Here is a 144,179-nt window from a genome sequence, read left to right as displayed (position 1 = left end):
AAGAAAGACAAATGCTCGAGCCATCCACAAGACACAGCTCTCCGTCGCGCACAAAAGCCGCTGCGAGGACAACATCGGCGGCAGCGTAGACGGCGGAGATGCGTGCCATTCCGAGGCCGACAGCGATGACAAGCTCTCATCGTCAGACAACACTTGGGCCCCTTTGAGCGGCCCTCCTTGGCGGGCGTGTACCCGGCAGGTGTTAGATGGGTCCGCGCTGACGGGCCCTTATATCATCGCCGCAAGCCGCCGAGTTCCTCTCCTCCGAGGACAATCCAAGTCGTTCCAGGCGCTTCCAGCACGTCGACGGCGTTATGGCTTGCCCGAGGGTCAGCGCTAGGGCCTAAGGGGAAGGTCAAGTTCAGTTGAGGGGACAGAACAAAAGCGACGAGTCAACGCTGGCTCGTGTGAACGGTGAAATTGCTCCGTTTACGGAGCAGCTGCGTACCTTCGGGCGGTGAAAGATAAAGACGTCAGGACGGTCGTCCGGAAGTGCAAAGTTGCATTGATTGTGAGTCCTGTCATCGCGGAAACTCTAATCAAAAAGAAGATAAGGCTTGAATTGGCTTTCTTTTTTTGGGTCATGTTTGTTGTCTGTTAAATTTGGTTGGATCAGCACCGTGGCCGCAAACAGGCAGTCTTATTGTGTCTAACCACGAATATTAGATAGTACGACCCATCATGCGCATTTGTAAGTGGCACGGCCTAAGTTAGTTCGCCATTAGGTGCCTCGTCTGCATTTCCGTATTGAGACGACTGGCATATTTGATATAGGTTCTCACAGTGATACCACGAAATGACAGCCTGTACGCGTCACACACAAAAAGAAGTAATTTATCACGGCTAAAGTGTGCCGCGCTCGAAGCCTTAGTAATTGAATGGTAGATCGTAATTATTACTTTCTTAGTAACTGAAACATCCTAGGTCTGAGCCTCGATTAAACATTTAATCCGATTAATCGTTACCCTTTAATCGAATAATAAATCGATGAATTGGTTTCGTTCATCCCTGTGCATCAATATAGTTAAGACAAAATTCAAAATTGAATGTTTTGCCTCTGCTGAATATGTAATAAACGGCGCAGTACAATTTCGGATTTTAGATGGACCTTGATGTGCGGTTGATAACAGTCAGAAGAAACCCACGCTCACAACTTATTACCTCAGCCGCTGCAGAGGCAAAGAGGTTCGTTGATATTGTCCAATTGCGAACTCCCTCGATTGCTCACAATAGTATGCTCTGCGCCGAACGGATCCTTGCGCGGTGCTAAGGTGACTGGGACACGGATAACCTTCTCCACTTGTTTGAAGTTACAAATCTCGCCCCTACAGCTAATTTTTGGTCAAAATTTCTCCTAAAGTTTGCCTTCATAAGGTGTACTCGTTCACGTCTGCATGATAAAAGCGTTGAGTATTTACGTGTTTTTTCTTTTTTGCTTTTTAAAATTTAACCTGTTATCCGGTTAAAGAAATCAATCGCGATTAAGGCAATAATTGATTAATCGGTGGATTAGTCGATCAAGTGCCGAGCCCTAATTGCATCACTTTTGAAGAAAATCAGACATCGCTTCAACAGTCATCAAAGAATTCTTTCAAAAATAACAACGCCCTCCCTATTGCATTAAGGTGATATTGTTGCAGCTGATTATTGCATTACATTGTATTAAGATTGTTGCATTGCATTGCAGTAAGATTGTTGCATTACATTGCATTAAGATGCAATTGTTGCATGCATTACATTGCATTAAGATTATTGCATTACGTTGCATTAAGACGCAATTGTTGCAAATGATTATTTTCGTCGTTTTATTCCTATGACTTTAAATTTTATTGAGGGATGAGAGTCAGACACGTAGATAGTGGGGGGTGGGGGGGGGGAGGGTCCCATGGGCGTGCCCCCCCCCCCCCCCCTGAAATCTTCCATTCTCTTGGGACCTCCTCTCCCTCCTCCCCCTCATACAGCATTTTGTCATCAGCGCCCGCCCCGCCCCGCCCCGCCCCGCCCCGCCCCCCCCCCCCCCCCCCGCCCCGCCCCGCCCCGCCCCGCCCCCCCCCCCCCCCCCCCCCCCCCGAAACAAAATCCTGGCTACGTGCCTGATGAGGTATTCAGTGTTAATGCAACATGGTGCCCTCTCTGTTATTTTGTTTTAAGAGAGTCAATTAAGAACTCGCTTAAAAACTCTCGGCTAGAAACGATAGCTTTTCCGAGGAAAAAATATCGATGGCCAAATAAGCGAAAACTATCTGTATCACAAGACAGCAATGCTGAATTAAATCGCTCTAAGATTACTTACATTATCGCAGTATTAGATTGCGGTAAAGCTGATAATATAATACTAAAGTCACTTGCAGAAGTAAGTGTAAAGTAGTCGCACAAAACCGCAAGGACGTAAATTATTTTGAGGCTATGGTTGGTCTATGAACGAGGTATCGCAAGGATTAAAAATAAATAAATATAAAAAGCGAGAAACAAATTGCACACTTTTTTAGTGCTCGACACAAGGCACAAGACAACACGTCAGAAAAATAAAGCCACGACTCATCATATTGACAAGTGTAACATTGGCAACGAAGAACAACGCTGGTGACTTTGTAACCCCCTGAAGGCGAGGTGCAGAAACTTAATGTAATAAGAAATTCACAAATAAAATAAGGGCCTAATTTACGGCGGTACCAAAACCTAAATCATGCACACCTTCTTTCTCCCAGCTCTTATGTGACTTACTAACACGTCCGGGTTCACTTCATTAATTATACAAAAACAAATATTTAAAAAATTGCGCGGTGAGTTAAGTTTGCAGAATTTGTTTGCTAATTTCTCTCATTTTAATTATTTTCAACATTCGCCTACCTTCCTCTCTGAGCACTTTGGCTCGTCACTCACTTCTACGTCATGCGATATCTATAGTACGGTATAATTCAGGCTAAAAAAAACCGCACTGTCTTACGGAGAACCAGTGACCTACGTATTCAGGAAGAAGACCGCCCACCGGAAGCTAAATCAGCACGCCGACCGCCCGCCGTAGCCTTGTTATTCAGACAGCCAACCCATATTTCAAAAAAAGGTAAATAAACATGGTTTCAGTGTTCTTAAAAACAAGTCTGACCCAAAGGCCCGCATGTACTTTGGCCTCTCGGAGGGCAAACTCGAAGAAAACAGTTTCCGAGGAGTCGGTTCACTGCTTCTGGGTCATGTCCGTCCCGTCGCGCCGAATCCACGCTGACGTAACTCGCCCATCGTGGCACCCTAGCATTCCCACAAAGTATAGAGGCCAGGGGAGCCCCCATCCCCACTCACTCTAAAGTCCAGATGAGATTTTGTGCTACCACTTTTCTTTTTGTTCCGGCATCCAATTTCAGTACTCCTTTAAAACTTCGTACCCTACATGCTTGAGTGGACATTAATGCGTACATAAAAAAATCCCTGTTTCTTTTTTCTTTTTGCTTTTGTCTTTATCTATAAGCAATACTATTCGGGTGGCTACACTGGGTGATATAAAAACGTTACGTTTTGAGCAAGTGCCAAAACAAAGCCAAGTTTTGAGATCATTTTTTTTTTTTTTAAGGTATCTTGCATGTGCGTTTTTAGCATTCCTTCATGACGCGTTGCAGGACCCTATGTTTCTCCTTGCTGCGTTAAAATACCGTACAGGGTGTTTCCGTAAGCTTAGAGATGTGTGTTTTAAAAAGCCGTAGGAGTTACACTAATGCGCTTTGTGCCGGTAAGTCATACGGCCGGGGGGAAATACAATAGGGGGTTAACCGTAACGAGTGTAGTAGGTTTCCTTTTTTGTTTTTGTTTTTCCAGCGGCACTTTGTTTTGGGAGGACAAAAAGTTTACGCGTCAGTGGTACTTTAACTACGTGTCAACCTCGGAGAGACCATGAGAAGGAACAACACAGTACACTGTGCACCTCGTGCACAACTACAAAAAAATTAAGTACTTGCGAAGGTCAAGGTAAACGCGGACCGTAAATCCCGAGGCGGTTTCGCCTTTCTGTTTCGTTGAGTGACGACTTTAAGGGAGTGACGCTGGGGTGGCTCTTGCCAGAGAAACAGAAGAGGAGGGGGAAGGGAAACGACCGGGGGGAGGGGACGTTGGTTGGGAATTGTTCTGGGCTGTCCCGTACATAGACGTTTGCTTTTATTTGTCCCCCTACGATGGAGCCCTGTCAGTCATGTTTTTGACCACCAACATCTACCTGACCATCGGCTTTCTCAGTCGTCGGGTTCCTGAGGCAATTGCAGGAAAAGGACCAATCTTCAGTGTACTTAACCCTAACCAAACCGAATTTCCCCTTTGTTCATCTTTATCCTAAACGCGAAAACCGAAGATCTCCCTCCCCCCCCCCTCCCCCCCACACACACCTCCTTCGTTGATCCAGCAAAAAGCAGATATTGAAGAAACCAATTTCCCAACCACACTATATTACTCGCGCGCCAATATTTGCCACAAAGCAATCTTCTCAGACAAGGCATGAGCCATAATTGTTTCTGAATTCTACTTCTATGTTGTTATCTTTTTTTTTTTCAGAACTTTCCGAATATTGAAATCGGATTAGAATCCGAGGAACTCAGACCGTTCGTCGTGTGTACAAGGATCTTTCAAAACTTTCCGAAATCCAGAGAGCGAGAGAGATAGAGAGATAGAAAGAGAGAGAGACAGAGAAAGTAAAAAACTATTAATTAAATATCCGAGTGATCAACAGAGCACACTGGAGGATCGGCGTGTGAGGGGCTGACCATACGCTGTACATATAATGGGTTTGTAAGATGCACATTTACAGGGTGCTTTACTTATCCGTGCCAATACTTTAAAAAAATGGTGCACGCTATGTGTTTAATAAGCTCAGTATTATTCAGAGTACAATCGAGGAAGTCAAGCAGTTTTTCGCGATATTTTAAACTGGCATTTTAAACACAAATTAACGAGAAAACCTTTTCGGTCATATTTTGTGCGCAAACCCTCCAATACAAAAGTTGTAGAGCGTGTCGTGAAAAACCCGATCGTGTTTTTTTTTTTTTTTTTTTTTTATCATGGTGGCATTTGTTATCTAATTTTATTTTATCGTCAAACAAAGCGGGCGAGATTTTTTAAAACCCCGTGAATAAGGGCTCTAACATGGCAGTTCGCTAGTATAGACGCTTTGCAGCAGCTGTACATGGGCGCCGCCATAACTGACCTTCAGTTTTTGTTTCTTCATATTACGTTTATTTCACTTCATTATTACCATAGCAGGCTAGGTCATTGCCATCCTAGATTTTATTCTGTCTTTCTCCCCAACATTGGCCTTTGTGGAGGCTCGTCCACACCAATTTCAGTGGCTCGGTATCTCGGTAAAACAAGAGAAGGTCAGCAATGGCGCCTACATTCTGGCGCGTGTGTAAAGCGTCTATATAGTCACGTAGTGTGTGTGTGTGTGTTTTAAAGTTTCGCGCGTTTTTTTTTTAAGGCTCGAAATAATTAGAAGCACAAAGGCTATCTCGATAAAAACGATACTGTGGGATGTTTCCTACAGTATCGTTTCCGCTCAAATTCTACAAGGTATATATTGGGGCGTTTGCGCAAAAATATACTATTTAAAACAGCAAATTACTTCGTGTTAATATCCAGTTTGGCACATGGGAACAATATCCTAATTGCTGAATATGCATGTGAACAATACTGCGTTCGTATGACAAGCCTAAAGCACATAAGCTTTTTTTTTTAGGTATTGACATAAGTTAGCTGAAGCAGCCTGTATTGTGTAGGCACGCAGGAAGGTGGGACCTCCGCTTAGAAGCGATCGGTCAATACTTCGGGAGAGATAGTGCTCTCCAAGCGTTTAGGCATGGCAGCGATAATGAGGTATCTTCAGTGGTTTTCCGGCAGCTTGAGCGAAATCTAAGCCCACAAGAGACCTAGGAGGTGTCGGCACCACGCTGCACTCAAGTGTCAATTATTTTGTGGCGAAGATTCCGCGAAGTTCTCGGTTACACACAAACGGGCACACGTGCGGCTGACAGGATGTTTACGTCATTTGCCTCACACGGCAACGAACATATTCTACTGCGTGATGCTCAAACTGCGTCCGACTTAGCCCCGTGCAAGCCATGGGTGCTTGCCGCAGTTTCTGTTAAACCCCCCCCCCCCCCCCCCCCCCTTTCTCTCGGGCGAGAGTCACGTGCAACTCGTGTCTTCACTTCGAACGACCCATGCGCTATCAAGCCGGGCGTGAGTTGTCGCTTTATCGGCTTTCAGTTTCTTCCTGGTAGCATCACGCCCACGCAAAGTGTTAAAACGCACGAGCTCTTTTCTCGAGAAAGACCGCAAGGACGTTCGTTACTTTGCGCCGCGACCGCACCCCGACGCGCGCTTTTTTTCGTGCCCCTCTTTTTCCGCGTTACGAAACGCCACGGCCACGGACTCGACCTTGAAAAGAGGAAATGAAAGAGATGTCACGCTCCGTTCCACCGCGAGAAAACGTAAACCGTGATTCCGTGTGGTGGATCGTAAGCGAATAATAATATTGATAATAAAAAAGAAAAAAGCGAGCCGCCCAATCTGTGGATAAACACGGAGCAATAATACGATGTCATCCGCCAGCGAAGACTCCGTTCGAAGGATTGAATTATGTAGCCGGTTCCATTTATGCTTTTAATTTCATCTTGAAGATGAAATTTTCTTTCCTCTTGGATCGAATTAACGTTCCGCGACGCCGCGCATCTATGCTAATTAGTTGGATGTCGACCAACGAACCTATTATCCTGGCGCGTAAGAAAAACCGTTTCAACGAGAGTACGTTCGCTCGATTGCGAGGCCGTTATGATGATTATGTCGCGCAGAAAGGGCATCATGTATGCGCTTTGGGTTTGTGTACGGAAAGCAGCGAGATCGTATCAGAAAAGGAGGAAGGTGTTAGTTAGGTGGCACGCCAACAAAATGATCAGGAATAACGACACGGGACGCAAACCTTCTTCGCTCGAAGTGCTGTTACAGAGCGCAAACGGAAAAACTCCTAGTTAAGCTGCCGAAAAAGAAGTACAAAGAAAAGACCTTTCGGCGAAATGTTTGCCGTCACGGCAAGTACCAAGAACACTGTTTCGCCATGGGTAGCTTTCGTCAGCACCCCTAAGTTTTATCCTAATGTTCTGAATCAAAATTGTAGCATGCTCTCGGCTACTCGGTCGTTTGTTGAGAAACCAGGAAGTTTCTTTGTTTGTCACAAGATGGTAAAGATCCCTTACAAATGGTCGGCACCTGTTCAAATGGGCAGATTTCTAAGAATGAAAGGCATGAAAGAGACTCTCGGGTACTTCCTGCAATGCGTTTCCCGATGCACAACTGAATGGACCGCTGGACACCGTGTTTAAATGACCTCAACAGCTTTATATGAATTGAAGTAGCGAACGTGTGATGAATCTACAACGAGAAACGGTGTAAAATTGCACCTTCTGGTGGATATCGAGTGGAACCTACCTTTCGCCGTATAACTCAAAACGAAAGCAGAAAAAAAAAAAGAGATCTTAGACAATATAGACTTGACCTTCCTTGTGTAAGGATGGCTAGACGGGCTAGTTGGGTGCTCATCATGGTGTAATACTCTAAAAAACACGGACGAAAACGAAGGGACAACTGGACAACTGGTACGCCGCGTTTTGTCCAGTTCTCCATTTGCTTTATTGTGTCCTCGTAATGAAATTTCTTAATGTCACAAGGACATACAAAAGAGTATGCACTATGGCCTTGATACTACCTGTTTCAAAACTGTCACGACCATTTTTTGTTTTGTTTTCTTTCTTACTTTAGAGCTATTTTGTTTAAAACAGAACCTACTCTTTTATTTCAGACAAAGATGATTCGGGCGTGTTTGCTCCCTCGTGAATTAGAGAGCCGTCAGGTGGAAAACAAACATTTGTATGGTTTAGAAAAACAAAAAGAAACGAAAGACATGGCAGTGCTTGAGACGACAAGGGGGGAGACTAAACGACACAGAACGTTCTATGTTGTCCAGTCTCCCCTTTGTCCTTGTCTCGAGCGCTACCATGTTTTTTTTAATACCCAGTACCAACTCGCCCAACAATCTGCACTGATCAGTGTTATTTAGATATAACTACTGCATGCGTAGCATCTACCAACTATATCACCAGATAGTTCACCTTTTTTTTCAAATATGCTAAAAAAAAAAAAAAAAAAGGCCCGAAAGATAGATCATTTTCCGAAATATTGTTGCATGGCTTGAGATGATTTGCTTTGCGTTTTGACGATGATAGCGACTGAGCCTTTAAACATTTTGAAGGTGATTGAATAAACGAAACCGTAAGCTATCGTCCATAATTAAATATGAGGAAGATATATAGAAAGGGGGGACGGACATATAATTACTGTGATCAACACGCTCGTTTTGCACTTAAATCGTGCATTGTATCTGAAATAACATGACGCTTCGGATGTAGCCCAAGGCAGCTGAGCCTGTTTCTGAGCTGTGCTCAGAAAGTGTTCTTTTTTTCTTTTTTTCTCAGACAAATATACCCTTGATTGTGTGTGTGTGTGTGTATGTGCGTGTGTGCGTGTGTGTTTGTGTGTGAGTGTGGGTGTGTGGGTGTTTGTGTGTGTGTTTCCGTGTGTGTGTGCGTGTGTGTTTGTGTGCGTTTGTGCGCGCATGTGTGCGTGTGAGTGCGTGTGTGCGTGTGCGTGTGTGTGTGGGGGAGGGGGAGGGGCTATCTTTTGGTACATTATTAATGCATAGTGAATTTTACAAACGACAAATGGGAGCGTACATTTCCTTTTTTGTTCACAGTTTTTGTTTAGTTTTCAAATGAATGCGTGGGTTCATAACGGTACTTCGCGTTCCGTATATCGTTTATTCTAATTAAGAATTGCTTAATTTTGCAAAAATAATTCAATCACCAAAACGGGGTACCATGTGTAGACCGCGAATGTAGCAAAAGGCCTAGAGGCTAAAAGCCACGCAAAAACGCAGCCATTTGTCCCGAAACGGCTAGTGGCACCCTGAAATACCATTCGAAACGCAAAAGAACCTCTCAAACGCCACATATGTATATACGCTTTGCACACGCGCAAGACTACAGCCGCCATTGCTGACCTTTTCTTGTCTTATCGAGACATCAAGCCACTGAAGAAGGCGTTGACGAGCCTCCACAAAGGCCAACGCTGGGGAGAAGGACACAGTAGAATCTAAAATGTTACTTAACCTTCTCTGCTGTGGTGATGATGAAGTGAAGTAAACGGAATAAGAGGAAACCAAAAAACTGAAGGTCGGCCATGGCGGCGCCCGTGCAGCTGCTGCAAAGCGCCCATGCGGAGAGCAAGTCGTCTGCTTCGCGCGTAGGGGTTGCGTTGATCTTCAGAACGACGCCGAATTTCGATTGACTTTGAGTGGAAGGATTGTGGGTAAACCTCAACGCCAGATGCCTCGAGGTCTACCAACTATTCTTCTTCCAATCAGCCAATAGGGAGTTTTCGTAGACCGCGTTTTCCCCTCCGCTAAGCCCTCCGTAACCCGCTACGATACCCGGAACTCTACAGTCAAGGCCACGGTGCGCAGGCGCAGTAGCGGCTTCTTCGTTGCGGAGGGATTAGCGGAGTGGGAAACACGGTCTACGAAAACTCCCTAATAAGAGCTTGGCGTTCTGACATCATCGCAACCCCTGTCCAATAAGCAGACGAGCTTGCGCTCGGCATACCGACAGAGTGGGTAGCGTCTCGGCTGGGTCGCACGTCGTAGAGTGTATAGTGGCAAGACAAGACGCTTTACATGAAACGTGGGATCGGTAGTCGAACGTGCAAGCGCACCGTCGCAGCTCAACACACGCGCAGCGAAACGAAAGCAGCTGCCACAGGAAACGGAGATGCGAAGCTCAATTTCCATCTCTGTCGGTTTCTATGCCGACGAGCATTGTACCAGCGGATACGAAGCCCATACGGCTGTTAATACAGGCTGCTAATGCAGACCCCAGACGCCACTTTTACGGCACACTAATAAAAGCAAAAAGCTATTGGAAATTAATTTACCGGAAAGCAGGAAATTAAGCAGCGCATGGACGGAAACTCATCGAAAGCAAGAGGAAAGGCGCACGAACATCCAGACGCTAAACGCATCGCAGCAGCACCTAAAGACAGCCGCGGAGTCCAGCTGCGACACGGCAGCGCGGTGATACCATTATTAAAATTAGCAGCCGGTGCGAGCGAGCGCGTGTATGTGTGCGCGTGTAAACCGGACAGAGAACGCGCGTATACGAGTAGGATTAATGAACGAGAACCTCGCTCCATCTCGCTGCGCGAGCAGTTTGAGAGGGATGGGCCCCTGGCGCTCTGTTTCCGAGTCATTAGGACCGGCGGTATAGAACGACGTTGTTAGGAACGCGATCTTTCCTGCCCAATTTGGACGGAAGCTCGGCGGCGGCTTATATGTGTATAGTCCTGTGCTGCGCGCGCGTGCTTCGTTGGCCAGATGAGAAACACCGGCAGCGATTCAGTGCTTGGCTAAGTGGAGGCGAACGAAACGTGATCCACCCGCCCTGACGACACCAGACATATTACTTTTCATTTAGTTTGCTTTTTTTTGTTTTCTTAATGTTCCGGTGAGCTTTACTGCCTTCTGTAGGGATGCTGCGCATGCTGGAGCTCTGTTTCGCGAAACCATACTGAGCGCAAGTTCGTCTGCTTCTTGTACAAGGGTTGCGACTTAAAAAAAAAAAAAAAAAGAAAAAAAGGTGGGTAGACTTAAGGTCTCTAACATTGAGGTCTACTCACTATCCTTCCGGTCACTGGCCAATCAGAGCTGGGCGTCATTCTGACGTCACCGCAACTGCTGCGCGAGGAGCAGACGACTTGCTCTCCGTATAGTCACTGACATAGAAAAAAAAAATAATAACGCGGGGTGTGGCGAATCTTGAGCACCTCATTACCGCTCCGCAGCCAATTAGATTGAGGCATGAGCCGATAAGAACGCCCAACAGCCAATCACGAAGCGAGAACATAATGAGCCACGCCCTGCGTTTATTAAGCTGCCAATGACTACGATAATATCATGCTGGAAGTTTAGTAACGTGTCTTTTTTTCCCCTGTTATTTGAGCTGTCATACATGGGAATTAAATTAAAATGATCACAAATTTTTTTTTTTTTTTTAGTTCACTTTTAACTTTTATACAGTTAATATACCTTGTTCCCCGCAGTGGGCGCCACCTAGGAGCTGCTGCGCCGGTCATTCGAGTCCGCCATTCTTTGACCAGGTACTCTATCCGAGCATGTACAGGGCACGAGGGCTGCGTCAGAGTTCGGCGATGGCTCGAGGAATGGCGACCACCAATGTTGCTTGATGAGATTTTGAAAAGGATCGATTGCATCTCTCGCAACATTAGAAACATAGGACTGCGACCTAATTTATACGTCTCCGCGATAACTTCCACCTCCTAGTGCGGAGAAAATTATTTATACGCTCAACTCAATCGATGACGCGATGAAATGAATCACACCATCATTTTTACCACGCCACTGTGAGGCCGTCTTGGGCGCCTCGGGCATTCAACTGCCTTCGCTTGTGGCCTGAATGTCCAACGACCCTGAACATCCAATAGATCGCGTGACAGGTGAGGCTGAATATTCATCGAGGTGTCCTCCCTGCACGCGTTCACAGTTCGGAGGTTTCACACTGTTTCGCAGTGGGCGCAATGCTCTATTGCGCACCGGAGCCAAAGTCAAATTTGGGGGTTTCGCGCTTCGAGCGAACGAAGGGCATTCGGCACGCCCCAGCGGCGAACTCAGCATCAATCTGGACCACCTCAGGATCGTCTGATGTGCGACCGAAATCTCAATCACACAGTGCCTTCTCGACATTAAGCCACCGTCAAGTCGCGGGCCTCTGGCCGGACCGGGATTTGAACCCGCCATTCGCAGACCCGTAGGCCGGCGCTTTGTATACCAGAGTCACCGAGGCGGCGTTGTCGCGCACTGGAGGTGTCCATACTCCCTTCACCCTAAAGCTGACAGTGCAGTGAAAGCAACGCGATCGTTGGACCAATCAACAGCCACCCTTTCACCACCTGAGCCCGCCATCTGCGCGTAGGTATGCGTGGGAGCTGGATGAAATGGCAAAGAGTTAAACGACCGAAGCAACAAACGTGTAGCCTCTATCGCACTGTCAGCTTAGGGCTGAATGGAATGAAGGAAAGCGGCGGGAGCCAACGACCTCGTCCCGGGAAAGGTCGCCTGAACTTCGAGGTTCGTCGTTCGACCAGTCGCGACTCACACGACGCGGCCGGCCCTGCCCCGATCCCGACATCACGACGAAACCCGCCCCGCTCCAGAAGAAGGACCAAGAGTCGCGCGCTACCACGTCGGTCCGGCCGCACTCTGAAATGAAAGCCGTGACCGGGGGACACTCCTTCGGAACACACAGGGCGTGTGGCTGCGCCGGTCGCGCCGACGGAAACCGACCGTGCGCATTTCTAAGTTACGTGGTCATCCCGCGGACGCTTGTTCTTTTTTAGTATTGTTTTGCGAATACAAGTTTTTACGGCGCGCACAGTGAAAACTTCAGTGAAAGGAAATGTTTGTTGCTACTCTTACTAATACCCCAGTGCCGAGTTGGGTACTTGCATGTCGGAAAATGAAGAGGAAGAAATTGACGTGACGTAACGGTGGTGTCATATACATGTTTAACGTGAAACGTTTTTTGTCTCGTCAAAAAGGGAGGGGGGGTTAGTGCAGCCCAAGAAATCGACCTCGAAACCCGACGCTGATTGTCTGGTTGAAAGGTCACGTGATCAACGCTGATTGACTGATTCCGGTGAGTGTGGGAGATTCTGGAACACCGGCAGGCTTTAAAACCTGAACAGCACCAGTATCTTCATACCAGGAACTGCTATCAAGTTTGCATGGCACGAGTAAAGTAGTCTAAAGCGCTGTATATCCTGACTTATCCAAGTACCATCATCGTTTTATCGTCCCGCGGGCGCTCCTATAGGAAGGCGGCGATGCGTCACTATTTTTGGCTCATGACACATCCCACATCCAGACGCAAAAACTCCTATTGGTCTGCTGTGGCTGCCGGTGACGGGCCGCCGTTGGCAAGCACAGTCCTATTGGTCTACAGGACGCCGGTGCCGCGCCGCCGCGACAATCTAGATTGGCGGCGACGCTCCGCCATGTTGGGCGCCAATGCGTCCGAGCATGCATCAGCTTGGCGGTACTTGTTTATAAAATCCATCCAGCGCTTCGAAGTCATCTGATGAAGGGCGCCGTGAGAGTGTAGGCACCGGGCTCTGTAACGTTCCGGAGTAATACCGGGACGTTTCACATGGAATACAATTGCCCAGCAGTTTGCTACACAATTTTTTTATTTTTGTTTTAAAGCTTCGTTTATTTTATATTACGTAAAACTTTGTGTCAATATCCTCTAGAGTAGATGTACACGTCAAGACGCTCGCGCGAAGGGAAGTGCGAAACTTCTCCCAATACAAAAACGCATACCTTTCAAATTCCTCGAAAGGTTTGGGTCACAGACGCTGCCGCAAGCGTCAATACGCCCAAAAAGGGAAGACAAATCACAAAAGAGCGAAAGCTGACAATAACAACAACAAACGCTAGATCGCGCGCAACGCAAAGCGATTGACAGGAAAGCACGTACGCCGCAGGGATGTGAGAAAGTTCAAGGTAGCGCACCGTCGCGGGTCATCTACGCGACGTGTGGCTGACGAGTTTGTCTGGCCAGGAGGAATGAACAGCAGCAGCAGCATCGACGAGAACAACAGAGTCGTCTCTTCTCCTTCGTGGGAAGGTGTCCTTCCGCCACGCGTGCATAGCGGCGACGGCGCCGTTTTACCTTTCCCTGCGCGTCCGTCTGTCTGTATCTTTGGTCTCGGTATCTGTTTTGCAGTCCGGCTCTCTCAATCCGTCGCATCAGCAACGAGCGTGTCGGTACCGCGCCGCCACCGCCGCCGCCTTTTCCGCCGATGGCATTGTAGTCTGCCAGATTGCGGCGCGACGAATCGGGCCGCTTCAATCTCCTCCCCCGCCCTTTTGTTCGGGCCCCTGAGCCCAAATCCCGCTCCGTCTTACCTTGGAGCGCGGAGGAAATTACGAGACATTCCAACCAATCCTAGAACTGGGAACGCGTCACGCGATATACGCACGTCGCTGCGCCCCTTCAGCAAGTCACGTGACGCTCTCGCGGCAGTGGATTGGCTGCGATGGCTCGTAACGTCCGCGGCAGTTCATCTATAAGATGAAACAGAGTATAGAGCAGGCCATGAAGGGGATCGTGGAGTACCACCAAGTGAATCCAGGCGTGCCTAGAACGTGCTTGATACCCTCTTCCGTCGCAGAAAGAGGCAAAAAGAAGAAGAAATGGGAGAGAGAGAGTATATCGACTCGCTCTTGTTCGTCTCCTCTGGGAAATTCTGGAGCGTGAAATCTGAGGAGAAAAGAGAAATCCCTGGTAATTTTGATGCCCGCTTCTTTTAACTTTTTTTTTTCTTTTTTTTTGTTTTGGTGGGGGGGGGGGCTTTATTATAGTATATCGACACGAAACGACGAAGTGGATTCGTAAAGTCTTCTTCGCGGCTTCGAAGCTTCGTTCGTGTCGTACGGCTCAGCGAACTTCTTTTTTTTCTTTTTTTTTAATAATATTTGATCTGACGGCTTGGATTCTTCTTTCACCGCTCTGGGAAATGTATCCCGGAAACTCTTTGACAAAAGTGTGCATGCAGAGCACGATATGCGATCGTGAGGCTTGGTCGCCGGCCATGAATATTTTGACTCCCAAGAGGGTCATAGTTGTGCCACATCGTTACTACCATCCTTGGTCAACCAGCACACCGGCACATTTGACTGACCTCTCCGCGTTTTGGACGACTATTTGCTATCTTCAGTAACCGTGATTTTGGCAGCTCATATGCGCAATATTCACACATGCTTTCACTTCCGATAAAACCCAGCCTCACATTCGCCTTGCGCTTATTCTTAAAAAAAATAGACAAAATACTGTCTCTCCTTTTGGCTTTCCGAGCGAAAAAAAAAAAAAAAAAAAATAGACTTTTGTAAAACTTTGCAAAAGTCAAGAAAGATTGCCTTTTCCAGTTATCTTTAAGGGGCACTAACGAGCTTTCCGAGATCAGTTCAAGCGCTCAAAGCATCCGCAAAAGCTCAAAACTACGATATTGTGCGACCTATTTTCCTATTAAAAACTTTGACTGAAAAGGGCAGGAAAACGTTCCGTGGTATAGTCTTTAATCACAAGCTACATGTACAAAGCAGAATGCTGGCAACAGTTCACATACTCTGTTCGTGACCCTGAAGAACTCCAGTGTTAATGAGCATTAATACTAACGTAAGACTGTGTAAAAAACAAAAACAAAAAATCCCGAAGACTGGTTGGTGCAATATTACACAAAGGAATACGCCTTACGGCAGCCGCCGCCAATTCCACCTGGTGTAAGCGAGACAAGGTAGAGCGAATTCATGAAAGGAGAAGAGCGTCGAAATTGGTAAAAGCCTGGCTGGGCTAAACACCTCATTTTGTCCTCCCGTCAAGATGGGATCTGTAGAAAAAGGTGTTGGGCAAAGTGTTTCGTTCTTGCGGAAAATCTCGTTCTTAGTTAAATTGTTTTCACGATTGGCCTTTTCCAAATACGCTGCCGCGCAGCGGCAAAACAATCCTAGCGCCCCCATCCAGGCTGAAAGCAACTATAGACGTGTGGCTGTTCTTAGGTGTACATAGTACAAAGTGTCCCAGAGAAAAGAAAAAAACCTTAAAAAAAACATTTATGAGGGTTTTTTTTTACCTCAAAAATAAACTACGCATCACCGAATGCCTATTTTCCCCCAAATGTAGCGCTAGAGGTCCGAACTAGACGCCAAAGTTTCAGCACTAACCGTTCTTTTATTCATAAGTTATAAATGGTTTTGGTAAAAGTTTCAATGGGAAAATGGCGGTCGACCAAACTCCCAAATACATGACGCTCTATGGCGCCAGTTAGCGAAAACAGGCAAAAATGGACCCGATTTTCCCATTGAAAATTTCACAAAATCACCTATAACATTTTTAATAATGTAACGGTGCCGGGCGCGCAGCGCGTGCACTTTGTCATGGGTGAGTCGATTTTGAAACCTACTCACGAGTCTTCCATGCTTCTCTAAGCCTCGCCTTCAAACCCTCTTCCAGCCCCGATCCCAAGATTCCGAGGTGTTTGGGACTGTACGATAGATGGCGCGTTGTAGCTCGCAAACTGTCAACTTGTTGTTGCATTTAAGAGCTGGATGAGGCTCTTTTATAAGGTGATTTAAAACAGCTTTGACGAACACTAAAAAAAAAAGAAGAAAAAAGCGGAAGAGACTTTGAGGACATAAAAAGAAAGGAAAATTCCTTTCGGAACGGCGGGTTCGAGCAACTTGTATTATTTATTTTCTGCAGTAATCCGACTTAAAGGGCCATGACGAAACTCCAACAAATTTTGGGAGGTTGGAGAAGTCTGTTGGACAGTCGAGACAAGTACGTCTGAAACTATATATAAAAAAAAAAAAAAGAAGAAGTTGCGTACGACAAGTGACAACCTGGACTACGCTCCCTAAAATACTTCGGAGCTTTTTTTTCTAAATCTGGCTGTCAGAGGCAGAAAAGCGGCTTGCAGTGTGGTTACTTCTTTTCAGCAACTAAGCACTGTTTATATTCGACAAGGGGACACACTCAGCACGATGTTTCTGCCGTTCTTGTTCAATTGCATCCCGGATTATCAGTATAGATTTCAGTATGACCGCCTCCCCATCGCATCGATTCGCATCCCGATACTATTTGAGCAGCTAAAATTAGTTTGCTATAATATAGTAAACAGGGCTGGGCGTCGATTAAAAATGTTAACCCGATTAATCGCCACCCTTTGATTGGTTAATTTACAAATTATTCGGTTACGTTCATTCCTATCCAAAACAGTTTTGAAAACGTCAAGGTTGTATTTTTGTCTTTCCTATAAACATGCGATAAACAGCAAAATGTGCAATTTCAGCTTTTAAATAACTTTGGTGAGTAGTCATGATAAAGTCAAAAGACGTCCAATTACGAATTATTACCTCAACCGCAGAAGCGAAGAGGTTCTTTGATATTCTCCGGCAGTAGCGAACTCTTTTAATTGTTTACAATGGACTTTGCTGCGCTAAACAGACACTCAAATGGCGTTGAAGTGGCTGGGGAAGGCATAAACTCCCCCACTTTTTTGGAGTTACAAATCTCAACCCTAGTTTACTTTAGGTCAAAATTTCATTTAAATTTTACCTTCATACAGGTATACACCAACTCATGTTTACAAACAAACCGGAGCGCCCGGAGCGCCCCTAGCGGACGCCACCGGCGCCACGCATGCGCGATGGGGGTGTGGGCAAGAAGCTCGCCGTCGCCCATAAACAAACCATTGAAATGCGATGTTGTCGGCGTTGGTGTGAGTCCCCGCGCTCTTTTTCGCGTTGGAATTGTTGATTCTACGTCCTCCTAACGATGTCTGACTACCTGAGCGGCGTCAGCGAAGCTCGTTACACCGCAAAACTTCGCGTGAATAATCTGACATGCGGCGATTCATTCCGCGTGGACGCCGCAGAATGTACGCTAAAGCCTGATTCACATGATGAGATTTCGCTTGCAATTTTCAGTAGCGACGTCGCTCGGGCTGCAAAAGCGTGAACCGTAGCTGAGATGGTCGACGTCGATACTGAAAATCGCAAGCAGAATCTAATCAAGTGAATCAGGCATAACAAGTCGGTGATGGCCACTGGTAACAATGATCAACATCTCCTTGTATCTGCTGTTTACGTCGAGCCTGCTTACCAACCTTCAAACTCAAGTCTTTTGAGGCCTGCACTTAATTCTTATCGCAAGTACCGGGCCCACGTTTGGTCTACGGGCCGGTGTCCTCTAAAAGAGCAGACGACAAGCAGAAACGTTTGAAAGAGCAGACGACACTTCGAACGATCAGGCGACCGCTTGAACTTGAAGACGCACTGAACGTAGTCCGCAGGTGGTCTGTACGACTTGACGGTTTTCCCGCGTTCATTTTGGAACAAAACAAATAAATCTGATGGCCAGAAGTATCCGTGAATTCAACCCAAAATGCTTTCCGCCCAAGCAATCGTGGTCCGACGGCGTCTGGTTTTCCCTTTTCACGGCACATATCCACGTTCTCCGACGAACCGAGCGCGTGAAAACTGACCTTCAAACCTTTCTCGACCCTTTTGGTACAGCCCCAGTCGCAGCATTTTAAAGGAGGCAGGTTTTTGTCTGGTTCCTTTCAAAACAACGCAGGAATACACGTCTCAGATGGGCACTTCCGCCCACAGCCCCGGACCGGAAGTGCGTCCGACGCGCCACCACCGCGCCGTGACGTAACAGAGATGAGTTCGTGTATATTCGTCCACGTCTGCGTAGCGAAAGCGTTAAATTGTAACTTTCTCTTTGTCAAAATGTAACCGATTAACCGGTTAAATAATTAATCGCGATTAATGCATTCATGGGTTAATCGGTAGGTTAGTCGATCAAGTGCCCAGCCCTAATAGTAAAGCCGCTTAAACTATATTTACCCCAAGTATGCCTAATTCAGTTCAACTAATAGTCTAATACCCACTCGACAGAAGAAAATCTCTTCCCGAAGCGTCTGTCGATTAAAGCGTGCGACTGTTCTATTTTACGTCTCCGAATCTTAAAAATAGCGAGCTTTCAACTCTTTATTCTAGGAAGACCTAAAAGGCCACCCAGGACAAATTGGATTCAATGGCCTAGCAATAAGCGGCATCTTAACCGGCTGCATAATAACTGTGCGATCCTCGTAGCCCTCTTTCTTTGTAGGTAATTACTCTTACGATACGCCACAGAAGACAAACTATCAGTGTTTCTCTGTTTATCCGGGATCAGCTAAGAGACCCCCTTACACTCGGGACAAATTAGATCTAATTTGTCGTGGCTTTCAGCGGCCTTCCAGTCAAGCCCATATGAACAGCGGAAGATCCTGGTCAGTGACGCCTTTTAAGACGCCGCTCAGTACCGACGGCAACCAAAGGATGCATCTGATTCCGACTTTCATGCCAGATTACGTTTTCGATACACGGATACAGGAGAAGGAGACTGGAGATAATTGTTCGCAATCCAGGAGCGCGCCAGCCAAGCATCCGCTTGGGACAAACAGCAGGAAAACTCTCCGATCGAGAGTGGCTTTCGCTTTTGGTCGGCGGGCCAAGCGCCCTTCTAAACGGTCGGCCGAGTCGACAGGCAGACAGCCAGTCGCGCCCTTTTTTTTGCCGTCGATTACGGACTGCGCCAGCCTGTTATTCCGACCCTTTGGCCTCCCCAGCCGTAGACTCCGTTCACAGCAGACAGTGCGGCTGAAGTTACACGCTCGTTTGACCAGTCATACGCCTATCTTTTGTGCCACGTGATCACGCAACCGTCCATTCCTTCCCACGCGCAGAGAGCGGTGTCGGGTGATGAAGGAGAAGTGGTTCATTGGTCCGGTCAAGCGCGTAGCTCCCACCACACCGTCGACTTAGAGCAAGCAGTCGGAGAACGTGCGGCCGCTCCCAAGTCCGCCTTCCGCTCCAATAGAGGGTGTACAGACTTTGCCAGTTTGAGTGGTAATGTATTCGTTGCACTCTTCTTTAATTTCTTTCCTTGTTTTGTATGTATCCCGGTTTTGTCGGTTCGTGTTTCTCTCTTGGCTCGTGCTTAGAGACGGGCGAGGGAGGAGGGGGGGCATCGTTGAGGTCCTGACCTCCCCCGCAGAGAGCGTGGTGCGTCTTGTTTTGTTGTTTTCTTTGTTCCCACGCTTTCGTCTTTCACTGCCGGCGTCGAGGTTGAAGGTCAAGGGAAGAAGGTGCGACTTCTACGAATATTTGGTTGTTGTTTTTAAAATTTGTTCTTGCTTTTTTTTTTTTCTTTTTTAACCATCCTCGAATGAAAGTGGCGGGAGCAAAAGGTGAAAAGTTTGTTTTCGTGCCCCTTCTTCGTTTATCACCTTTTTTAAAAACTTCTTGTGGAGTTCTATGAGATCCGTTTATGTCCAGTGCGCGCGTCGTTTGGACTTCTTACCGGCGTGGGCGAAGGGGCCAATAGGTTGACGGTACGACGTGACTTTTAATTGCTGACTTACTTGACAGTCGAGAAAAAAACGCCATTCCTTAAACGTGGCGTAGTACCGGCTCGGATTGCCTAGAGTTTATTTTTAGAGTGCGAAGTTGCAGAGAAAATTTTCGATAGAAAAATAAATGAATAATTGATGTTACTTAGTTTTAGTGCAATGTCCTACCTCATAAATTTGTTTTCTTTAAAACTCCTGACTACGAGGTTATTCATAACATAGTGAGAAAACAGGCTGACAGTCGATAAAGCCAGGGGAAAGGAAGCGCGTCCCAACGTTATCGTCGAAAGTGGTGGGACTCCACTGTTTGCATCTTTTACCATAAATATGAGGTGTTAGGACATATCAGAAACCAGGAAAACATAAAACATTGGAGATCACCAGTAGTTTGAGTGCGCAAAAAAACAGAATCACGTAAATTTCAAGCTATTAGCTCGTTGGACATATAACACACACTGCTTGCGGTACAAGACCGTCCATTTGTTGACGCATAAAGAGTCACCTCAGAAGTTGTTTACTGCACCACCAAAGACGCATGCGCACGAGTGCAACCCATGCAGAATGCTTCAATTTACCACGAGAAAAATGTACTTTCTAAAGTCATACGTTCACGTCCGCGCCTCTCACAACGCTATACACAACTCGTAAAGGTGCCCTGACGCGGTCTTTGAGGTCGTCTAAACATGGCGATAACTCACTCTGCTGGCTCTAAGCATCCTAGAAATCTCTAAATAATGATGCTACGCAGCCGATTTCTATATTAAAAAGTGATCAAAGATCGCAATACACCGAGGTCACCTCCGGCGATGGGAGGAAAATGTTCCGAAACCAGAACCGCTGTCAGCCACATAGAGTTATTATAACGTACGCTAGAGGTTCAACTGGCGCTAGTGTGCTGCTGCAAATGGAAGCAGACAGCAACCAGTCCGAAATTGACTTCCGGTAATGCATTTCTATGGGAAAAAGCGAGTGCATTTTTTCTCTGCGCTCGATTATAACAGCAAACATCACGAATTATTCGTACGTACTAGGTAGCTTGGAACATTTCTCAGACACGCAGACGAAATAATTGGTCAATTACAGCGTTTTCATTTGAAATTCGTGGCACGAAAAACATTGCTAAAACCGCTTCGTACGTGTATTTATGTGCACTGTCGGACACTGTTAGCGCGAACACGGCGTCGGCGCTTTCCAGCATGAGGGACATACGTGCCAAACGAACGAAGGAGTGGAAAACCAAGAGGCACGGCAAGAACTACGCAGTGACACTGGATAAGTAACTCCTTGTGCTTGCAGACGATCAAAAATAAATTGAAAGCCACGTAATATAGTCAGATTTGCAATAAATAAGTACCGCTTTATTCTTTCTGCTCATGAATATGTGCGAAGATGCTTGTTCTGGGTTCAAATCATCACCCGCACGCTCCAAATCTTTACAAATAGGGAGAAGCCAGAGGACAGGTGCCCGAGTAAAACTGCCCGACATAGGAAATACTAAAAAGACGCACCTTTCGTAGCCCACATACTTTATTTTTTTAACAGATCGTAAAAATGCACGACGGAGTCATTTTCATATAGTGACTGAGCGGGCATATTAGCAATATATAAGCGCCACCGGAATGCCAGCGAACCTTGAACGCACTCTACATTCCTTTCAATTGTTATTTTGCTTAAAATCGTCGCTCATTTTTACATACCAGCCATGGAAGAATAGGTTTGGGCCTGAAATATAGCGAAGTTTAACATCGTTCAGTGGTAAAGAAAAATGGTGTAACTAAATCAATTACACTTTCACAATATTAATAAAGGTACATACTATCCGGTACAACAAAAATAACAAAAGTTATTCATGTTATTTTCCGGCGAAGAGACAAAATTCACGCGCGTTTTCCCATAGGAATGCACAGGAGCACCGCAAAAGTAGACTGGTTGCTGTCTGCTTCAATTTGCCTCCCGGAAGTCGCATAGACACTAGCGCCAGTTCAACCTCTAGCGTACATTGTAATAACTCTATAATCAGCCATTAGCGAGCGAAGGCTGCTCGCTATCCGACCTGCGGAACCGCGGAATGACATCTCGAATGCGCGTGGCTCGTTGCCCATACAGCCCGGACTACGATTTAACTCAGCGCGCGCGCGCTCGACAGCTCACAACCAAACAAATCACTCCCACATAAAAGAAAGAGGATAGTGTGCTGTTTTTGAGACGATTATTGCAGTATTATGTTTCCTCTCCGCGAAGAAATGACATTTTCTGACTACTCTCATTTGCTTTTATCATCTACGAAAGTCTACACATTTTCTAATAACAGCGTTTGCAATATCAATAAAATGTCGCCTTTTCATTGGTCACATGTCGTCCTGGCTGCGGGAACAATGCTCCTCCCATCGCCGGAGATGGCCTCGGTGTGTTGCAATGTTTTTTTTTTTTTTTTTTTTTTTTTTTTTATTATTAAAGACGATTGCGGCGTTATGATTTATGGATTTCTAGGATGCTTAGCGCTCGCAGGGTGAGTTATTACCATATTTAGGCGACCTCAGAAACCTCATCCGGGCACCTTTAAGGTGAAGTGTAGCAACTACCGCGCCTAGTACTATTTTTGCCGGTGCTTTTTGTCCGCACACACCCACCCCTTCCGAGATGCCCTTAGCCTCAAAAGAAAAAAAAAAAAAATCTACCAGTCATGTAAATTACGATTTCGGTTTGTCCCGTTAAAGATCCCCAGGTGGTCCGATGCCCTCCGCTGGTTCCGAACGTAAATCCCCAAACGGCCGTTCGCTAATTTTATCGCCGGCCCCCCTCGGCCTCCCCAAGTCCAATTCTTATCCCCCTAAAGCGACGTAACGGTTCGCCCAGCACGACACTCCTACGCACGGAATACAAACACGCACCGACCCTCCGGCAGGACGTGAAAGAAAAACCATCGAGACACCGATCTTGGAGGTCCGTCGTCAAGTCATTGCACTCTGACTCGAGAAAGGAAGGTCCTGTTTGCCAAAACCCGAGGCCTTTTTCTTTTTGCGTTTTCGTCGCCGAGAGCGGACCTCCCGATCTCTTCTCGCTGTATAGAGCGCACGCCACAAAAGCGCGGTTCCGGTTTATGTCGCCTCGCCGCAGCGCTCCAGGCTCCTCGTTTGTATGCCGAGATTGTCTCCGTCGATTATACCGGTTGTGTGTACGGCTGCGCAAAGAATGTGCACGTCACCGGAGGCGCCTCTCGTCGTCGCGACGTCCACCTCACGATGGACCGCTGACGATACTACGAGCCATCGAAGCCAATTCAATGCCATGTCACGTGACCTTTCTAGTGGTGCGCAGCGACCATAGAGACCACACGCGCAACGACGCGCCGCGCTGGATTTGGCCGCGATGGCTCGTCGCATCCCCTACGGTCCATCGTCAGGTGTCACGGAGTGTGTAGAGAGCTGTTTCGAGTTGACTTCAGTCCGGTCACGGGAGGAGAAACCGTACGGATATAACAGACGCGAAAAGGAAAAGTGACAGACGCCCGAGTTCGGCGATTTGACGGCGTCTTCCGCCGATCGGAGCACGTCCTCGCCTGTTTACGCTCATAGGTAATTCGGAAGGTGGCGGGCACATCATTTGATGATCGAGTATAATCGCGAAGTCGAAACGCTCTATCCTGCAATCTGATGCGGACCCCGTACAGTCTAAAACGATCTTCTAAATCTCCCTAACACTGATAAGAGGTTAAAACAATATGCGCAGTTGCAAGCTGTTTTCACTGGTGGGCGCACATTTCAAAGCTTCAAACTGACAAAGCATGTATTAGGATATCAGCTGAAGTTTGAGTCTCCTAACACTGCTATCTTATTTTTTTATTTGTTAAACCGATATGCAACCGCTTCAGCGGCCATTGTTTTTTAAGAAACTGGCATGGAAAGCTGGATTGGGCTCCGTGCCGTCAGATTCATTGGTGGTGTCGCTAACATTTTTTTATCAGCATGAGGCCAAGTAATAAAACCTATCGGCGAATCTCGCGAGCGAGAGGAATTTTTCCCGCAGGGAGGCTTTTGAAATTGAAAACCTCTATCTCTGTTTAACGGCCAGTTGGAGCATACTCTAATCTTTATTGTATAGACAATGTGTTGCAATGGGATTCCTAAGGGATAACCGACCACCATACCCGGCTTAAATAATAAAAAAAAAGTCAGGAGTGTTTTACGTTTAAGCACAATCTTTATTCATCAATTCCACCACTTAAAACTAACGTGGCGCATAAAATATCCCCTACCTCGCCTACTTTACGCAGGCTTATATCGGGAAGTTCTTCTGGCAAAGAAATATATATTACACGCTGCTTCACAATAAAAAGAAAATAACGAAATAGAAAAAAAGAGACAAAAGTAATGCGCACAAAGTGAGGTACACAAAAGTGGTTGTAACACACACATTTCAGGGGCAGTATGAAATCAGTTCAGGTGCGAATTCTGCGACCACAGCCACATTCAACGTTGTCGGACTGTAGCACGCACGTGTACACAGATTTCACTTTACAGTGAACTCCATGAGCGCACATAATAATTATACACAATTACAGTGATTTAGTTACATAACATCCTCAGAGTTTGTTCCTGCTTTCTGGCGTTGGACAGGGTATCAACAAATATGTCCTAGTTGCAGTCCTAGTTACATGAACACACGAACAAAATATGCTGTAGTCAGCAAGTTAAAAGAGTAACCGCGTGACTAATTCTAATGGCGGTCGTCGCTTCGCGCACTGATTACTGATTTGCTTATCACGTGATTCAGCAATCCCATGGTCCTCTTTGTGGCTATGATATAGTCGATGTTTGACAAGCTCTGTCGTTCGTCGTCAAAGACTATACAATTGCGTCCTCCCTCTAAGACATGGTCTCCAAACGTTTTGGCTACGGGGCCGGATTTGACACCTGCCGTATAGTCTCGTGGGCCGGAATATAGTTAAGACCATGTAAATGAGGAAATACAAAATAAGAATAAAAAATGCAGGAGGACACTTCGGACTGCTAACGTGTAGGAATGTGAAAGCATTTGTATACGTAGCGTATTCGTACAAGCTGCGCGCCGCGCTGAGCCTGGCCGGGCGACCTCTGCGGAGGCTGCCCGGGCGGGCCCTGCCGCGACCAGCCGCTCTACAGAGCCCGGCCACCCTCTCCCTCGGCCGGGACGTTGCGCCGTGGAGAGCGCTCCTCTGTGGGGTGGCGTTCCTTGGAACTACGCCGCGCGCCAGCCAATGGGAGTTTATCCATCAATTCGCTGCTACAGGCTACAGGCTTCACTCCATGGGACAGGGGAATTTAGGTGCCGTTTGGCGGAGCTTCAGAAGCTGATAACGCCGGTTCGCTCCATGGAACAGTTAATGCTTTCGCATTAATAATGAGTGTCCCGTCTGTGTTGTCCTGTAGGTGTCTCGTATTTCTCAATGTTTAAAATCCACCAAATCGGTCAAATAATACAAGTTGAAATAAGCCCAGATAAGCATTTAATTGCACACTTTTAAACTAAGGCGCAAATTAAGAAAATAAATGTAAGTTTCTTTTCTTATTGCCGCCAATTATGACATTACAAAATAATTGTAAACGAAAGAACACACCAGCCATAAATGAAAGTGCATAAAAACTTGGACATATTCACACAGAATACTAATAAGAATGGTAAATCTGATGATAACACTATGCAAGACTTATGACACAGGACACTATAAGCACGATGTACATACAAGCACAAAGCGGTTTTATTATTTTTACATAGACATAAAGCAGGGAAGCACGAATAGTAGTGCTGGGGATAAAGATGTACAATAAATACTATGGTGAGAGAAGAGAACCTGCATAATGATGAAGTTTTCTCTCATGCTTTCTAATATCTTTGCGCTTTTGATAAGCGTCGTAATGCCGTTCTTTTTTTTTTTTCTTTTTTTTTACGCGGGTTTATATTTGCTTTTGTAACAGCGGGCCGCTGGCCGGTCGTCACTGGAAGGACCGCAGCCATCCGCGTGCCGGCTGGAACACCTCCATCTGACCCGCGCAACAACGACGTGGACTGTACGTCGTTGTTGCGGGGTTGACTTGAAGCATCCATGACGGTTAGGCGCACGTATTTAATCGTGTTGTAAACGTGAATACCCTGGCAACGCACAAGTTTCATAAGAACACAATATATCCGGGCAGCACCCAAGAGAAGGGTTTTATAACCTTTGCGTTCGTTTTTTTTATTATTATTTTATTTTCTTCACCCTGCTCCTTCGGAAACACGATGTAGCCTGATATGAGGAAAGGAGGAAACGGCGGGTGTAGGACATAGCGAAGGAAGGTCAGAAAACTCTAGAGAAAGACTTCTGCTACCCTTGAATGGGGAAAGAGAGGCCTGGACACGAACGTCTCCAAAGCTAACCTCTCCGCACTCGCTCCTTCATCCACCCCATGTTTCGATTGTTTCGAGACTTCGAGCGGAAAATCGATCTCCCCCTTCTTTCATTCATCCTCTCTCGATAGAGCACGTATATATTATATTCCGCTCAGAAAGCCTGGTCCCCTTATGCCGGCCGCCTTTGGCTACTTTCTTTCACTCTATCCGTTTTCGCTTTTATTTTTTATTTTTAAGAACAAACTATTAAACAATAAAGCATAATGGAACGACGGGAGAAGCTTGCACGGAAAGCGGAGATTCCGTATTCCGCAATAACTGGATTTCCAATAAGCCAAAAAAAAAAAAGGGAGGAAGTGTGCCCTTCCTATGGCTCGTTCGCTACAGCTCCAAAGACGTCGCCGTAGTCGGCCCCGAAATAAAGGACATGCGCGCGAAGAGCCAATATTTGCCTGGCGAGTCTGCCTGCCCGGATCTCACTGCCTATACATCGGTGTGCGCGCACCCGTGTGTGCTTCCCTATGTGTGTGCGTGTGAGAGTGTGTACCAGCGTCGGGACTCGTCCTGCCTGCGTCTGCACTAAACTCCCTCCAGCCTTACGCTGACAGTGCAGTGGGGGCTACGCGCTCGTTGGACCAGTCATACGCCTAGGTTTCGTCACGTGACCGCCCTCCAGTCCATGCCCGAATGTAGAGAGCGGTGTCAGGTGATGAAAAGGAGGCGATTGGTTGGTCCGGCGAGTGCGTAGCTCCCGCCGCACTGTCAGCTCAGGGGCGACTAGAGTATAGCGATGGCGGCGGCGGCGGCGGCCCTGACGACGAAATTCTGAGGGACTGCTGTTGACACGGCCAGGGTCAGACTCCTTTTCGCATCAGAGCGTCTTTTCTGTGGGCAGAGCGTACTTTCATGACTTGCGTGCACGCCCCGGGTCGGCCGTGCTGCGCGTGCCTAAGAGAAGCAACCAAGTCGCGAAAGTTCAGAGAGGCGCGTGAGTTTTTATTCGCGGGCCTTGGGGCAATTCGAATCATCCGGTAGACAGAGCCGTGTTAGAAATGAAGGTTCTTGCCAAGAAGCCCTCGTTGACGGAAGGAACCGATCGTGTTGGTGGAACACCTGAAGTTGGAATTGGAGTTTGGAGAATGCGATGTTTGAGTCGTATTCATCTGCGACGTCACAACGCGCTTGGATAAATTTTAACTTTGTTGTTGTAATGAGTTTCGTTCGTAATGTTTCATAAAAAAATCTTTGCGAACCATCATTTTTGCTCTACGTATCAGTCGTTACTTTTTTATCATGAGCACAGGGATGCTTCCCTGCCCAGCTCGTGGAGTATCACCCATTGCAAACCCCATCGATGATCGACAATAGTACAAGATGCTACGATAATTTTGTTTCCAAAACAGTTATGAATATTTGCATTCATTCGGGCGGTAGGAATCTCCGAGGCGCCTGCGACCTCCGATGTTGAAGTTCTCACCTGGTTTAAACAAAGACAACAACATTTATTTCTTGTTTTGTATCCGTTCAAAAATTCATAGGAAAATGCTCCCAACTTTTTGATGCTTCTTACTGCGTCTAATATAAAAATCGAAGAAACCAAGATCGTCTCGGGAAGCCCGAATGGATAAACCTATCGTCATTTCGTCTTTGGGAAGAGATCAAAGGATGTTTCGAGCGAAGGCCAAGTCAGTGAACCATATATTCGAGATTCCGAAACATATCAGATCTGCGGTAGTTCTACCGTCAGGGCGAGCATTCCACTTTACAACATTACAGGGTATCGTAAGGACGCGGAGTCAAAGCACAGCGCAAGGCGACGAGCGCATGCTGGAAATGGAGCTTCTCCTGTAGATGTTATGCTGCATCAGGCAGTCAAATTATAGTCTGCGTTTGCATGAAAGCTATCGTAGTGCCAAAGTCAAAGCCAAATTTGTTGTTAGATGTTTAGTAGACATCACGAGCTGAGACTGCCAGACTCTTTGGTGACATTGTACTCACACTCTGTGGAGGAGGAATTTTGTCTGTATGGTGCATCGTTCTGTTAGCCTATTGAGTGTTTAAAGACCGACCTGCAGAATCGTCTTCTGCAGGTTGCTCTGCAGTCCGGTTCCCAGTTTGCTACTTTCCGGTTTCTTTCGCACTCTCTCCCTACGTGAGCGGGTCTCTAAGCTACTCCCAGTCCCCACAGAAAGGGGGAGGGTCTCCCTTTTTCTCGAACGGAAAAGAGGAATAGAGGGAGAGTTTCCCGTTTCTGGCTGCTCGTCGGCCTTTAACGTGCATCACCCAATAGCGAATCTACGACCGTATGCCGCTACAATGCCAATCCAGATCAAAACGGGCAGTGGTGGGGATTGAACCCAGGATTCCTGGGCGTGAACTAGAGCATCAAATTGAGATTTGACGACAATGATTAGGTTGAAGAGGAAGAGAAAGTCCGGAATTATTGCGCTTGATTGGTCTCCTCTTGATTCGATGCGCTTGCGTCGCATCCTTGCAAAACTGGGTCACAAAGATAATTCCATAGCTCATAAACGCGCAGTAGTATACTTTGGGGAGCAATTGGCAACCCGCGCGAAAAGCTTCTAGCTCGTGTTCAACTCAAGAAACATAGTAAAAACAAAAGTGCGGCTCCACTCGGAACATGACTAATTTTCACCATTCACCCGTTGAATTAAGAGATATGTAGGTTCACCTTAGATTAGCTGTGTTATTTTGCCAATACGTATGCACTTCAAACCTCAAAAGCACTGTCTTTTTTTTTCGCTCTGACAATCAAATTTTGTTAGAACTACTTCTCGCAACAAATGAGTAACGCGCAAAACTTCCTTTTTTTTATGTGTCAACGGCTAGTTGGACATGGCTGCGTTTGGCTGTGCATTCCTCGCTTTTAGAAGTGGGAAGCTCGCGTCGCAAAACTGGTTCAAAAACTGGTTCAATTGTCCGTTGAACTGCTGCTTTCTTGTGAAGGGTTTCTGCTTCGGTTGCTTACCAGTTACAATTTCCGGCGAAACTGAGATGAAGAAGGCCTCGGACAATTTCGACACGAAGTTCGCTCTCCGGGACGAGAAAGGGCGCGCGATCAATATGAGCGGGAATTTGACCTTTTCTCCTCTTTTTTTTCTTTCTTCTTTTACTTTAACTAGCGATTTATTAACCTTCGGGTCAGCGGGTTCGATCGGTGACGCGATAAATTCTTGCCGACGCCAATTAGATTTTATCAGAAGGGGGCGGAACAGAACCCGGCAGGCGACAAGTCTCGCCTTTCCGCAAATTTCGCGCTGATCGCGATATCGGACGCCGTTTGTCAATGTCTCCTTCCTTCTAACATGATCATCACCGCACGTTTTATCACGCACCTTGTCTGCCGGAGGTGGGGGACGCGTTTGTTGGCTTCTCTGTTTTTTTTTATCGGAGAAAGAACGTTTAACAAACGACACTGCTCGCATCTAGAATCGCTTGTACACAATAACGCACTTCCGACGCTATAATTGGCCAGATTCAGGCGTACCCATGCTAGAACCATAATACACCAAAATAATTTTATACTTTTAAAAACACTTGGCAAAGTAACCTTCAAATATACGGCATGAAGCTTCGTCTGTTCCTTGTGCACCTCGTGCGTTTGTTTACCCGCCAAATGCGCCCACGTGCTTTTGTTTACCCCCTACCTCAACCGATGACGACATGGGCTTGGCTGCCTCGTCATCGCGCACTCTCTACGTGTTCGCCCTGTTGACCATTCATTGGCGTACCCGTCCCTGCGCTTCCATGCGCCGAAGACGCGTTTTGACACACTTGCAGGCAGTGTAGTTTCAGTTTACTCATCGTACACTAAGCGTATCATTTTAGTATGTACACTATGGTTGTGTAGGTGGCTGGTCGACGTACGGACCGCGCAGCTCAAATACTTGGGTTGACTAGGGCCGGGTCCACCAATGAACAGCCGTTTCTATCTTGTCGGCGATCGGTGTTGCTGGTTTTGTCGGCCTGTATAGTCAAACTGGGCGTCGTAGTGAAATGCGTTCCGTTTCTGGGACCGGCGACAACGAGTGAATCTTGACGCGAAGGCCTAACTGAAAGCAGGCGGGCGTCGCCAAGATGCGGCAGTTTACGCGCGTTTCGTTTGATACATCCTGCAGGGTTGAGCTGGTGCTGTGTGCAGGAAATCTGTCCGCATTTATCGCGTCCCTGTCACTATTTACGCCTTCAAAGTACCGGCGATATGTTTCGCTACTGTTGAACGATAATCCAAACGTTTGTACTTATACTGGCAGCTTTGGAAACGCATGGCGTTACTTCCTTAATACTGTCAGGCTTATTGCTCCGGGATTGGCTATCTGGTGTTCTTATCGGCTAAAGCTGAAGCCCGATTGGCTCAGGAGCGATAATAAGATGCCCACCAGGCATTTCTTATTCTGCCAGGTAGTATAGTCGTAGCCTCCTTCATAGTTTACGTCGCCTGCATCTTTTACCGCTCAGTTTGATAGCGTCCGTTTTATTCTAACTTTAAAACAATAGCAAAAGCAACAACAACTTCAATTTTTGGGTGTTTCCTCCAGCTAGCAGTCTTAGCGACTTCTATTTTAAAACAAATCTGAATTGCAAATGTTCGAACATTCCTGGCTACGTCTGCTTCTCTTCGAAACAACAGCGAGTCTACGCGCTCACTACGCGCATACACCCACATTCCACAAACCAAAGAAAGGTCGATTTCCAAGCAAAACCGCAATGCTTGTTTCGTTTCCGCGGGGACCGTTGTCCTTCCCAAATATATACGAAAGCTGGAATCCAGTTTCTCCGAAACTTCTTCATGATACAGTTTACTTATACAATTCCCCGGAATCAAAAACACAAATGACAGGAACTTACGCAGAATTTACGTTAAAAACAAAATCATCTCCCATACGCAAGAAAAAAAAAAAAAAGAAAGGGTCCAACAACATTCCTAAACTGTTCTGAACACGCGTACATGCCATGCGGTATAAATCAAACCTTGCGATGCCCCAAAACACACGATAAAACATTCGATTACGTAGAGCTTTTTTTCCATTTCTTTTTATTTTTCTTCTTTACTCTTTTGTTCAGCGAATAAAGGCGAACTCGAGGCTCTCTCATACTCGCAAAAGGTCCTAAAACAACGGATCTACAAAGGAATGTTTTCTACTCTTTTTTTTCTGACGGAAAAACAAATAAGAAACAACGGCAAAGATGAAATAGCAGACGACGCGCGATTAAATTTTTGCTTTTTCCCACTTTTTTTGTTTGTTCTCGTCGTGAACCAACATGCCAGCTCGTGTCCGATTTATTTGAAACACATTCCTGAATGCCACCCAGAGAGGTTCCTCCCCCCCTTTCCTCTTCTTTGCATCCGCGTACGCTTAGGAATGCACAATGACAGCACTCCAGCAAGCCCCCGTCCCCCTTTTCCGAACCCCTCCTTTCCCCCTCAAAAAGTACGGACGCGTCCCGGGCCGTACACAAATAGCGAGAGCGATACCTTCAACCTGACCGGAACGAAAGTCTGTGCAGTGCACACGCCTGACAAAACAGGCGCCCGGCAGCGGGAACGCGCATAGCAAAACAACGAGCCCCCGGTATGCCAGTACAAGTTCAAAACTGCGCCGTACATCTCAGCGTGACCGGGGTCCGAACCGAAAACCAGCCGATTGCGCGACCACCCCTATAGCTGTTTGCGTGCATACTCCAACTCCGTTTCACCGTACGATGGACCGCGGACAACGCTACGAGCTATCCAAGCCAATCCAATGCCGGTGGGAGTATCACGTGATCGCCGTGACGCGTCGTCACTCGATACGGTGGACCGCATGGAACTGGCTGGAATGGGTCGCAGAGTCCACCGCACTCCATCGTAAATTAACGCGAAATATCGATACAGGAACAAGAAATGAAATCGACCGAGAGCGGGCGATCCCGCGCGAAACTTGTTATCGGCTTTTCTCTCTGCGGGGAATCAGTGTCTGCGGTGGTGGTGGTGGCTTTTCGAATGCCATTCATTTGGAGACAAGCGTCGCAGCCTCGATCGTTTTGTCTGCGCTCGCGATATAAAGGAAGGGCGCGGCTGGAAAACGAGAATGGAACGGTGCACACGAGAACGTTATGGGTTGGTAATTTAGACAGGTGTAGTCACGGACAGGATAAGAACGGCAAGAAGGACCTTTAGTTGTCCCGCCTCCAGAGCGACCTTCGTCAACGCTTCGTCGTTTCGTGAGCCTCGAGCGTGGACACGCAGTCGAAGCACAACGGAAAGCAGCGACCGGGCGCTGGAGGCCGGACATTCCAAAGAGATTCCCATTCATTCTCATCTTCTCAATGGGGACATTTAGAAAACCGCTACCGCGTACCGCACTACTGGAGTTCTTGAAGCATGCTTTTAAGCGCGCCCCCGGATGATGCCGTGAGCGAGGGGCGCGCACTTAAAAGCACGCTTCAAAGGTTCCGGTAGTGCGGTACGCGGAACACGGTTAGGCTGCGTTATCTGCGACGCCGTTTGAGGTTCGCAGCGGGAAATTTTGACCGGTGCTCCGATTTTTGAGAGCGTTCTTGGCTGCTGATTGGACGTGGCGACAGCGCTTGAGCGTAATCGATCGATGAGACATTCTTGACCCGTTCACGAGTCTTTATAACCGCGCAATATTTTGGTGACGACGTCTCGCCAACACACAAATAGCGAGGCAGACCTCGGCGCCTTTGATGTGCTTGTTCTTAGCACTCCTTGATTCACCGTTCGATGTTAGCTTGCGTACGGCAGCAGAACAACTCGAGATTTGCAAACGAAGTGCGAGTTTATATTGGCTTTCAACGTGAGATAGCAGACGATCACGATATCTGCCCACGACCGATCTCACTTCGCCGCGGTGCCTGGTTCACCGCAAACAATTAACGTTTTTACCGGTCTGTTGGTAGACGCTATACGGTATTTTCTTGCTATGTTTCCGTCTGCGAATATGCCTCCTGCAATGCCCAGGAGGCGCTGCACAAAGGAACTTGTAAGGACTTGTTTTGGATAGTACAAACTTGAGCGTCTCCAACTGTTAGATATGTAGAAGCGTGCCAGCTCTGGTGCGGAACGCGAGATCACGAGGAAAGTACAAAGAAACAACAAAAATTCGAACGCCGTCGATGCACAGGTCAAAGTTAAGACGCTGAGCGTGAGCCAAGAGACGCCGTTTCACGCGTTCCAAAGTGAAAATAAAAACACTTTCAGCCTTTCCACTCTGGTGAAGAAGGAAGACCAGCGAAGCTGTACTACGGTGGGAATGAAGTAATGGCCAGCCGCCAGTCGGCAAGCAAGAGTGGAAAGGCTCGAAAGATTGTCGCCATCTAAATGCTTCTGCGGCAACCAGACAACCGGCAAGCCAGTTGTCTGGTTGCCGCCGCCACTCATAGATGGCGGTAGCTGTGCAGAGTTTTGTGTCATCATTTGTTTGCTGTCGGACACGATATTGGGGAAACTAGTTCTTGACAGCTTCACTGTAAAATGAAAGCGTCGGAACCGCCGGTTTTCACCGCCCATGAGATACGAGACGGGTACCCTAGCGGTGGTGGCCTAAATCCGGCACTTTCAATTGTCTCGAGGCGTTGAATCTAGCCGATTTAGGAAGTCCAAAGGTGTTTTTCCGTTCTTCTGCACCACACAGAAATAAAGAAATAATAAAAAAAAGCCAAGTCAACGTGCCATAAGTAGTGCGAGGCCTAATCAGGTGAGTTTGTACTATACACAAAATGAGGGCGCCGCAGTATGTTCAAAGCTTCAGCGCTGGAGACCCATGGCGCTCCGTGGCAAACGAACCGCGTTCTTCGCTCGCGTTAGCAGACGAACCGTCCACGAACGCTAGTTTCTCTCGCTTCGCGAGAGGCAAATTAGATCTCGCTTTCGCGGTGGCCAAAATCGGAACCGGAGAGAAGCGTGGCGGTTAGCGTAAACACCTCAAGTCAATATTTTGTTTTGTTTCAAAGCGAGGCAGATCGGAACTACCTCAGTTTGAAACAAACTCAAATTGAGGGAGAGAAGCTGAGGGAAGGGAGGAAACCTGAACGTCGAGCATGACCAGAACCGATGGCGGCTCAATCTAGCGCGTGCTTAAAGCGTCTATAACAAGTTGGTTGACGGCGGTTTAATGGCACCAAAGCCTCCATGTCTATAACGTGGCGTGTTTTGCTGTATGCCTATAAAAGAACGTCTAAACAGAACACAGAAAACGCCGCGTTCCCTCAATACGCGGCATATGCCATACCCCAATCCGCTCTTGCACGATATATATATATATATATATATATATATATATATATATATATATATATATATACAGGTTTTTTTTTTAAGCTTAACAGATTTGTTTAAGAAAATCCGTGAAAGTTACGCTTATGCCGCTTGAGGAGGTGAGTTATACGACCAGGGGGACATATTATAGGGGGCTGATCCTAACAATCAGTCGACTAATTAATTAAAATTCGTTAATTAACTTTTTAATTATTGAAAATAGACATATGGTTCCAATTAGAAACTTGCTCAGCGTCATCGAAAACCGCTAAATCAGTCATTTTCAGAAAGACTTTGAGCGCGTGAGAAGCGTAGTATTGTACTAAAGTTACCACTAGTGGAGCAGATACAAGGCTGGGGCTAAATAAGAGACGGAAAACTCGCGCGGGGCGCCTTACCGCAACCGCTAGCCTTGTACCTGCTCCACGAGTGGCAACTTTAGTGCACTACAACGCTTCTCACGCGCTCAAATTCTTTGTGAAAATTACTGATATAGTGGTTTTCGATGACGCTGAGGAGGAGGAGGAAAATTGGAACCATATGTCTATTTTCATTAATTAAAAAAGTTAATTAACGAATGTTAGTTAATTAGCCGACTGATCGTTGCGATTAGCCCCCTATAATATGTCCCCCTAGCCGTATAGCTCACCTCCACAACCGGCATAAGTGTAACTTTCACGGCTTTTTTAAAACAAATGTGTTAAGCTTAAAAAATAACACCCTATATATATATATATATATATATATATATATATATATATATATATATATATATATATATATATATATATATATATGTATTTATTTTTTCTCACCGGGAGAAAGCTTTTGCTCGTTTTTGCTCGCTTCTTTTGGACAGAGCTTTAGAGCGTGCCCATCAGGTGGGTCCGGACAGTCGCTCACACGCTCGACTGACTGGCTGTCGTCAAGGCCTCCCCTGTTGTTGTAGGTCCCGAATCTCCCGTAAACGAAGAAGGGAAGAGACGACAGCCAGGAGGCGAGTAGGATAGCCGTTCTGTTCCCGTGGTTCATGTCCAAACTGAAAACAGACGCGCACACCTGAAATTCACGGCGTATGCCGTGCACTTCGAAAGCACGGCTAACTGCTATGTCCTACCTAAAGGATACCTCACAGAAATCTCTAACCCACACCAGCCTGAAAGGCCGCTAGAAAACAGACATGCATTAGAGTCTACCGACTCTGCGTTTTGTTGCCTGCGTATGCACAGCTCAAAGAAAACTAGGATGACAGATAAAGTAAAAACTGATGCTCTGAAATTTGACGTCGATGCACTTATATTTAAAAACAATTAATAATTTGTTAAGGGTTTGACGTGGATTTAACTGTCATTACGTATGCATACACTCCTTCTGCCTTCGTAAGGCCTAAAATTTTGCTAAACGAAAAAAAAAATTTTTGTGCAGAATATAGAGGCGATCACCTGGGTGCATTAATAAATTTGGTTTGGTCAAGCATCGCTCTCTTCTATATTAAAATGACGTAAAAAAAAGATGTTTAGTTTCTTCTTTTTTTTTCTTTTTTCTTAGGACGTTTAAAATGACGCCAAATACGTTTCTTGACAGATAATTAGGCCGTTTGAATATTTCTTTTCAGATGCCCGCTTCAATGCAGCGAGAAACGGATGTTCTTCACATTAAAAAAGAACAAAACGAACGTTTATGTCGATACCTCGCCACCCCATTTAAAGAACAAAAATGACGTCTAGAAACAAAGGACAGAATTCAGAATGTGGTTCCCATGGCAACAAGCCTCTGTACTTGTCTTCTAATAGATTATGTACATTGTTTTCGTAGGAGAAAATAAATTGAAAGTACTTGTAAGTAACGATAGACGCCATAAACAAAGCAAAAAAATAAGAAAGCTCCTCCACATATGCATTTATTTATTCAACATTGCCTCAAGGTAATACATTCAAGAGGGAAGCATGCTTTCAGAAACTTCTACAAAGCGCACATAACAGTACAAGCATGCTGGAACAAAACAATATCTGTCATCAGCTGGTAGGGGTGGTACTGCGGAGCCCGAAACAACAAATGCTTCCAGCATGCGAGGTTTTACGCTCGGAATCAAAAGAGAGCGGGGGAAAGGAGCCACAACATATTTCCGGGACTTTGGAGTTTCCGGTGCGTCGTAAACCACCACGTAAACGACGCTGAGAAACGGCTTGGGAGGGATTATTTTTTTTTATTCGCCGTCAAATTCTAACTGCGTTCGACAAGTTTACAAGAGCGATAAAACTGGCGCAGCAGCTCGTAAAAAGCGCTTTCAAATGAGATTGCTCGAGCGACCCACCACCACTATAGGAGGAGAACGCCTTGTAACGCGCTTCGGGAACTCTGCGAGGATGGCACTTCCAGCGGCCGCGACTCAACAGGCGCTGCCTGATGCGCCGATCGAACGAGACTCCACGAAGACGAAGCTGTCGATACCTGCAGCGCCGGCGAGGCGTTTGACTTCTTTCTTGCGGCATCGAGTGCACTTGGAAGGTTGTACGACTGTCATCATTGGCACGCTCGAGAAAACAAGGTATGCAGATGAAACAACTTTCGTGTTCATTCGGTTTCCTTGTTGGTACCATCACACTGATTATCTCCATCTGAAGAGAAAAAAATATATATATAAATTCCCACTGAGGTTTTAGTTAGTATTATGTAGTTCACTCATCACACCCGTCTTGAACGTCGAGCTGTACTCGGGGAGGCTCCGGTAATAAATTTTATTTTAATAAAATTAACTGAAGATTTATCAATGAGATTGTGACATTCGCAACCTGTTTTGTATGAAGTGTCATATGAACAAATATTGAGGTAACAAAAATATTATCGAAGAATGAACATGCACAGGAGGCATTTTGTCACAATTATGGGCCGTTAATGGGAAGCGTTTTTCTCTTTCTCTCGAGTGATAATATAATGGCACCATTAATAGGCGCACACTTCTAAGTACGCGAGCCAATATGACCACGACTGCCTATATACGCCCACAATGTTCGTACGACCAGCTTTCTACAGTCAGTGGACATGCCTATAGGTAAAGCGGGGTGAACAATAAGTTTTGCCTCCTCGCTCGACTGTGCCTTTCTTATCCAGTGATAGAATTAAAAGATGTGGCATGCAAATAAAAGTCTCGAATCTCCTCTTTCTCAAGAACACATGTAGCTTCTTCAATATATAGTCCCCACCGGCGGCGACGCACTCCCGCTACCGGTGCACTCAACTCTCCGCATGCCTTGGTAGATGATCGAGGACGGCTGTTGACGACGCAAGCGCCTCGCTGGAGGAGCGGCGGTTCCAAGATGTTTTGCCTCAATCACCTTACAGCCCGGGCCTAGCGACATCTGACTTTTGGCTGTTTTCCAGATAAAGAAACATTTGAAGGGTACACCGTTTCCGTCTAACGACGAGGTATACCGATGCAGAGCGCCGTTGGTGTCGACAACAGCCGCCCTCAATCATCTACGACGGCATGCGGAAAGTAGTACAACGCTAGAGGAACTGCATCACCACCGGTGGAAACCATAGTAAAAGGTTACGTGCTCCTGGGAAAGAGGAGATTTCATACCTTCATTAGAAGGTAACATCTTTCCATTCTATCAATGAATAAAAAAGTGACAGCCTAGGAGGCAAAACGTATATGATCAACCCCACGTATAATAAAGAACCAAAGATCACACAGGGACCGATTGTTGAAGGCCAATTATTACACTGCAATCCGGACGATAATTCCACCATCCCATCACTCTCTCCACACACACACAGGTGTCTAAATACGGGCATGCAACTCGGAGAGCAAATAATACCCACGTTGTGTGCGCCGTTTGCTTTGCACGTGCAACGGCCACAACAAACCAGCGAAAAAACAAATCAAGCAAACGCGCGTCTCCAAGTCCTAATGCTGTCATTAGCCGGGATGCACCCCGAGACATAATTACAACCCTCTCGCACAAACCGAAGGCGAAACACCCCGGCTTTCGAACGGGCTCAGAAAGTTGGAACAACACTGACGCCAAAGACCGGTCTTTGGCATTCAGCGCAGTCGGCTTCACCTCCGCTGTCTTGAGCCGGCGCTGCGTAGAGTAACGTCTTCTAAAGATCCTAGATATAAGAGAAGAAGCAACTGAAACCATGGAGAGCATTCGCAATTTAATGGTGGACGTCCATTGGGTTCATCGGTCGTGCGTTGCGCTGCCGAGTAGCGAGGAGGAACCATACAGAAAGGTGGAGGCGCTCGTAGATGATGAACGCTGTCACGTCTTCCACTTAGCTTGTATGCGCAGAGCAAGTCGTCTGCTTTTTTGCAGGAGTTGCGATGACGTCAGAGCGAGGCCGAGCTCTGATTGGCTTTGGTCGAAAGGACAGCGGGTAGAGCTCAATGCTAGATGCCTCGAGGTCTACCCACTAGTTTTTTTGTTTGTTTTTCAATCAGCCAATAAGAGCTCAGCGTCGTTTTGACGTCACCGCAACTCCTGCGCAAGAAGCAGACGACTTGCTCTCCGCATTGCAAACGCGGCCCCCCTTGAACCACGTGACCCTAATCGAGCCGCCGTTGGACACACTCTCAGATCTAGGCACACACACCTCTCCGAGAAACAATGGTGGAGAAAAGGTGCGGAAGAGCGGAAGAAGCGCGGACGAGATGAGAAAGCCACTAAAGTAAACGACGTTTTGCCGCCAGGAGCTCTGCTGTGCGCGACACCTCGTCTTATAGCGTGCCACGAAATGCTTGGCGCTGCCACTACCGCGTTCATTGTCATCTGCCAAAAAGGTCGGGGGGGTGCGCGGCGGCAGGCCTCTCCAAAACCCTTTCTGGCAGCTTGTCTGTATTTTTCTTTTTTTAATACACCGGTGGTTGCCAGTCATCTAGTCGGTGCTTGTCCTAACGCGAGCCTTCCCTCTTTCCCTGGTGTCTGGAAGGACGAGTATTTCGAGGAACACGTCGGCGGCTAAATTGCATTGAAGCGGGAACAATGGGCAGAAGAGTTCCATTGTTGTTTTCGCGTAGGGATGGTCGTCGTCGCGACAAAAATTGGCGACGCGCGCGAGCGGGCTTTTTCGGACGGACATGGAAGGGTGACGCTCATTGTAAGTGCGCGCTTCATTCCTCCTTGAATTCTTCTTGCTTGCGTCTTTTTTTTATTCTGTATGCGTCGAAATAGAAAGCGACATGATGTCATTTAAAAGTAAACCGTCCATCCCTTTTTTTTAAACTTTTCTCTACACATTTCCCGCTAGATTCATTTTGCAGTTTTGCTTCTTCAATCTCAAATGCGAGTGACGGGAAACCCAATAACTCAGTGATTATATTGAATAGTAGAACGCTAGTTTCGTATGCGAACGAAGTACCCCAACAAAGACCCTAATATGCTAGTTCCATGCAAAGGGCGTCTAACGCGGAATATATTACTTGCTTCTAAACCCGTGAACTGGGTGGAAAAAAATTCTATGAATACGAAACGTAATGCCAATATTTAACCACATTACAAAGAAACTAATTAAAAAAAAACTTTCAGCCTTTCCGCTCGTGTGGAAAAGGAAGAGCAGCGGAGCTGGGTACTATGTGCCGCCATCTATGAGCGACGGCGGCAACCATACAACCTCAAGCCGACTGTCTGGTTGCCGCCGTCGTTCATAGATGGCGGTAGCTGTCCAGAGGGTCGTGTCGAGATTTATTTGTCCACGGACACGAAACTGAGGAAACTAGCCCTTAACAGCTCCGCTGTAAAAAAAAAGAAGAAAAAACAAAGGGCAGTAAAATTAAATTTGTGTTCGTAGCTCTGTTCGGGTGCCATGGATACCACCCGCGTCTTACAGTAGACATGACTGTCGGTGATGCGGCGTAAGTCCTAAAGCGGACACCGACATGAAGAGGCGCTCCCCCATCGAAGGTAGCTCGAATAAATATACAAACTGTACAAGCAAATAAAGTCATTAGAGGCAAAACTTTACTGGAGAATCCGAACAAAGACGGGGGTACGTCAGTGGCGCCAAAGATACATTCGTGCAGGATGAAATACGTCGGAAATTTAGAGTGACGTGTGTTTCGTTCCTTTGATCGGCTTATGCAATCTGAAACAGTAAATATCTCTACTAACGTTCTAGGTCTTGTTTTGTATGCGTAAGGGCGGGGCAGAGAGGGTATGTGGTTAGGCTAGGTTAGGTTAGGCTAAACTGGAACACACGCAGTCGTTTCATGTAAAAGCACTGCTGTGAACATCGAAACCTAGAATAGAACGCAAAAGTCTACAACGTAAATAAGTAAATAAAAAAACACAATCTCTCTTTCTCTCATATATATATATATATATATATATATATATATATATATATATATATGATAAAATAAAGCTCGCGTTCAATAGCCTTTCTCCGGGCAGCGTTATCACGTAAGACGACAGTCAATGCTCAAATATTCGGATCGGCGGGGAAAGTGTGTATAGTCAGTCGTCTCGGGGTAGGTCCCCCACCTTCGTAATGGCAGGGTTGAGGTCAACAAAACGCCTAATGCTAGCCTTCGGGTTCCTCGCCACCCGTTCTTGAAACAACCGCCGAGACAGCTGCTGCTGCTGCTGCTGCGGCTGCTGCTGTTGTCCGCCCGAATTGCAGGGTTCGATCCTATACACTCTCTGGGCACCCCAGGCACCCCTTTCCCCGGGCCAAAATAAAAGTCCGGAGATGGCCCTCCAAAGCCGCCCTTGCGGTGCCATTGACAACTGCCGGAAACGACATGAATTATGTCACCTCTAATGGCGCTCACTCACTCACCGTGCGCGAGACTCAACCCGTTCTACGAGACGAACAACTAAACGGACTTGTTCGCGACAGAAAGGCCGCAACGAAGAGCCTCCCTCTCCTTACAAGGTTGTCCGACGTCGGCAGTTTGTCGAAGAGGCGACGGATCTTTCGCTCCAAGAGGCGCGAGGGCAGTGCTCTGTCTGAGATCGCCGAAGAGGCTACCCTCGAAGGCTTGCCATCGCACCGCGGTGGCAGCCCGCAGACCGGTGCGTTGAATTCGAAAGCACTCCAAATCGCTTCCCGTGGTCTTGGAGAGTGACTCGAACAAAAGACGTACGAAAGGCATCGTACAAAATATTGGTCATATGAGAACTGTCCGCAGACGTGTTCCAAGCATACACTATTGTATAAGGAAAACACACTCCGAACAAGCTTGAGGCGCAGATGATACTGCCATCGTGTCTTTTGTACAATGTATACGAGCAGTGCGACCTTATATGTAAATCGTTCCCTGCCAAAACTAAAACAAAGGAACCAGAACAATTAGCTCCCATGCACGAGCTCCGAATGACAAAAGGCGCTCTTCTCTAACACAGGAAAGGCATATGAGAGTCAGATGAAAGAACGAAGACGGCCCTGTAAGAGTCAAGGACGAAATCCCGAACCAGGGACAATTAAAAAAGCTTGAATGGAGAAATTTACTGATGAGCCCCAACCAAACAAAAACACTATATACTCCCACCCTTTTTTGTTTCACTGACACATGAGCAGCGACGCAAAAGTTGCGCATATTCGTTGAAGGTTTCAGGTCCAAACGCGACACGATATTTCATGTCGACTGCTGTCGTCCGTGAAATGCACTTTTGGTACGGTCAAAAGTGCCTGCAATAAAACGGCTTAAGATAAATCGTCATACGTCGATAATATCAATCTATAAAAACAATGCAAACAAGCGAGGCACGGAGATCAATTGAACTGAAAGGCTGACAACCTTTCGACTGTGCGGCATATGAAACGCGACGGTAACCATTCGTCACTGAGTCTCCCTTAGGCCCAAAAAACGCCTTGACAGTCCTTTTTTTCTTTATTTTTTCAACGACTTGCGCCGCCGCTTTATCAATTCGGGGGCGCGCACAAGGGTGCCATGATGAATGGCACCCACGCAGCCATCTAGTAACAAACGTTCCCGGAGCTCATCCCGACCGACGTAGAAGAAGCAAACGCTCGAGCGATTGCGTCGAGAGGTTGTTGCAGGTCGAGGATTTAAAACGTTGTACGTCCCCGGATATGCGTTTTTTTTTTTTTAATTTTTGCTTTGCAGTGGTGTTTTTTCTCAGCTACATCAGTCAGAATGGAAAAGCGGAGGAGTCAAACCGAAGAAAACATTTGTACCTGAACACACGCGAGTCCGCGCAGAAGACACTTCATCACTTATCGCGATGTTTTGTAGTCTACAAACGGTGTTCCAGCTTCAACTTCATTTCCCTCCCACACACACACAAACAGATACACACACACACAGAGATTTACACGTAGATGTTTGGAGATGCACGACTTGAAATGCAGCAAACTGTTAAGCCGCTTTTGCGGGTCACTTCAGGTTATAGACGCCCGTTAGGGCGAGTTTAATCAGTGCCAACTACACGCTTACGGCCAGGTGTTCAGGAAAGGCATACACAAACATGTAATTTACCGTATTTACTCGAGTAATAGCCGCACTGTATATGAACAAGGCCCTTGCGTCTGCTTTACCGCAGAGCACGTATACAGCCTATCCTCGCGTTGCACAAAAATAACATAGGAAATAACTAGATCGAGAACACGATTCACCATACAAATGCAATCTTCACAGATGGTATCTTCGCGCGAAGACGTTATCTCTGTCCTGTAAACCGCTGGAATCATGCTGCCGATAGCGGTGCTTGGCAAGCCGGATGCTCTGCGGAAAAGCAAACCCTCAGGTTTTCCTCATAAACAGTGCGGATATCACTCGAGTAAATACGGTATGTTACCGTTTAATGTTTTAGTTTGCATAGCTCATTTGAGTTGCCGTATTGTCGCCAGCACGGCAGCATAAAGGGATCCGCGTAGCTCGCCATTATTTAAATCGTAGTCAAAGAAGCGCAGCCCGTGCCCTGTATAAAATGCGAGATTCGGCATTTGATGTGGACATGGAACATTATACGTACGAAAGTGTCCTACAAAAATGTTTCGTCTACGATGCTAATGCTACATTTTCATAACGACGTACCTTCTATTTCTGCGCAAACGGCCAACAGATCGGACGAGGAATCGCGAAACAGGAGCTTCACGTAATGAGGGAGGCGAGCTGGTATGGAATACACGAGACTGAAAAAAATAAAAAGGCCTCAAAAACACATCAACTGCGTTTCAAACTTCTGTGTTCGGCCGTCTTTTGAGTTCGTCTCCCTTAGTTTCTTGTGTCCGTCATCGAATGACCGGGGGTTTATATTTCTTATTGCTTATTTTTTGGCCCGAACAACACGAAAGATGTTGGCTCGTTGGTTTTTCACGTGGTCGAATATCGAAACTTATTTCTTCCTCCATGGTGTATGTACTACGGATCGGGGCTCGTAAAACTGCTTTCTTCTTATACATGACTCCGCATGTGAATTCAGTAGTATACTTGTTTTCTTTTAAAGATCTTTTAGAGCGCAGCTCTTAGGCGCAGGTTTCCGGCTTGAGCGGCGTCGGCGTCGCCGTCGCCGTCGGCGTAACCGCGCGGTGCATTATGGGTAAATTTCCCCGCTAAATCTAGCAGAAAAATTTCCCCGCTAAATCTAGCGGAAAAATTTCCCCGCTAAATCTAGCCGAAAAATTTCCCCGCTAAATCTAGCGGAAAAATTTCCCCGCTAAATCTAGCGGAATAATTTCCCCGCTAAATCTAGCGGAAAAATTTCCCCGCGAAATCTAGCGGAAACATTTCTGCCGAATCTGACGGAAAAATTTCCCCGCTAAATCTAGCGAAAAAATTTCCCCGCTAAATCTAGCGGAAAAACGTCCCCGCTAAATCTAGCGGAAAAATTTCCCCGCTGAATCCAGCGGAATAATTTCCCCGCTAAATCTAGCGGAAAGATTTCCCCGCTAAATCTAGCGGAATAATTTCCCCGCTAAAACTAGCGGAAAATTTCCCCCGCTAAATCTAGCGAAAAAATTTCCCCGCTGTCTAGCGGAATAATTTCCCTGCTAAATCTAGCGGAAACATAATCTAGCGGAAATATTTCCCCGCTAAATCTAGCGAAAAAATTTCCCCGCTAAATCTAACGGAAAAATTTCTCTTGAGGTCAGGTGACCCCCCGAGGTCACGTGACACCCCCAGGTCACGTGACCCCCACGTGACCTTGGCGAGGGAGTCATGTGACCCCTCCAAGGTCACGTGACCACCCCTCCCCCCGATAACACGTGAACCCCAGTACCCTTCCCTCCTCCTCCTCAAGAGCTGCGCTCTAATTCGGCGTTACAGGGAGTTGTAAGCGGCTTTCATTTTTTTAAATAAAAGATTCTTAAAAATGGTATCTGGTGATTAATTAAAGTTGTATTATTTGGAGAAATGTTTGATCACACCGTTTCGCCTTCCTGAGTAAACTTTTCTTTTATCTCTCTTAGTACAGTCGTATCATGCCTCACAAATAGCATAAAAGAATGTCTGAAAAATATAACGCTAAAATTGTTTCGCTTATGGAAGACCTAGCCCTCGTAAAAGAGCCGCAATAACAGCAAACCACACCCATGTCGAAGCATGGACATTTAAGTTGTTGTTTTTTTTTTTTTTTCGCACTTAGAAAATAGTGAGCGGACATGGAATGGGAATTTCGAAGCCCGACTGCGCATCCATAACAGCTCCGAGGTCTCTTCATTTCTATTTTTGTGACAAGCCATCGAAGCGCCATGCCAGTTTTATAACTGAGATAGACATTCTTGAACACCGTACTCGTAGGGTCCACAATTCCCGTAGGCAAACCCGCTTGTTCACAACCAATCAGTTGATGCAACGTGACGCTGACGCGAATTCCAACTACCATGGCGGCCTGATTACCGGCACATTTCCAAATCGAACAAATCTATCGTTGGTGAAAACATTGCCAACGCCGGCTTTTCTGAAATATTCTCGACCCTGCGAGGCATGCGCTCTCAAAAGATGCTGCTACAAGCAGCAACAATAAGAAGCCTCGAGGAGAACGCTTTCCCTTCGCGAGGGCCATGGTGTCGCACGGTTCGAGTGATCAGCCAAGCAGAGACCGCCGGAGCCAGCACTGCCTTGCCGCGCGATGTCCGTGGGGCCGGCAGCTGGCGCGTCCCAGCGCGGTTTTCCCTCGCGTTCTGCTGAGTCAGGCTGCGCCGTCACGCCCGCCGCCTCGGCAATGGAGCGCGCACCACTCTGTCACTGGGCAAGCCTCGCAAAGTGGAGCCTCTTCCCCGGTCGTTAAGGGGATACTGAACTTTCATTTATCGAACATGGAGACGGTGCGCTGCGGCTGAACCGATCTTGGGAACTGCGCCGCCGCTTTTGCGTGCGCACTAAAGAAGAAGAAAAAGCGTATGTCTGTATTTTTTTTCCTGTCTGGTGTCCTGTGCTCAATACTCGGCAGTGTCATGTATAGCTTTTTTGTCATGTATAGTTTCACAAAAGCTATTGCGTATTTATTTATTTGAACTGCGCTGCGAAAAACGACAAAACCGACACTGGGACTACGACAAGACCAAGTAAACGCTTTGCGTTTACTTATATATGTCGTGGACTCGTGTCGTCTCCCTAGTTCCAGTGGTTTTTTTTTGTAATCCTTCGCAACGCCGTTCAAAGCATGAAACACAACCAACTAGTGCAGTCCAAATCACCCGAATGACGTGAAGAAAGAAACCCCATAATAAGAAATGCGTTGTGATAGTGAAACTTTTGCAAATATTTGTTACTTTTGAGCGACGTTGCTCTTCTGGCAGGCTGGTTCAATACTGAAGTCCAGGGCCCTTTTAAGTTATCCACATATCAGTACATTACCCAACCTATAAACAATTGCTAACATATAACCGTATCACGTTCCGGGTACAAACAACACAGGGAAGATTGGTAGAGCGCAAAGGGAAAGCTCAGGCTTAGGCCACATTACCTTAACATCAGACATTCTTAGAAAACAAATGCTTAAATCTGCGAAGCTATGACTCCGATCGTTACTGGCGAGGAGATCGAACTATAGGGGTCGCTAGTTCTACGTTATTTTAAACCGGAGTATTGTGTTTACCAAAAACAAGGCATCTGCACTGGATTTTTTGCTTCATCTTTCTCGATTGAGTGAGGGGCAAAGATTGGAAAAGGATGATGATGATGATGATGATGATGAGGAAGAGGAGGAGGCGGAGGAGGAGGAGGAGGAGAACCGGGAGGAGGAGGAGGAGGTATTCCAAATGGTAAAGATGATTGAGCTTGTCATGCGGGAGACGCCAGCGATGGCCCGTCCGAAAAAAAAAAGGCAATGTCAAGAGAGCACAGAAAGCGAATAGAAGAGAGGAAAGAAGAAAGGAAGGAAAGAGGATGAAAGCTGACGGTCAATGATCAGATACACACCAAACACAAACAGTTCCTGTTCTGGCTCTGGCCACTCTAAAGTATTGCTAATAGTCCCGAATCCTTTAAAAAACGCAAAAAGGGTCTGAAGATGTCTTTCGGCGGGCTTGCGAGTCTCCGGAGAAGATGACGTTCATCGTTGGATTTGAGTTTTTCACACAGCCGGAGATGGTTTGGCTATTTGACAGTCCGGCTTCACACACTGAGAGACTAGACCTGCGCAGTTTCATTGCATGACCAGCGGGATATGTCGGTGCTTTGTCGACGAGGTGGATGAAGGCATGTTTTGGAAAACCTTCCTCATTCCACAAACGCAGCCACAAAGAGCATGGCCATATCGATGACTTAAAATACTAATGAAGCAAGCGGGAGGTTCATGTCCGCTACTAAGCTACGGATGGCTTGCAGAAGGGGCATGAGTATACATTGCCAGTTTGTGAAGGACTGAGATGTGGATGCAGTCGCTGGACAAGCTCTCTGATCCTTTTTAATAGAAACATTTTCTGGTGGCGTACCACTGTAAGGGTCTTGTCTGGTGACTGATTTTGCAGCGCTAATGGTTGAGAATTCATTGCCTTTGCTGCATGATTAGCAGGAGCCCTAGGAGTGGTGGGCTTATCTGTTTTGTCTGGAACAACAATCGCCTTTATGATACTTGGCCATGATGATTTCTGTTACAAAGCTTCCGACAACTGCTGCTGTATGCCTAAGCTGAGAGCCTTCACCTGTTTTGCTGCGCGGCCGAGCTCATATCGTGACGTCATAGAAAGAGCGGAGAGATCTGTCAGTCCATGTGGTGTTGGCCGAGCGCCGCGCCCAAAAACACAGCCAAGTCATCTATGCTTTTGTTGTTCCCATCGGTGTAGTTTTCAATTTAGCCACTAGGGGTGGGACGGCTGGATCCGTTTCCCAATACCACCCGAGTTCAAAAGTGAGCAAAGATAAAGAATCAACTTCGCCCGTGTTTTACAAGATATTCAATATTTTCTAGTAAACAAAGAGAGTCACTATAACGATGTCAGTATACCTCGCGGGCGTTGAAGCTCGCTCTCGTCGCTTCAATCTTGAGTTAATCACTGGGAGCCGCCGTAACTTACAAAAAGGGCCCACCAGCACTCGCGAACAGGAACCATCTGCGATTCCTTAACAAGTAGTTAGGGGGCCACTAACGTTCGCGATCCGCATAGCTATCATCCGCACCCGCCGTCGACGACTGAGTGTTTGGCCGTAAGCGAATGCAGCACCGAAGGCACGTTTGCTCTCTTCGACAATTCGCTTCGCGTGCGCTTACGAATTCCGTCGAGCATTCTGCGTCGTAAACTACTTCCAGACAATTGCCTTAACGGCCGCAGCCTAGCGTCGTCACGTCGCTCAGACATTAGCGAGAACGCAGGCCCGCGGAAATTGCCACGTCCGTCGGAATACTCCAATCGTGCGACGGCGAAATGCCCACGAAAAGAAAAAAAGAAAAAAAGATGCTTGACTCGCTGCATGAAGACGGAACGGACGAGGACTCCATTTATTGCAACGAGGTCTCGGGGAATATTATTAAAAGAGGGAGAGGAGGGCTCGTTGAGGAAGAGACGCCGCTATGCTTGACGGCGTGCAGACCGGCGGAAGCGTTTTGAACAATGTTGACCCTCGAAAAGTTTTCTCTTCGAGTTGTGGTGCCAACTAATGACTCAATTAATCTTTCGGAAGTTGAGGTGTTTTGGAAGTAAATGGTGTTATTTAGGCGTGTTTTTGCTTTTAGTTTTCATATCAGACAAGACAAAATTTAGGCCCATATAAATTTCAATGTAGATAATTGTTTTGAGACGCGCCACTGTCTCACCAACCTAACACTAGAAATACAAGAAACATTTCATGTTTTGAGAACCAAAGCAAAGGGGAAACGGCGGAGATATATGGTTGTCTAATCGAGAGCGAGTTTCTAAGCGACCTGATTTAAGTATCGAATCCTAAATAATACTAGGAAAATTATTTGGACAGGCAATGGAGGCATAGTTAACTTCACAACTAGGTAGCCTTTCAGAGATGGCCCGATGGACCCGATTCACAAGATCGTGACGATCTAGTTCAAGTTCAAGTTTAATTACTCTCAAGAACATTTGAATGATGTATTACATGATATATGACTAGATGTGATTGGACGAATTATGCCCAAAATATTATTCGACATTATCAGCATCTGTGATATAAAGAGATATGCCTAGATGCCCATGTTGTTATCTTACAGACAATCACGAACACACAAGGTACGTGTCGAAGAGCACATAAAGGAGGCGGATAGGGGCAATAATACACGGACCGCACCATGCACAACAATCACGGGCACCCAGAGTTAATGTGTCGAATTCATCAAAAGAAAACCAGCTGCAGATCTGAAAGGACAGCAAAGTGCTTTATTTCTTATGTCATTTGCATGCGTTTCCTTTTTAAAGCTATACTAACACTTCAGCGTGGGATTCCCTAGTCTATTTCGAGGTGGTAGATACGTAAATTACACGTAACACGTCAGCGTTAAGCTTCCCATTAAAATGTAAATAATATAAGGCGCAAAGTAAGCACCCAAGCTGTTGATGTGTATATATAGCAAGAACGCAAATTTCAGAATGTTTAATTATTTACAGACATGAAAACTGCCTACCAACTAAATGAACTTACCATCAGTAAGGGGGGATCGGTGACCGATCTCCCGCTTACTGATGCTTACAGCTCGTGGTTCGAAAGCTCGCGCTGCAGAACAGATCCTGGGTTCATTTTGGTTTAAACATATGTTTAGCCCGGGGTCCACTCAGTTCATCCCAAGATACTTCATCCCAGGACACTTCATCCCAGACACTTTATACCAAAGGTGTTTTATCCCAAGACGTTTGATCCCAAGATGTTTCATCCCATGAACATTACATGCCAGGATATTTCATACTTTAGAGTGGTTCTGCCACACTTCATCCCCGGATACGTCATCCCAGGAATGTTCATCCCGTTCACTTCATACCAAAGTCATTTCATCCCAAGATGTTTCATTCCAAGACGTTCGATGCCAGTGGCATTAAATACCAAGGCATTTCATACCAGAATATTTCGGGGCACCCACTAGTTGCTGAGCTCGAGCAAGAAGAAATCTCAAGGTCGCATTTCGCCGGCTGCAGCACTTAAATGAACGTCACTTTGGGGCGTGCATAGGAGTGCCCACAGACAACTCGGTACTGGACTTCAGCAAAAGTCGGGCCATTCCCACTTAGAGCCCTTTCTTCTCTTTTTGTATTCTTCTCTCTCATTCATTCACTTACTTCAATCCCTATTTGCAATGCTGCTGCAATGGTCAGATTTACTAATGAAAGCTGTATACTGCAACAAACCGCAATACTGGGGATTGATGGCACTTGAAAACCGCCCGAAAGGTATCGTTCCAAGACAACATTCACCAGAAATATGAAAAATTAATGCGTTTATTTTGCAATGACCCACTTATAAGAGCAAAACCTTAAGAAGAGGCCAAAGTTCGGGCTAATACGCTCTTCAGAGCACACAATTCTGGCTAATAAACTCAAGAATCGCTAAGTACATAGCACGAGCACGCATTGAGAAAGCTGTCTGCGTCTCTGTTGTTATAGTCATCCAGGATCCGGCATAGACGCTTGTTAGACTGCTCGTACTCCTTCTTCGTGTACAGCGGTGGCTCATGACCCACGTCCAGCTGGATGGCCGTCGCGTTCACACGGACTTGTTCAGAGAGAAGCGAATCCAGCAACTTGAATACTGTAGGATGGGATGCACCGATAGAATTTTGAAATACCCGGTGCCAGCTTTCAACGCTATTGTTGGTTCTGGGAAGGCTGACCTCTGCCACGCGCTTGCAATTTTACATAGATATTGGGAACCTTGGGTTCTTGTGGGGTCGACCGACCCAGGTATTCTCAAAGTAGTCTAGGAACTCTTGGTGCTGTTCTGTGCGTCCAAACAAGTCCAGCAGCTGTCTTGCGAGCATGCGATATCTGTCGTAGACGTCGAAAACATCGCAGAAGCACAGTGCGATGAATTTCTTCACGATGAGGTGGTAGCTGGAATCATCAATGAATCGCGTGTGCATGCCCAGCTCTTGAATTCGGCGCCAGATGCTTTGCGCGAAATGAAATAAGCATCCATGCACATCGACGTCAGGAATGCATTCCCGAAAAGCATTCTCTTCAGCCTTTTCGAAGTCCATCACTATTGTGTGCACCTGCCGTGGGCTTGAAGTGGCATCGTCAATAGCCTCAAGTAGCATGCGCGTTGCTCTTTTGTACGTCGCTTCGCGCTTGTTCGGCAAGAGACAGTATACAAGGAGAAGCACCCTGCCTTTGTAGAGGCCATGAACAACCCAAAGCGGGTAAAACATCTCTGGTGCTACTTTAAATGTGCCGTCACACAACCAGGTTTCGCAGGTGTTTAAACGGTACAGGTCCGTGTTACAGGCGAAAATTATTATTCTTTCCCAGTCACTACAGCCTGTGTACCCTGCGAGAAATACTTCAGGTGGCGCTGTTCTTGTCATGCGCAGGTGTTCAGGTACAATTATGTCGTCGATTCGGTGGGGAACTTGAGCTGCGCCATGGGCTTCGCGTCGAACTCTGTTCACCTTCCTTTCCAGTGATGACAGCTTGGGGAGCTTCGCGATAGTCGCCGGTCTTGCCCCTTGTAGGCAGGCGGTGACGACGTTCCGAGGGGTGTCGTGGGAACGCTTGGCTGCAGTTTTGATCTCATCTTGTAAACGCGCCGCAGCGACATTTTCCGGACTCGGTAGATGGCAAGTATGGCCTTGTGTAACAGTGGTCGTCTCACCTGCTGTAACAGCTCGTCCCCGGCAACCCTCCTGGAATTTCTCGCATCTCCTTGCCGTCTTTTCGTCGTTGGTCCTGTGCTTGGTGTACATGTAACCTTCGAAGCAGAGCTTCGGCGATCCTCGACGAGAAGCCACAAAGGTGGCCATGTTCTATAAACAAACTCGATGACAATTAATGAGTCGGGCCGGCTGGACTGTTCGACTGATGGAAGCTCGATGCCAATTGCAGGACGGTCTTACGTGGCACGGGTGACAATAGAAGAAAGACGAAGTGCATGTGTCGGCTCCGCGCGTGCGAAACCGATTTTATAACTTCTTCTAGGCAGAACACTTTGTGGTATAAAGTATCCAGGTTTGAAATGTCCTTGGTATGAAGAGTCTTGGGATGAGACGTCCCGGGATAGAACGTTTCTGGCATGAAGTGTCCGGGATAAACAGTCCTGGGATAAACTGACCTGGGATGAAGTGAGTAGCCCTTGAATCGGCTGGACCGTGTGGACTATTCTGGTATCAAATGTCGTGGTATGAATTGTCCATGGGATGAACTGTCTAGGGGTGAAACATCCTGGGATGAAATGACTTTGGTATGATATGTCTGGGATGAACTGTCCTGGGATGAAGCGACTTGGGATGAAGTGTGGTAGAGCCGTTTAGACCAAAAAACGAAGTCTGAGTTGTGACATTAACCAATGCAAAACGTCACGCTTGCATTGCTTAATGTAATAACTCAGACTGCGTTTTTTTGGTCTAAACATATGTTTCGGCATCGTCATTCGGGTGTTGTGCGGGAAAGTATACGCTTCCTTTAGGAAGTATACGCTTCCTTTAGAGGCTTTCTTTTAGAGTGTACTGCGCTTTGCACGTTGCCAGACTAATGGTTGTATTACGATGGCTAAATTGCTCATCTACAGCCGAGACACCAGACGCCGATTGGGGCCAACCTCCGGCTGTATGAACATACACAACACAATTACAGTTTATCGGTAAGCAACATTATGGATTCCCAATACCAACACAGTTGGCACGCGCATTCAAAACTTCAGATCGGGTGGTCCTTTGGAGTTATAAAGAATACCGAGAGTAGATACAAGCTATTTACTCGGGTTAATAGCTCGTTTGAATTACGGAAACTGGAAATAAAAACATTGCGGAGTAATTCACGTTTATACGTACAAAATGAGGCGGTATCGCACTGTTTGCATTCGGCTATCGATTAAAAAAAGTAAGCTGACGGTAAAATTGAAACAGAAAATGTTGAAACTCGATCAAAAGTACCGAATAATTTACAAAAAAGCCTAGAAGAAACCGTTGGTGCGCACAGTGAAGTGCAGTCTACACTAATCTGCAAATTTGGACCTTTGATCTTTGCTTCCACGTTTAACATTTTAACCCCCCCCCCCCCCCCCCCCCCCCCCGAAAAACAAAACAAAAAAAAGGACTAATTATTTTTGTTGTCATTTTGTGGTTAATCGTTCTCCACCACCGATGAAATACCGATTTGCGCTTAGAAACAGAACTTTCTTTAGCTAATAAGTTTCAGATTATGGATTAGGACTTACAAGCTGAAACTACACAATTTAATACGCCCGGAGTTCTCAGACAAAAACAAAGAAACAGCGTCCAACGTTATGGTAAGAAACATAGGGCTAAGTCTCTTCGCGAAACGTACGCTGCCACCTTGAGGCACCTTTGGAGGTCTTTCACACCACATACGACTGCGCTCGTATATTTCGATAGGCAACGAACCGACGTATATAAAAGTGGCAATGGCCGAACAAAATATAAAAGAAACATTACGCCGATCATCGAGGAAACACCGTCGGAGACCGGCTGCCCGTACCCAATCTAGACCCCGTTTCACCTTACGTTGGACCTCAGCGGATGCCACGAGCCATGTCAACCAATCCGGCGCTCTCAACAGATCACGTGACCGTGCGCCCGCGCACCACTGCCATTCTCCCAACAGTCAGGGGACGCTCACGCAGCATCGAACTGGCTCCGATGGTTCGTTTATATATACGGGGTATTACGGGCTTCGCGGTTCAGCCGTAAAAGGGCGAAACGGAGTACGGAGGCCGGAATCCTATCCGAGACCGCCGCTGACGAGAAAATCCCAGTCTGAGAACCGCGTCGGTGTATAGGAGTCGTGCCTGAGAAGACCGTCAGTCGGGGAGGTCGCCCCGCCGCGCCTGCCGCCCGTGACGAATACGGAGGAGGCACAGCTCATTGCCGCGTGTGCTTCGTAATGAGCCGACCCGGGAATCTTTTCCGTCTCCCCGGCGCCCAGGAGTCGGAAGAGAGGCCGACGGGGAATGCCTCTCTCTCCCAGAATAAATGTCGTCCTTTCACTCTCGGTGCTGCTGCTGCCCGGCAAACTGGGCACACGCGGCAGGGCGGCTAACGAAGCGCCAAGTTCTGAAGAGAGGTCATCCAAGCGCGGGAGCTCGCTTTCTACGCGGAAAGGTCGTCCGGGCACGTCGAGCGAGGCGACTGTATTTACCGCTACCGGACCGTATACGAGGAGGAAGACTCGGTTCGGGCGTACGCGAATCATCGAAGACCTCGCGCGGCCGTGGAATCGCCGGCCGCAACCTTTGGAGAACCTCGAAGCCACAGTCAGACTGCCATATACGTCGTACAAAAAAGAAGCGCGGTTCGCCGTCACGCGATGACGGAAATGTCTGCGGACGAGCCTCGTGCACTGGCTGCTCGCTTCGTACATTTATGTGCTTTGGACACGTCTGCAGACTGTTTTCTGCACGATGTTTGAGCATGCGAACGCGTCCTTAGGAGCAGACAGAAGAGCCGCCAATGATACGCGCTATTCTCCGTTTCCCACCAAGTCCGAGCTCATATATGACGATAGAGTTCTTTGGAGCCAGTGGTATTTATTTCGCCTCTTTTACGCCACACCGTGTGTGTACGTGTGCGCGCATGGGGCGTGACTTGTGAACAGCGCGTCCTCGCTGTTCAGCCCAAACATCATAAGTGGCAATAGCCAACGTGTTCCTTTTTGTCAACGCGTTTTTAATGCGACAGTCAATATCTGTCATAAAGATGCAACGCTTTTTTTTTAAATCTTTTCTAACCAAAACTCATCTTTTCTTTCCTTTCAGGTCCAGTTGCCAACCGGACAGAACACACCTATGAATCAGGAGGGGCCGGTGAGCGTCCTCGATCGACACACTCAAATTAATGAGCCTATTTTGAGTTTCAAAATTTAAAGAGCTTTTTGGGGGTGAGAGGATGTGAGTTTCACTCCCCCCCCCCCCCCCCCCTCCCTCTAAAAAGAATACTACTTTAATCATTCTTTGAATAGATGCAGTTCTCCATCCAATATATAGCCCACTCGAGAAAAAAAAAATCCTATGAGCGAACGAAGAGGCTGGCACAAAAGCGCTCTTACATTGAAAAGGTTTGCTTAATGAATACCGCCATCCAGCCTTTCCCCCATCCCCTCGCTCCCTACCTTTCTAGTTATAGACGTGATTTGAGTGCAGACTTCACTGAAACAACCATTGAGCCCTATAGGGGGGATCTTAATTATTGATATGGCTCGCGCTTTTCCTGGAATATGCGGCCTGCTCTCAAGTATTTTGATTAGTGATTGGCGTTTTAGAGGGGGCCTGCTAATTGGCGAATTTTTGAAGTTAATGGATGAACACAACGTCCATGAAACTGCCCCTTTATTAGATGCTAAACAACTGCAATGCCAGTTAATTTTCAACTCAGGGTATTTTGGTAGGAAACCGATTTTTCGTTACTTTTGGAAACTTATCTAAATTATTTCTACCTGAAAAAGCGTACTGGCGCGTTTGCTTGCTTCAAAAGTACGCACGGACACAAAAATAGAATCTCAGTGAGAATTGAGGATGTGGTTGCGTTGTCCCAGTGTTAATTGTTCATTCTTTCTTCACCCATCATCTAAACCAACACGCGCTTCTCTCAAGGATAGCTTTTAGGAGCGCGGTTCTCCTGCCCTCGTTTGATACCATAATGTTTCTTGCGAACCTTTTTCAAATTTTTGAATTAATTTCCTCCTGCTTTCGTGGCTCTAGAAAAGAGGGGATATTTATTGTGCTTTTTTATGTAGGTCTTTTTAAACATTGTGATATGAATAATCTCAGTTCTTCGAACATTTGACACATCCGAGTCTACGTGAAATTTGATTACTCACGTGGTGCCAAGAAACGCTTTTACCGAGAGAACAATACCTCTGCTGGCAAAACTTCAGTTCTGTACGACCTAAGGGAAGCAGACTATGTTGTTATGACAATATTATTCTATTTCCATTTCTAGGTAGAATAATATGCCATTGTAACTTGTCGTGCTTTGTTTCTATTACAGTGCCATCTTTTACGAATGTGCATTTATGGGGTTCTCTTGGTACCAGAAATAACATAAACATTTACAGTAAAAGGGTAGATAATTGAGCTAGTTGGTAATTAAACATCTAAACGGTATTAGCGCACACGTAGAGAGAAGAGAGATGATACAAGATAGAGCGCTACTCACAACTTACAAGTGCCTCTATCCTGTATCATCCCTCTTCTCTCTACGTGTGCGCTAATACCGTTTAGATGGTTAAACTTTTACAAGTTTAGCGATTCGAGGCTTCTCGAATTACATAAGATCATTTGCGGTCTTCTATCCCTGCCCGACAAATATATTGCAAAAAAAAAAAGAAAAAAAAAGAAAAGTATTTGAGAGGTATTTAGAGTTCACCATTCTAATCAGGCCGTTCTTCAGGATCCTGTATTTGCTTTTCATGTGCCCCTTACAGACCCCCAGTTTCATCTTGCAGAACGGCCGCAGGTTCCGTCACACTTCTCAAGTAAGAGAACTGTCCCAATTTGCGTTCGCTACAATTGGTTGTCACATCCTGATACAAACTGCTGCAACGGGAATAATCAATAATTATATAAAGTAGGTCTTCTTGACGTCTACCTCGCGACAGGCGCAGCCATCAAAGCGTCCGCCAAATCGCCGGTCTACAACGCGGACACAGCATCAAGCACCTTGGCGCACCTCAAGGCGGATTCTACACTTGATGCAGCCAGCAGAGGTACCTCTAATGTTTCTTATTTTCGTAATCGAAATAAAAAAAAAGAAAAGAAAAAAAGATCCAAAAGCAAGCCGGTCGTCAGTACCTGGATATTTTTAGGAGAAAATTCACTCGATTAAAAGTGACAAGGCCCGTTTATTGCGATGTACAATGTTAAACCTTACTAAAAAAAAATCTATGCTTCTCAGTGATGACTTCATCCATCTTGGCGCCAGTTTTCTAAAGTTTTCCTAAAATCGCAAGGAAACGGTTTGCCGTCTTCACGGAATCTTAAGATAGCCGGCGACAGAGCAAAACAATATATAACCTGAGCTTCATGACAGCACATCTAAAACTCAGAAAGTTGCATTTTGAATTCTAACGATCGCCCAACAGATGGCTTGCACCGACGTCACATTGCGTATTTTTGTCCACCATGTAAGAGATAGAGAGGGAAGCTGCTTTTGTAAGAATTTTGAGTGACGGGTTAATCTTCTATAACCTTCTGTCAAAATAGCGACGTCTGTGAAAATCTGGGAGACACAAAAGAAGGTCCTTGTAAGAGAAAAGCTCCTTCTTCCTCTCTTCTCTGGTGGCTATCGGAGCACTCTTTGGATGACATCACGTGCAAGCCATGTATTGTTTCCGTATTGCACCGAGCACCGAAATGGCAACGCCTATAAGGTAATCGGGGAACGGGTGCTGGTACCCTAAGCGTAGATAATTCAGTGACTCTAGTTGGACTCTTTGTTACAGACGGTTGTAATTTCGTAGTGCTTGTGACAGACGTAGTGCTAATAACATTTTCTAAAGTAATGTGAAAAAAAAAATAGAAATGCGACGTTCTTCACAGTTTTTCAAAAGCTTTATGGCAAATTGCTAGGTAATTGTGTTGCATGCGTGAAACGTTCTAGCCTCACAAACGTTTAGCGACACTCCGAGTTTCACGTGTGCAGAGCTGATAAACCTAGCGATCTTCTAGAGCCTTCCATACTCTCAAGCTCCTCTCCCGCAGTGCGCATAGGTGGTCGAGCTCCTCCTCGCCTACCCCTCTGATCACGTGACATCCGCCGTTAACCAATCAGCATCGAGCTTCGCGGCCACGCTCATCAGGTTTCACTTATCAGGCTTACTAAATGCTGAGCACCTAAACAAACAACGTCTGCGGGCCTATTTTCTCGCAGAGTGCATGCGTATCAATCAAACGCGAACCGCGGAACAGGTCCAGCATATAAGAGGCGAAAATAACAGTTCCGCTCAAAATCACAACCTACGCAGTAAAAATGAGTTTCACGTTTCGCTCGTTCAATGACACTGCACAGTTCGCTTTTGCCATACCACTTTGCGCCTTGGTTACCTTTCGGCGAGTTCTGCGGGAAAGTAGACGGATATGCTTTGAGGGAACGCATTGCAGAAAAGGACCGGTACCACAGCTCAAGGATCGCAGCTCAAAACCGAGATTATGTATTTTTCAACACTGTGCACCTGAAAGCTGGACAACAACGGTTAACGGGATGGTTGTAGTACATACAGGGCACAAGTTCGTGGTTTCTTGTTTATGCTGCTGTGGCACTATATTGCGGTAAATAGCTTCGTATCTGATTTACCGTCGATTCTACAGCATAAATTCTAACCGTAACTTACTGCTCGTGGCTCAGTGATGGGGATTATATATCTTCGATGTACCTCAGATGCGTCGTCTTCTATGGATTCAAAGTCTGAAGACCTTGTGCGGCATCCCGACCGCTTCATGAAGTTGGATGAAAAGCCTCACGTCGTGAACCCCATATCACAAGGTGAGCGTTTTCTCGACACGTTAGACATATAATGCGCCAGTCTAAATAATTTAAATAAAAAAAAATTACACAACATTTTAGCGTATATAGTTTGGGGCAATAATCTCGCATAGAACTTAGTATTTAAAGCACTCGGCTAGAGCCATGATGTGGTCAGTAATCTTAACCTTGAAAGCGTTAGATAAACAAATTCCATTTTGCAAGAAAAGTAAATTATATCATTTTGGTACCTTACAAGCATTCACGCGCTGTTCCAGCAGTTACATTTTAGTTAAGTTCGCTAATGTAGTCGTTTTCTTTTTTATGTTTTCCCAAAGATCCCCAGTCAAATCTGCCCGAGAAACCTCAAGTCGTCAACACAGCAAATGCAGGTGGGTCCGCCTTATCGCGTCGCCCCGGGGAAATCCTGTCCCTCCGTCGGATTAACTACGAATAAGCGAGGCGGGGAACATCGGAGCTCACCGCCTCCACTGACATTCTCTACCGGAACTTTCGCAGGCTCTTTGCAGGAAGCACCCACGAGGTATCAGCTTCCCCAGACGGTCAGCTCCCCGAGTAAGACGCGCACTTCTTCCTCAATAAAAAACGATGTATTCATACGCCGCTGCTCAATTTGACGCGTCTGTAGCAGCTCTCTCCAAGTCTCTCATTCTCTCTATTTGTCACTGAATCAAGAAAGTTGGCAGAAACTAATGTTTTTTAAAGTTCGTTACCGATACCGATATCACTAAGAAACCCGGTGCCTCTACTTTCCCGCAAAGTACTTGGAATAGTAAATTGCTGCAACCTAGGGCAAATCAAGACGCTTAAAATATGTTGACAACTAAAAAGTGCCGTCTGAGCTGCGACACTGAACACGATGTTTGGCGCCCTTAACTCATGGTCAGTGCCAGAGCGCAAACATTGTTTTCTTAATATTTTCATTTCTGTCATTTGCCGAGTTCGCTTTCTGTAGATTGCAAGAACACCTAAGTATTTAACGGGAAAGGAGATGCACCTAGGTATATTTTTAGAGTGCAGAATGTAGCCGGTAGGCGGTTAGAATAAAATACCAAAAAATCTGGAAGAAATTTAAAAAAATATATATTTGAGTAATTTCTGCGAATTTTCAGTAAGAAACTGGCATTCTGTTAGCTGCCACGTTCTTACTGAAAAGTTTCGATAGCTGCGGCTGAATGTTGATTAAGATGGCGTTGAGTTCTTAACAGTTTGGTACCGTATATATCCGTACCGCTAGCTCTACACTCGGGTAGAGTCCTAGGAAATCTATTTTCGCGGTGTGAAGAATAAGGTTCGCTATTTTTCGAATGACATTTGGAATTAGAGGCACGTTGAATCGAATGTACTATCGGGGAAAAACGAAATGCGAACAGAGGAGTGCGTGGCTCGCGGTACAGGCTGCGCCGCCTGGAAGTGAACCTAGGGGCGAGGGTGCGTGGCCTACTTCGATGTGTTCACGCCCTTCGATTGGCGCTCCCCCAGCTTCGGCAGCGCGCCTCTCAGTGCGCTGAAAGCTGTCACCGCTATCTTTGCCTGCTCGGCGAGTGCGGCGAGCTTCTTTGCACCGCACGCGCTGAGCCAGCAAAGATAGCAGTGATAGCTTTCAGCGCACTAAGAGGAGCACTGCTGAAGCTTGGGGAGCGCAGAGGGAGGGGCGTGAACACGTCGGAGTAGGCCACGCACCCTCGCTCCTAGGCTCACTTCCAGGCGGCGCAGCCTGTACCGCGAGCCACGCGCTCCTCTGTTCGCATTTCATTTTTCCCCGATAGTACATAAGAAATGGAACAGCTTTTTATAGAATACAAAAGGGAGAAAGAAAACGTCACACCGAATGAAAAGTCAATGAACGGTAAGAAAGCTACGTGGTAAAGCTACGACAACAGGACAAATAAACAACGGAAAATGGTGCACATCTAAATAAAATAAAGAAAGCAGAACTTCTACTCCGTGAGCTTTACCAAACCTGTATTTGCACAAATAATATATAGTGTTATAGAAGATGGTAATAGATATATGTTTATATCAATGTTTAAGAAGAGATTAATATTTTGGTCTTATTGCAGTGCGTGCCGCTCAGTGGGATTTTCTGTCATTGATTCCAATACTTATGCAACGTTGTCTATTCCCGAATCTTTAAAGAACTGACACGCCGAGTGCCATTCGTACAGGAATGTACCACGATAAGTCTGTTCTGGTACGAACCATAGCGAGTACTGAATGTGCACGATATGAATCCTTGGCAAGCGCTGTAGAACAAGAGGTCGCTAAGTTGGATTTCTAGCTCATTCTTATCGATATACTTTTTCCTACCTGTGGTGTGAGTCGACGCGCAACGACCCGTTTCAGAACCCCCAGTTCACGTGCTCTCGAAGCCTCACGTGGTGGACGTGATTCAAAACCCAACGATCAACCTCGCCGCAAGGCCACAGGTCTTGTTTGGCCCCTCTCGAGGTACGCAGACTGTCGGCGTTCCCGGTTAGTCGCGTTGCTCGATAATAGGGACTTTTAGCAAACCGTTAGCGTGTTCCACGTACCGCTCTACGGGAGCCTTTGAAGCATGCTTCAAATGCTCAGGTTGTGTGGTTCGCGGAACACGGTAACGATTTGCTAAAAGTCTCCATTATAAACGCAACGATCCTGGAATTGGGCTATTCCTTCGCCTCAAGCGTCATAATCAATTTCCAGAAGCGCCTTGTGAACTTTTCTTGGAAAGGAGACGAAGGAAACTAATCATTTATGAGTGAACTCTTGGCATGAGGTGAAGACATCAAGTAATAAGCAAAGAGTAGCTACAAAAACTATGAAAAAATGATGCAGCAAAGCAACGTCTAAACATCATTTATTTATTTATTTATTTAAATACCTTAAGAACCCTGGAGTTAGGGTATTACATAAGGGAGTGGGGTTATAGGAGATGTGATGATAACAACTCGCGGAATGAGCCGATGTCTTGGGTGGAGACGATGATTTCAGGCAGGCCGTTCCAGTGCACAGATGTCGCCGGGAAAAAAGATTTAAAGAATGCTGTGTTTCGGGTAAAGAGAAGGCCAACTTTTGCAGGGTGATCAACACGAGGAGATATGCGATGAGGTGGCAAGATGAATGAGCTATGTAGCTGGTCATCGTAGTAAAACCTGTAAAAAAGACATAGTTTAGCAATACGCCTGCGTGAACATAAAGGAGTCAAAGATAAGTTTTGTTTAAGTTCAGTTACGCTGACAAACCTGGAGTACTGAGACGTTATAAAGCGAGCTGCACGGTTCTGAAGTGATTCTATGTCCGATGTAAGGAATTTGAGATGAGGGTCCCAGACTGATGATGCATATTCTAACTTTGGGCGTACTAATGTGACGTATGCGAGGCGTTTGACAGATGAGGACGCGAGACGAAGATTGCGGCGTAAAAAACCAAGAGTGCGGTTTGAATCGGAAATGATGTTGTTAATATGAGTCTTCCAGGAGAGGTCGTGAGTGAAGTGAACGCCAAGATATTTGTAAGTTGAGACGGCATCAACATTGAGGTTACCAATAGAGTAAAAAGCTTGAAGGTGTTGACGGGTTCGAAAAAAAGAGAGGGATTTAGATTTGGAAGCATTTAAGAGCATTTGCCACTTTGAACACCATTCATTAATTCGGTCAAGATCAGTCTGCAGATTAAGTGAATGATTTGTGTTAGCTATGGGCCTGTAAATTACGCAGTCATCGGCAAACAGGCGGACCGTAGAGGACAGCGAAAGGGGGAGATCATTAATATATACAAGAAATTGTTTTAAACACGGTTTTAGACTGCTTGATTGTTGATTGTCATTAATATATACAAGAGATTGTTTTAAACACGGTTTTAGCTCCAGTTTAGTTTAAAGATTCATAAGGGTATACATATATATTTTTGACTAAGACTGAGCGTGTTATTTCTATCGAACTTTATATAATTTGTTAGGAATCAAGCAACATCGAAAATTACAGACCGAACCTGCGCACCTTTTCCAGATCCGACCTACAACGTTGCCGCGAAGCCGCAAGTCGTCAACCCATCGAATGGTTGTCCGCACTATATTTTTCTTCTAACCCTACAAAACTAATATCGTAACAGCAAACAAAATGGCCCCCGATTTAACAGGTTGAGGATTATAACCCTTTGTATATATGTGTGCGTCGGTTTAGCCATGAGCGTACACATGAAGCATTAAAACATAAATTCATCTTAGTACGTTTCTTCACTGACAGTGGTGTTATCCAGTAAGTGCGTCTTGCACTACCACCAGCTCTTCAGTATACATAGTATAACGCATCCAACGTAACGCAGCCCTGCAGTGTTCGTCCTTTATTAATGGATGGAACAGAAAACACACCCAGTTGGGTTTGATTTTCGCGCGTGGCGAAAAGTAAGTTAAAGCCTTTTTCGATCTAAAATAGAATTGAACACAATTCTTCACCTTCTGTAGAAGACACATTTAAGATAATAGGACCGCCTAAATACCTGGAAGCACCGACGTGCTTACGCAGATCTGAATCAATGTGTTTAATCTACTATGACTTCTCTGCGATGGCCGACAAATACACTCATAGATTTGCTCTTCAACGCTAAAAAAAGATGAAAAAATCAATTTACGATTTTGATTTACGTCTACAAAAACAATTCCACTCTTCGTGGGGCCACTAGAAAAGATATTGGACATTTAGCATCTCGTCGGCATATACCTAACATAATAACACTATTTTGGATACGAAAAAAAAAAAAGTTCCTTAAAAAGGGAATCTCTACAGACTTCAACAGGAGTCCAACTGTAAGATACCGCACCTTAAGAGCGACAAGGATTTGTGAGAAATGCTCTAGCCTTTGGTTCGCCATCGCTCCACAGAGCCGTCCGTCAACGTGGAGGCCAAACCACAGGTGCTCGACCCCGACACGAATCCGCTAGGGAACTACAAGGAGAAGCCGAACACTCTCAAAGCCACGTACCCCGGTGAGCGGAGAGGTCGCCGCGCCCCTGTTGCCGTCCCCAAAGGCCGATTCCGAAAACAGCCTCCAACATCACTCCAAGAAATCTGGCGCGTCTCCTTTGCCGCAAAGCACTTAGGAGAGTCCATCCCTACAATCTACGGACGGAGCTAGCTCATGACGTAAGCACGTGCTTACGTCATAGTCGGTGTCACAACCCACACTGTTCTCTTAAAATCTAAACATATTCTTATCCTCGTCATTGGCCGAGCTCTCTCAGTAGATTGTAGCGACTGACTCATCCCTGGGCTTTGCGGGGAAGTAGACACACTGGATAGAGTGCAGGACCGGAAATGTTTCCCTATTTCGTCTCCCGCTCGCCAACGGGAAGGGAAAGAAACTCCCTTCATAAGACCTCAGGAACTTAGCGGGGACCAGATATACACCACTGGACCGAAATGGAGGTAGGACTAATTGAAGAGTCCTTAAATTCTGCTCACTGGCCTGTGGCCGTTGGAAAAGGAAGGAATTTCCCTCTATGGCGTTTCCAATTGCAGGTCGGACTTTAGAAACCGAGTCTTCGAAATGACGACCTCTTCGAGGGGCCACCGACGAATCCCTATAAGTGTTTCGGAAATCCGTGTGGATTCACTTGAGCTGAGAGGTCGGGCGGTGAAAAGACGCCCATCTAGTTCCCGACTAACAATGACCCTAACTTCTTTTTGTCTTATTATTTTTTCCCTCTTTCTTCCCTTTTTTTTCCTTTCTCATTTCTTGTTACTAAATGTTTACCCCTGAAAATAAAGAAAAATAAAGTAATTCCGGCTTTATAATTCTAATTGCGTGCCATACGACAATGTATAGAATTAAGTTTGAGCGCACTTCGTGTGAACTTCGTGTAGACCTATAAAGACGCTCGGCTTTGCGTCTTACGTTAGAAATAAAAAGCCCTACTAAGCTTACAAAAAAAGTAAAACATTATTTAAGGATATCATAACGATAGATGCGTTGAAAGCTTTACATTCGAATTGCTGTGAAAATATATAGCGACCGCACCCCCCCTCCCCCGCTCCCCCCCAATAATGTTTTTGACTCTATTGTGGTGGCTTCTTTTTTTTGTTTTTATATTTCATTCGCAGATGAGAGACATTTGGCACCTGGTCTAGCACGTCTCAACTACCACATTAAAAAGACGATGCACAACAGCCACTTGTTTAGCGTCCACTGCATTTTTTTTTATACTTCGTTTCATACATGATCGGCGAATTGGTCTATGTTTAGGTAGAGACGTTCATTGGATAACTATATCATCGCTTCATAGCTCAAAACTGTGCTCAAATCAACGCTGATCGGTCGTCAGTTTCTTCACCCGGTCGACGGGCTGATAAAACGAGCTAACATAAAAAAAAGCCGGGATCATATCGAGCACATTCGGGATTCACAGTGATTTGTACTCAAAACACACACACACATATAAAACGTCCGTGTGTGGAACGTGTGTGCGTTCGCGCGTCTTTCTGGTGCGCTCATAAAGAGAGATAGAAAATGTATTTATTAAATGAAATATTCACTCGTCTACGGGTTGGTGTCCCTGAGGCGAGAGGGAAAGGATTGTGGAGATTGATAAATTATGGCTTCAGTCGAGCACTTTAGCTGCAAGGTCAATATACGCTTCAGTTATCTCGGTGTACCGATCTTTGCTTCTACGGTGACTGACAGCTTAAGAAACGAAAGGCGGGGCGAGGCCGGAGCGCCTTATTATCAGCCAATAAGATTGCAGATTTTAGCCAGAAAAAAATTCCGAGCAACCAATCACGAAGCGAGAAACACGAACATATGCGGAGCGCAAGTTCGTCTGCTTCTTTTTGCCGGGGTTGTGGTGACGTCAGAACGCAGAGCTCTGACTGGCTCCGATCGAAGGACAGTGGCTAGGTCTAGAAGCAGCTTGCTTTAAAGGTCTACTGACCATCCTTCAATCAGAGCCAATCAGAGCTCAGTGTCGTTCTGACGTCACCACGACCCCCCCCCCCCCCCTTCTTTGAAAAAGAAGCAGACGACCTTGCGCTCCGCATTCAGACACGCCCATGGTTTCTTAAGCTTGTTTACTCTAGAAAACACGAAGGAAGCCGGCGGCACTGTAGCGTCGACTCGGAAGAGACACAAAGCGACCGAAATAGTTCGCGCACTCGAGATTGTTTCTTAACTCGAGACTGACCGCTAGTGGGACACGATGCAGCCGAGAAAGCCTTAACGATTAAATGTTTTTTCATCCCCTACAGATACAGACCGGCGGCGACTACTGGAACGCAAGGTTTTTCCTCCTCGAATAGGCAGGTGTCTCTTTCCGTCCCGCGTGGGAAAAGCCTAAAAAGCCTCGGTCACGCTGCCATTGCATCACGCAAAAGACAGAATGCAGACACTGTCTGATGCGTGCTCGAAGCGTACAAATGTATCCAGCGAACCTGCTTGGGGCATGTCTCCAGACAATGCTGTCATTATGCCTGCAGCGAACACTGTGTCTTTTGTGCGAATTAAAAACAGTGCGACTGCGCCTTAAAAAAGGCAGACGACCAGATTCGAGATTCTGCAAGGCAGAAGATCCTCCTCACCATGGGGAAGGAGGAAACAGGCAGAGGTGGACAGAGTAGAAGGGGGAGAGGAGGAAACAGGGGACAAGTGAAAAGCACGAACTGGTCGGTGGTCTTTAGGGTTTTACCGAGCCGCAAAATTTGTTCAACCAATGTCAAAAGCAGTAATATGTCTAAAAAACGAAAAAAAAAACTTTACTTATCTTAATATTGTGAATAACGTATGCAACGCAACGCCGTAGAAACGAAAGCTCTCGTACAAAAACCGAGGCAACCAACCTGGTTCCTCGATATTTAGATGCTTCTATTTATAGATGACGATGGCACGTATGAATGACGAAAACAGAAAGTGTTTTCGAGAGTTTTATGTGTTACCCGTTACGCGACTGTAGTCAACATTGCCTCTGTTCAGAGTGTGCACCTAAGCAAGGGGGAGGCGACGCATTTTTACTAACATTGGTAACCAGTTAGTGCGTCACATAGGTTACCGGCGGCGATTCAATTAATTCCAAGGACGTTTAAAAATCGAGCCGGCTGGCGACTATTCCTAGTTATAAAGCCTCGAGACAAAGTAATGCATGATACCAGGAACAACCTTTTTCTTTTCTTTTTTATTTACTGAGCATGAAATTTTTTTTTAAAGATTTTACTATCGGGCAGAATATATAAAATACAAATTTGATAAAAATTATGATTCGAATCACCGAAAGTGTTTGTAACATGCTTAGAAAAACAAAAATCAGAAAATTTAAGGTACCACACGGAATTTCGGCTTTAAAATATACAAAACTTTTTAAATCCCAAAGGAAACAATTTATTGTTATTTGGGTCTTGGGGCATAAGTAAAAACCAGTCACATACAATTATAGAACAGATTGTTTGAGAACTAATGGCCTTTTCCCCTGTTCCCTCGGTGAAGTATTACCGGAAAATAAAAGTTACTATCAAACGTTTACAGAAACAAAGACTCAAATATATGCAAACCTGAAATTATGGTGTAGTAAGACTAGGCAGAAGGGCAGAGAGACGAATACGATTTCTTGCCTTGCGCTTATTCCTTTTTCTTCCTGCTTGGTGTTAGCTTTTCTGAACCTACCGTTTCCACTAACTTAGTAAACGGTGAAGGTGTGAAAGCATTTGAAGCGTGATCAAAATATGTACACCAAATTCGTTTTTTCTAATGACAATTTTTTTTTTGTATTCTTGGCGAGATTATTATGCCGTTTTTCTCATTGACACATATCCTAGAATGACCTTATTTTTAATTTAAGAATAGCGTCAATGTGTAAGCAGGCAACATTCCCAACTCGTAACATGATCTCCCCTTCTCTCATGCTCACTCAACCGCCATGTTCACAGATGTGGCATCGATGACACAAGAAAGGCCTCAAATACCACCAAGAGTGCCACTTACTCCACGTGAGTTCTATTCAAGCATTCGATTGTTGGTATTGATATCTCAACCACATTAAAATTGCGCACGCCAGCGCCACTGTAACACAAAAAACAACAACAGCAAAAAAAAAAAATTGTGGCCTGTGACTTCATTTTAAGAAATCTTGTGCGCCTTCATGCCCGCAAAGCCCTTGGGTGAGCCAATCCCCAGAGTCTTCGGGGGGAGCTCGGCAATTGTCGACTAAAAACATGCCTAGAGCTCAAACTACAGCCTGCACTGTGAAACCGGGCATGACGTTTCGCGTTCTTACGTTCTTCTGAGCGTCACAGATTAATTCTTTTAAGCCTAAGGCTCTCTCAAATGATTTACTGGTCTTTTTCTAGAGTATACCAAAGAATCAAACAGAGCGGTAGAAAGGCTTGAGATGTCAGAATGCCTAGGTTTCTGAAAGAAGAACCAATACCTCAACAACGGTTTAACAACAATGAAACCTGTACGCTATTTTCTTAGTGAAAGCGTAGAGTGTTAATTCAAGAGATATCAAACATAAGTTGCAACTTTTTTTTTTTTTTAGGACCGTACGGTGGAGGACGCGAACCGGTGCCGGTGCCGCAAGTTCCATCGTCCTCGACAAGTAAGTGAACAACACCTAGTGGCTATCAGCGCAGGTGGGAAAGATTACATTCAAACCTTTCTCAGCAAATCCGGTAGGTTGTGGGCGAAACATGTTTATGGCATATTTTCAGAGAAGCTACCTACTAGAGCTGCAAATATCAAAATCTGTACTGTATTAACGAAGGCAGCTTTCTAGAGGAAATTTCAGGTGACACTACGGAAGCTTTTAAAAGGATAAGTCAGCGTATATTCACAGAGATCTCATGATGCCACTAGATTGTATGATCTTAACACGTTCGCGAGCAGTCTTAGTTGCTTGTTTATTCTTGTTTATTCACGAGGCCTTTAGACGCCAAACAAAAGACAACCAACGAGCATAATTTTATGAAAGTACCGATACAAACACTCGAAGAAATGTGCGAAGGAATATTGCGCTCAAATATGCCACCGATATCTTCACGCCTGCACAGTCCAGTCATCGTGTTTTGAATTGGAATCCAAAACAGGGCAGCTCGGTTCATACTAAAAAATTATACACCTGTAAGCGTTACTCAACTTAAAACGTCAATAGGATTATTAACGCTCCAGCAGAGAAGGTATCTTGCTAGGCTATGCGACTTCCATATAATCTATCACACATCAACTAAATTTCGCGAAAACAACGTAACCCCATCCAATTGTATTTTTCCTCGTCATGATCACCCTAACAAAGTCCATATTCCCTTCGCCAGAGCTAACCCGTATAAATTATCCCCTCTACTGCTGGCTACTGCCGACTGTAATGGGCGAAATCGCTCTCACCAGAAACCATGACACGTTTGCAGCAATATTGCGTGAATCAATGCCGTCACAATCACCTTGTGTTTATTTTTTTAGTTCTTGAGCAGCACCTGTACTTTTTCCTTTCTTTTTCTTTTTATGTTTGCATGACTGAGATGCCTGTGTCGGTGACCATGAGCCATGCTATTCTTCGTTGAGTTCAGTTTAGCGTGATTCTGTGTCCATGTTTCTATTTGTTTTTCTTTTTAACAACATTGTGCGACTATGTAAACGTTACGTGTAACCGCCCTCTATGCAATGCCCCTCTAGAGCCTTTAAAGGCATTTAAATAAATACATAAATAAATAAATTTTAAGTCAGAATATTTTTGCTGATAAATTTTCATATTAAACGAAAAATTTGCATCCCATCAAGGTTATTTTTTTTTTTTTTCAGTTTTGCCCTACGCCTTCAAACTATGGTAAAACATACACATATATAAATGCGGGTGTTGAACCGCAAGAATGAAATGCAGCCATAGAAGTGAGGAAGCAGCTGGGAGTGTTATTGACAGGTCCAAGTTATCATCTTGAAAACGTCAAAATGAAAGGCCGACTTTTCTTCTTATTTATTTAAAAAAGTCTACATAACTCATTGCACCCTGCAAACGCGTAATGAACGTCTCCACTTCTTTGTGTATTTCGACTGAAATGAAAAATCAACTAGGATGCCATTTTAAAAGACATTTCTAGACTACTCGTTGTGTGTTCGCGTGAAAATAACTTTTAAATTAGAAAAAAAAACTAATATTTTTAAGTAAGCTCTACAGCTGGATCTAAAAAATAACTTCCTTTTTCAACAGAAGCACCGGGGTTTTTCGATCGTCGTCCTCAACCTCCAACTCAACAGAAATGTAAGCGAACCGGAAAGATATGAATTTCGTTAATACCATAGTCACTGACAATTCAATAAACGCCTGGCGTGGAGACTTCCTAGTATTTTGCTACCGCTCCACAACCAATTAGATTGCTGTATTAATCGATAAGAACACAGACAAAATAATGAAGTAAAGACTGGTTCACGCGTTTGCCACTTGTTACGTCCGAGCGCATTATGATCTGTTGTGACCTCTTACGACGAGAGATCACACGGGCACGCTTGCGCCATCTATGAGGTGTCCCTGGAACTGTATTTCACTATCTAGAGCGAAGCTAGTAGTATTTGTGAGCTCAAATGAGCATGCTATCTACAAGAAATGGCCATTTATAACGTCGTCAAATTTTTTTTTCTTCTAAAGCCAACCGTGAAATAAGGATGCACGAAAGAAATAGAAAATATACGCCAATTGCAAGTGTTCCGCGGCTACCCCAAAGATGGCGCAAGTGTGTGTTCTCTCTCTCGTCGCGAAAGATCACAAGAGGTCGCAACGCACACTGTTGTAAGCAGTCGCAAGTTGGCGAACGAGCCTCAAGAAACGTGCACATAATAAGTTTACGTTTCTTAAACTGTCAAAGATTGTGCAGTACGGAATGAGATCCCACCGTGGGCATAACATTCTCCCTCGCAGATCCGGCCCGGCCTGCACCGCCGACCTGGCCAGCTTTCTCCAGGCCACCACGTAAGTTTGGTCCGGTCCTATAGGGTGGCATCAAATGACCATAATCCATAGTTCTAAACTCCAGCCCGAAACCTATAACAGAAAAGAAGAAAAACACTTCTTGACAAGTGTTTTTGCGTGTGTTTGATCTTAAATAGAAAGAAGAAACAAAAATCCTTCTTGATTATTTTTTTGTTTGTTTAAACTGAAAGAGTTACATAGTCTTTGTTCATCCACGCAGACAACGTTCTGTATTCCGGTAGGCTACGGACTACGGTTGTGGAAGAACAAGACTTGATACGCGCACAGCTATCCCGTCCTCATACCCATACTGGATTTGTGCAATCGCCCATAATGAGCTGCAATAGTCTTTCGTGCTTCTTTAAAATACTTTCCTTTTTTTTTTTTTTTTGAGAGAGAGTGTTTTGGTTTGAACAAGGAATGGAGTGCGAAATTCAGGTCCCGTACTTCGGACTCTTGAATACATTTAAAGATAATAGAGATTTTGGAAACTGCAGCTGCAGAAAAATGGCTGTATCGATTGTTTCATCTAATATTGTCCGCGGAAATACACGAGCAAAAATATTCATGCTAAAAAAAAATTGAAAGTAAATTTTTAGTATTTTTTTTATGCCTGCGGATAAGAGCTAGAACGTTCAAGAACATGTTTGCAAGCCAAGTGAATGCTCCGCCGGTTCGCTTTCTCCCAATAAGCAAAAAACAAGCCCGTCCCCTAAAAATGCGACTCGATAAAACAATAACTTCGAAACAAATCTGCTCTATTCGCTAAAATTTAGGTTGATGTTAAAGCTGTTAAGACTATGATATGCTGACCCATATTGCGTCCCTTTTCCACATGTTCATGAAACGATACTTTCTTTTTGACTGGTTTCGTTATTTGATTACGACAAATGCTGGATGCGATGACATCGAGTACTACCCGTAGGACGGTCATGAGCTGGCTAATGTAGTGTACGCTATCCCGGCTCCGTAATTAGGTCTTTTTTTCACTTTTATTTCTTTTAACGCAGACGGATACGGATTTGCAGTTGGAAACGTGCAGGTGCCCCCGACGCCAAGACCTCCTGGTGAGTCATTTTATTTGTTTTATACTTCATTCTTTTTTCTGTATTTTCGCTAAACCTCTGAAATTAAAATTAAGGACAATACAATTTCAAGTATGTCTGGCAGTACAGACGTGACCAACGAACAACACAATTAAGCTAAATGAAGAACAAGCAATGAAGCGCGAGGCCGTGTATCACTACTGCGTGGTGCACGTCAAAGACCCCAGGCTAGAGGTTCTACTGCACTGGCTAAATTTCTCATCTACAGCTGGGAGGCTCGTCGCCCGTTGAGGCAGACCAAGTTCTAGGCTGTATAAACAAACACACAACCCAATTTTTTCTCTTCAACACGAAGATCAAAGCCACGCAGGTTTCAAGCGCGGTCATTCAATGTTGTTATTCTTTGAGCACCCTCTTGTCGACATAGGCTTGTCCCGCATGAGTGTTCTGCAGTACTGTTACTACTGATATGATTCTAGGAGTGGGTGGTGTCTGGACCCCTTTTCACTTATGAAGCAACCGCAAAAATACACTTACAATAATTTTCGATTGGTCGAACTGTCTTTTATCTATGAAAGAAGGAAAGAGAAATAAAGAAACCCAGACGGTAGAAAAATATAGTAATTCTAATATCCACCGTGCCGTGCCGTTTGTGTGCTCGCCACTCGATGACCACTTAGCTTCTACAAAGCACTTAGAGAGAAGTGCCAGAGGCAATGCTTTCCAAAACGAAATTAAATATTTTCATAAAAAGTAGAAAAAAAAATGGTAGCGTGATTTGAACATTTTGTTGTCACGCATCCGCCATCCTGCCGAAGAAAAGAAAAACCGTCGTCATAATGCAGTGATGCAGAATCAATGTGAAAAACCCTACAACCACTGTTTAAAGTTAACATACCTTTTTTAATTTAGCTTTTCTAATGCATTTTTGGCATAGTGATTTCCACCCAGTTGAACAACGTCACGATAAACGAGATTTTGTTTTACAGAAACTCGACCAAAAAAGCATCAATAAACAAGTAAAAAAAGAAAAAAACGCCCCGAGTACATTATGTACATAGAGCATGTGGCCACGGCGTAAGATGTGCATGTGGCGTGCCGAATCCAAACTACGCTGGAAATGGGTCAAGATATACGAACCGTTGGTCCAGGACCACATGGTTTAACCGAAACACGCCCAACATCTTCCCTCTGTTTCCTACTTCTTCTAGCTCACGGTAAGAAAAGATAGGGAAAAAAAAAACTGAATAAAAGTAAGCATTCAACTCCCAGATGTAGGCAAGAGACCATCATCGTGTCTTTGCCACGGAGGAGGATACAAATAAGGCGCTATAGAATACCGATGACGTTTTCTATGGCCCCGTAGCCGCGCGAGAACACAAACGCTCCCACACACGCGTGCCACAACGCAATCTAGCGGCAACGACGCGACGCAAAAAGCAACGACCGCACAGCCAAAAAAAAAAAAAGAATCTATCCAAAGCAGGACGTACGTCGGACCATTTGGGCATCCGTCGCAAACCCACGCCACAACGATCATTTCCCCAAAGCGGTCCGAGGCTTGGCCCCCTTCGTTCAGAGCTCGACCCACAACGAGAAAGAAAAAAAAAAAAAAAAAGAACGGAAACCAGCCAAGCGCCTGGTCTCATCTCGGAGGAGAAGTACCCACGAAATATGGCCGACTCATCCGAAACACCGCCCCTTCGTACTCGAGCACCCCCGTCGTCGTCGTCGTCGTTGTCGTCGTCCTCGCCGCTGCCGCCACCGTAACCTCCCAATCTCATTCGGTCTCGCCCGGCCGACCCACCGCCAGGAGGAAATTCGGGCACGGCGTACCTCCCCCGGCTTTTAATTTAATTCTCAGCGCCTAACAGCCATCGTGGAGGGTGTAAACACCACTTTTCATCGTCCGGGAGATTTGCCTGCAAACACGTAGTCGCGCGCCTATGCGTGTACTGCAGGAGCGGGCGCTCGCACTTCGCTCACCAACTCGCACACGCACGCTCGTGCGGCAGTTGCAAATGGGCAAAATGCCAAGTCGGCCATCTTCGAGTTACGCACTTCGTGGGGAGGAAGTCGCAGGTGTTAAGCAGGCGGCGGTGGCTGGATGTGTGTCTTTGGCTTATGGGTTGCGGGAGGGGCGGGGAAGCTAGCGGAGAAACTTGGTTCATGCGAGAGGAGTTGAAGGGAATCGTTTAGCGTGGAGAGCAACGTCTGTGGAGGGCGGTCTAAATTATGGTTTACCGAGGTCAAACTATGTGGTTCTTAGAATATCGCCTTTTCTTACGCGTACTCGCGTAATTACAGACGTGTTTCTTTTTTTAAATTTTTTTTTATTGTGATCTTGAGCGAGCGACAGGATTGACACAAGCAAATTTAAGGGATACCAAACTGCGGGTGAAGAAGCCTTTCCCGTGGTTTTCCACAAATGAGTTTTCTCCTTAACGGTTTCGGTTATCTTACACAAACCATCCTGTCGACGTGCCGCGAGTATTATTTACTCATAAATGACCCATCGAATTGTGTTGAGAAGCCGAGAATGTCAAGTTTGAATAGCTCAGATGGGTGAGTTGTTTTAGAAACTATTAAAAAAAGACCCGTCAAAAATCGATTGACGGTTAAATTGATCTCAGATTAGTGTCGAATTTAATACATCTTACAGTCGGAAGCAAATATTTTAAAATGTGCTTTAATATAAAATGCTCTTTACAAGCCAGAGCGCACTACTTCTTACTCTGACTGCGGTTTTCCATGAGTTTATTGCTTCGATTGAATTACGTAAAACGTAAAAGGAAAAAAACAAAGAGATAAAGAACTGACGCTACGGACAAATATGCGTGCCTCCACTTTTCAGTACTCGTCGGCAATGAAGACGTCTTATTATTTTTTTTTTCATGACCCTTGGAAAGAGCCATAAACGTACAAACTCTTTTCAGTACCTCATGTGGTTTAGTCTGGTAAGCGAGCTTCCCTGCGAAACGTGCTTATCCTGCGGGAAAGAGAGCTTACAACAGCGTTTCGGAGAACGCTAACGGACGTCTGTTCCATGGCGCGAAGAATACACGCACCGTGGGATTGTCGCCAGGAATAGTTTGTCAAGCTAATCCTGTAATGCTCTTTCCGCGAAAGCGTGGACACTAAGTGTGCGATATCACGAAAGATTCATTAAAGCGAAAACTAGAATAGTTAGCGACACCATAAACCGCCAAGCCCACATGTCTTCGGAAAATGGCTTCCACCGGACGAGAGCTGCGGCAATGGAAATACCACTCCAAGCTTAGGGCTCACAATGCCCACCTTCTTTATGTAAGCGCATTGGAATGAAATAAAGCGAATATAAGTGGGGAAGTTTGGATCAATAGAGATTACAATGTTGCTTCTTGAACTACAAAAGTGCTAATACCGCAGTACATGCAAAAAAAAAAAAAAATAAACCGTGAATAAGCAGGCATTTGAACTCCCTTTCAAATGACCTTGTCATTTTTTTTTATAAAAAAAAAAAAAAAGAAAATTGGGCTCTAGCCCCTGATCAAACTCCCGGGACACTAAGCCTTTGCTCGCAGCTATGGACATGAATGCATTATGGTCTTCTGGCTATAAGCTTTACGCGGTGGCGGGGTAAAACTAAACTCCAAGTATTGATGTAAAAAAACTCCTAAACTTAAATCTGTAAAATAAAAATGAAACGGATGGCTTTAGAAACGTTTGTGTCGATTATATATTTATGGATAGTGGAAAAGTTGTCTGCATTGAAACATAATGCATTACTTTCGGCTGGTGGAGTTTAGACGCGCCTATGATGAGTTACAAAATAAAAAAAAACGTTTAAAAAAAAAGCTAAATTAATTTGCTTACTTAGCGCTGGTGCCTACCTTGCACGAGTGTGTTTACTGTACGCGAATGCAAACAAGCATTTTACGAACCATCTGAGATAAAGCACTACTAGACGCGTGGCTCCTCCAGAACAAAGAAAGTTTGTTCATTGTTGCTTCAGGTTTTTTTCACTGGTTTGAGTGGGGTCACGTGCACTGGACTCTCGCAGATTACGCTTGGGTGTTATGCTGCCATTATTTTAGTGCGTCGTCTATTTACGTTAGGTGTGCGCGAAGAGTGGTTCGATTCGAATAGGGATGCGCAGTGATGGAAGTGCAATTTGACCTTTTGGAGCAGGCCTTGTAGCAGGCAAAATGTTGTTTTGGAGCAGGTTGTGGCCCTTCTGGAGCAGGGTCCGGCATATGTTGGCATATTACTTGGAAGATGAAATAATGCTGCATTGCTATATAAAGCCCATCTCTATTATTGCAACACAGCGCCTGTCGCCTTTTTAAGAAAGGATATATGAAATTCAACAAAGTAAACACAAAAAACATTTTTTTTAAAATTCAGTTTATCTGCTCGTCAGATAAAAAAAAAATACAATTAAATATGTCACACTGAGTTCTGATGGTACAGGATATTTAGTTTTATCAGACTGCACTTCTTTTAAGGTATCTGCAGCAGCATCTAACGACCCTCACTGTTGTGGAATGTTTTAGTTCAGATTAGAGTTGTCTTTCGGGCAGCAGCTTCCAATATTGCGGTATCTGATATTCGCTTCAAAACTTTCGATTCATTTTCGATGTGCTGGCGAAGTCACAATCGGATCACGGCGAGTTAACCCGTTGAGTGCGCTCCTTGGCACGCACCGACGCGCTGCAGAGAAGCGACACCCGCGGAGCAGACACCGCAGTCGCGCAGTGCTTTGTTCTCCGAAAAGGACGATGAGGCTTTACCAGCACTACATACAGAGTTTGGTGCAACTCATCTATACTTCGTTTCAGCTTCGGTGCGAGCGCAGCCGAAGCTGCAAGCGTGCGCATGGAGCCCGTAACGGTGCCGACACTGCACGAGCCCACGCGCGAGTCAGGAATGCACAGAGCATTGGGCTCCCGCTAGCTTTGACTTCGCTGGTAGCTAGCGCACGGGAACAGGGCGGGCCAACTCTGAAAACATCCACAAGCTCGGCCTTTTTATTATTTTATTAGATAGGCTGCTCAGTGGGATGGTTCTTCGCTTTGCCTCTGCGGCTTTGGTCTCAGATGTTGCTAACGTTGTTCCTTTCAATGATGATGATGATAATGCGCCCTCGCAGTTTCGGTTTCCGTAACAGTTGCGGCGCGGAAAATACCGCGCTACCGCCACGCGCTCTGACAAGACTTCAATTTCTATTTTTTATTGCTACATCTCATCTCGGCGCAGGCATGGCGCAATTCTTCGGTAAAATGACGATTTGGCGCTACATGTAGCAGGATTGCGTCCTTGGCGCAATTTGGCGGAATTGGCGCAGCACTTCCATCACTGGATGCGTCATTTACGGCTTCCATAGTGCACGGTGTTGAAGCTAGGGTTGACACTGCGCTGCTCCATTCGATGCACTACTAACACCCCTAAATTGCATCCTAACTTTGCCCATAAAGCGCGCCACTCTAAGCAACAGATCGAGCTAGGAGCTCCGGCGCCACTACTGAATTGTTTTCTACATGCGCGCTGTGCCCGCGCTTAAAGTCTTTCAGCGAGAACGAGTGTGGTCATTTGCCTCCGTTGGCGGGCCCAGCGTTTTATTCAAACGCGGTCATTCGAGCTTTCGTCCCTACGGCAGCCTGCCGACGCATGGGACAGACTCGTGAGGAGAAAAACTCCACACGCTTATTACCAAAGCAGCACCGGGGAAGTCGCACAATTTAAAACAAAACAAAAAAGTTCATAATGGTAGCGCGGTTTGCAAAACGAAAAAGTAATTCCATTTGTTTTTTATTCAGCGATTGTGATGTTTTAGGAGGGGTTCAAGAATTTGTGGTAAGGTTCAATAGTGCCGCATGTGTGCTGGCTTCTGTAATGAGTATCCGTCAGCTATTTCGTCGCATTTCAAGACTTTACATCTTTTGGGGGGAGGAAGCAGAGTCTAGGATAGTATTTTTGGCTGAATTATGAGTTCGCTGTCACGTTCGGGAGCGCCGTTGTAGCCAAAAAGCTTACCCGTGTTTCTGTTTCTAATAATCTGCTGGTAATCTTCGTCGCGCGATTATCGACTTTTCGCGCAAGACGCGACACTTATCGAAAGATGTCGTGGTCAGCAGTCACGGTTTATGTTGGTAGCTGTCGGTAAAAGTTTCAACATAGAATAAAATAAAACATCGCGGCGCCGTGGAAGTACATAATACCTACAGTCATGTTTCGTTGGACGGAACCTACAGAGCGATGGGTACCATCAGGCAGTTTCAAAAGCCCAAAGTAACGCAGTTTACCGTCATTTCGTGCCTGTCCTATCATGGCCTAAATCATCTAGGCGCAACAAACACGTTCCATTCTTAGTCCGTGATAATCTTACTTCTTTTCGTTTTCGACAGAGCTCCGATTTATGCTAAAACCAAGCACAGCAAGCTTCTTTGCCGCTTAAAGCCCGCGTCCCACTAGAACGACAGACAGAGACAAAAGACAGCGACAAGCCTCAAACCCATGCAGCATGCTTGTGATGGTACCTTTGGCAGGCGTTTAGTCGTTTGGTGCTCGCGAAGTAAGACCGAGCGATGGCAAGCCTGCCAAAGATACCCTCGCGTGCATGGTGCTCGTGTTTCAATATAGCATCCTTTATTCTACAAAGCCTCTCGAATCGCGAAACACTCTGGTTTGAGGCTTGTCTTTGTCGTTTGTTTCTGTATGTCGCTCTAGTGGGACACGGGTGTAAGCATGCGGCCACAAGTTCAAAATTGTTCTTTTCTACCACACTGTCGTGATTACTCTTACCTTAGTAAGAGTAACTGTAAGTACAGTGATATTCGTACGGTCACTTGATAGGCATGCAACATAAATGAAAACCCCATAATCATAAACAGAATAACTTCCGAAAGAAAACAAACGTTCACCCGAAACTTAATCAATATTCCTATTAGCGGCGAGATGTTTCGGTGGCGCCCTCGTTCGGTTACCTTTCGTGACGTCCTTATCTTGTGAACAACAAGTTCGATGGTGTTTGTAATGGCCATGGTGGAAGCGTGAAATCATAGCGCTGTCAAAGCGGCACTGCCAACACCGTCGAATTGAAGTTCTTACATTCCTCTTATTTCCGTCGATGAGACATCCTTTGCTGGCGTCGTAGTCAGCATTCGGCCAATTGTGGTGGGCCGACCACAGCGACGCTCTCGATCGCTCACGTCGCCAATTAGCGGCGAGATGTTTCGGTGGCGCCCTCCTATGGTTCCCCCTTGTGACGTCATTGCCTTGCGAACAACAAGTTCGATGGTGTTTGTAAATAGCATGGTGGAAGCCTGAAATCATTGCGCTCTCAAAGCAACACTGCCAACACCGTCGAAATTAAAGTTCTTTCATTCCTCTTATATCCGTCGATGGTATACCCTTTCCGACGTCATAGTCAGCTTTTGGGCCAATCGTGGAAGGCCGACCACAGCGACGCTTTCGGTCGCGCACGTCGCCAATAGCCGCTCTAAAACTTGGAGACGCCATTTTTTATTATTATTATTAAGAAAAAATATCTATACATTCTTTATTGCGCGTTATGTATGCCACGGTTGACGCCGTACCGGAGACATTGACGACACCGTCACCGCGACGCCGCCAAAGGGGTTCTCAAGACGCTTCTTGCGCAAAGTCTAGATACTTCCAAATTTCTGATCCGAGGCGTGCAGGCAGCGCAAGGTTCATGTTCTTCGACTCCTCGACGGCGACAGATCGAATGAGGTACGCGACCCGGGCCCGAGCCGACGGGGAACCGTTTGCATTTGCAGTGGTAACCTGGTCACGCAGTTGGCCCGGCACACATCGTGTTCGGTTGCGCGATAGCTCTCTCTCGTAAAACTGGAAAAAAAAAAGAAGAAAAAAAAAAGATATGCCAGTGCGTTTTATTTACAACGGTGACGAAACAGCCAGAAACTCGGAGGGGAGGTAAAATAAATCGCGTGCGAAGGAAACCGGAAGGAATGCACCGAAATGGGCGCACTTTATCTTCGAGAAGCAAAATTGAATAAAGATAGAAAGAAAAAAACGGGAGATAGAGAAAGAAGGGCAGAAGTGAGAAAAAAAAAATGTGAGCGCGCGTAAATTTTGAAAAGTGTCTGTTTCTCGATAAATCTTCGAATGAAACGACGTATTTTTGCTTTTTTTTTGTTAAAAAAAACCTTATGATTATTAAAAACAAAACAAACGTAGCGCACAATACGCACTTTCAACCGATGTACAGCCGATAAAATAAGAAAGAAATGTCCTCACCTGTGCTCCTAGCTTTACGTCATTGTTACTGTTCTTTTTGGAAAGAACCTGAACAGGTGAACTGCTACTAAAGCGCCCCAAATGTGCTTGTATGCCTCCAAAGGAAGACAAATGACCTGTTGCACAAGAGTGGCGAGTGTTCCCAGATTGTAGACACACTGGTTACTGTGAAGATGCTCTTAGGACTCACGTTTCTGTCTTCATTATAAAGGTGTATTTGCCAGCTCGCGGATTTCGAAGAAATTGTTACGATCGGTTGGCAGCGGGCTTATCAATGCCTTCAACTCGTAGTCTGCTTTTCTCTAACGAACGAAGATGATGGCTTGTCTCAGAACAAGACTAATAAAGGTACAAAATAAATTGCGTGCCTTTAAAGGGACACTAACAGCCCCTCCCCCCTTTTCCTTTTTTTGCCAGGCGATTTACAATGGTGCCGGAAAACTGCCCAATAAATATTTTGCTACAGCCTCACGTCAATTTTTAATAAAGTAACAAAAAAAAAAAAAAAAAGCCACTGCTCGAAACCGAAATCAAGAGGAAAAAGAAATGTGGAGGTGGAGAGAGTTGCCGGAAGTCATGTGACACCCAACCGCGTTTTTTTTTTTTTTCCTTCGTTTTTCCGGCCGTGCCAAGCAGACCAAAAACGCGCACGTTGCACGTTTCACAAAGAATGCAAAAGCCACGCACTTCGTGCTTGACGTTTGCACATTTTTTTTTAAGCTCTTACCAGTTCGTGTTCGTAAGACGAGCGATGTCTTCAGCCAGAAGGGGCGACGACTCGGCGACGTCTTCGTGAGAATCAGCTTGGTGGTCGGGCAAGTCGTACGAAATAAATCCTAATTGTCTTGATCGGTCCAAAATTTTTCTTTCGAAGGAAGACAGATTCGCTGGCACCGCGAAAAACAGCCATCATCACTTAGTTCGCTTTGTTCAGCCGTCCAGCCCGTGACTCCCGCCATACGACGCCATGTTCAGAATTACGCAGAGTGCACAAAATGCTTCCAATTCTCGGCGACTTTTTTTTTTTTTTTTTTTTTTTCTTTTGTTAGCGTATTTGCAGTTGTTTAGAAGCCACAAAAAATGGTTTATCGTATTTTTGTATATTTTATATCCTGAGTGTGTGCCTTCGATGACCCACGACTTTGATTATATTTCGTGAGTCTAAACCATAAAGAACGGCACGTGACCACGGAGAAGAGTGAGCGCGACTCAACCCGGTCAGTTTTCGATCGACGGTTTTTGGGCAGGAAGAAAACGAATTTTGAGCCGCAAATTGTTCTGGGTAGTTGGGCTCTTTTATGTCATGTACAAATAAAAACTTTGGCGAGCATAAATACCCTGGCAGTGTCCCTTTAAGATCGGTTCGGGCCGGTCCGATATGAGCCGGAGTTAGCGATGAAAACTGGGCCCGAACCGGACCCGAAGGACTGCCTCGTCCTGCGTCCCACGGATGCTACTTCCCCACAATATGAGTTTCCATGAGGGGAAGCCCGCTTGCAGAACTTCGGTTCAAACGAAGCATGCAAAAGCCAGGATTTTATTCTTTTTTGAAGGCATGACGTTTTGTTTTAATTTTTCGTGCAGAGCTTTATACTATAACCGGTCATTATTACGTGAAAAATAATGTACGTCCCCCCATTCCCGTGCGAACAATTGTACACGTCACGCATTAGTTTCAGAAGACCTTTAGATCAAGGGCTGTCAAAAATCAGTGAACGAGCTACTCACAAGTCCAACCCTTTCCGTTCCATGCAGTAGACGCTGTACAATCGATTGTCGAACTGCCTTTGAAATTCTCGATGTGACAGGACTAACGTACGATGACCACTAATTTCTTTCATGCTTGCCATACGCAATATCTCGCACCTTCAGCGATTGACCTCTTATATTTGAATGAAACGTTGCACTACTTTTCAATGACAAAGGCAAGAGAGTTGATAAATTCTACCAAAGTCCGCCGTGCTATGCTAGCCCCATGCTTCTAAGCTTAAGTATGTAGAAATATTCTATGTAGATCGCCATTACGCAGCGAAGGCAGAGTGACGGCATCTACTTTGTGCACTTCCCATGCGAAATGGGAAGTGCACAAGTTTACTTTTTTCATGTTTAACTAGGAAACCAAAACTCACGAACATTGGAGCGAACCCGGAGACATCACCCATCCACTGCGCACACGTTGGCGAGCTTCCAACGGGGCAAAAACTCCCCATCTGTCCCCCTCCGCTTGTTACAAGTCTCTTGTCATCAACTAATGGGAACGTCACCTTTTAAGAACTCTATAAAGCATGCCTCCGGATCAGTAGTTCAAAAAGCAGCCACAGCGAGCAGAGCGGGTGGCGCTTTAAACAACAGCAGGGTGATGAACACCGAGATGGAAGGGGCTCTAGCTCCTACCAGGTTGTGTCTGCGGAAGTTGCTTAACAAAGTCTCTAGATCTCGTTTCACTTTGAGTCAGTTTCGTAAAAGGCTACACACACTAAAACCTAAGGTCACGGCACGTTCACAGCGCCTCATTTGTTGAGCCAAAGACAACACACACACAACAGAAAGATGAACGTCGTGATGTTACAGTTTTGGCGCAACTTGAGTGGCTCTGTCGGCTCGCAACGTACGGTGAAACGGAATATAGGGACGCTGACTGCCCGCAGATTCCGAGCCGAGTCAGGCGCTAACCCCGTGTCATTCGACGTCGCAGGCTGCTTTTACAAGTCTGAGCGCTACGAGCACGGCGACGTGGTGTCCACGCCCGAGCCCTGCCTCAACTGCACCTGCCAGAAGGGAGTGCTCGTGTGCTACCTGCGCGTGTGCCCCACGACGGGGACGCCCGCCCCCGGATGCTTCACCGCCAGGGAGGCCGGGGAATGCTGCCCCAATGTCTTCTGCAGCGGTGAGGAGGAACTCCGCGCTGGTGCAGACGTCACGGGCGTTCAATTTCTCGGACGTTTGGGAAGGAACCCTTCAAAGGCAAACAGAGCACGTTTCGAGAATGCGACACAACGCTGCGCAAAACTTTCTTCCCCGAGTTTCCCCACACAGCAGACCTGCATTGCGGGAAAGTGCAGTCAATAAAATGTCTGTCGCTCTGACATACAAGCAACACCTAAACCGTTAGACTTAGGGGATCAGGCTGCCGTGACTGATTAGTCTGTCCGTATGATGGGATGCAGCGACTTTAGGTTGTACCCCGCACCCTGCTTTATGTTGGGCAACTTTTCTTTTTTATTTCTTACTTTGCATCGTTTTATTTAGAGCTTGGTAAAAACTCGGGTATGAAATGCGATTATGCCTTTCCAAGTGCAGTTTTTATTTCACGTGAACGATAGGATAATTACAATATAACAAGCTTGGTGCAATGTATCAGCCCATCATAACATATATGTGCTACACATGTTCAGCCTCTGGAATTAGAAGAACCTGAAATAGCTTGAAAAAATGAATAAATATATTTTTAAGTTTTTTTGGCAATTTTGCACTTTTCACTAATGACACATCTGGAATTTCCCAAGAAGTGCCCATATGTGAAGACCTGGCACTGCTCTTACTATTGACATAGGGTCAAATGCGAGAGGTTAAGAAAATAATGTGGGACATTCTGTACGGATAAGGCTAGGTAATCTTAAGCACGTTCACAATAGGCTTGAATGCCAGCTTAGCCAAGTTGAAGTTAGTTTGCTTCTAGACTTTGCCACTTTCATAAATCTTAAAATCAATTAACATTAGGTGCTAAAATGGGATCATGTTTTTAAAAACTGATACTACTGCAAACCATACAGAAGATCATCTTTAAAACATGCTTCATAGCCCGAGAGGCACCTCAAGTGCCAAGCTCGTTTCCAGAAATCTAGCGAAATATCCAAGATGACGACAAAGAAGAAGGGTTGAATTCCTACCTCTGTGCTTGCAGTCCAAAGCAATGTGCAAAAGCAGTCATAAGAATGACAACCATCATACATGCCTAAAAAGTCCACTTTAATACGAATGCAGACAATCTGGAAGAACACTTTGCACAATTTACTCAGTAGCTATGCAATAATCATATGGTTTCCACTACATTTCTCATGAACTCTACAGTATGCAAGCATACTTAGGTAAAAAATTCAAATCAGATGGTCATGAAGCCCATGCACATTTCAGTACAAAAATGCAAACTGCACAATGTAAAAAAAAAAAATTAAAGATGCATTCAACAAAACATACAATAAAGAAGAAATTAATCTGGCATGTCTTTTTGGAATATGCGATATTATTCATTATCATTCTGACTACATTAGCAACCAGATAGCCTCAGAAAATAAAGATGCCTCTGGATGAATGTATCCTGTTAAATACGTCACAACTTACACTGTCTTTGTTTCCATTATCACTTCTGTTTAGGAGAGAAAAAAACCACCACAACGCCACCACCTCCCTTGGATGACGATTACTATGACTATTCAGCCACCGTCGACTACGGCTACGATTCTGAACCAACCACTCCCAAAAGCAAGCCTCCAAAGCCGGCCTGGCAGGGACCAGGTTACGATGACAGCGAGCTCTCCGCAAGAACTCCGAGCATAATTTCGGAAACTGAAACAGTGACTCTGTCGCCTGAAACAACGACTTTCACATTCTCAACAAGCACAGCAACATCAAAACACCCAGGAACAAGCACGGTAAAGAGCCCCAGCAGAGAAGCAACCACCACAAAAACAGCCAGCCCCAGCACATCTACACAGACAGTGACAACAGTTACACACATGGAGACAACAGTTACAACAGAATCTCACCTAGCAACAACAACAGTCCAGGTGAATGGGACGACGGCAGTGAAAAACGATGTGACAACTCACCCCAGCCGCAGACCCGAGACCACGACGTTTGGCACGACGGGCAGCACCAGGCCAGCGCTAAGGCCAACCTCGGTCAGAGACGAAGCGACGACGAAAAAATCTGGCGACGACACGGAAGAAACAGAAACTGCGACCGTAGTGGATGCTACGACGGTGTTTTCTCCTACCGCAACGACAGAAATAACGTTAGATACCACCACCAGTCTCGAGGAACAAGCAACGCGGTACAACGGGAACCTGACGACGGGGGTGCCGACCAGGGCTCCTGAAGCGGCTGTCAGGGAGCCGGTGGCGGACGACGAGGCGGCAAACAGTGTCGAAGCGGGAGACCACACGGCCAGGGACAGCGTCATGCTGGTGTCTTCGACTCCTTTGCCCTACGAGGTTCACCATTCGTTTGACCTCCAGGACCTCAACACCATTTCCGGAGGTGGGAGCACTAGTCTTGCTACTCACGGCAGCCTGTCCGCCACAACTTAACCGGTATATTGTAATGGTGCAAATTCACTACAATCATAATCCACATATAAGAAAGACAAAGTAGAGTCAAAAAACAATATTATCGCTGGCTGAGACCCGAGCAGCGCTGCTGTGGTGCCTGCAACATGTCTCTGAATGGTGTGTTTACCGCGTCTGATATGCACATTTGCAAGTCCGGCTTCAGGGCACCACCATCTTGCTCGGAGGGGGTACATTTGGACATGTCATATTCCGATTACGAAGCCTCACTATGGCGTCGTAATCGGATTATGGCCGTGCCCAAGCGCATCCCGACTCAGCGAGATGGCGGCACCCTGAGACCGGGCCTGCAAATGTGTATAGTCATCCCTCGGTTTCCGCCCGATGAGATATCAAATGTGTCACGCTGTCAGTGTTACTGATTAGCCAAGTTACAGAACTTCCAATAGACGCTGCTTCCACGGGCAGTATCCCCCTCTGCCCCCAAGACTTGGCTCTTGTCATTCGACGTGCCATCATTTTGAGGACGGCTGCAAACCGTCCAAATGGCGTTTCGTTGCACTCTATGGAAAGCACACAGTTTCGAAACAAAAATCTAGATGCTGCCTCAAACGATGGGAGGTGGATGAAAGGAGTGAGGAGGGTACTCCCCCCCCGCAGGAGTTCCACATCTGACCTAATCTAGTAACATCGTATGCCGACGACCTTGGCGGTGTCACGCCCGTGCAGGCGGTGCGTGGATGATAATGGTAATGTGGATGATGGTGGTGGCGAACGTGCACTGCTACAATACGAGCATTTGTCATAAGGTAGAGATAACTGATAAGGTGTCCTCCCCTTCCCAATTATTTAAGTAGAGCAAGGAGCACCGAGAAAGTACAGAAAAACAAGTGTCACATTCTGTACTAGGAAGTATATTATGCATCCACAAAGTAAAAGTAAATTTTGGACATAAAAACAAAGTTACTTACCCAAATTGTCTCCTCATATGATTTTAAAAAAAGTGTTTAGAGGCTTGCAATTACAGTAGTTTACATTATGTAGTGCTGTATTATTTGCGATCACAATGCAAGGGCAGACCACATAAGTTCGCATTACCTTTTTGTGCTGTGAAGGCTAGCGATGACAGAGAGCTATTTGAATGTGACCTTTTTTAGAACGCAAACTGGAAAAACAGATATGGAAAAGGAAGAAAACAAATGCAGGGGACTAAAGCCTCACCTATTCTCAGGTGTCTTAGTTTTCATCCCAAAGCCAGTATGAAAATCAGTGCAACGTTAAAATGGACTTTTGTCAGTAAATTTTCTTCATGAATGTTTTACAAGTGAAAACCATCTTTTATGTTGCAAAACTTAATCCTACATGCCTTTACTGTCTCTGATTACAGGAATGTTTCAATCCCAGGACTAAGACATTGCAGGTTTCTATTTGATGCTTGCAGAATCATAACTGCCATGCAATGATCTGCTTTTCTCACTAATTTCATATGCACAGACTACAGTCGAACTTCTCTCTAGTAAGGCCAGTCTTAACAAACTAGATGTAAAGGGCAACTACAGTTAACTCCAAGAAATTTGAGTTAATGGTTGATTATATATCCCGAGGTAGTAAAAAAAAAACGGTTGTACATCATTTCTTTCAAAAAAAGGTGTAATATTTTTCACGCAATCTTCATATAAACCTTACCCCAAACCGAAACCGAAACCTTGCCTGCAGCGGGCAACATTGCTCCTAGTCGTCACCTACATCTCTAACCATGCAGTAATAATCGTGACGTCACGGAAGTGTCGCTTGTTATGATTGGCAGTCTGCTACACCCGACGACGTCCGTACTACTGCGGCCGCAACTTGTGTTTTAGCGTAGAAAACGGCAAGTTTATCCAAGGGCTTGTTTTTGAAAACATTAGAAGAAAGCGAAGTTCAGTAAACCACACATAAATAGGTTGCGACGGGTTTGTAGAATTATGTCATGCTCAACTTAGCAAACTGGCTTTGTCGCACGCGACAGACGCTGCAGGCGATGACACATGCTCGCACGGGAGCACAGAGGCGCATGTGCGTTCCACGAATCATGTGATCAATGATGAGTGCGCTGCTAGCGCTGCCTATAGGTTTTGCTTAACAAAAGTACAAAACAAGGAAACAAATCTGCTTGAGAGCCCCGAGCATGACGTAGGTAGTGCAGGGTGGGCTGCAGTGGCACGGCGGCATTGACTGCACTGTTGGCTTTGCGACGCCTTGCTCCCCAGGATTAGCAGATTTTAATAATTTCATGCACCTCAAACTTTGTTTGCCCGTTTTACACACTTTTAGATGGAATTAGATCGAAATATTTGGCGTGTGGTCTTTTTAGGCGACACTAAAGAGAACTGAATTGTTTTCTTAGCATGCAAAATGAACTGGAGTTGCCCTTTAAGCTATATCACTGTCCATTTAATGAATATCAGAGTTATCAAAAATTAGAGCATCTTTAAAATATACCTTTTTAACTAGGCCTTACTACAGAGAGATTCTACTGTACCATTTCCTTATTTTGCACAAACAGCCAAGCAGCACAATGATTAAAGCTAGTAACCCTATGCTACAGCTACCTCTGAATAGCGAGCATCACAAGCACCATAAAATAAGCGAAGCAGTGCACTCGCAATCAAATGCTGGAACAATTAAAAGGCTGCCTGAAACAATGCACCAGCCACACTTGTATGTACCATGGTATTCTTAGTGCCGAGATTCAACTGCCACCTCGTGGATGACACAATCTCGCAAGTTGAATGCTGAGGTCAGAAAAATTACGGCAAATATGGCAAAGAATTATTGGAGTATGTGCCAAGTCAGCTAGGCCTATTATTCTTTGAAAGCTCGTGAACTGCAGATGAGTGTGCCGTTTACCAGCAGGATGAGTGTGGGTGCTGATCACATGCATTGCCATTCTAAAACTTAATCGCTGCGCGTGCTCAGTGCTCGCACTCATATTGCTTATCACAAACAATATATGAACTCATCCATACACCAAATAATTGGTAATAGCAGACGTCACACCGCAATTTCAGCTCTTTAAACTCTTTTTGAATAGACAACAGCATGAACGTCAAGCACAACAAGGTGCGTGTTTTGACTTCTCAATCTCCAGTGACTGTCTCGAGCTTCATTCAACTCCAAGTTGCATGATAAAAGCTCGCGAGACTTGATCGTGAATGCAAATTTAAGGCAAACCAAGCACAACAAAGGCTCGCGAGACTATCACGAGTGCAAGCTTGAGGCAAAGCAACGCAAAACACGCGTCATTCTCTCATACCCGAGGGGAACTGCAACTGGAGTAAATGCCTCGCTGGTGGGCACTGCTGGCCCTTGTGACCGTCCCCTCATTTTCAGCTTGCCTCGACGAGGCGTCCTTGTATGCCGAGGGCTCGGCCATGCTTTCCTCCAACTTTTGCAATTACTGCTACTGCATCCGCGGCATTAAACGCTGTGTCCAGCCTAAGTGCCACCTCGCTGTGGCCGACTGCCAGCCGCAGTTCACCAGCCAGTACGACTGTTGCCCTTCCAGCTATGCCTGCAGTAAGTACCTCTCACCCCTCCCCCCCCACGCCTGCACAGCCGATCCAGCACTGCCGAGCTAGTGCACAAGCACTTAACAATTACTCGCATATGTGCTCTGTTACACCTAATCAAGACACTCATTTGCTCTACTTCCCCCCTAAAATATGGGGTACATACTATACCCCACTGCACCTTACGATGAACCGCAGCAGGTGCTACAAGCCATCCCAGCCAATTCAGCTCTGTGAACTTACGACGTGACTATGCTCGATGCGTGTCACTGCGCATCTCCCGAAGGTCACGTGACACGCATGCAGGAATGAATTTGCTTTGATGGCTTATAACGTCTTCTGCAGTCCATCGTAAGGTGAAACAGGGTGCAGTGAATCCAAAGATTTATTATAAAACTAAAATGCCTCCCCCCCCCCCCCCCCCCAAAAAAAAAAGAAGCTGGAACAGCATTATTCATATTAAAATGCCACCAAACAAAGAATTATTTCCCTATCAGATTATAATATATATCAATTAGTGACTTGAAGCAACCTCCAGGCTATAAAATAGTATGTTCCAAAAATTAGGCCCGACAATTAAGTGCAGAAAAACAAAAAAATGTTGTTTGTAAAAGTACCATGAAAGTGAACATTTGAGCATCCAGACGCAATAAGAGAGCAATAACTTCGAAGAGCACAGTAATCATGCTTTGCCTCTACTTTTAACATCGTCAAGTTTGACTATGTCTTGTCTTGGGAACAAACTCCTATTCCGGGTCAATCTGTTGCTGCTTTTACGATGTATGTCCTTCATTTTAGCGCAAGGACCAGCGAATGCGACAACACCGCTGCCATTAATTGGAAGCACTGCGACGAGTACTACTACCACACAGATGCCAGTCATCATTCCGATTCAGGGTAAGTGCCGAGAAAACATTGACACAGCTTTTATTACCGTATCAAGTTTCCAAGTCCATTAGCAGTTTAAATGAAAACTAATCTGAAAGGTACAATAATGACGAGATTGCACTGTGCAGATGTCTGTCCCATAGGTTTCTCTTTCAGTTAAGTTTATAACGAATGTAATAGTTGATCTCTAATCCATTAGCGCTATTACTCATTAAGGTTAAAGTAGGTCACCTCTTACACTCTTCCACAAAACCTGAATAAAACATGCGGAGTGTACGCAATGACGAGGCGTATCTGAAATAAATTGCGAGGAATTACCCTTTTATATGAGGGTAACACCTTGTCGCATCGGTTGCCAAAGTGGGCCAACGATGTCAGAGAGAGTCACGCTAGGAATCCGAGACCCAGCAAAAAACAAGCCATACCTAATCTGTACACTTCACAATACGTACACTCGAGGCGCCTGGAAACAGCACCGATCCTTCTAGAACCATGTCGTCACTTGCACGTGACATAAGAGCATTCCCAGCGCTGGGAATCAGTGGCCGCGTCCACTGCGTGGTTTGATACGGCATTTACCGTGGAACTGAGTGACCGTGACTCTAGCTAACATTGCATAGTACCCCATTTTCTAAGAGTAAACAATCGACTCGAAAGTGCCTAACAAGACTGTTTCCTGTGCCCTTCCTAGGCTGCTTGAAGAAGGGCCAGCTGTACAAGGTCGGCGAGGCTGTGCCAGGCACCACCGACTGCGAAGCCTGCTACTGCTCCCCCCGTGGGCCAACCTGCCACCGCATCGAGTGTCCGCCCGTGGCACTGGACTGCGACCCCGTCATCCCCAAGGGACACTGCTGCCCCACTGAATACATCTGCAGTGAGTCGCAAGTCAAATTTGGGGAATTTTACGTGCCAAACCAAGGAAGGGCAATGTCTATGCCAGTCCGGCCATCATCTATGCGAAGTGCTTCTCTTAGGTGCCGTACCGTGGTGCCACTGTCTTGTTGCACGCTTCCAATAGTTAAACTTTAATCAAATCTTTGCCGAATCTCACGCTAAAATTTACAAAAAGTTGAACCAGGCCGAGCTCAAATCTTGACAGGTTAGCAACACCTCTAGATCTGACATTGTGTGAGCTACCAGCGGCGTGCATCTCGGACACCAGATGAGATAGCAAGGCAGTGGTACAGTTGCCGACCGATTTTTCAGACTTCGCAGGGACCGGAAAAATGTTGGAATAATAGAGCAGCTCGAAAAATTTGCGGATTAAAAAGCTTGCCTTTATTACATCGAAGCGAGCTTAAAAAAGCTGTCAATAGTGCCTTGCTTCAGTTTATGCCGGTGCGCCTTGCTTCTGGTTACGCCTCCACTTGCATTTAGCCACTTGCTATTAGCTTGAGAATCGCTGCGTCATGGTGGAGCACTTTCTGTGCTTCTTAATGAGACTTCGCAGTGGCAGGAAAACAGATGGGGCCATGACGTCCAAGCCAGCGTAGCCCGAAAACATGATTCACCAAGACGAGATGAGAGACGCAAGTTCACGACTGCGGATTGGCAAATGAACCAAGCAAAATTGGTAACAATGATGACGATAATGACGCGAAGCTAGAGCAAAAAAACACTGTAGCATAGCGCCACCTAGCGGCAGGACTTAGCAGTACTCAAGTAGCGCTGCCAAACCAAACCAATCTATGTGCAACCAACATAAAATCTAAAATGGCGGCTCTCGGTGGTGTTTCCTGCTGATCGCTAGCGATGATTTTGTCCGAGAAATCAAACTTTCAGACTTCAAGTTGTCCGAAACATCGGTTGTGAATATGCAGTTTCAATCGGGTAGGTCGCGGTTCTCCCTTTAAGTCCAAAATACAGAACAAGTCCGAATTACAGTGGAACCCCCATATAAAACTTTTGCAGGACCGCGCGAAATTGTTGTATAATCCGAGAGTCCTATCATTCAGAAGAACAATAATTACGGATGGTGCTTAGCTTATTTATGCGACGAAAAATATCCTGTACTTTTTTTGAGGGTACACTCTGTACCATGAAAGGCCTTTTGTCCAATGTAAGTGAATGTGCTCCCAATCTAAGGTTGTAAAGATAGCAGGAACACCAGGCATTATTCTGTAAATAGAAAATTTTCTGTGAAAGTGATGGTTGAAGCCACACACTTGTGACTGGAAAGTGTGACTTCATGTGCTGCGGCCACCGGACCAAGTCTGAGAGAAGAAAAACAAAGTGTTTTGTACGAGTACAACATTTGTGTTATTATTGAAACTAATATCAGCCATCCTCATACGAGCCCAGCTAGCTTGTAAGGCTGCCCACCATCAGTGTGGCTTATGTTTTTACGCTTTATGCGCTGCGCCATTAACTTGAGGGCTTAAGGTGAAACAGTGCACTCGACCAAAAACTGCATGACTTGCTGATATGGATTGTGTTCCTACATTTTATGGCTTTAGATATTCTCATACTCTTGTTCAAGAGAGCCAACTCTTAGCAGTTTCCATTCCTCCCCAATTTCACGATACTACCTCCCATCATATTTGGTGTTTGTTTCTATATCTACTGCATCAGCACCAGACAGTACAATAGAATAAGTGACAGGCTACTTACAAATAGACATTCTCCAGTGCAAAACTGGGTTGCAAAGAACAAAATATTAAGGCACCTTACTTTACCCCTACATAATGACTATGGTTGAAAAAACCCCGAGACTGCGGGTAAACGACACAACACTAAAAAGTCTCTCTGATAGAGACTTTTTAGTGTTGTGTCGTTTACCCGCAGTCTCGGGGTTTTTTCAACCATGTGCAATGTACACCAGCTCGTTTGCGCCCTTACTTTTTGTTCATAATGACTACAACAGATTTTTTCTTCCCTTGCCCAGACAAAACCCAGCTATACAAAGACAGGGAGTATGACAAGCCTGCTGGTTTCAACAAAGACCTGTACCATCCTCAAGCCCTGCCCGATGACTACCAGGACAACCAGCCCCTGGCCCGAAAATCTGACGACAATTTCGACTACAACTCGGTACCCCAGCCAGCCTACAAACCGCCCACAACTCAGGAGACATTCACGCAACCCGAGTCAAGCGGCGCCATTGCAGCAGCTACATTGACAGAAAAGAACAGAACTGCAGATGCCTCAAAGGACCCTCAGGAAAGTGCAGCAAAGGACAGCAATGTTCTGGCTTCTTTGATATCGGGAACGATGGCAAGTGAAAGCAATACATCAGCACGTGTTGGCAACGAGACACGAGATGAAGCAACCACAACGACTGCAGAAAATACCTCGCTTCTCCCATCGACTGCCCTTCTCCCGAAGAAAGGCGAGAAATATGCGATGCAGATGCCGAGCTTTGCCACAACCCACGCACCCACACCGCACAAGAATCGCGTGATCTACATTCCCGAGCTGATCCACACGCCAGACGGCGGAAAATTGATGACAGAGCTGAAAATAGAAATGAAGCCGACGCCGGAGCCCTCGTCACCTTCCCATCCGTTCCACCAGGAAAAAATAGAGGACTTTTTTGCACGGGAACCGCTGCACGACACGGCCGTCCAGGGCAAACAAAACGTGCAACCCAAACCCCAAGAAGACTTGACCAAAGGACTGCCACCGGTGCCGTTGGAAGGTCTCCAGTTTTCGGAACTCATCGACAGGCTTTTCTTCACCGGCAGCGAAGACGACAAGAACGGCAAGGATGTCCCCGATGACGTATTGGAGCCTGCCTACGGACAAGCGCACCTTTACAATGCCTCGGCGCAAGGAACATCCGTCATAGAGGCACGGTATCCTCTAGACGAAAATGACAAGTTGCAGCCCGTGTACGGGAGTCCTCCAGTTTTCCACAAACCGACCGCAGACCTGCTGCCCGGCGAAGCGGAGTCTCTGAAGCCTCGTTACGGAAAGCCCCCGTCTTTTGAAGACGAGAGTCCCAAAGACTTGCTGTCGCGCGTGCACGTCCAGACAACGACTCCAGAGGTTCACTATGAGCCTGCAGCTTCATTAGATGTGGACACGTCGTCGCACAATGTCAATGCGAGCACGGAGCAGAAACTGAGTAACCATACCCTGCCAACGTCTGTGGGACAGCGTTTCGAACCGGCTGAAGTCTTTAGAAATGTGACGAGAATTGGCAGCAAAGGACCTCACCGCTTCCTACCGTCACTGAAGCCCGGTTTCATTCCCGACGACGAGCATGGACGAACGTCGAGCTCAGAGTCTCAAGACCTCCCTGACAAGACCAGAACAGGAACTAGCGAGTCACACCCAGCGATGACACCAAACAGGACAATGTTCGAGGATGAAATGTTCCTAGGAGATAACCCACACATTATTCATGATGAGAGCGCAGAAAATAAGTCAACTGCCACCACAACTGCCTCGGATCCCTCAACCTCAAGCAGATTCTACGAAGTCACACCAGGAATGCACGCTGAAAGGGACAGCTGGGAAACTGGTCTTTACAATTTTTCAACACCAACAGCACATTCCTTCGATTCAGTGACGACAGCTATCCGCGAACTGAATGAAGTCGTACCAAGCGTGACGGAAGGCGGGCCACAGTCAGACGAGGCTTCCACAACGACCAGCATGATCAACGTCAGGCTCGGAAACACGCTGAACGTCAGCGTGGATGGCAACCAGTCGATGTACAGAAACGTCGAGGAGGGCGGCATAATCGTCAGCATGTATCCGGAGCACAGAATGGACGGCAACATCTCGGAAATGCAGGAGCCGCCCCACGCGTTCTCCGACCCCTCCGACCAAGTTGCGAGCAGAGCGATTTCCTCCAGGAACCCTGTCAAAGACGTCCAGCGTGCAGAAGAGAAAGTGAAGGCTCTGGCACGACCGACCGAAGTGATCTCCGACGTTGCCAAGCCCCACAAAGCCGACGAGCCGGAAGTGATCACCGCCCCAAACATAGACTTCTCGCAAGCGGGGACAATGAATGTGCGCGTTTCGCCTGGAAACGCTTTCAAGGTTTTCTCTACGGTGGTGCTTGATGCTGCCAGCAAAATCCGACACGGCACCGCGACTACAGAGCCGCCAGTGGACACGGCACCGTGGGCGCCGCTCGGTTCGACGATCACGGACTCTGGAGAATCGGTTTCGCTCACGAGTAATCCTTCCGGTTTGTCAGACATCATCCAGCCTCAGGCGTCCTCCACGATACAGATGCACAATTATCCCAGCAGCATGGCTCCAGTGACGACGGACGGACCTACCAAGCCTGCAGTGGTCCATTCCAGCTTCCGCATTGTGCCCTTTCTGGCGGAAGACGCCATTTTCAAGCCTGCCACTCCGGCCCACGCGTTTCACAACGAAACAGCTGGTCGTCCAAAGATTACTGTCAACTCCAATCCGCGAGAACCTGTAAGAGGTATGTGCTGCTATTTCAACGCTGTGCGTAAATGCTCCGGCATTCGTGCATAGAACCACCAGTTGAAAATGGGGTGCATAAGATTTGAAAAAATTACTCTCTCACGCTGGACGAAATTATCACCTTTAGAGACAACTGCTAGGCAGTATATATGAAACATGTGGAGAAACAAATTAATGCATTTTCACATATAGTACCCTGCTTTAAAAAACATAAAAAGAAAAAATAATTCTTTTTTTTTTAACAGCCTGGATGGGAAAAGAATGGCATAAAATGAATTTATAATGCAAAATTTTGTTTTTGTACAGCCATATTTACGGCGCAAAACGAATTTGTAGTTGGCACCCGCAGGAGCTGCCACTAGTCACGTGGTCGACCTTTTGCGCCGCCGCAGCAGCAAGTTACGCCAGAGCAGTTTAGTGCCGCCACTGAAGTCTCCAGGACATTTGTGTTGCCGCCGCACGCCGAGCGTGGCGCGCCGCCGGCAGAACGCGTTTCTCCATGCTGCAGCCATCAATTTCTGACCGGTGCACCAGTCTATCGCGTGGTTCTTGCGCTGTTTCGAGAAATTCCTATGGGCTCTAAAAGTCACTTATTACTCTTTCTTTTTGTTGCACTTTAAATAGTTTAAAGGACACATGCAAAGGAAAAAAACATTTTTTTTTAAACAGCTTAGATGGAAAAAGCATGTCATAAAACAATTTTACAACGAAGAAAAAAAAATTTTAGAGCTATATTTACGTCGCTATACGAATTTATAGTTGGTGCCCGTGGGAGCCGCCGCTGATCACGTGGTAGGCCCGCGCGCTGCCGCGCTGCGTCGCCGCCGCCGCAAAGTCACGCTGCCGCCGCACGCTGAGCGTCAAGCGAACGCCGCTTCAACGCGTTTCTTCACGCCGCCCTCGCCGCCGCCGCCGCACAAGTTCGTCTGCTTCGGGGCGCCGCCGCCATCGTCTGACCGGCGCACAGGTCTATCACGTCTGCTTGCACTTTTTCAGGAGTTTCCTTCGGGCTCTAAAAGTTACCTGTTAATCTTAGTTTTTTGTTATACTTCAAACAAAGATGAATAAGTTACTTTTAGATGCCATACAAAGCTTCCAAAAGAGCGCAAGCACCACGTGATAAATAAGGGCCAGTTTACCGCGGCGCTGGCGGGCGCCAACTACAAATTCGTATAGCGCCGTAAATATAGCTCTAAAAATTTTTTTCCGTCGTTGTATCATTGCTTTATGACATCCTTTTTCCATCTAAGCTGTTTAGAAAAAAAAAATGTTTTTTCCTTTGCATGTGTCCTTTAATAAGCAACTTTTAGAGCCCATAGGAAGCTCCCAAAAGAGTGTAAGCACCATGAGCCCATAGCGACCACTCACATGACTGTAGTGGCCACTTTTCTGCGGCCTCTCGTGGTCGCCAACTACAAATTCGTTTTGTGCCGTAAAAATAAGTGAAAAAAAAAAAAAAGTTTTTCGTTGAAAATTTTTTTGACATCCTTCTTTCCACCCAGGCTGTTTAAAACAGTTGCCTTTTTCCTTGGCATATGTCGTTTAAGTAGAATCATACATACTAGCTTGATACACATGTGTGTGCTACACAGCAGGTACTATAGTGGTTCAAGATGGAACCTGGGAATGAGACAGCAAAATTTGATCGAATACGACCAATAAGCACCAGGCACCCGCAATCAATGACACGACACAAGAATAGATATCGCATACCGTGGACGCACAGATTAACGTTGCACGGTGCTATTCGCGACTCCAATTCACTAATATAGTGGCACTATACGTTTTTCGAGATGGTGGTTATAGTGAGGGTTAAAGGGACACTGACACCCCCCAAAATTTTTTTTTAATTTTTTGCCAGGCGCTTAATTATGGTGTCGGAGGACTACCCAATTAATATTTTGCAACAGAGTAGCGTATTTTTTTAATAAAGCCAAAAGACGCAACTGCTCGAAACCGAAACCGAAACCCGACGGAGGTCGGAGAAGTGGAGAGGAGAGAGTGACTGGCGGAAGTCACGTGGCTACACCCGACCGTGTTTTTTTTTTTTTTTTTTTTTTTTTTTTTTCCTCCTTCCCGTAGCAGACGACATCCGGCATACCGGAACTGTTCACCGAGCGATTCTTTTGCAGTTATGTATGTTCCGCTCGTTGTTCTGTACTCCAAGATGAGTTGTTTTGTACATTGAGGAGTTGGAGATGAGTAGTGAGTGCCCGTGGTGAATTTTGATCGGCTCCGAAAAGAATACACCCAAGATGTTGCGTGAAGAGCTGGCTCACATGCCCTGCGTCCGAAACAGAAGTGGCATTGTGCGACAGAGTTTCCGAAAGATCAAAGGGATCGGGACCAATGGCGGGCTGCAATTCCTGTAGACCATTTATGGGCACCTCGGAAAGCGGACGCTACCTGATTTATATGCTCCTTGCATTTTGTGGAAAGTGATTACATTGAGTTCGCAGGTGTCAAAAAGGAAATCCCGTACCATTTAATTCAGCGACGTGTCGTCCACAACATTTGTTTCTTATTTTTTGTTTCTTCAGTGATAATTGCTTAAAAAGAAAAAGAAATGTAGACATCTAAAAATATTTTAAAAAAAGAAAAAAGAAAAGGTTTCACGGGGGATCGAACCCGGTCCTACCGCGTGTGAAGCGGACGTCTTTCCCACTGAGCTACTGGGTCATACCGAAATTGAGGAATCTCTTCCCTTAGTAATAATTCAGCCGATAAACTGTAAGTTGGAAAGTTTGCTGCCGATTTTCCTCTAGCAAAAGCACTCCCGGGTCGAAGTCGGGATGCACCGCGCATTGGCGACATTCTCACGTAGTAAAGAAATCGTACGCGTGCACACTCAACTCGAAGTAGACACGTCGTGCTTGACGTTTGCGCGAGCGATGTCTTCAGCCACGAGAAGGGAGCGACGGCTCGGCGACGTCTTCGTGCAAATCGGCTTGGTGATCGGGCGTGTCGTACGGGATGAATACCAGTTCTTTTGATCAGTCCCAAATTTCTCTTTTAAAGGCAGACAAAATTCGCCGATACCGCGAACGACAGTTCTGAAATAGAGGTCCCACGCCCGTCGTCCGCTGCCATCGCCATCCCTGCGAGTCCCACGATACGCGAAACGACGCACGCACAGATTGCTTCCGGTTGTCTGTGGAACTTTTTTTTCAATCAACGTATTTGCAGCTTTTTAGAAGCCACAAAAAATCGGTTTCATATTTTTTTCTATTTTTAATATTGAGTGTGTGCCTTTAGTGACCCACGACTTTGATTAAATTTGGTGGTCGCATCGATACCTTAGAAAACGGCCCGTGACCGCGGAAAAGAGAGTGAGCGAGACTCGAACCGGCCAGTTCTTGATCGGCGGTTTTCGGGCGGAAAGAAACCGAATTTCGAGCCGTAAATTCTGTTCTGGGTAGTTGAGCTCTCATATGTCACGTACAACTAAAAACCTCGGCGAGCATAAATACCCTGTCAGTGTCCCTTTAAAGATGCATGCCAGATTACCATTTGCTGAGCCTGTTTAATAAGCTGGCTTCGCTGAGCGACACAAATTATTTTTGCTTATACCAGGAAGCTAAGGTGCTATGAGCGCAGGTCACCTCTTTATCCTGAAAACAAAAATGGTGATTAGCGTAATATTTACACCAGGAGGCACGTCTTAATTCTGGAACGAGACTGAAACTAACTTCTATTACAAATTTATTTTTCAATATAGATTTTTCTTCTTTCAGATTCTTTTATAACTCAAGAAGTGTCACAGCATAATTATTGAGCTAAAGAAGTTGTCCACGAAAACTTTGTTTTTTGACATACGTGTCAGATCCAGGCACTTCAATATATTTTGGAGAGTTCAGTGTCCCTTTAAAGAAAGGGTCCTTCATACCCCACAGAGGCAACATAAAATACTGTATTTGTTGAAAAAAATCAGTGCTGATATTTGTGTGTTCTTGCTGCCCTTTTCTTGCTAAGATAATTGTTGCATGAAATAATGAACTGCGGGCCTTTTATTCCCAGCCCGAGAATAACAGAATCAATTAAAATTTTACAAAATATTGCCACGGGTGATGAGTTTAGAATATGTTCACGAAAGGTATAAATTAAGAAATGCCGTTCTCGCAACAGAAACCCAAAGACGGAATCCGAGTCAAACAGTGCAAGTCTGTGTGTGTTTATTAACCCCTTAAGTGCCACTTTTTTTTTTTTTTAAAAGCAACCTAAGAATGCCATATATTTTTATTAAGGAGTTTTAGCCCTCTAGTATAACAAATAAAATTTAAAAACTTTATTACCCAAAAATCAGCAGCAGCGAAGAAAAAAAAAAAAGGCGGCAACTTAAACGAGTGCTGCCATCTATGATCAGCACCGCAAACTGCTCGGACAAGCTTAGCCAAAGCCGCCGGCGGCTTTGGCTTAGCTCGTCCGTGGTATTGAGGGCTACCGGAGAAACCACTGGACGAGCTGTGCTCATCCCTGGCATTTTTAACCAGAAAGCGGCCGACAAGCTCGTCCAAGGTACTTGAAGGGTTAAAGCAATGCGTGATGCATAGGACTTTATATTACATTCAGCGTTTGACTGTTTGTCTTTCTTGATAACAATGTCAGAATTTTTCATATGATAAAAAGAAAACAATATAAGACCTTCATAGAAAGACTATTATGGTTAAATGGCATACTTTTGTGATCGTGGCATTTATTGGAGGCCCACATTGCCACAATTTGTATTAATAATAATAATAATAATATTAATAATAATAATAATACAATTAAAGGGAAGATGAAACACTTCTTGAAAAAAAACTAGTTAGAGGTGAATTCTGGCGTATTTTTAACCCAGGAATCTGAATATCATGTTTGTTTTCCCCAAAGATGTAACTTAACACAAGAAAACGCGAAAAATTTCTGACCAGACATGACGTCATACTAGGATATTTGGACAGCCAAGCGCTTGTTGCTCGCGTGGGCAGCGTGTGCAATCGCAAGCTTGCCAGGTGTATACCCCTGCACTGACACCAGTCGCGACGTCTCTTTTTTACCTTCTTGAATATAGCAAGTGTGTGGGCGCATGGTATTGACAAGCGCTGAAGATGTGCGAGAGCGAAGATTCCGAAAACTCCTAATGTGACGTCACGCCCCGGGAAGGAGGGGCTTCAGTGGTACCTTCAAAATTAATTTCTGCAGCCTCCGTTCACCAAATTGAAAATAACCTCGATATTCGTGATCCTGGAGACCAAATGAAGATGATTTACCGTAAAATACCGGGCAAGCGCCCACTCAAACTTTGGAGATAATCGCAAAAAAATGGGGGATCGGCGCTTGTCCGGTCATCAGTTTGACATATAAATGTACTGTGCATATTTTCTCAGATCTCACAAATTTGGTAATGGGCGCTTAATGTGGAATGGGCGGATGTGCGGTATTCTACGGTAGGTGTTTTTCCTCAAATACAGAACCACTTGAGTTTCCCTTTAAGATATGTTAATACGTTGCTTTTCAAGCTCTAATATAATTTGTTGCTTATGATCTAATTTTAAACGTGCGAAGAAGTATGGCAATCAAAAGTGTGCAAATTATCATCACTGGTGCTAATTGCAGCATTCTTAATTAACAAAGTAGAAAAAAAATTTGTAAAAACATTTGAGCTATTCTGAAAAATCCATGTAAAATTACATTAATTGTGGGTGAAGCATATGATGCTATCAAAGTTGCTACTTTTGAAAATCGGCGAAACTTCCAGAGTTACCGCCAACCCCTTCCCCCCTCCTGACCTGACCTGACCTAACCTAACCTAACCTAATCTAACTTAACCTAAAGCAGAAACGGATTTCTTTTAATTACCAATCGTTTTAGAAAGTTTAGTGTCCTTAATTTTTATGCGCCGTTGTTCTGCCAATCTCAACCTTTTCATTTCGAAGGAACTTCTTCCCGCTTTCATGTCTGCTCACTGCAGCACGTTTTGTTGGCGTTGGAAACTGGTGAAACAGTAGTGAGATTTAGTATTGAGCATACGAGCAAAAGCAAGCACTCTGTGTTAGCATGTTCCACACTGCATGTGCGTGGAGCCCAAAATGGCAATCTTGGATTGGAGCATGGCGACGACATGCATGCACAGCCTGGAGCATGCAACTCTAACGCAAACGCACAGTGCTTGAGTTAGCTACTAGACGCACACTACATAGGGACAGTGGAAGAATGTTGTTTGCATTCGGAAATGACATTTCGTGAGCCATGATCGCGAGCAGTTCCGCCGTGCCTGCTAAGCAGGAGAACCAAGGGACGCTAGCGCTTCCGTTTCAACTGCAGGAGGGCAAGCAACAAGCTGGAGACACAAACAAACACATGGGAGCTCGTAAACTCCCGTGTCGTGGGAACTGATGGTAGAAATCGCGAATGCAGCCTATTCGCTTTCCACGGTGCAATAGACTCCCTACAAACTCCCGTGTCACGGGAAACAATACCGCAGATCGTAATTGCAGCACATTCACGTTTCATGGTGCAATAAATATGCAGGAACCCGCTAAAAACTCGCAATTCACAGTAGCAGATATCGCGTGGGTGGGCGATGTTTCGGGATTTTTAGCCAATGGATATTTGGCCAGAAATACGTAATGGGCAATCTCACGGTGAAGGGCAACCTTACAGGATCTTGCGGTATGTCCACAAAGACACAAGTAGGTTCAGAAATTGTCTCAAACAAGCTCAAGATTTGAAGGAGAGATGCAAGCTGGGACAAAGGGCAAAAGAACTCTGCACTTCAGGTTTCGAGGTGAAAGATGAAGCAATAGGACAAGTGTAACAAACTTGCAGGGGATTATGCTGAGAAGTAAATCTTTTCTCAGAGTCAGTTTCTCACTTCTAAATATAGAATCTTTCCATAAAAATACTGCAACGTGACACTTTTCCATTTTGCAACCCCGCAATGTTCCGGTCAAATGAGGACAAACTATCTCCAGCATAGCACTGCCCCTTGCAGCATTCATGAAATATTTCATCTCCCATTCTCCCAGTACTTGGCTAAAGGGTTGGTTAGTGAGAGATTTGTTGGAGGTTTTTTTAATACTCCCGCAAGACGACCAATCACCTCTTATATGTCGAATAGCACACATAAAGGTCTCCATAAATCTCCAAATCTATGATTTCTGTAGCACTTCATCATCCTAGAAAGTGTGACATAAACAACCTCAGAGGGCCTGCTGAAACGGAGCGACCAGGAGTTTCCTCGGAGGCAAAAGACTCTTTATGTTCGTAAATATAAAAAGGATTCTGTTGACAACTTCATACATCTTAAAATTATCTACTCCTATATGCGATCCATATCAAAAGCTGTTTTGCGCTGGATTTGTGTCACTGAAGTTGTACTTCGTGGATCTGTTTCTGCAGACAACTGTTTCGTGGCTGGCCGCATGTTTATCAATGGGGAGCTGATCAAGAAGGCAGACCCCTGCGAGCTGTGTCGCTGCTACTATGGTCGTGAGCTGTGCCAGCAGAAGAACTGCCCGCTGCCACCCTCACCTGCCTGCATCAGCGAGAGCGTCCCAGGTTTCTGCTGCCCCAAGTACACATGCCGTGAGTGTTGCTCCAGTCACGGTGCACACTCTCCGTGTCTCTGCTACAACGAAAGGCATCACACTTTGAAATGCAATCTCTCATCCACTACTATGCATGCGACAACATACCCGCTTTTCAACGAGTATAGCAACGTCCTTCTAGAATTGTTTAGTTAGCAACAATATTGTCTTGTAGCTGGCTGACAAGATTCAAACAATCCCATAAAAACTTCTGAAGCTAAATTATGAGACTCATGACAATTGTATTCTCACAGTGCGCTAGTGTTCTAAAGCCTTGCATGTCTGCATTGACACTATATAGAACTTTTATTAAAGTTAGAATCAAAACACTTGACGATGGGAATAAGGCATCACTACAAACACAATGATATTGTGTAATCCCAACCCTCATGTTTCGTTGAATCGTGGCAAAAATAGTACAGAGTTTGTTCCGTGATTATGGGGAGGATTCCGCGTTTTCGGGGCTTATGTTTCTTTGCATTCAGGGGTGTTCTTTCAGCTCTTATTTTCTCTCGCACCTTCCGTGTTTTCTGGGGCATATTTTTTTTTGGTGTTGGCAAAACATCTGCGTTTATAGGGGCTTACGTCAAAAGAAGCATGACGCGGCAAATGGAGTTCCCAGACTTCCAGGGAACGTACACGTGACTGAAATATACTTGGAAAACATCCCCAATACTCATAAGGGAAGAAAGCAAGACAATGGGTGTGTTCCCCCCAAGGTGACAGATAAGCAGGTCAGGAAACGACCACTGAAATCCGCCGCAGCAAAGTGACCGGATTGTGTCCATCTGGCGGCTTTCGCTCGGAAGGTACCTCCGCTGTACGATAGATGGTGCGGCGGCATACGGAATGCGATTGACTCAGATTTATGGAACTCTCCGAGAAAACGCACCGCGACAGCGATATTATTTGATTTCAAGCATCATTTACTAAATCCTGGCAAAATAAAGTTACCCACACGCCCATCTATCAATGTTTTTCTTAAATTTAATGAACTTTCCAAGATGCATGAGCGGCTGGCAATGTGAAGTCATCTGCAAAACGTCCGACATGCTTTTTGCTTTTTGTTTTGTTTGCTTTTGTCCCGAACGCGCTTGGAGCTGATGAATTTGACGGTAGCAGACAAAATTGGCATTTCTTGTCGTGCTTTGGCGCCTAGGGACGGCCAAGATTCTTGAAGTATGGACAGCTACTGTTGTGTTCCGAACTGTCGGTTGAGTTATGGCTTGAAGAAAGAAAAAGCGGTGATATTTAACGCGTGTTGAGTTTGGGTGACTTTGTCGCGCAGGGCAGTGTGACCACAGTGTAGTGCGACGGCATATTACCGACTTTAAACCCCGTCAAACTAAAACTTTCTTTGCTTGCACGTAAACAGCGGAAACATGTAAGCTACATCACTGAACACATATGCAGACGAAGTAGAATTGACGCCGTCGACGCATTCACTACACGCTTCAGCTCCTCCTCAGCAGACTCCTCAGCTCGCCTTCATTTTTCCGCATTGCGTGCCTTCTTGATTCTTTGGCTCGTAATGTAAAACTACACGCAAAACAGAACCTATATATTAAATATATTATTAATTAGCTCGAATAAACTTGCGTGGTTCATGCACAGTTGTTGAAATAAATGGCCAGTGGGTTGTGTTGCCATGCAAAATAAATAAAGATATTTTATTTTTCGTTTCTCCTTTCTGTGGTGCCACCTATGTAGAGCAATGTGAACCATCCTGAAGCGGGAACACAATCAGGTCACCCAGCTGGCTCTCGTCTTCCCACCTGCCTTTCTTACAGATTGGTTTCCCCCACTGTTTTCCCCTAAACCTCCCTCACGGACGGTTCAGTACACGCTACATTCCAAGTAAACAAAATTAAAGCTCTCGATAAAGATTTCTTTCCGTAAACCCTGGGATTTTTCTCATTTAAAGGGGCAGTGCAACAATTTTTGCACTCTGGCCAATTAACTGTGGAAATTAATCTGTGTCACCTATGAAACGAAGAACAGAAAACCATATTTTCTTACGAGCACTAGGTTTTACTTATAAAAATGAAACAAATCGAAGGTCAAAGTGCCTCTCAACTCTCCACGCCGCCTTTTGAGTGATATGCTCTGGGGGATCATGTGGTTTCCCCTTGGGTTCTCTCTTCAGAGACCTCAGCCGCTTCCTTTGCGATTCTCGACTTTTAAAAGATTAGCATTGTTGACAATTGCAGCGATCGATCGACACAAAAGACGGTTCGCCATAGGGCCGACGGCGAATGTAGCAGCGAAGAGGGACAGGTTTTTGTTGACTTTCGTGTATCCCCCAGAGGCCATCGCCGTAGTTCCCGTAACCACCACACGCAGCTGCAGATTGGCAAATAATTCATTTTTTTCTTTGCCATTACACAGCAGATTAGCAGTTTTTTGGGGCAAGGTGACGCATTTTTGGTCACTTGTGCCTCGATAAACAATACAAAAAATGCAAACTGCCAAATCTTTCAAAATGAAGATCGTGGGGGATTTAAAATCCTTAAAAATTTTCGGTTTTTCCTAAATAAAAAAAAAAAAAATTGACTACGGGCCGGGGGGGGGGGGGGATTCTTTCCCAAGGTTTATTGGTACAGGCCAAAAACACGAAAACCTACTTACAAGTTAGTTCAGAGAATTTAGATTACTTAACAAAGTTCAGGTCCAATTGGAAACAAAAGCAATTTGAGCCAGGTTATGTTACATAGGACTTGCGTCAGGTTTTGTTAAACACCACCTGGCAGCGTAAAGGGGCCCGCAATCATATTTAAGCGTCTATCTTTTTTGCATTTCACCGTTTCATTTATTTATAAAAGTAGTTTTTGTTCACTATTTTAGATCAAAAAAGTAACAAATGCAGTTTGTAAAGTACGGAAACAACAAATGACCCGTCGACATACCTGCCACCAAGCGATGGAAAACACGGCGCATACTAGAAAGGTGTGGTGGGATCAGGTGCCAACGAGCAGCGAGCGCAGAAAGGTCCCAGATGTACGCGGCGGTGCTGTGGTCGTACGGACTGGAGGATCCGATCGGCTTTGAGCGCTCCCAAGGCCTTCGGCGAGCAGCTTTGGTATGCGGTTTGGCCTTTTAGCGGTATGGCAGCGCGAAGTGGCTCCCGTTCCGAACTGATCTTTACCCCATGTTTGCTGTCGTTTGTGGCCAATGAAGTGTCATGCCGAATCAGTGTTTAATCGCGCAGCAAATGCAATGCGAGCCGCTTTGGCTGCCCACTTCATACAGCCTATCCAAAACATGCTCTAGTGGCGGCCTCTCGAGCCGCCGACACGGAGTGCGGCAGCCGTGAGCGCTCGCCTAGCTCACTACCCCTCGTCTAGTTCACGGCAACCCAAGTAACCAAGGACGTCATGAAGGAGGTTATTTTTTGCTTGTTTTTGTAATTGTGATTTGCCTATAACTTCTAAAATAAAGTGAAAATGGAGAAAAGAAAAGTTTCATTAGGTTACCACGTTCACTGCACTCAGGTTCGGTGCAAATTAAAAACCAGTAAAAAAGTCCTTGCAGGGCCCCTTTAAGGTGCGTGCAGCGGCAAGAGAATTTTACGCAAAGACCTGAAATAGGCGGAATACAAGACATCACCCATAACGGGAGCCCACTTTCTTTCAGGTCCCCAGGACGTCTACCTTCCTCCCCCCGATGTCGACACGGCCCCACCCGACCACGTCACCTCGAACGGTCCGACAACGCACCCCACGCAGTTCAGCCTGGTGGACGTCGATGCCAGTGCGGAGCACGCCAAGCAACCAACGCCGGGGAATTTCAGGCCCGTGCTCGGCACAACCACTCCGCCGGCGCCGTCCTTCTCCGTCAAGAACTCCCCGGTGCTCAAGCCCTTCTTCCTACAAAGGACTACGGTGCAAACCATGCAGGGCGGATTTGCGCCTACCGCTGCCACGGAGAGGGAGCCGATTGACGACCCTGCCACCACCACTGCGGAAACGACGCCATCGCCAACGACGACGTCCACGAGCGGGCCCCAGCAACTGTGGAACGTCTTCCAGGTTTCAGGTATACAGACCTTTTCTGATTACCCTCGTCCCCAGCCACATATTTTACACACCCGGTGTGGGGGATGAAAAAGATGCAAACCTTACTACCTGGAATAAGTAACAAAAATATAGAAGAGCCGAAGATGAATGACTGTTGCGATTGGAATGTGAACACTTCCCAGTGGCTTGGTCAGCTCAAAAACACTTATGTTTTCCTCCATACCGGAATTTCCACGATACAAGATGGCGACGTCCATGTAACTTGCTGCAACTTGAAACCGGCATTATGAATGCTCCAAGCGGATATGCCTCAGAGATCTAACATTTAGTTCTGTGCATGCAGTGCTTGGTGTCAGTTTTACTAGAGCATAGGTCCTCAAACTGGGTACCCAGGGGTTCCCCATGCTCCGAAATTTCCTTGGCTGTCCCTACCATTAGGTAAAATCTTCTTCCAATCAAAGCACTGTCTTAGAAGGTCCAACATATCCATTGATATAAAACAATGTGCTGAACGCTCACTAATATGTGCACTTTTGCTTACAAGGTCTTGTAGGCTTCTACGCTGTGTTACTGTATCACCGCTAATATCAAAATGGGTTTCCCAGCTATCAAGAGAGATAAGGGTTTCTCCAAGTCTATGAGAGCCCCTGTGCTTTTAATCTCAAGGAACTCCTTTAGCTGACAGCCAGGAGACCCTTCCTGTTCTTAGCATTAATAATAAAAAAAAGCACTGCAGAAGCCCTTTAAGCAACAACTTGACATACCAAGGAGCGATTGGCTCATTGTCACGTAATTTATGGGTCAGATCAGCTAAACTAGTGCTTAAACAGAAAAATGCACGTTACATACCGGCAGAGATGGTTGAGGAAATTCGGGAGCTTGGAGTGTCGTATAAATAAAAGTATGACCGTACTCCGTTGTGTCTCAGACAGCACTCGCTGACTCTTTATTTTCCTAGCCCTAACGATACAGTCGCAGCGCAGCAGCAGCGCTCGGAACCAGCACGCCACCGCTCCCACTCCCGGACGTTCGCTGAACCACTTAAACCCAATAATGAGTCAGTAACACTACATCTTCCCCCCTTTAAAGTTCTATGGCCCTAATGTACAACTGAACTAGTCAGCTCGACGTTCAGTCATCAAATCCCAGTCTTTTGGGAGGTCTCACGATTCGACCCGACCGCGTATGCTGCAGTCCGACGGGAGATCTCGCTGTGTTCTGGTTGGCACTGCACGTTTCACCAGAGGTCTCCCGGGGCGAGTCCTGCGGCTGCGGCAGGGGAATCACCTGGCTGCGGTTTCTTCTCAGGGTTCCAGAACTTGTTTCGACGTACAAGGATCTGGGCGTTTGAGCATGGCCCATAACCGTGCCCAACGTGCGAAGCTCTGGAAGCCAAACCGGATCGTCCTCTTTGAGGGGTGCCAGTGGTCTTGCTCTGTGGCGCCTGTCATAATTCCGCTTCTGCCTTTGTCTCTGTTTCTGATCCTTCCTTTTCCATGCTGACTGGTTGAAGGTTCGGGGCTTCAGTTGATCAGGATACATGGGAAGTCTGCTGCGGAGCCTTCTTCCCATGAGTAGTTGGGCGGGACTGAGCCCTGTAGGGCCTGGCGTGTTGCGGTAGTTAAGCAGCGCCAGATAAGCATCTGCACTCTTCTTCACAAAGCTCTTGATTGTCTTCACCATTCGTTCAATTTCCCCATTGGCTTGGGCGTACCTCGGACTTGTTGTGATATGTTGAAACCCGTAATGCTGGGCGAAGTTCTTGAACTCTGTCGCGGAAAATTGCGGACCATTGTCCGTAACTAGGACCTCCGGTATCCCATGTCGGGCGAATATACTCTTCATTCGCTCTATAACAGCCTTTGCTGAAGTGGAGGACTGAAGAATGGCGACTTCAGGATACCTGGAACGGTAATCAACCAGCAGGAGATAGTTCACACCATCGAGCTGGAACAGGTCAGCGGCGACTTTCTGCCAGGGCAATTCTGGCGTTTGAGACGACAACATCGGTTTTCGAGCTTGATTCTTGTACATCGCACATTCTGCACACTTGTCTACGATGTCTACTATGGCCCTGCTGATTCCCGGCCACCAAACGGTCTCCCTTGCCTGTGCTCGACATCGTACAATCCCTTGATGTCCCTCATGGATCCGCGTTAGCATCTCTGCTCGAAGACACTTGGGAATGATAAGCCGGGGTCCTTTCAACAGTAGGCCTTGGCACACCGTTATGTCGCCTTGCTCTCCAAAGAACGGCTTCAGGTTCCATGAAAGTTTGCTTTTCGATGGCCAGCCGTCCTCACAGTACTTGAACAAACTTGCACAGTCTTGGTCCTCCCTCTGGAGCTTCCGGATCCTCTGAAGAAGGTCTTCCGACGCCGGCAGTGTGCTGATTGCCCCCAAAACAAATGACGAAACCTCGGCAGGGTTCAACATGCCCTCAGATGACGCATCTTCGCAGGGCGCTCTCGAGAGCGTGTCAGCTGTTGCCATGTTCTTTCCTGGGATGTATTCGATCTTGTACAAATATCGCATCAGGCGCATTCGAAACCGTTGCACCCGTGGGGGCAGCATATCCAGGTTATGCTGGCCCAGCAGTGGGACCAGGGGCTTATGGTCTGTCTGAAAAACGAACTCCAGTCCTCGGAGATACTCTTCAAATCTCTCAGCCGCCCATGTCAGTGCGAGGGCTTCTTTTTCGATCTGCGCATAGCGCTGTTCTGTTGGAGTAAGAGAACGAGAAGCGAACGCAACTGCACGGAGTTCACCATCTCATTGTTCTTGAAGGAGCACCGCTCCCAGGCCATGGGATGAGGAGTCGGCTGAGACGATGGTACGAGCAGAACTGTCATACTTTGCAAGGCATCTCTCTGACGTGATCATTTGCTTGACTTTGTCAAGGGCTCGTTGTTGCTCCAATCCCCAAGTCCACTCATTGTTCTTCTGAAGTAGTTCACGAAGTGGTGCTGTCACTTGCGACAGGGTGGGCAAAAAGCGCGCAACATGGTTCACCATACCCAACATTCGTCGGAGTCCAGATACATCTGTAGGGGCAGGTAGAAGCTGGATTGCCTTGACCTTCTTTGGATCTGCACGGATGCCATCCTTGTCGAGGATCACTCCCAAAAACGACACCTCAGTGACGCCAAACTGACACTTGCCGGGGTTGAGCGTCACACCGGACTGGGCGAGTTGCTGCAGGGCTGCTCTCAGTCGGTTGTCGTGTTCTTCTCGCGTGGCTCCGTAAACCAAAACATCGTCCATTAAATTCTGGATACCTTGAAGTCCGTCCAGAATCTCTGTCATCTTTCTCTGAAAAACTTCAGGTGCCGAGGTTATACCAAAGGGCAGTCTCTTGTAGCAATATCTCCCAAATGGTGTTATAAACGTGGTCAGCTCTTGTGACTCGGGGGACAAGACAATCTGGTGAAATCCAGAGTTTGCGTCTAGTTTGGAGAAAAACTTTGCTTCGCCGATGTTCGCCAGAACTTCCTCCACGGTGGGCATGATGTGTCGCTCTCGACGCACAGAGACATTCAGTTTTGTAAGGTCGACGCAGATTCTGATATCGCCCGATGGCTTCTGAACGGGTACGATAGGAGCGCACCAGTCGGTCGGGCCGTGAACTTTTCTGATGATTCCAGTGGCTTCGAGTCTCTGTAGCTCCTTTTCGACTCCTGGTCTCATCGGAAATGGAATCCGTCTTGGCGTGCTGACTGCAAATGGTTCCGCGTCAGGTTTGAGCTGAATTCTGTGTTCCCCTTGGATCGTTCCAAGCCCTTGGAACACTTCCGGACACATACTTTCGTACTTGGACCTGTTGTGGGAAACGTCGTTGAGAAAGCGAACCATCCCGAGGGACTCGATTGCTGGCATTCCCAGCAGTGGCATTTGGAGATCTCGAACGACGTAGATAGTCTCTTCTGAAACCTTACCCTGCCACTCGACCACAGCCTTAAACTTCCCCAGTACGCCCAGGCTTTTCTTGTTCGGTCCCTTCAAATCCTCGGCTTGCAGAAGTCTTGGCGGCTTGCCAGCGAAGTCTTCTCCAACGACGGTGACGTCAGCGCCTGAGTCAATCTTTGCTCGGAGCGGGTGTCCGTTCACAGTCACCACAGCCAAACGCGCGTTCGGTCCGCTTCGGCATACGCTTCCGAGGAATGAACCGCTCTCAGACGCATGCACTTCTGCAACGTGCGTCTTACTCAGGTTTGATAGCGCTCTTCGGCATTTCCTGGCGAAGTGTCCAACTTTCTTGCATTTCATACACGCTTTGTTTCTTGCCGGGCAGTCTCGTTTCTGGTGGGGACCGTACCCACAATTCTCGCATGCTTGCGTCGGCGGCCCGGCCTCGATCTTCGGTGCGCGTACATCTCTCTTGCGCGGCGGCTTGGAAGCGGAGTCTGCATTCAAGGCCGTGTCCTCGCAGCGTCGCGAAGGCTCAGTTTTCGCCAGGTCCTTTTGCTGCTTTCTCACGGTCTCTCTGAGTCGGGCTTTTGCCAAAGCTGTGTCCAGCGTTAACTCGGCACCCATTTGAAGCGTTTCTGACAGCTTCGCGTCTCGGAGGCCCACAATAAACCGGTCGCGGATGAGTCTTTCTTTCAACTCGCCGAACTCGCACCGTGCCGCCAAAGTGTGCAATTCGGTAACAAACTGGTCCACTGTCTCCTCCGCTTCCTGTACACGTCGGTTGAAACAGGCGCTTTCGTAGACGACGTTCTTTGAATGCACAAAATGGGCGTTGTACTTCCCCTTTACAAGCTCATAGTTCTTGAACTCAGCGTCGGTGAGGTTAAAGGTCTTCAAAATTTCTCTTGCTTTTCGTCCCATGCAATATAGTAGGGATCTGACCTGTGCCTCCTGGGTTCTTTCGCTGAGTCCGGATGCAAACATGTAGTCTTCGAACTCGTCCAGCCACGCCGGCCACTCGGCCACGTTGTCGAAGTTGAAGGGGGGCGGTTGTTGGACGCTGATCATGATTTTCGGTTGCGTGGAAGCGGAAGGCTTTTGACCGCTGGAGTCTGACTGGTCCTCGTCAGACATGCTTTCCGGCAACGGCGGTGGGAGTTGTCACTTCTGACACCATGTCGTATAAATAAAAGTATGACCGTACTCCGTTGTGTCTCAGACAGCACTCGCTGACTCTTTATTTTCCTAGCCCTAACGATACAGTCGCAGCGCAGCAGCAGCGCTCGGAACCAGCACGCCACCGCTCCCACTCCCGGACGTTCTCTGAACCACTTAAACCCAATAATGATTCAGTAACACTACATGGAGAACTCATGAGGATACACTGGGGAACCGCCGAGTTCCCAAGAACCCAGTTTGGGAACCCATGTGCATGGATAATGGTGAGGTGTGAAGTAAGTCAACAGTTCCAGAGAAAAAAAAACTGCTATTTTACTGACCTGGAAACACGCTCAGAAGCTCGAGCTCATGATTGGGGTGAACGACAACTGCAAAATGCAATTACAATTTTAATATACTACAAACATAACTTCAGAGGTGGCAGAACTTAAAAATTAGAGATGTGCAAATATATTCAAAACTTCTAATAATTTGAAAATAAGTATTGCTATTCAAATAGATATACCATACGGAACAATTTCACCGTTTAAATCATTCGAGTTTTTCGAATATTAGAAAATTATGAATGTCCTAAGAATTCTCTAATTTCTCAAGTCCACCTTCACCGCTTTGTGTTGGCATAACCGTAGAAACGGCTGACGAGGCAGAGCATGCGGACTGGCTCGAAGGGCTCCGATATTTCGCTCCATTCACATTAAATGTAAAACATTCACGTATGAAGACATTTGAATCCAATTCGCAGTATATTTTTAATATTAATATTCTATTTGCAGCCACAAATTTGTTATTCATGCCTATACAGAAAATAAGTGTTAGCTGTTACCTCGTTAAAATGATTATTGCATCTCATGCACTGTCAGGTCAAGAGGTCTGACCATACAATATGTATGTCAAAAGAGAGTTAGTTCTTTAAATGTTTCAGGGACCAGTTAAATGTATTATACAAAGTGAAACCATTGATGACTACACATAATTTTTTGCTTGGCAACTTTCACATCTTCCGAAACAAGATAGGTGATGCATCAATTTTGTCAGGAGGTTCTTGGAAAGTCCAGATATGAGCAGTGCTCCAGTAAATTATTACCGATATTCAATGTATAAGCCACACTAGAGACATGGTTGACAAACAAAATTTACCATAAACAGAATGCTCACCATCACACTCATCAAAATAGCTGCTGAAGAGAGCTTTTATATAATGCCACTGCTGCTCACATTGGAGTTTATATCTCTAATATAAAATGCTTTTGGACAGACTAATACAGGGCATCACAAAAGAAAATTTACACATTTTTTTTTTACCGCAAAAATAAACTAGGCATTGCTGAACGCTCATCCTCTGCCCAAAGGTAGCGCTAGAGGTCACAACCAGATGCCAAAGTTTCAGCCCGATCCAATACCTTATTCAAATGTTATGCATGATTTTCTGAAAATTTCAATGTGAAAATGGCCGCCGACGGAGTTTTCGAATACATGGGGCTCTATGGCACCAGAAACCGAAAACGGGCAAAAATGGGCTCCATTTTCCCATTGAAATTTTCAGAAAATAACTTTTGATTAAGTCATCGGATCGGGCTGAAACTTTGGCATCTGGTTGTAACCTCTAGAGCTACCTTCGGACGGAAAATGTGCATTCAGGGATGCCTAGTTTATTTTTGCGGTAAAAACAATCCTGTAAATTTTCTTTTGTGACACCCTGTATATTACAACATCTGCAATGCCATCCAGCCTGCAGCTTCAGTAAACTGAAAAAGGCATAGCAAATGTCGAACCTCACGGCCACGCTTTTATCCAGGCTTCCCTTTTGGGCTTTACGAAATGTCTAACACCTAGCCAAAGAATGTTTCACAATACTAACGGAAGGATTGCTGCACGATTCCGCCCCAAAAGCTAACAAACTGACAGAGACAGAACTGACCAAGGTTACTCTCCGACGCGTTTCCAGGCTGCAACATTTACGGACGGCTGTACGGAGTCAACGAGGTGGTGCGAGAACTGAGCAGCAAGTGCAAGGCGTGCACTTGCACGTCCCTTGGAGTGCAATGCAACGACACATGCTGACGACCCGCAGAGCACCAGAAACAACCCTGACATTCTTTCATCAATAAGACGTCCAGCGATTCTCGTCTCGTTGGGCCTCCATCGAACTGTCAAGTGCCGAGATGCGAAAGCGGCCTTCTCGAGATGAGGACAAGCAAAGCAGGACCTGGCATTGCTCGTGCCCAGAGAAAGTGCAACTGGCTTTTCACTTTGTACAGTGTGTTGTATGACAGGTTTGTAGCACGGGCAAAGTTTGCAGCGTGGATTCAGTTGGATGAATAAGATCTGGGCGAACTGCACGAGCTCATTTTTGCATATGTCGTGCCAAGATTTGCAATGCACTGAGGTACTACATATATAGCTAGACTGCATAGTTTTGGGCTAAAAAATAATGGCAAGTAACATTAATACCTGGGTCAAAAAGTAAAGAAGAAATAAACAACTTTCTTGTTTTCTTTGCAGTTTGTTTTAATAGCAGCAATGGCAGTGCGAGTCCCGCAGCCTAAAAAATGAGCTGAATATACGATGAAAATGGCTTTATAGCAGCAGGCTACCATCCCCTTCAAAAACCAGCAATGATGCCCCATGCTGGCATTGGTCGTTATCGTTAAACAACAAGCGACTGTTTGCTGCTGATGGATGAAATGGTTTGATTTAAATTTTTACCATGCATAACCTTGAATTAGCTGTCTTCTAGAAACTATGCCAACTAGCTATGCCTCAGTTGCAAATAATGATACGATACCTCGAGGAATGGACTTCTGCAGTCTGCAGCCAGATTGATTCACGCTGCAGTGAAGTTAAATTGAACAATTCAGGTAAACAATATATTTAAAAATATTATAGTATTTTCTGCACCAAGATTTAAGTATATTGGTTGTGCTGGAATCACGATAAGACTACAGTATTGCATTGTAAGAAGTGAAACAACTTGATTTGTTTGGAAGACACCTGAAACATAAATCAGATGAGTACATACAGCTCACTAATATTCAAAAATGTAAAAAATGTTTTTTAAATTAAGGAATTTTTAATATCCAAGACCTGCATGTGATAATAATTGCAAAAGCCTAATAACTCTCAACTCCTCTGAGAAAAAAAAAGAAACAAGAACAAAAAAAGAAACGGAGTTCAACGAGTGCCATGAGAAATGCGCAAAGTTTTGATCTTGACCATCGGCACAATTTCACATTCCATCCTCAAAATCAGCAATATTTCCCAGGGCATTCTTGAGTTCAATGTTTGCAGAAAGTTCCACAAATACAGCCTTAACAAACAACTACTATTACAAACCAAATATAACTCCACTTTACAAAGGAAGAGTTATACTCCCCTCCACTGACTGAAACGAAGGGTGTAACATTTTTAAGAAGGAACCCTGAAAGTTTGTGATTCATTTCTTTTTTTTTTTTGTGCGTAGCAGTGCGGTCGCCGACCTTTCAATAAGTGGTTTTCCTGTTATTTTTATGACCGGTGAATGCATGCGGGGTCCGTCTACACACTCTTATTGTACATATACGAGACTTATTTATGTGCCGACAGGGACAGTGTTGTGAGACAATCGCAGTTACCACGCCTCGATCAAAGATTGCTTTTCTAGAACTTTGCGAACCCGTAGCACTGTCAAGAGCGGAGGAACAGCCCACATAAGCAAACCCTGTGTTGTCGTCAGTTTTTCATTTAGTATTTATGTCTTTCACACGACTGAAGAGGCAAAGAAGTGTTTGTAAATACGTAGATAGCTTCGCTCATGTCCCATTCCGTTTCTAGGATTTTCAGGGCTGCATTTACGCAGTGTGTTTACAACTGGCCCAAATCCTCTTTTATACCGGATTGCTACCTTTGAGCCAGGAAACAAGCACACAAGTTAGCCACCATTGCAACGAAACCTGTCGCAAAAGACAGCTTAGTAGAACATTGTAGAAATTCAGTAACGATTTGGGCTTCTTGTAGTCACGCTGCTTTGAAACTATTCACAGGCCTCCGGTGGATTAAAAAAAAAAAGACGTAAAAAATGGCTTGAGAGAGGGGTGGTGAATGTGTACATGTATTTCCCAATTCAATCTAGGTAATAAAGTTTATCTTTGAAACAAACGTCTCGACTTTCATGCGAAGCGTGAACCCTGTTGTGTTGTCGCTGCTAAAGCCATGACATAATTGACGCTTCAGAGAAATGACACTTCGGCCAACTTATTGCTTAAAATCATTGTTGCTGGTTAGCTAAAGCTTCATCTGAAATCGGAGAAAATGCTTCTCTGTCCACGTTAAAACAGTCGACAACAGAGCAAAACGATATCGCCAGAGCTTGCCAACACCACACCTAAAGCTCAGGATGTAGTCAGATTTTTCAGTCGTAACTGCTGCCGATTGCGCCTTCTCTGCACTAGGCAACGAAATGACGGTGCCACAAAACAATTGGAGAATGGAGAGCCGATACCTTAAGCGTAGCTGATTTGGTGGCTCTAGTCTGAGAATTCTATGACAATTTCAATATAGTTTGCCCTTAACAAAACACAACAAGCACAGGAAGTGGCAATAGGAGGAGGAACATACAAACAGTGCTCTCTTTGTGCGCCACTTTAGGCGTTCCCATTTCGTGAATTGAGGCACACTTGGCAAGTGTGCCTCAGTGCCTCCAGTGTGCCTCAGTGCTGGCTATTTTATTTTAGAAGACATCTCGATTGCGTTGGCACAAAACTTCAGGCAAATGACTGACCGCCAAAATACCATCATTGCAACTTTTTTTCGCCTAGATCAGTGTTCTCAAGACTCTCAACAGTTCTATTGCAAAAACAAATATACAGTAAAACCTCGTTAATTCGGATCTCATGGGACTGGCAAAAATGTTTGAATTATCCGAAAGTCGAATGGACAAAGAAAACTGTGCGAAAACGTTTCTCTGTGACATACCTTTAATTTGAGAAGAAATTTGTTATTGCCACCTCCTTTCTGTTCGACATTTGGGCGGAGACGACAACTTTCCTTAGCGCGGTCAGGTACTCCACCGAACTTCAGAGCTACGCATCCCGTGCGCTCACGATTTACCACAGCAAGGCCTCTTCTAGTTTCGGGTGCACCACCTACTACAGCCCCTTTCTTTTCGCGCTGAACTTCTCGCTCTTGAAAGCCTGCAAGATCTCGGCTTCAATTTTCACATACATGGCCAAAGTGCTTCTCTTGACATCGTAACTCTCCATCACTTGTTGTCGAGAGACGCCGACCTTCAAGGCCCTCAGTATTTCCACTTTCGTCGCTAAATTCTTGGCCTAGTACAGCTGCAACGAGAAACAAGTAGCACAACTGACCGATGATCAGAGCAGCAAAATAGCGACACCCAGCGCTATTTTTCCCGAGCGCGCCGATAGCAAGAGTACTAGTCATGTTGCATGTTTCAACACGGGGGTAGATAGCTGTTAAAATGCGGGCTTTAGGATGGGCTACTTTCTGCCGGCCACCCCGCGTTGAGGCATGAAACATGACTTTCACTCTCGCTATCGGCGCACTCGGGAACAATAGCACCGCATGTCGCGATTTTGCCGCTCCGGTCGTCGGTCACTTGTGCGACTCTTTTTTTGTTGCAGCTGTGCTTCTGAGAATAGCAGGAGAGTAGCACGCCGATCCAGAACAAAACTGGAAACGAAACACGGAGAACCGGAAGAGCGAAGAACCATGGGAAAACCGGAAAAATCACGTGTGCACCTCGGATGGATGGCGGTAATACCCTTTGGAATAAACGGTAGCTAGCGCCACCCGTCGAATTCGTCCGAATTATGCATAGCGCGCCGCATTCCCTCCGAATTAATGAGCGTTTTTTGCCATTGACTAATACACATGTATGACGGGACCGGATCGGCAGTTCAAATTATCAGAATTTCCAAAATAGTGGGGGTTGAATTAACGAGGTTTTACTGTACCAACCTAAAGCAAAAAAAAAAAGAACAAATGATTGAAATGTAGGTTGTTTGCATGTCTAAAGAAAGCACTGAAACCAGAAGACTGGTCAGAAGCAAAAACACTGTATTTCAAGTGCCTGTAAGAAGACAGCGAAAGGTCAGATTCACCCTGACGCTGAGTGCGGACTTCCGGGGCGGGAGCGAGTGATACCAGTACTGGTTAGTCGGCGAGTTCATGAGCAGCAGGCTCCCGTGCTCAAGACTAATCTTGACGGGGTCCACGTGACGGACCTTGCGCCGGGCGTCGCCATGCTTCAGCACAAAGTCCCGCGCCTGCCCAAACGACAGAGATGCTATTGGCGCACTCTGGTCGAGGTCCTTTTCATTGTCTCTGTGTTCCCCGATGTGGTCCGAACCATCGTTGTACCTGCAAGGCAGTGACAAAAAAGTTGAATTGGTCATTTATTTATGGACTGTTTCATTAATTCAGAGCCGTCTAGTGGCTGGAATATAGGTCTAACTTTCATCTAGCTAATAGAGGTAAAAGTAAAAGTGCAACATCGTATTTTCCGGTGTATAAGTCACGATTTGTATCCAAATTTCCGTCTGCACATCTTGACCCATTCGCTTCCAAAGGCGGCCGCCGCAGCAAGGGCCAGAGGGCACAAAGCCGGCAATTTGCTGGTCTACCATAACTTTCTTTTTTTTTAAAATATACTATGGATGGTGATGTTATTACACCACTTGTGTTTTGGTTAGTACTTTTGACATCAGATGGTAGTTCAAGTTCAATATTTTTATCAACGAGGTAGAGGGCCTTAGTGCAATAAACTGGCAGCTGAAAGTGACCCCCAATTCGCCGCTGCCATGCTGCACATTTTTTAACACTAGACATGTGACCTTATAGTTTTACCTCTAGATTTTAACGAAGTACCGCGCACAAAATATTGCTTATTGATCTTTAATAACAGTACCAAAGAGATAAGTTATGCTTTGCTTGTTTTAAGGCCAAAATGTGCTTTTACGACAAAACCTTGGGCAGCTTCGCATAGCCTCTGCTAGCTGCCGCCAGCTGCGGTGCTGTATTTTTTTTTTCTTTAGCTATACATTTATTTTTGGGGCGAACAGTATCGAAAAAATAGTTTATCATGTTTTTTACAGCAATCGCAACACAAATCGCGGCTCAGTTTTGCGTAAAAGACTCAGGATTAGGTACGGTCACGTGTCTAGTGGTCAAAATTGTACAACATGGCGGCAGCCAAGTGGGGGTCACGTTCGCCTGGTGAACAGGATACCAGTTTATCACTCTAAGCCGCTCCACCTTGGTGATTTTTATGCACATTTCGAAGTGAAAAATAAAGTTTGCAGTTTTTTTTATTTATTTATTACCTACAGCACCCAAAGAGCATTACCGTAGGGCAAGGGTGGATTTAGAGGGGGGGTCTGGATGTCCTGACCCCCCTCTTGATTTCTGCATGTGTAAAATTTAGGGCATGAAACGAGGGAGAGGGGGTTCCTAAACACATGGTACGCTGACCAACACCTGACCCCCCCCCCTCAGGAAATTCCTGCATCTGCCCTTGCAGTAGGGGGGCACACATATAAATAATATAATAATGTTCAGATATATACTAACACTCACAGATAACAATATTCAAGAAAAAACAAAACAAACCCAGCAATAAAATTACACAAAGTTTTTACACAGAAGCAGTAAATAAGCTGTGGCAAAAGGCACACTATATAACCCGCTGGAGTTGTTCAGCAGGAACATGGCATCCCGAAAGAGTTGAAGATTCTCCGGTGGTGAAATCATTGACCTTGTACAGGACAGCGACAAAAATGATAGCTCTGACAACATAGTTATCATCATGAACATCAGTAGCAGTGAGTACGACAGCAAGAGGAAGGCGAGATGTCCGAAATTGCAACCGAATCCTCGGTGCCGCCTGTACCGCCAGTTTGGATTGCTCCACAACAGTTAGCTTCTTTTCCAGTGCATGACAAACGATACAAGAAGATCTGTGTGGTGCATATAACTGTTTACAACAGCGATACACACTGCGGGAAACCAATCGGCAAGATGGCAAGCCAGTTGCAAGGGCTAAAAATTCAAAATCGTCGAGTAGACCATCGAAAGGGCGGCCCTTCCTGGACATAGACTAGGTTCAATTACTGCCGTGGGTGCACTGTTGCTGGTTCGAGAGGCTCGTGAATGGTTTCATTTTCTTCAGAAAATTCTGACAACACCATGAAGCAGAATTCGTTGGGGCAATGCAACATCAGCAAAGTTCGAGGTAGAAGGAGCAAGCGCCGTTGGAGCATATGCTCCAATGGCGCTTTTGTATGCTTCTGCTGTTTAAAAAGTTTCATATCCGCAAAGCTCTTTAAGTGCATTGCGCGCGCTTACCATTCAGGAACAATTTAAAATAAGGCTTATCCTTTCCTAACGTACCCTTCAAAAGTTATTGTGCCTTTTCTTTCGTTCCACGGGTGATATCAGTCCGATAAAAATGGGGTGCGGAATACAGCGCTGTCGAGGACGACGACACGGCAGATGCAAAGAGGTTAAACAACAGCGTGACTTCTATAGACCTTTTCATTTTAGTAGTTGCCTCACCGGCGGACAGAGGGCGCTGACGCACTCGGCGCCATTAGGTTGCTTCAATTTGGTCGGTTTCGGTTTCAACGTGAGCGCGGCTATGTTGCTGTTTTACGCTGTTTTTGCTCAGTTTTGCGATATGATTATTTTCCTGGTAGCACACAACCAATGAAACAGTAGTATTGAGCCACTTTAATGACTACGAGGTGTATTTTAGCTTAAATTGTGGGCTCTTCTTACCAACTCCATTGATGTATCTGATTATGGTCGGTTGCGAAACGCCTGACTGATGTGCAGGGAAGATTACCATCGTGTATAACCGTACCCGATGACACCAGTTTCCAGAAAAACAAACTAATAAAGAAATTAACATGTGAATGTAGAGGGGGGAAGCATATCGACAGCTTGATTAGCAATATTCTGAATCGGCCAGAACAGATGAACTCGCGAGTTTACAACTCACTGTTTGGTTTCCGTGGGCACCCAGCCTTTAGTGAACTTCGCAGAATAAAAACGTATCGTGTAATGACGCAGATAATTGATATAAACAAATAATATCGTCTCGGTCTCTTTTTTTTTTAATTTAGTACTCAAGCATGTTTTGACAGGCTGATTAGGAAATTTCTTAAATTATCAATACTGCTAAAGTACTCATCAGCAGAATTTCGCGATATTAGCCCTAGGGAATACATTTTTTTTATATGAACATTTGCTTACTTAGGGTATGATATAAGTGACAGGCCCTTCAAATTAAATCTGGCATTCGTCTTCCGAAAAATTGGCCAATTAAAATTAAAGGGCGCAGGAGGAGAAATACCTAGGAAAGTTTGGCTGAATTCTAGCGCTAGGCACCACTTCACGGACCTGTATGAACAAATATTTATTTCTTAGCACAAATTTGCTTTATAAATTTCGGTGTAGCCAGCCGCAAAAAGTAAACCTCTATTCGCCATGGACAATCCTGGACTCAAATACTGTTATTAAGACGGCTCTTTTTTTTTTGTTTTGCTTTTTTTTGTTGTTGTTGTTTTTTTTTGTTTTTTTTGGGGGGGGGGACTTCAATTATTGCGGATTTTAGATGCTGGCAAAAGATAAAACAACGTAAGCAAAAACAAAAAAAGCGTCGTCATTATTGCGCATGCGCCGAACCCAAACCGCGTTTTGAATTTGTAAATAGATACGACGATTGGGCTAGTTAATCATTCATATTAGCGGAAAACAAACAGCGCAAGGACAAGGACTACTCGCTACTGTTAAGTGTATGTGACAGTTTCTTACGCGGGAGGTCCCAACCTTTCTGTTAAGTAAATTAAGCATAGTATACAATTTCTTAAAATTCATAAGTAAACCGACCAACCGAGTGTCTACGTCGCAAAAAGGAGATTGAGAACCTCATACACATGTAGGTGTGATATTTTGAACAAAAAAATCGCTTGATGTTAACGTACCTTTACTTTTAGCCTCAGGTAAAATACAAGTTAAAATTTCGTTGTCTATCTCTTCCGCGAGTTTCCTCACATAATCAAAAGAAACTGTTTTCGATATATTATGAATACAAAGAACGATACTTTCACGGAATACAGATAGTCTCCTTGTGCTGACTATTCTTGACCCCTTGCAATCCTAAATGCGCGATATAAATATACGCGCTTCTTACTGAGAATGTTTCGCCACTATTAGTAAACAAACCTCAGGAGTCTTCGAGTAGACGTATCGGACTACAGTTTCCGAAGTAAGGCAAGCAAGCGCGGTGAAACGCGACGAAAAACACGGATACACCGCATCCGCCAAGGCGCGGAGGGGAGAGCGGAGCAGCAAGTTGCAGCAACCTAATGGCTGCCGCGTCACGTGATTCCAAGATGGCAGCGCCCATGCGGAGGAGGATGGAAAGGTCTATACCTTATAGTAAGGTCAGTGTGGTCCTTAACTGTGAAAGATGTAGGCAGAAAGATGGATGAAGAAACATGAATAGGTAAATCATTAATATAAATAAGGAATAAAAGAGTATCTAGTACGGAACCTTGGGAAACGCCTGAACTTACTGGTGAATGGACTGAGTTACAGCCGTTAACCCTTTAAGGACGTATGTCGCGAATTCGCGACATACCACTTAGTTCACTGTATAAAATCTTTCCGTCATCTATGAGCCCCGCGCCGACTGTCGCGAAATCGCGACGTACCTACCAAAGCGCCACGGTATGCTTGCGCCATCTGTCGGCCGCCCGGTGTACTTTGCGCCGTAAACAACTTTTGCCGGTGGACAAGATTTCAGAGCACGTGGTTTTCGAATTACCAGCTGTCCTTCTAGCGTAATCGAGAAATGAGTTGTCGTTTTAGAATTGTTTCTAGCTTAAATTTGGTCCCAACTAACTGCACAAAGCACACATCCTTTTAATACTGAGGTCTTTCAGAAAATAAGATGTTCTGTTCGCTTTGTCGCGAATTCGCGACACTCGGCATTCAGTGATTTGCAAGTCGCAGTTTGGCTAATCTAAAACAAAAAATATTTCTGGCTTACGACTTAGTTTCAATGAGAGATACTTTATATATTGTAAGTCATGGAAGCTCGCTCCCTCTATGGGAAGAAAATTCCGTGTAGGACGCGTTTACCACCCGAAGACGGAAGCGACGACAGCTGCCTAAGTGACACTGACAATGAGGATGCGGACTACAACCCTCCCCAACAGTTCAACGCACCCCCCGATAATGACACAAGCGAAGAAAGTGAAGAAGAAGAAGAAGAATCGGTGCCAGCTTCCTCGAAAGGAGTGAATCGGCTAGTGCACTGGTCAAAAACATCTTCATCTCTGAGTAATGACGTTCCTCAGTGGAAAAGCACTGCGCATGAGAGCGCGGCCGTCAGGTCCCCAATCGAGTACTTCCAGGGATTCTTCGACGACAACGTGTTCAATCTAATTGTGCAGCAGAGCAATCTTTATGCAGTACAGCAAAACCCGAATAAGCCTCTAGCCTTGTCCCGGGTGGAACTTGGGCAGTTTCTAGGCTGCACTGTCTACATGTCGATCTTCCAGCTACCACGATCTCGTTTGTACTGGTCAGCTGAATGCAGACTACCAGTTGTGGCCGATATTATGACGCGCGACAGGTGGGAGGAGATCAAATCCTCGCTGCACTTCAACGACAACCTCAGCATGCCACCAGCCGACAGCTCGCCGAAGGATAGACTGTTCAAGATTCGCCCGCTTCTCGAGATGCTGCTCCCGAAATTCGAGGAGATTCCTCAGGAACAATGCCTCTGTGTGGACGAACAGATGGTTCCCTTCAAAGGGCACTCCAGCATCAAGCAATACCTCCCCAAGAAGCCTCACAAGTGGGGTTACAAAATATTCATGCTACGTGACTCCAGGGGTGTTGTACACACTTTTGACGTGTACACTGGCCACATCGATCAAGTGCCGGGTTTTCCTGACATCGGGGCAAGTGGTAACGTCGTCATAAAACTGGCTCAGTGCGTGCAGCCTCAACTGGGCCACCTTCTGTACTTTGACAATTAGTTCACGTCTCTGAAGCTTCTCGTGACTTTGGCACAAAGAGGCATATATGCCCTTGGTACTGTGCGTGCAAATCGACTGCAGGGTTGCAAAATGGCCTCGGACACAGAACTCCGCAAGAGAGGACGAGGAAGTGCAGAAGAGTACGAGGCAGTGGTGGATAACCAGAAGGTGATCGTTGTCAAGTGGTACGACAACCGATCGGCGACCACCGCAAGTAGCTTTGCCGGTGCACAACCCGTCTCCACTGTCATGAGGTGGGATAGGCGTGAAAAGAAGTCTGTCCAGGTTGAGTGTCCTAGCGCAGTTGTTACGTACAACAAGTACAGGGTGTCACAAAAGAAAATTTACACGGTCTTTTTTACCGCAAAAATAAACTAGGCATCGCCGAACGCTCATTCTCCGCCCAAAGGTAGAGCTAGAGGTCACAACCAGATGCCAAAGTTTCAGCCCCATCCGATAAGTTAATCAAAAGTTATTAGTGATTTTCTGAAAATCTCAATGGGAAAATGGAGCCCATTTTCGCCGGTTTTCGGTTTCTGGTGCCATAGAGCCCCATGTGTGTGAAAACTCCGTCGGCCGCCATTTTCCCATTGAAATTTTCAGAAAATCACTTATAACTTTTGATGAAGTTATCGGATCGGGCTGAAACTTTGGCATCTGGTTGTGACCTATAGCACTACCTTTGCGCGGAGAATGAGCGTTCGGCGATGCCTAGTTTATTTTTGCGGTAAAAAAGACTGTGTAAATTTTCTTTTGTGACACCCTGTACATGGGAGGTGTTGATCTCCTTGATGCACTGATAGCATACTATCAGATCCAGTTGAGGTCAAACAAATTTTACCTCAAGCTTTTTTTTCACTTCTTGGACACGGTGATTTGTTGTGAGCTGGCTCCTCTACCGACGAGACTGTCAGTCACTGGGCGTTCTAAAGAATAAGCAGAGAGACCTGCTGAAATTCCGGCTTGGAATTGCGGAAGCCCTCTGCAAACAAGGAAAGGACCTCTCCTCAAAGAAGCGGGGACGACCGTCCGGCTCTCTTCAAGCTCAACTCGAAATGAAGAAGCGACGAGGAACCACGAGCCACATCCCCAACGAGGACGTCCGCACGGACAGCACAGGACATTGGCCGGTTGTCAAGGGCACGAGACAGCGATGCAAGAAACCTGGTTGCAAGGGACATACCAACGTAATGTGCAGCAAATGCAACGCACATCTTCGCCTCAACAAGAACACCAACTGCTTCTTTGATTTCCATCAGCCATAAAGTAGAAGCCAGGTGCTTTCTGTGCTGCTTGTTTGTTCTGGGAACGCAATAAGCAAAATTTTGTTCCACTCCTTTCGAGACTTTTTTTTTTACTACGCTAATATTATTGGTGAAAAAAATTAATTTTATTCAGATGGCGTGGTGAAATTATTGACTTCGTGGCCTGCTGTCGCGAATTCGCGACATACCTCTTTTAGCCAAATAGGGTACCCGTCACAATTCACAATGTTTGTATCTTTTTAAGAGCACCTTAAGCACCACATTCCCGCAAAAACGTATTTTTTTAGTCGACTGAAAAATAAATTCGGCGTTAAAGGGTTAACATGGACAAATTGTAAGTGGTTAGTTAAAAAGAAATCAATTTAAGCTAAAACATAGGGTTCTATGTTAAGGACAGTGAGTTTATGAAGAAGCCACCAGTGTGAAACTGAGAAGTCTAAAATTACACAATCTATCACAGAAGAATGATCAAGAGCGACGTGAAGATTGTGAGCAAGTGTTAACAATTGAGATTCGCACGAGAATAATTTCCTAAATCTATGTTGAGCAGAGGTAAAAAAAGAACTAGAATTAGGGAAAGCAACAAGATGAGAGTAAGGTATGTGTTCCAGAAGTTTGCAGGAGATGCTCATTAATGAAATGGGACGATAATTACTAAGGCTAGACTTATCGCCACTTTTATGGACCGAAATCACCTTCCCTACCTTCCAGTCCCAGGGAAGAGTACCAAGATTGAGGGATTGCTTGAAAAGCTTAGTTAGAATAACAAAAAAGTACATTTGAGTGTTTTTTTAAAACTTTTGAGTTTATACTGTCAGTGCCAAATGATGAGGATAGTTCAAGGCCATCAATAATTTTGACAATGCCACCACATTCTATAGTAATGGAATCCATAGTACAAAAGTTTGATGGAAGCAAGTGACAGTGACCAGACATCCCGATTTAGGCGGGACAGGTCCCGCTTTTCCGTCCGTGGTCCCACTGTCCCACAAGCGTGCTTGTGGGACCGTGTTTTGTCCCGCTTCGGCTTTCCCGAAGTGCGAATAGATAAAAGACGCGACTAGACGAAAAAATTGCACCAGTGAAAGGGTGCTTTCTCTGAACAATGTGCAAGATCCGCTTGTCAGAGATGATGATGATACTATATGGGCATGTTATGTGCAAAAATAAATACATCAAATATTCCAACCAAATGTATTGTGCATGAAATGTGCATGAAAAGAAATGTGTACGGTCTATATGAAATACTAAAAGGATATGATTTGTTACCAAAATTTAAAATTTTCAAGCCTCGCAACACAACTACCCCCCCCCCCCCCACCCCCCTCCCAATACGCGTCCCGCTTTGGGGCCCGAGGAATACGGTCACTTTAAGCAAGTCAGGGCAATCAAAAACGTTTGCCCCCCCCCCCCCCCCCCCCCCCCCCAAGGCCTCTGGCAACATTGGCAGGGGTCCGCACTCATGTGGGGGTCGTTCCCCCGGAAAAGGCCAGGCACCGAAGAGGGTTGAAATCGTCGGACCAATCATCTATGTAGCTAAAATACCGTTCCCACTTGTTACAGTGCACTCTTGCTGGCTTCTAGTTGCGAGTGCATTTTTATTGCAGGCTTTCTTGGAGAAAGCATTTGGAGCGTTGTAAATTTCGCTTTCCACTGTGAGAACGCTTTGTCTGGGCTCGTCTGTATACCAACTCACGTTAACAAACAAACTGGAGCGCCCCAAGCGGATGCCACCGGCGCCGCCCATGCGCAATGGAGGGAGGCAAAAAGCTTGCCGTCGTCCATAAACAAACAATTGAAATGCAATGTTGTCGGTGTCGGTGTGAGTCTCTGTGCTCTATTTCGTGTTAAAATTGTTGATTCTACGTCCTCCTAACAATGTCCGACTACTTGAGCGGCTTCAGCAAAGTTATTGAGGCTCGATACACTGTAAAACTTTGCGTGAATAATGTGATGTGCGGCGATTCATTTCACGTGGACGCCGCAGAACCGGTGCTAAAGCCTAACTCCCACGATGAGATTCTGCTCACTATTTTAAGTCGCGAATTCGCTCGGGCTGCAAAAGTGTGAACCTTAGCTGAGCTAGTAGACGTCCATACTGAAAATTGCAAGTAGAATCGGACATTACAAGTCGGTGATGGCCACTGGTAACAATGATCAACATCTCCTTGTATCTACTGTTTACACTGAGCCTACTTAACCCAACCAACCCTCAGACTTAAAAAAGTATTGAGGCCTGCACTTACTTCATATCGCAATTACCGGGTCAACGTTTGATTTACGGGCCGCTGTCATTTGAACAAGCAGACAACAAAAAGCAGACACGTTTGAAAGAGCAGACCACAGTTCGAACGTATTCGCAATGGAGTGTGGGTAAGAAGCACCGTGTCTCGCGTCAACAAACCATTGGCATGTCACGTTGTCGGCGTCTGTGTCAGTCTGCGTACTCTTTTCCGAGTTGGAATTGTCGATTCTACGTCCTCATAGCAATGTCTTACCACTTGAGTCGTCTGAGCGAAATTATAAAGGCTCGTTATGCCACTACACTTTGCTTAAATAGTTTGACGTGCGGCGATTCATTCGCGTGAAAGAGGCAGAATGGAACCATAACCATGATGCGATTCTTCTAGCTATTTTCAGTTGTAACGTCGCTCGTGCTGCGAAAGTGTAGACGGTAGCGACGATGATCGACGACGATACTGAAAATCGGAAGCGGGAAGAGACCAAGTGAATCAGGCGTAACAAGTCGGCGATGGCCACTGGTATTAATGGTCAACATCTTGTATCTACTGTTTACACCAAGCCCACTTAAAAGTCTTTTAAAGCCTGCAATTACTTCTTATCGCAATCACTGGGTCAAAGCTTGGCCTATGCGCCGCTTTTGTTTGAACGAGCAGATGACAGTTCGGACGATCAGGCGGCCCTTTGAATCTGAAGATGCACTTAACCTTGGGGGAAGGGTCCAGACAACTTGGCGGTTTTCCCTCGTTCATGTTGGAACAAAACAAATACATCTGGCGACCACATGTATCTGTGAATTCAACCCAAAGTGTTGCCCACACAAGCAATTGTAGTTCGACAGCGTCTGGTTTGCCCTTTTCACGGCCCCAGTCCACGTTCTCGGACGAACGGAGGGGGCAGAAACACATGAAAACTGATCTTCAAACCTTTCCCGACTCTTTTGGTACAGCCCCCGTCGCAGCATTTTGACGAGAAGGCAGGTTTTTTGTCTGATTTCTTCCAAAAGAACACAGGAATGCGTGTCTCATACGGTGTCTTCCGCCCACCGCCCCAGACCGGAAGTCCGCCCAAAGCGTCACCACCGTGGCGTGACGTAACAGAGTTGAATTCGTGTATAGGAAGCCTAAGCCCATAAACATGAATTTTATTCAGCCAGACTGACAACTGCAATTTTCTCCAGTCCACAGCAAGTTAAGTTCACTAATGTGTTCAACACATTGCTGTGATATGAACATATTCAATGGGCGTCTGCAAATGACCACCAAGATAGTTGGGAGCCTGCAGTGACACAAAGTGTGAGAAGTGCTGCCCCAGGTTACACTACCAATGTCTTTATTTGCTGTCTCTGGTGTGGAAACTCCACCAATAGATAGACCCTTCCCGAAATTCAGTCTGGCCACTTTGATCACTATCATCATCAATGGAACGGCATCTGTGCCATACCAATGGCGGCCTCCTAGTGACTCATAAAGGAAGACGTTGAAGATGCTCCTAAGCGGATGATGCGAGGCCTGTACATTCGGGGGGTCAGTACGACGCGATGTGGGAATGGAACACAAGAGCTACGTAAGCGTTTATTTCTAATAACTCAGATTCAGTCAATCTGTGGGCGGCACACAATCGGCTTTAAAGCACTTGGGTGTATATAATTTTCTCGGGGCATCTGAGTGGGTTGGAGCTTTGTTCTGAATGCAGGTTCTTGGTCATCATCGAACTGAAGGTGATCGAGAAAGAACTCACACTGGACAATTCCTCGCGTGCCGTTGACTTGCGAAAGTGACGGTGCTGATACAAGTTCATTTCCGCCATTGATATGGCAAAACCTAAACTGCTTTACAAACCACCAGATGGCACTGAATTTCGGAAAGGGTCTATTTCAGCCCCAGTAACTTTTCTTTGCAGCAGATGCCAGCACTACTACAAAGGAATGCTAGATATCACAACTAAAGGCAACACTCGTCAATCATTCAATAAAGTTACTTGTGACAGTAGAAACATACACTACTGGCACATTTGGACAGAAAGCAATTTAAATTCTCTCTGTCCCCTTCATACTACCAAGAGTTACAGATTGTGATAACAGATGATGCTTTCAGCAATTCATTACTGAGGATGAATCTTGAACCTTCAAGGCCAGAGTAATTGAGGTAGTTAGCTCTTCTTGTTAGGTGGGAAGGTTGCTTTCTACTTTTGCCCTGTTCTGGATGACAGAAGCCCTTACCTGTTGATGAGTACAAAATTGAAGTGGTGTCCTGCAAACTGCGAGACAAGATCTCTCAAACGCAGCAAGAGGGGAGTCCATTGTTTCGCCGGCAGGCACGTGCCGGAAAATCTGTAAGAGGTTCCCGGATCTCCGTACGAAACCTAATTAAATGAAGCAATAAAAAAAGAAAGATCACAGTGTCACCAGCGCAAACCCATAGGTCAGAAAAACACTTCCACGAGATCCCCTACAAACTCATAGCCTCAAACCCAAGCCTCTTCCACTCCAATTTTCCTGCCTCTTTCATATCTTGACCATCTATAGTCCTGACCACATGGTACACAGATCATCATAATCGATCCCGTGACTATTGCTGGTATTATCAGGGGCCACTTGCTCAAACTTTTTAAGGTTGTCACTGAGACTGTCTCAGCCAAGCGCGGAAGTCTTAACGAGATAAAACAGGGGCCACTTGCTCAAACTTTTTAAGGTTGTCACTGAGACTGTCTCAGCCAAGCGGAAGTCTCAGCGAGATAAAACGATCGCTCAAAACGAAATGACACTCATTCTAAGACCAAACCAAGATTTTGTCTCAATTCAAATTTAACTCCTGAAACACACCTGGAGCTGGCTTACTGGTGCTCTAAGATGATTCAAAATGTCCGATGTGGCGACTGTACACCGGCTCTAAGCTGTTTTTACTTGGGGGTATGCTCTCGGTCTTTTGTTTCTACCCCTCTGACATTTTCGACAAGGAGGGGCTGCAACGACGGTCTTGGTTTGGCTGCGATGGCTTCATGCTTATCTCCGACAAGTTGCAGTAACCAAGGTAGAACTGCGTCTTTTCCATAACAAGTGTATGAAAAAACACTGCTTTTTGCAAAAAGCACCAAAATAAAAGCTATCAAAAACTATTTCCACTAGAAAGAAGAAAAAAAAAACAAAAAGAAGGGAAATATTTGTAGGAACTTTTATTCTTAGATGTATTTGCAAGACGTCAATGACAACATTAAAAGGCGATATAGACCATTCCATTTAGCGCTCTCAGGGCAGCTCCATTTTGTTAGACCACAGTGCCCTATTCACACATCCGGGAAGTTCAGCAGGTTCGGCGGGGTAAAACGAGAGAGGGCACGCACCCGACTCTGCTAGCAGACGACGAACCAGGAGGTTGCCGTTCTCCATTTCTGGGCTGTACCGGCGGGCTGTACCGAACATCGAACTCTCGCTCGTGGGTGCCGTTATGAAGTGGTTCGCGTTCTTAGAATAGTTATGGCTACTCCAAAATCAGCCTTTAGTGCTGTTGTTTTCTTTCACTAAATGATCAACTAGCGTATCTTTGTTCCGCTACTTCAATAGCAGTGGAGTCAGCCGGCACCTCAACCACTGCGTCTATTGCGCCAGGAGAGCATGTTTTTATTTATTATTCCAGACTTCCACTCATTGTCGCTTAAGGCCTACACCAGTACGAACTTCGCATAGTAAAACAGCTACAGCAACTGGATTTACTTTCTGCCAGAGCAACCGGCCACTCTGACACAGTTTTTTTTCTGTTATTCGCACGCAGGTAACATTGCAATTAAGCACCATTCACACTCTTGCGACCGAGTAAGACCGAGAGAGACTAGTCCAGTTTTTAAGCCTTTTGCGACTTCTTAGGACCGGATGCGATGCAGCGGAGCTGGTCCTAAGAGACTGCACGAGGCTTAAAAACCGGTCTGGGGCCCTAAGCTGGACACTTGGCGAAAAGGTCGGCGAGAAATCTGGTGGCCGTGATTGGCCGACGCCGCACTTGACCTTGGCGCCGGCCAATCATAGGCGCCGGGTTTCTCGCTGTCTTTCTCGCCAAGTGTCCAGATTAGGGCCCCTGGTCTCTCTTGGCTTACTAGGTCGCAAGAGTGTGAACGGGCCTTTAGACTCAATTAGTCTTTTTATCGAGCATAACATTACACAATAACTTGCACATCAAAATTCGCGCATCTGCGCTTAGAATTTCCGAGTTTGAACGCCAGCCGGATGTTAGGTACAGCCCACTCGGCGGAGTAGATGACACGCGGGGTGAAAGGGGGAGGGAATTTTTTTCCCTCTCCACTCTTTCTAGTGGAAAGGTCTATAATGATCTCAATAAGAGGAATGATTACGCCCGGATAGGCTCTAAACATGCTTAAATATGCAGCTTGCAGTTACGGTTTGCACGGCACATATAAGACAATTGAATGTGTCGTCGGCTGCACCCCACTGGAAATATCATTATCTGCCAAAAAGGAGTGCGAAGCAGAAGGCGGTCACTCAAGTTTGTTGGTTCACTTGCTGCCTTGTGGGGTGTCCCTCCCAAACCGCTTTCTTATTGGACCAAAGGTAGAGTTGCGTCGCTTTCCCGTTTGGTTTCCTAGTTTTTCCCGCAATTTTCCTAGATTTTCTCACTATTTCATACTTACTTCGTTGTAGGTACCAAATTTGAGTTCAAACTAGGCTAAGACAGCACCAATTCCACTTCTAGCAGGTGGCTTAATTGGCGCAGCATGCATTGTCTCAAAGACTGCTAGCCGCTTGAGTGAAACTGAGTCACATTCTTTCGAGCAAGCGGCCCCTGACCTTCTTGCAAGCAGTCGCTCGATGAAGGCACTGCATGTGGATTGTAGGATGGCAGCTGACGTTCCGCCAAGACTTTAATTGAAATGTGTGCTGTCATTCGAGGCTACCAGAGATAATTTTTCTGCTTCATAGCAGCCTCTGCTGACGTCATGCATCCTTTGGACTCAAACCATAGAAGCAATAATTCATAAAGGAGGTTAGTGAGAGAAAAGGCAGTATGACAAAGCGGTAAGAAGTACTATGTGTACAGTAGCGCCACTAACCTGGAGGGCGCCACGCGTTTGTCAAGTGGGTTATAAATAAAGCCGCAGGGAGCGAGCTGCCTCGACCTCGTCACCGGCTCTCGGACCCTGCGTGTCATGTTCCACTACATGGTGTCAGAAGTGGCGGCCCGCTTCATCTTGCGCCTTCCAGCCGACTGCGGCAGTCTCGATCCTTCCGACGCCGACGGTTGCACTACAAAATGGCCAGTGAGGAGCAGAAAGCTACAATGACCGCAGCCAGCAGCTTCGTCGTACGGCCGCCGCAGCCGTTCGATTTCAAAAATGCAGGTTAATGGCCGCAGTGGATCCTGCGGTTTGAAGACTATTCTTTTGCTTCGGGGCTCTACACGGCAAAGGATGAAGTGCGCACTCGGACGTTGCTGTACTGCATGAGATCTCAAGCCCGCATCGTCTTGACGTCACTCGGGCTTGGCGAGGACGAGCTCGGCGACTACGCCAAGGTCAAGGAAAAGTTTGACAGCTACTCCGTGCACCCTGTGAACGAACTATACGAAAGCGCGCGTTTCCACAGATGTACTCAGCAGTCCGGAGAGTCAGCGGATTCTTTTTACATGGCGCTTTGCAACATGGCGAAGCGTTGTAACTACCGCCCACCGGAAGTCGAGGACCGTCTGACAAGGGACCGCTTTGTTGTCGGGCTGCTCGATACTAACTTATCAGACCAATTCTGCCGAAACTCGAAGTTGACGCTCGAGGAAGCTCTAGTTCTGGTGCGTCAGCATGAAGATTCCGAAACAGAACAAAAACTCTGAGAGTCAGCGGTATCATTGGCGACCACTGCGCTGAACATTGATGCGGCTAAGGTGAAAAGACACCGCCCGCCGAGACAAGCGCGCGTGCAGGCAGCAAGCGGATCAAGTCCCTCTCTTGGCGTCTACTGTGAACGGTCTCCTCATCCGCGCACGGAATGTCCCGCGAGCAAAGTATGTCCCGCAAAGGCAAGTTGGCATCAATTGAACTTGGTGCTGTCAGCACGGCGAGTCGCGACCTGCCCCAGAAGCAAGTTCGTCGAGGTCAAGGTCAACGAACTTGCCCCGAGCTTTAAGGTGGACAGTGGTGCTGAGGTGTCCGTCATTCCAAATACGTTTTCGGGCATCCAAGCGTCCGGAAGGCGATCTGACAGGCCCTGGTGGGCACGCGCTGGAAGTTCTAAGAACGTTCATGGCCAGCTTGTCATGGAAGGACAAGCGCGTGACTCTGTATGGTGGCCAGGAATCAGCAAGCTGATCAAGTCTATGGTGGAGAACTGCGAGCAGTGTGCGACTACACAAATCCAACGTGCAGAGCCTCTCTTGCCATCACCTTTGCCCGAGCTGCCCTGGCAGCAGCTGGGAATTGACTTGTTTCAATTTAACGGCCAAGACTTCCTATTGATTATTGACTACTTTTCATGATACCCTGAAGTGATCACACTAAGAAGCACAACGTGCTCATCAGTGGTCGAGGCGGTAAAAAGTGTAGTGTCACGCTTTGGCATTCCAGAGCTCATCCGAAGCGACAATGGCCCGCAGTTTGCGGCTCAGGAGTTTGCGGACTTCGCACGTGACGAGCAGCCCGCGCTATCCTCAATCCAACGAGGAAGTTGAGCGCGCGGTCCGGACGATCAAGGGCCTCTTCTCCAAGAACGACGACCCTTTTCTGGCGTTACTGGTCTTCAGAGACACCCCTGGGCCGTCTGGGTTCAGCCCCGCACAGCTGGTGATGGGACGACGGCTGCGAACCAGCTTACCGAAGTCGTCGAAGAAACTGAGACCCGATTGGCCATCGACGGAGGGCTTCCTCAACAAGGACAAGGCAGATAAGCGTCGGCAGGCCACCGACTTCAATCGTCGACATGCGGCAGAGGAACTGCATTCGCTCGCTACAGGCGAGGATGTCTGGGTGGCGGAAGTCCAGTGCGGTGCCAAGGTTCTGAGCGAAGTGCAGTGACCACGTTCTTACGTGGTGGAGACACCCCGAGGAGTTATGCAGCAAGACCGGAAGCATCTGGTGCCGTACAAGCCTCCAGTGGCGCCTGTTCCAGAACCTCCTGATCTTCGGGAGTCGGACGAGTCACTTATGGACCTCTTGGTCTGCAGCAGTGGACTCTCAGCCGTCCAGCAACCCCTGACGTCGTCAGTCAGAGACCCTTGGACCCCGAGTCTGAAGTAGTTCAGAGGTCTCGATATGGTCGGGTGATAGTCCGCCCCAAAAGACTCAACCTATTACTACGGTCTGTGTTACGAGAGGAGACATACTCTTTCCAACGTTGTGTGTTGGGAAGAGTTGATGGTTTTAGAGTTTTAGGTTTTAGACGTCACCGGTATCTTCTGTCTTTGTTAGAAGGAGAGATGTACAGCAGCGCCACTAACCTAGAGGGCGCCACATGTTTCTTAAGTGGGTTAGAAATAAAGCCGCCGGGAGCGAGCTGCTTCGACCTCGTCACCGGCTCTCGGAGCCTGCGTGTCGTGTTCCACTACACTACGAACAGTTGCAAATTACACTTGTTTTGTATTATGTACTTTCTTCGCCATAAGTGGCCGGTTCGGAGATTTATTGCCATGAGATCCAGCACTTTTCTACCCGAGAGTTGGTAAAGCCAACTACATAACACTTCAATCACTCTCACTCACGTATTTAAGGCAAGCTGTCTTGCCAAGGCAAGCTGTCTTGCCATGGCAAGATCAACGTGCTATTCTAAAACTAAAGTAAATCATTAAGGAAGTTTTGGGAACCAAGACCGTTGTGTAAAGCGCTTTGCACCAACACGCGTACAACGAAACGTCGCCGACCCTGTCCGTTCCAAAGTCACTCTCAAACTTGTGCGTTTAAAGTCAGTTCCCACCAATGCACTATAAAGCGAAAAAAAAAAAGATAATTACGATTGAAATATTAAATTCTATTCACATCCTTAAATTCTTGACGAAACGCACCTGTTTCCTTGGAATCGAATGCCACTTCCCGTAGACTTGGATCTTGAGCAGCTCTCCCGTAAAATACTCCACTTCTTTTTCCAGTCTCTCCAAGATATAGTCAGCGGTGCTCCTAGCGAAGAAGTTTGTGTAGTGCAAGTCCAAGTCTTCTTTGAGTATTTTTTTCGCCGTCATCGAAGCAGAGTTTGGACGCACTTTCTCCAGAAGAGCATCAGATTCCTCGTCCGTGGCTTCCATGACAGTGCACTACAGGAAACCGCAGGCTGGTAAAACTCCTGCACAGACATAACATAAATATTTAGAATGTTACACATACGAACTAGTGTGCTTTGTCGTTCTCATACAGGCAAAAAGAGTTCAACAGCACGCATAAATGCGCAAACCATGCGCGATATCACCCGGTGGCCCCGTTTTTCGTTTCGATTTGCTGTTCCCGGCAATGCAGGCAATGCAGGCAATGCAGTGTTGCCCATTGTGATTTGAGCGCTTGCCGACAACAGCGGTGATATAACTACAATTACTTAATAAATAATAATGTTTTCCCAATATTAAACTACGCATATGTAAAGAAATACAACTCTAAAGATATTTTTTTTTCAAGCGCAAGATCATCTGACGTCAGACTATTCCAGATTTTACCAACTTGATGATAATGAAATTAAATGCAAGGGAGCTGGACAAGAATGACGAAAATAATCCCTGGAGAAGGGGAACAAGGGGGACAAAGACAAACCCAAATCTCCAAACCACAGCTCCAAACAAATCTCCAAACTTGTTCAGTTTCGTTTTCTCCCGAGTGGATGGGTGGATAGATGGTTATGGCTGTACCCTTTGTAAATGGCGGCAGCCTGCGCCGCCTAGCATCACATTTTGTTATTTTTTTCTTTTTTTATATAAATTTTGTTTCAAAAAACAACTCCCCCCTTTTTTAAAGTGTTTCCATTGCCTAATTTTATCTAGTTTTACACCTGTCTAGGTCTTTTCAACCAATCTTCCAATCTCCTCTTAGTTTCCGCAATTTTTTCCCTAATCCGTTCCTTCATCCTTGTCTGCAAATCCCAGAGCCCCTCCAAATAGTGTTCGGTCACAGCCAGAGTGTAAGATGAACAGGTGGGGAAACGAGAGCCAAATGAGCGACCGCATTGTGTATAGGGGTGTCGCGAACCGGCCGAGGTTCGAGTTCGACCAGGTTCGACTTTTTCGAACTTTTCGTGGAAATTTCGACGAACCTTGTATAGAGGTTCGACTCGTGTGCGCATGCGCGACAGGCTGGCCAGTTGGCTTCGGATTGGATGGTAATGGCTAAGGGATGAATTAAGGGCACCGCTGATTGGTTATTTCAGTTAATACAGTACAAAAAAATTAAGCTATTATCGTCTTCAGTGATTAGAATTGGTTTCTTTTAATTCCAACTGTTCATAAAATAAAATAACCCTTTGCATAAAAATAAATTCTCCAAACCTAGACATGCGTGTATTAAGGTCTGGCCACACTGTCCGCAAAGTCGAACCGGTCGAATCTGGTGAAAAGTTCGAGGGTTCGTCGAACTGGTTCGACCCAGTCGAACCCCGAAAGTTCGACCTAAAAATCTGGTTCGACAAAAGTTCGCGACACCCCTAATTGTGTACCCCTCGGTTTTCTCTTTTTCTGTGGCGCCATCTACAGGGTGCGGCCGTAAAAACTTTCACATTTGGCACGCCTAGCAAAAATCGAATTTCAAACTTACATACCTGAAATTGGGCACACGAACGTCGTTCATTCCAAAGTTTTTTGCTTATTTTTTTCAGACGTCAACTCGGGAGTAACGAATTATTAGAAAGATAACAAAAATGGCAGACGTGCATTTCCTATGGCCCGTTCGCCGTCTGCTATCTGATTCGCGACGCCGCTCCCAGGTGGCACACTGAACGCAAAAACGCGGGAAACGCCGCACGAAAGGCTGGTATCGGGAGAGATAATCACGATTAAAAGTGATTTTACCGAAATATGCAAAGGATTATGCCCTTTTACTTATAATTTAGAAACTGGTGGACGCCCTCGTTTAATAAAAATATGTTCTAAAGCAGACGAACGTGTGTCTTCCTTTTTCGTCTGCTTATCTGTTGACGGGTCCGTTCCCGGTGAAAGCTCAACTCTGGAATCAAGAGTGCCGCTGCTGAGGCATCTTGATTGTTCCCATTTATTGTTTTTGTTGCACTATCTTCTGCAGTTATTATCAAAATATTTTCCGCGCCGCCCTGCGATGCCGCAATACTCGGCAAGTGAGTGTACCCAGGCTGTCAAGTGGTACATGCACGTACCACTTGACAACGACAACCACAACGAAAATTTCGCACTGCATTGCATAAACTCCCGCCTTCACGCCCGACTATTTTGACTTGGGCGGATCGTTTAGTGAGTGGAGAAGACTTTAAAAAGAAGAATCCAGTCAGTGAACATGAGAGGCTGCTCAAAAATGAGGAACTCATTGAAGTGGTGCTTGCTGTCTTCGAAAGGACCCTCAATTGTCAACAAGACGAGCAGCCAGGTTGTTTGGAATTTCGGAAAAAAAGCGTACGACGGATTCTGCGGAAAAATAATTTGCGCCCGTATAAGATACAAGTTGTCCAAGCCCTGCACGACGGCGACAACGTCCGACGTTTAGAGTTTTTCAAGGCCGAGTTGTTGCGAATTAAGAGCAACAACCTGAAATTTCTTTTATTTAGAGACGAAGCAAACTTTCACCTAGATGGACGTGTGAACCGCCAGAGCAGCAGAATATGGGCTCGCGATAACCCTCATGCCGTGGACGAACGGCATCTCCATTCACCGAAGGTGACAGTGTGGACTGGGATTTGGCGTGAAGGCATAGTGGGCCTCTTTTTTTTCGATGGCACCGTTAACGCAGAGGCCTACCTGGACATGCTGAAAACGGAAATGCTCCCTGAGCTTGAAAGGTACCACATGACAAAAGAAAACTGTATATTCACGCAGGATGGGGCGGCTCCCCATTACGCAAAGACTGTGAAGGCATGGCTCAATAACACGTACCCTTGGCGGTGGATGGGACGGGGATCAGGTTACATGGACTGGCCTCCACGATCCGTTGACTTAAATATGTGCGACTTTTTTGTATGGGGATTTATAAAAGGGCTTTTCTACAAGAAGAGGATCCCCAGCATCGAATAGCTGAAAGAAAAAAAATTGAGGGCGCGTTCCTCGAGATCGACGATAGGATGCGCGAAAGGGCTTTCCTGGCGTACGAAGCTCGACTTCGGCTTTGCGTGTCTGGAAACGGCGGGCACATCGAATCGGCGGAACCCTAGTCGTTTAAAGGGCCGCTGCAGCATCATAATTATTTCAAATCGCCGTGACAGAAGAGGCGTATCAGGAGATGTATTTTTCTAGAATACACAATTGAATGAACGCACAGCTTCCACTTCCTGACGGAATTTAGACTATATGTTTCCCTCTTACTTTCTTTCGTGCTGCTTGCCGCACGCGGAGATCAAAGTAGAGGCTGCTGATAGAGGTACCAATGGGAAACCAGCAAAAAGACGACTATTTCTCTCAAATACAAGCCATTTTATCACCGGCCCACCAAAATGACTCCAGCGCCGTAAATATTGCTCCAATTAATGTGATTTATTTTTTATTTTTTTTTTTACAAATATGTCCTGCGACATGTGTGTTAATTATACCCAAGCTGTATGAAAAAAAAAACTTCATGTGTTACAGCGACCCTGTAAAAATCAGAATGAAATGATAACTCAAAACGAACTTGTCTGCAACGGTAGCAGCACCACTTGCTATTCCAGGCTGTAAATAAATGATCTCGTCGCATCTTGGTGTCTTCTTGCTTGCATGACCATCTGTCAAAACTTAACTTGAAACAGGTAATCTCAACAATCGTTCATATATTTTATTAAAATCACTTTTTATTGCGATTATTTCGCCCGTCACCAGCCTTTCGTACGGCGTTTCCCGCGTTTTGGTGTTCAGTGCGCCACCTGCGAGCGGCGTCGCTAACCAGATAGCAGACGGTGAACGGGCGGGTATAGGCCATAGGAAATGCACGTCTGCCATTTTTGTTATTTTTCTAATAATTCGCTACTCCATAGTTGACGTCTGACAAAAATAGGCAAAAAACTTTGGAATAAACGACGTTCGTGTGCCCAATTTCAGGTATGTATGTTGGAAATTCGATTTTTGCTAGGTGTGCCAAATGTGAAAGTTTTTACGGCCGCACCCTGTATGTGGAGCACCGCGAACTCCCACTCCGGGTGGGCGACCGATGGCTACCGGCTAGACGGACGGAGATGGTTTCTCGTGGATTTTCAATAGAGGACTGTCGTGCTCTCGGTTTATTTTGCGCACTCTCCCATAAAGTTCCACGCAAATCCGATTCCGATTTTTTTCCTCTCGCCGCAGCGCCATCTGTCGCAAGTCGGGGGTACCCGCAAGCAGACGAGTACACAATCCGGTCACGGCGCTGCGGTAGGCTTTTATGGGCCGTTTCCCCACCTGTCTATCTTACACCCTGGTCACAACTCGCATGTTTACTAACAACGTGAACGGCCCACTCTGGCAAGCGCTCGGATAAAGCCCAGCGGAGACCACGTGACATCCAACACAATCATGACGTAGGTCGTCTCAAGATGAGCAAAGCTACGGCGAGGCTGACGTCGAGAGGATGGCCTAGTCGTTCCAGCAGCCGAAGCGGTTGCTTTTGTACGAATTTTGAGTGACGGGTTAATCGTCTGTAATCTTGTCGGGGGACAATAGTGACTTCTGCGACACACAAAAGGCATTCTCGGGAAGAAGGGAGTTCCTCCTGCCCCTCTTCTCTCGTCGTGGCCGGAGGCGAGACAACCTCCGTCACTAGCTGTCAAGGTTCCTAGACGGGCATTACAAGCGAGGCGTTAGCGACATCCACCAGGTGCTCTTTGCTAATCGTTTAATTCGTTTTAAAATTCCTTTTCGTGACTTTTTTAACAAGATATTGGCATGTTCGATGTGATGCTGCTCTTTTGAATTTCGGTGTAGTATCCCTTTAAAATTACATGTTTTATAGTTTCCCTTTCGCGGTTGCATATGTCGCATAGTGTCTATTTTCTGGAATTTAGCCCTATATGTTTTCGTTCTTAGCACCCCCGTTCTAGCTTCAAACAGCAATGAGCTCCCCAATGAACTATATCATACAATTTTTCCTTCTTTATTTCTTGTTTTTGCGCCCTTTATATTGTTTAAGCAGATTTCCCCTGCATTCTCTCTTCCCAGAATTTCCTCTCGGTTTCCTTTACTCCCTTTTTATTGATATGCTCTGATCGGTCCCATCTTGGTTGAATGTATTTAGATCTCAGCTTGCGGGTTCGGTTTGTCCCAAGGTGGATAGAAGGGCAGGAGAGGGCATGACGTCAGCCGCATAGCCTCCACAAGCCATGCTCCCTTGACGCCTCGCCTCTTTCTCATTTTCCTCCTTACCCTCCTCACTTATCAAACCAACGTGACCACATCACGTGACCGTAGCTAGCCTTCGTCTAGCCTTCGATCTGATAAAACCTACCGGACGGAGCGCGCGCAAGCCTGCAAGGAATCCCTCTGCAATCAACCCCACGTAGCACCCAATGTCGTGCGAACATTCCCTGGGTGTTCTGAATGTTGAAGGAACGTTAAAACGCCATTCAGAACGTTCTAGAAACGTTCGTATGCGAACATTCCCCACAAGGTAAGCTGCTCAACATTCTAGGAACGTTCGTTGGCGAACATTCGTATGCACAATGTTTTCGGAACATTCGCCTTCGAATATTCATATGCGCAACATTCTTTGAACATTCGCTTGCGAACATTCCTAAAAGTTTCGCAGGTGAAGCCAACTTTACGGAGCTCTCACGCAACCTGTGGTTCGAAACACCATCCACTATATGCCACTTCGTGCTAAAAATATGCAAATTAAGTGGAGTTTCTGGAAACTTAGTATAAGGGATCAGTTTTATCTTATATGCATCTAACGAGGAATGTGATATAAGGTGTAGGAGAATAACAATGGTTTTCAAAACTTCATAATAAACTTGGCACTCACTGCGTATGTAGAGGTGCAGTTTTGAATACACCCGATATTTAGCTTGTGGGGTAGAATACTATGAAAAGGGTATATTCTGCAGTTGAGTATGGGATGCCATGTGTATCTGTTCTAAAGCCCGAAACACATGTACGACGAAACCGTCCGATCCGACGTGCGGACTGCCGGAATGGCCTTGGGGGGAGAGGGTTTTCGTAGCATCGGAGGGTGTGGAAAACCCTCGCCTCCGACCGTCGTATTGCGTGGTCGGACGTCGGATCGGACGGTTTCGTCGTACATGTGTTTCGCGCTTGAGCTCGGAGTGAGTAATCGGTCATGTACGCAGTACATTTTGAATGAAAGAAGTTGACAAGTGACAGGTAGGAGTAAACTATCGTTAGTACATGCTCGGGCTGGTGAGCTGGGAAAGCGGTAATCTTGTGCCTCCGCTTTCTAGAAATGTCTTTCGATTAAAAAATATCTATCGCCCTCTGAGCAGCTTTACCATCATCCATATATATAGTACGGCTGATTGGTGCTGTTTCCTAATCAAACCGTAATTGTAAAATCTTTGTACATAAGCCTCAGAAAATGCTCCCTGAATGTAGGGATGTACCCACGCACGTTCCGGGGAGATTGAAAGGATATCCCTGCATAAATTTGCAACATTTCAAGAATGTTGCCTATGTTCTCTTGAACATTCCCGGAATGTTCTCAGAATGTTCTCGTGCTACGTAGGACCATCCATCTCGCACGTGACACGTCACGCGCACCAATTGCCAGAGAGATTCGCGGTCACGCTGGCCACAACATCGTTTAAACTTTTTATGACTAGGCTTCACCAATGTTGCACCGTGCCCCCTCCTAGTACTTATAACCTCCTTGGCTTGTCCACTTAGTGTTTAGATTTTCATATATAAATGTTTGTACACTTTCCCTGCCCACCGTGTATTCTCAATTTCAGCTAGTCTTTGTTAAAATTTTAGTTTAATGATCGCTTCTCTACTCTCGAAAGATGTCCAACCGATATCCACCTGTACTCCCTCATTTGGTGTATTCCCATGTTGCCCCCATGCCAACCTACCCACACTCCTTTGCTGTATCTCAAAACCTGCCTGGACTTCTGACCTAGTACATAATACCGCCTTCCCAAATGACAGTCCTGGCACCATAACTCCCTCCCATACACCCCTAACGACTTCATATCTATTATAAAAAAATTGAGCTGTGTGTATGTTTACACAGCCTAGAACTTGGTGTGCCTCAACGGGCGACGAGTCTCCCAGCTGTAGATGAGCAGTTTAGCCAGTGCAGTACAACTGCTAGCTGCAACGTGCACCACGCAGTAGTGATACACGACCCCACGACGGTACAATGCTCATCCAGATCGAAAAGAGCAGGGGGGGGGGGGGGGGGGCATTGAGCCCAGGATCTCTGGGTTCTGCAGCCCGAGCTTTCGCTCCACGTGCTCCGAGCTGGTGTGCGCTCGAGCACTCGGCCACTGATCCCCCCGTCATATCTATTATAGCTCCAGAGTGCACTGTGTTTCATAATCGCTGACTTTCGTTTCCCCTTCTTTATTGAGGAGTTTCAGCAAATATAGGGGGCGCTCCGATCGATCCAACATGGCGGACAAGAGGGGGATAGATTTGCGACGCCCGTAGTCCGGTAGCGTATAAATAAAAGAAAGCGTGTCGTTCTCTGTTTGTTGCCGTGTGCGAGACGATCATCGCTTCAACCAAGACCTACCGTGATGCTACAGATGAAGTGTTCAAGCCAGTCGAAGGCAAGAAATCTTACCATAGTCAAGATATGTGTGCAAGTGTTCGACGTGAGCTCTCACGCTGGTGCAGCTGTCAAGTTGAACCGAATGTACGCGGGTCCAAAGAAAAATACATATCAACAATGTTCGCGCGTTGAAACTATGACGCGTACTTTATCTAAAACTAAACTTATCGGTCTGCGGCTACAAACATTTTCGTTGACGTTGCTTAGATGATGAAACCATTCAGGCCTCGCATTAAACGGTGTTGCGAACACTTCGGTTGTTCTAGTTAATTGTGCTAAAAAGCGGTTGGATGGAAAGTATGACAGCTACAGCATACAAGGGACGATTGAGGTCTTTATCCTGCGTTCTATGTATCGAAACATCGGTATCCTTGGTGTTATATTGCGATCAGCTGGTCGCCGATCGTCCTGTTTTTACGCATTATGTAAACAAGCCCCGGAAGCGCCAATCTCATTTCGATGTGATTGTGCACCCCTACAAGCCTCGTTATGGCTCTTGTGGAAAGCTTTATTGTAATAGCAATAGCCTCATCGGTCATACGAGTTGTATGTGCCACGGTGATATCTGCTGTGCGAGATCGGCTGACAAAAGTTTGTATTAAATGCGAGGAGAACAAAGGAAAAGCTTTTTTAACTGTTTTCTTTTTACAGAACAGGGCAAAGCTTCTAAAACAAGAGCAACCTAAGCTGATATTTGAGTGCTCAAGAATGAATGGCAAAAGGTGCTTATGCTAAGTGGTAGATGTACACAGTTGATTTTCTGTTTGCCTCTGCATTGTAAATTGGAAGATACGTATCAGCAGAAAACACGTGTCCTTCTGAAAATGTCTTTTATTAGGGCAAAAATAGGTTTTCATACACAACCGAAGAGTTCGCAACACCATTTAATGCGAGGCCTGAACGGTTACATCATCTAAGCAACGTCAACGAAAATGTTTGTAGCCGCAGACCGATCAATTTAGGTATAGATAAGTATGCGTCATAGTTTCAGCCTCTAACACGCAACATTGTTGATATGT

At 45.9% G+C, this 144,179-nt stretch overlaps 3 protein-coding genes across 3 annotated transcripts; 1 reads left to right on the top strand and 2 right to left on the bottom strand.

Moving 5' to 3' along the window:
• Window positions 1-50,967: 50,967 nt before the first annotated feature.
• On the bottom strand, window positions 50,968-52,074 carry LOC121835996. Its single transcript, XM_042290594.1, has one exon. It carries the CDS (start codon window positions 52,072-52,074, stop codon window positions 50,968-50,970), a length of 1,107 nt encoding a protein of 368 aa, XP_042146528.1.
• Window positions 52,075-52,387: 313 nt separating this feature from the next.
• LOC8024431 (mucin-17) lies at window positions 52,388-115,912 on the top strand. Its single transcript, XM_042290593.1, has 24 exons — window positions 52,388-52,392; window positions 54,349-54,542; window positions 55,044-55,091; window positions 56,711-56,761; window positions 56,885-56,992; window positions 58,663-58,767; window positions 59,085-59,138; window positions 59,266-59,322; window positions 61,114-61,218; window positions 62,757-62,807; window positions 63,629-63,733; window positions 68,267-68,326; window positions 69,929-69,979; window positions 70,634-70,684; window positions 71,695-71,751; window positions 82,688-82,879; window positions 84,367-85,251; window positions 88,653-88,838; window positions 89,630-89,728; window positions 90,411-90,593; window positions 92,604-95,108; window positions 102,491-102,676; window positions 106,312-106,713; window positions 113,728-115,912. Exons 1-24 carry the CDS (start codon window positions 52,388-52,390, stop codon window positions 113,841-113,843), a joined length of 5,856 nt encoding a protein of 1,951 aa, XP_042146527.1. The 3' UTR covers window positions 113,844-115,912.
• A 1,910-nt stretch (window positions 115,913-117,822) lies between these two features.
• LOC115314214 (DNA oxidative demethylase ALKBH2) lies at window positions 117,823-135,782 on the bottom strand. The gene is made up of 4 exons (XM_029973289.4): window positions 135,677-135,782; window positions 135,333-135,607; window positions 129,560-129,702; window positions 117,823-118,142 (listed from the first exon to the last, which is right to left on the bottom strand). The coding sequence occupies exons 2-4, from the start codon at window positions 135,567-135,569 to the stop codon at window positions 117,845-117,847; spliced, it is 678 nt and encodes a 225-aa protein (XP_029829149.2). The 5' UTR covers window positions 135,570-135,607; window positions 135,677-135,782; the 3' UTR covers window positions 117,823-117,844.
• Between the last annotated feature and the right edge of the window lie 8,397 nt (window positions 135,783-144,179).

This window comes from Ixodes scapularis, unplaced genomic scaffold (assembly GCF_016920785.2).
Source record: "Ixodes scapularis isolate PalLabHiFi unplaced genomic scaffold, ASM1692078v2 PGA_scaffold1__304_contigs__length_218370807, whole genome shotgun sequence".
NCBI lineage: Eukaryota > Metazoa > Arthropoda > Arachnida > Ixodida > Ixodidae > Ixodes > Ixodes scapularis.
The sequence above is the reverse complement of the archived record's forward strand: the minus strand, read 5'-3'. Positions and strand labels throughout refer to the sequence as shown.

Coding starts and splice junctions, on each gene's coding strand:
- LOC8024431 (XM_042290593.1), top strand. Junction 59,139..59,265: donor CGTCAACACAGCAAATGCAG/GTGGGTCCGCCT, acceptor GAACTTTCGCAG/GCTCTTTGCAGGAAGCACCC. Junction 69,980..70,633: donor ACCTCCAACTCAACAGAAAT/GTAAGCGAACCG, acceptor TCTCCCTCGCAG/ATCCGGCCCGGCCTGCACCG.
- LOC121835996 (XM_042290594.1), bottom strand. CDS start 52,074: ATGGCCACCTTTGTGGCTTCTCGTCGAGGATCGCCGAAGCTCTGCTTC.
- LOC115314214 (XM_029973289.4), bottom strand. CDS start 135,569: ATGGAAGCCACGGACGAGGAATCTGATGCTCTTCTGGAGAAAGTGCGT. Junction 129,703..135,332: donor ATTCGATTCCAAGGAAACAG/GTGCGTTTCGTC, acceptor TCATTTAATTAG/GTTTCGTACGGAGATCCGGG. Junction 118,143..129,559: donor AATTTTGTACTCATCAACAG/GTAAGGGCTTCT, acceptor ACTGCCTTGCAG/GTACAACGATGGTTCGGACC.